General features: G+C 53.1%; 1 pseudogene; it reads right to left on the bottom strand.

Annotated features, from left to right (window-relative positions):
* Positions 1-20201: 20201 nt before the first annotated feature.
* LOC117209597 lies at positions 20202-130621 on the bottom strand (annotated as a pseudogene).
* Positions 130622-132846: the final 2225 nt, after the last annotated feature.

Genomic DNA, 132846 nt, shown 5'->3' with positions numbered 1-132846 from the left:
TTTGTTCCTCTGGTTATTCAGTCATGTCGTAGGACGAAAGGTCCGAATCGACACGGGTGACTGGTTGTATTACGTAGAATTTTTCGCGAGCGCAGTGATCGCGGGTATTTATTATACGCGTGAGTAGTAACGTCTCCCTTTCCTATGTATTATTTATTAGTTCAGGATAGGTTTTCTTGCACACCGCTTTTGTTTTTTTAATTACACGATACTAATAAATTTTATATTAGTAATATTAATAATGATGCCACCTGATACAAACGATGTTATATTAACCATTAATTTGATCGAAGATATGTTCACTATAATTACTTTCAAAATCGAAATATACTAAAAATATATATTTACGGAGAATTGGAATGATTCGATTAAATATTTCGTAATGACGAAATCGTATACTCCCCGACTTTGTTGCATTAAAAATTGCAATTATTGCATATTTAATAATAGTAAGTCATTTTTTATCTCACATTCTTTTCTTTGATGCCACTATTTCGAAGGATTTAATTATTTGCCTTTCATTTTTGAATTAGAGTATTTTGAATAATTTAAAATATACATATAGAGATATTAAAGTTCAAACCTGCCGTACAGAAATGTATTGAATTTTATGTGCAAGAAAAAACTTCGCGACAGGCAAATTTTGGAATCAAAGCAAAAAGTTTTGTACATTGCTTTCGTGTTTTCGAAAATGTGCTTTGACGAAGAAATTGCCTGAGGTTGTTTGCATTAATATTTAACTTTGAGTCAATTATTAAATCAATTTCTTATTCATTGTCAATTTGTCCTTTTTGTAATGGAATTTCAATAATTCACAAAAGTCAGTTATTTGATTGAATTATCATATCGCGTTCATCTTATTCGTGCTCTTCTCTATAAGTAAATTCAATATTGGTATTTTGGTAATTTATTAAATTAATAATGTAGAGCATACAGTGATAGTAATTGAGATAAAACTCGAGAATAGAAAATGAAGAAAGATTAGCCCGTTAAATGCAAAATAGATGAGTTAATTCTTTTTTTTAGTTAGGATTTTCAGGATTAACCATTTCCGTGTTTATTGCCAGAAACTCACTCACGTGCCCAGGTGCTACTTGAGCGAGGAAAAGGCAATGAGTACGATGACTATTGATTTCATAACAATTTCTAAGCGACTGACGATGCGTTAGTGTATCGTGCGCGACGTACTTTCTACATAGTGTGTTTGGGTAGGCTGTGGAATTGCGTCGTTTTAGTGCTTATTTCATTTGCTATAAATTTAAGCAGTAAAAAATATAAATCATTTTGATCACAACCGGCGAAAACAGATTTCCTATGAAATATAGCGAATCGTAGATATCGGTATTAGTAATTTTATTGTTAAATTATAATAAATGATACTAAATTTCGTACCATCTGTAATTTTCCTGAAAAATAGATACACTCTTTGAATTACGAATATTTGCAGTTAAAATCGAGGATTAGTTTTATTGTGTTGTACGCAATGGTCGCTAGTCCTCGTAAGTCGATTTCAGGTAAATGGTACGTAAATTAGAGTGTGCAAGTAGCGTGCTGAACTCGGGTGTCGCAGGCGTCCCGGGACGTCCTCTCTAGCGTAGGTCCTTGCGCCCGGGTGGTATGCGAGAGAATCGTGGAGTGAATGTGTTGGTGTGCCTGTATTGCCATTTTTAAATATAGGGCTAGATAGGATAGGTAGCATACTTTCTGGCGTGTCTGTTGCGTATAATAAGTAGGTAGGCCCAGGTAGGTTGGCACAGTCTCTGGTCGGGTAGGCGCGTTTTCGCGTGACCAACCTGTTTCAGGGAATCTAATTTGAAAAATCGACAGTAAAACTAGAACTAGTGGGGAATGCCACTCGTTTATGGTTTTGCCTATCGGTATTTTGAATTGCGCGGTCGTGGTCGCGAGTGGGTCTCGGTACGCACGTTTATGTATCGCTCGAGCACGCATATGCGAATGGGCAACGACCACTGTTGCGATCGTTGGTCAGTCCATGTGCGCTTGGATCAGCTTTCGCGATTTATATTTTTATTTCACCTTTGTAAGTTATTTTTTGGTTTGCGGTTTAGAAAGTTTCGAGCCTAGAATGTAAGTTTCAGCGGGTATCGCGCCCGAACAAGAGGCTATGAGCCGAAGAGACCCGGCAAACTGCCATTGAAGAGGGCAACTACTAATGGCTTTCCATCCTCTGGCTCACCCAGAGCATGGAAAGTCATTCGTTATTACTTTATCACTGTGCTTGCTTTTAGCATTTGTAGTACAATAGCATCGGTTGTAATTTATCCGTTAGCCGACATACGTGTCGGTCTCTCATCACGTTGGGCAAATCGCGGTTGTTACGTCGGGCGACCGTCTACCTAGACCAGGCCATATACCGCGGGCCAGCCGGACATCAAATGTCCGCTAATCCTTACGACGTATCCTCAATAGCCTTAAGTACCCGTCATAAATCCCAGTAATTTGCTTGCTAAGGTCCTTCAGACCGAACAAATATCTTTTTCTAAATCACTTTCTGAAGACTATTGTCTACCACGGCTTGACAAGGGAATGTTAGGTTTTCCCACGTACGATGCTTCCTAATAGCAACTTTCTATCGCGGGCGGCTAAGACTCTTCCTAATCCACCAACCTCCGTTTAATATATAAAATGGTCATAAAACGAATTTGGACTATGGGGCCATATAACCAAAATAGAGGCAATGCAATCTAAAATACTCAGAACAATAGCAAACGCGCCGTGGTACGTTAGAAACAAGGACATTCGGAAAGACCTGGGAATACCAACGGTCAAGGTGGAGATTAACAGATGTGCAAGAAGGTACAGAGAAAGAATAGCAACGCACCCGAATCGACTGGCAGCGGAAACGGTCGGCGCATCATAAAAAGAAGATCAAAAAGGAAACACCCAACAGATCTCACAAAGGACATTAACAAACACTCACCACACTAAAGAAATAAATCAATTAAATCCGATTGCATACTGCTTTCACTTTCCTTACCAAAAACGTCATGAACAAATCCGATGGTCCCCATCGCTAGCTTTCTGACTAGCGATACTGACGAACATTTGTAATTTATTGCTGTATTACTTAAGACTGTCATGGTTTATATATGACTTTATTTCGTCATTTCATATGGGCATATACATTTCAAGAAAAATCAGAGATGATATGTAAATAAGTTTGAAACATATGATATACAAATTTACTACTTATATGCAAAGTAACGATAATCAAGTTAATAATATTTTATGGAGTAATAATTTAGTTGAGATATATATCGTGAAGATTTTCATTATTTTAGAATATTAACAGCGAGCGTTCGTTATTATAGTTATCATTTTTTTGTCCATAGTATTTTCGATCAATTAATCACGAAATGACTTTACAAAATGTTTGAACTTGCTGTGCACAGATTAACGTTCATTCGCGAGCATCGTTTATTTTCAAGAATTTTGTATAGAAAACGTTGTACGAGTGTAATTCGACGTAAATTCGACTTTCGGCAATTTATTCAAAAATTATATAACGAAATAGGAATTATACAAGCAAGGCCATGGTTGAGAATAATTGGAACTGTACATATACAGTCGTTGAAATGAAAAAAAACGAAAATGATAGAATTGACGTCAATCTTTAATGCAAAGAGCAACAGTTGAATTCATCCTACGAAATGGTAGTGTAAATGTATTACTAAATAGTTCGATAAAGAAATCATGACTTTAATCAATTCTTTTTTCGTCTTGATATTCAAAATAAATGTTCCATTTTTGATAGCTTTCAAATCCAAATTGAGATTAAAAGACTGTGGCTTATTTCCATAATTTATTCGCTTTTTATGTCTAATGTCACATTTTTTCTATTATATATACTAATGCAATAAATAATTTTGTCGTAGATCTATTAACACAGTTATTACGTAAATGGTACTTGAAATTATGAGTATCACATCAAAGATTCAAGAATGAATCAATGGAACTTGGAATATGTCCCTGTCTAATCAAGCATACACATTGACGTCGCTCGTTGATTGCTGTTATATTTACATATGTCTCATAAGCAAAGGCACAAGGGCGTCTCTGTGCAACGTTCTCTTTCTATTTCTATTCCGTTTTTTCACTTTGCTCGCGTATTCTATCTTTATATCTCTATGGTAGTCAGCGGCAAAATCTCTAATTTTTTTACACGATCGGTATTTCAGAATATGGCGCACAAAGCATCGACGAGAAAGTCTATCCTGTATTTGAGCATGCTCGCCGACCCGACGTGACCCGACGAAAAAACCTTCGAATATTCGTCGGTATTACAGAACATGCGACGCGACATCCCGTAAGATGCCAGCTCCATTTTTATCGCTTTGGACGATTGAGTCGAATTGTTTAGGATCAGTGGTATAATGTCACGCCTATCCCGTACTTAGTTAGCGATTGTAGTTGATTAATTAGATAACGTCTATACTTTGTCAATAATTATACAGAAATTGAAGAGTATCGTAACACCGTTTACCGACTGCTTTAGTTTTGAAAAGTCTGCAGTCAGGCAACCCAGTTTGCGTAGGTGTCCGTACGATGGCTATAGTTTCGAGTGGCGCCAGTTTTTAATTGAATATATATATAGCATAAGACGTGACAGTATAGTATTTGCGAGCCATAGCTTATGATCCTAAAAGGACCTAAAGCATAGAGCCTCGATTAAAGAAATTTGTTTTGATCGAATCATCTTTTTAAGTATCGTTTAATTTATAATTTACATTAAGGATTCCAAAGCATTTTTCATTAGTTTCAAAAATGGACCTTCCTCTAAAGGTTTTATTCTATTCGCAACATTCTTGTTACTTATTTTTCCGATACTTTGAAACGACGTCTAACCCGATAAGATTTTCTCGGCACGAATCGTTCGCAAACCCGATTGGTCATATCTTTGTTTATGGCCCGTTATGGTGAAATACTTTTACGCGTCATCTACACTGTCTGTATTATGGACCATTAATACCATACGACGTAATCGTTGTTTGTATCCTGTTGCCAGAAGGTGCAACTGAAAATAGCAACATTTCTTCATTGCGTGATTATGTCATTAGCTCGCGGCACGCGCTAAAGATTGCGTTATGAAATAACACGGTCACGAAAGAATGGTTTACCTTAAAAATAGTATATGCAAATGTGTACGCATTTCCGTGTAGTAACTTTTACGTTAAGTCTCGCACCCCTTGGTTTACGTTTGATCCTTCGATTCTGCGATTATTTCCTCTTTTTCTTTGCCATCTTGGTATACTTTTGAAGGTAAACTATATGAAGCAGCCAGGTGTACTTTATTGTTCACTATCCTCGATGGTACAAGCTGAAAGAAAGTTGCCAGTTTTACGGGTGAAACGCGTTTAAGGCTGCGTTGAATGACAAATAAATATGCTAATGGCTATTCCGGGAACTTCAAATGCCGCGCATCTTAGCTTTTGCACCGCATCGAAAGAAGAAAGTTAAGTTAAGTTGCTCGGTACCTTCGCGGCCTGTTTGGAAGGAAGTGCCACGAACGGCCAAAACGAAGGGAGGCGGCTAGAACGAAGAGAGACAAGTTGGAGGGAGCGAGCGTGCAAGATGGAACGAGAGTTCTCTTAAATAATAGAAAATTCAGAGGAAGTTGATAAGCCAGGGCGCGTTCAAACTTTTCACTCGCCGCCTTCCATTTCTTATTATAATGAATGCATATCGGCTTAGTCGAAGCTGGAAAGCTACGACTATAAGAACCCTTTTCCACTTTTTGCGGCCTGTGCTCCTTGCCTCGTGCTCTAATACCACTGATTTAAACACGTCCGTGTATCCTAAGATAAATAACGTTGCTGTTCTTTTTTTTTTTTTTTTTTTTTTTTTTGAAAGATTCGCAGAACGAAACTAGTTGTTGTATCGGAAGATTAATTTGTTCAGTTTCGCCGTCGGAACAGTCCTTGACGGGTTCAATTGGAAATGTCAGTGGCAGATTGCGTTTGTCGAACCACATGTTGCCAGCCGACATGCCACGAAATCCTGTTCACATGCACGCATACGACGAATAAATCGGCGAATATTTTGGCTATTACTATTACGGTAGCTGGCGTGTCTTGGCGCGCGACGGCTGTACGTTCGTCGACCAGGGCGCACGCTTTGCCATTTTCATTCAGGATCGATCGTGCGATTTTCCAGTAAACTTTCTCTTATAAAATATTCGTTTCGACGATACCATCCGTAAATGGCTTTACAATTACGCGTCCGAAACTGCGGTGGCAACGTTGCCGCGAAATTCCAAGCCGAATATTTATGGACGTTAAACGAAAACAAACTTATAAATTTGCCGAATCTATCAGGAGGTAGAGAAAATTGAACGAAATAGAAGATGTATTTCTCGAGGATGAAAATCGTAGGGAAAATTTCCGACTAACCGTAAAGCCTAACGGGGTTGCTTTATTAAGAGCGGGGGAGGCGATACAATCCACAGAGACAAATGGCCTCGGCAACGTTAAATCATCATGAAAAAGTTTGCGATTTAATAAGCAATTTCATGGAAATTCCGTGATCGTTAGCGTAACGACTTTCTCAATAAAAATTTCAGGATATTCTCGGTTCTCGCGCTTGACAGAGGATACGGGAAACGCATTCGAGATCGTTACGTTTTTAATACAACTCCTGAAACGATCGAAGCGTTCGTTATTCTTGCTTCTTTACCTCGTTACGATATATTCCTACGTCGTCGTGGATTCGATGGACGTTTCAAAGATGATAGAAGCCGGATAAAATATTCGCCAACGAGGAGGGTGAATGTAAGTCGGTTGACAGGGATCGTCTTAAGCGAAAGGACACGTCTTTGAGGTGAGATGCTCGTTGATCCTTTGTGATTCCACTTTTTATCCCGTCGAATCGATCATCCGCCGTGTTGCTCGGCTATCGGACACGTTAGCACGGGTGTGTCTATGAGAATTCGTTCGATGTGTATCGTTGTCATCGTAGACGAGATCCGAATACCATCGAGTACGTACTTATATCGCTCGAACCGGGGATAGAATAACTTTTGGCTCGGCGATATCTTCTTGGATTTATTTCGACTATCGTTTTTCTTATTGTTATGTATCGTTTGCATCGCGTTCGGCATTTTGGCAAACCTTCGTCGTGCTTTGCTCTTTGAACCATAGTGTTTAATCACGATTTCGTCGATTGGAAGAAAAATCGTCGAACGTGGTTATCCGCGAGCCGTGATCGCTTTCGAGAATATTTATTCGCGTCACGGAGACTCGCGATACGACAGTGCTTTGAAAAGCTCAGAAAACGCTATACACCTGTAAGTATGTATTATACGCGGGTAGTGTGCACGCGCTGGTGTGTGTACGCAGGGAGCAAGAGGGAAAGAGTGGAGCGTATGGTCGAATGGGTGGATATGCGGAGGACAGCGGTGCGCCTCTTTGCGCAACCCCGAAAGCAATATATCGATGTTTAGCAACCAATAAACGGATCCCTCAAAGAGGGCTTTTACCGTAAAGCGCTGGTGCTTCGACGTCTCGTTCCTTCCATAGATGCGCGCTCGCACACGCTCGTTTTCCGCTCTACGTACACGCCGGTGAACGTGTGCGAGTGTACGTTAACGGTGGCAACCGAAGCACGCCGCTTTTATGGCTCAAAGTAAACGCATTTATAGAGCCGTTTTGCCACCACCGCATCGGCGTAACCTCGCCAGCGACCATTTAACGCCGCTTTTATGATAATGTTATCAATAGCCTGACCCTCCTTCTTTTTCGCCATCAGTTGCCTTTATTTATCGATTATTTACGACTCTTGTCTATCATTCACCTGCTTCGCGGAGATCGTTGTTTACGATGGCATATTTTGCACAGGAACGTACTCTTTTTCCTAGAGAAAAGTCACCGAAATGATATAAACGATATCGATAACACGATTCACGATGCTCTTTTCCAAAGTAATTTCAGTGTCGTTGATGAACGGTTAAGCAGCGTTATCTTTACGCGAAACGTATTTTTGAACGCGTTGTATAGATATTATCCTTCGAAGATAGATATCGAGTTTAAAACGACTCAAGCAGCTCGATTACTAATTTATCTTGCATCGAAGCAAAAGCTTTCAACGAGCGCGTACGTAATTTTAACGGGATTTTACTCGAGACACGTCGTCCACCACATTCGCGTTTTTATTCCTGGGTAATAAAATTTTCGTATACCGGTCGAAGCAGGCAACGATACCGTAGCTTGGGGAGAGAAAAAACATCGAGTAGCTCCGGTTGACGGGGACTAGGGATCTTCAAGGCGTTGCTATATCGTCGCTGGCATCACGGTGTCACTCGCAGCTTCTTCATAATTCTCTCGTGAAGTAGCGGCATAGTTACGACGGGCGAGGCAAAAGGGATTCCAAGTGGAAGTCGCAGTCTCAGCTTCTTGACACAGTCCCCGTGAAAATCTTACGCAATACGTACGCTTCGGCGTGGAATTATCGAACAGAAAGGTATCTAGCGAGGTACGTTGGTGTTCGTATTGGCGTATTTCTTGGACGATCTACGTCAGTAAATATCATAACCGAACGAACCGCCATAAAATTCGATGCTGCGAGTTCTAACCCGGCGATATAACGGATCATTGGTAACACGGCACCCCTGATGTACTGGTTCTTCCATAGTGACGGGCGTGTACGTGCGTCAGACATACACGTAGAAAGGCTGTGGCAAACACGTAGACGAAAGATCGGGAACTTGGGAAAAGCGAGTAAAAAGGCGGACTATTGTAGGAATCAGCTTCCTGGGGAGACAACGGCAAGAAAGAAGAAAGACGGTTCGGCTGAAAGAATCGAGTAGTCGAGTAGAGCGGTAAGGGGATGGGAAAAGAGGCGGCAGCGCCGGGGGATGATGGTAACGAGAAAAAGAAGCGGAACGAAGGAAAATGGGGGTTTTCTGCTAAAGTACCGAGAGAGCTGACTGCTGACCAGTGGGCAGCGGTCTTGACGTGTGTGCGTATTGCCGAGGAAAAGGCTACGTGTACCCGTACGATGTTCTAGGTTCGCCCACACCCAGGATTTCGGGGGAGAATCCTTGAAAACCGGAGACCAGGACGCTATTGGCCGCTCCGAAAGCTCCGTCTGAGCTCGGCCAATCGTGGCCCGAGCTGATAACGGTGGCGGTTCTTCTCTTCGTTCCGCCTCCTCAAGACGGAGCGCTTTTGGCACGCTATATCAAGCCGGGTATATATCGGCTAACCTATATCGTCCACTTGTACGTTCTTCTATATGGATCGACCATCTTCTTTTCTCTGCTCGAGAAATTTCCTCCCGTCTGGATCGAGTCAACCCCGAGATCGTTTGCCACAGCTCTTCCTTATACCGTCGTTTCCAACTTCTTACTGCTTCTTTCTCTGTATTTTTTCGGACATCTGTGCCACCGAATTGTTTCTCGTTGCCGGCAATCTTCGGAGTATACGAGACCTCCGGCAAACGATGCTCGAATTAAAAACTCACAACGTTATTGGATATATATGTATATGATATGTACGTGTCGAATTAGCATTGGAGTTAGGGGCGTTTAACGAACCTTCATTTGGATTGGCCATTCTTTCATTATACAATACAGATAATAGTTTCATCACGCAACAACAAGCTCTCGCTAAAGATCCGTCTTATAATAACAACTCGAGTACCTAGTCACCGAATGAATATAACGACAAATTCACAAAGTGATCATATGACCGTTACAGAATTCGACAATTGACCGTGACGATTAGATACTCGAGATGCTAACGACAATAATCTTAGATTCGATAACGAATACACGGTGAACAGGATAGCAAACGCGCTTACTTGTCAAAAGTTCAAGTGAAACTGAACCCATGTACCTTACTATGTACCTCTCTGTACCCCTTGGGTCAACTATATTTTTGAGGAGAGCTATACCACTACGTCATATCTCTTTTAGGCGAAAACGTCCATCCCGCAAACGTAATCGGATTAAACGGTAAACAACTACTTCCAAGTTTTGTTATTTAAGTACAGCTATGATAAAAAGTCTAGACTAAAGTATCGGGAATTTTACCAAAAATTCGAAAGGAAATGCCCCGATGTTCTTTCGTCTCAAACATATATATATATATACATATAGACGCTCGATGTTGGATTTAATGGAGTTGCATTACGTTGAAAGGAAGACGATGGGAGTACTAAATAAGCAGGGACTAATATTGCTAAATTACATCGATAACAGGTGTTGTTTTTGTCGTAAAGGTAATATTCTCATCAACTGGAAGCCTTATACGAAGCTGGTAACATTAAGTAAACTTAACCGCATTGTTAAAACGTGCAATTTATCTCGACTCATTACGTTTCTAATGTAAAAAATGTCAACTGTAATTGTTTAATACCATCGCTCGTTATTTGGCGCCCGATAAGGTAATAACGATCCTCTTAATGGTATACATACGAGTCGCTGGAAAGGGAGTTGGCGCGTTTATTTACTTTCTACCAGCTAACTAGCGTTTTCCACGCGGATGCGGGATCGGCGATCGAAAGGAGATTTAACAAATGTATTCATATTTCAGTAATTTGAATACCCGATTGATTCTTAATTACCAGCGCGGAGAGCGCGAGCCGCACGTAAAACCGAAACGATCGAAGTGGTCCGCGATTAAGGTTTGCCGGTTTATCAGCGCGTTCGATCACAGGTGGTGTCGTTCTTGTCGGTAACATCTTGGTTCGCGTGCAGGTTCCGGTCGAGGTTGTTTAAGTTAGTTCCGTCCTCTTTCTAAAAGAAGGTGCGCGCGAGTCGGTGCCCCGTAAGTGGCGTAATAGGACTGCCCCTGCGGTTGACAAGATAAAGAGCGACGATAACGCTGTTTCCCTGTGGAGGGACCTCGAGAAACGAGGGTGCGTGACCGTAGTGTGCCGCGTGACGCGTGTAATAACCGTAGCGCGGCTTCTTGCACGCACCCCATAGCAGAAAACTAAGTATACATTTACTGGTATACTTGGCTGCGTGCACCTTGGTTACACGACAGGTGCCCATTGCCGAGGATTCTTAAGGAAGCATGGCGGGAACGGGGGGAAACGAAGGCGCAAGGGCTGCTAGAACCAACTTTCTTTGATGTTGACTCGATTCGCGGCCTTTGCCACTTCCACGCCTTCTTTCTAGATCGCGTTTTCGCTTTATCAGCATCCGCTCGTTTCTCGGACGTTGGTTGAAAAGTCGATAACGTCGCCGGGCCAAAATCTAGCCTGCGGCGACGTTCAAAAATTATGCCGACGCTCGAATACGACGAACGTACCGTATTCACGGACGAAACGCTCGAACGATCGTAGCTCCGCAACAAACAGCGTTGTCGAAATAATTAACTGGAGTTGCGCGGCGGACATTAAGAGCGCTATTAATTCGCGACGAACGGAAATACGGTTCGTGTCGTTCAAGAAGCACAATGACGCGTTTCGTATCGGAGGTGGTCGATAGCACCGGAACAGGTTGAAACGAGCACGGATCATTTGCGCCAAACTGCGAATCCATCGAAACGTAAATCGCATGGGTATTTTACGGCATCGCGGCCAGATTACAGGCACAATTAGCATGAGACTACATAATTAATAACTCGATTAATGCGTTGAGGCGAAATGTCTGTCCATCGGTGCTTGTCAATTCGGTCGGTCTGTTCGCTGGTTCGTTTGTCCTGGTCACGATTCGTGATCTCCTATTTACGCCAACTTGCCGCGCCGCGCCGCGCCGCGCCGTTACGTCGTAATCGATTGTCGTCGTACAATATCGACGTAGATCGCTTATGCTTACCGTTCGCGATACATTCTCACGGGTGAAAACTCATTAGCGGGTCATTCCATATTCCAGAAGGGAAGTCAGACCGGGTTTGAACGCGGTTCCACGCCAATTCCGCTCCATTGTCGAGAGCTGAAAATCTGCCTCGCCCCACTCGGTTACCCGCTGTTACGTCCCTCCGTCTAGTTAATTGCAACGAACGATTGGCTCTGGATCGACCAACTGGATGATTCGATACCCGTTCTGCGGTGTCCTGTGCATTTTTTTTTTCACGCGCGCGGTTAATATCCTCGGTCTGTCGACGATGTTTTTCGACGCGGGCGAAAATTCATCTTCGCGGCGATATTTTCTGCTCGTATTTCACGGGTGTACGTACCGATCGGAGAAACGCGTATGGTATGCAGAGAAACGGTATGCAGAAACGGAAAGAACGAATGCCAGAGACGTCGAACGGTGATAAATTTCTGAGAAAGATTTTTTGGACACGAAGCTTTATCGCTTCCTTGCTTCGATGGAGCGTCGAGGTCGACGGGGAATTAGAGAGACGGGCGTTCGTATACAGGTACTCGGTATCGAACATTTATCAGCGACCAAGACGGGGAAGCTGATCTCGAAAGACAACCGCGATTGAGTTACGTTGATTTTATTCCGCATTATTCCACCCAGCGCCGTGATACGGAACCGCTCCGTGGTGGCTAGATCAGTTTTATTTGCCGGATTGCGGTGGCGCGAACGGCAAACGCTAGCCTGAATCCGCCGCTGCCACCATCGGATTAACGTCATTGCGGTTTTTAAGCAGGCAATTTCCTAATTCGGTTGCCTCGAGATCCCTGATTTATCGCGCTTTTGCCAGTTATTCCGTACTGTTGGTGATTTACGACGTTGCTTCCGTTCCCGTTCCCGTTTCGCTTCCAGAGTTCCTCCTTCTTCGACCGCTCCTTCTTTTCCTCTTCTCGCGGCACGGTTCTCTTTCGCGTAGTTTCCATAGTCAGTGGAGTGGCGCGCCGCCGGTACCTTCCTCTTTCGCGTTCTCCACTTTCATCGGAGAACCGGGGGATGCGGTGCGCGAGATCTCGCGGTTGGCGCGGTCGCCAAGGCAGCCGCGGATACCTCGTGGATGGTTCTCTCGAGCGGGTCGACGAATCGTTTAGAGGTAAAAAACGGTTCAACGTACTTAACAGATTAATTGAACACGAAGCGTTCACGGTGCGTGCTACGCATCCGCGTGAGAAATTTAAAGTATTGTGCGGGGAATTGGACTCGAGGGAACTCCGGCTATCCCGTGTTTAAGTCAATAATTAGTTATAATCTCGGTATAATCGTGGTACGGCACGAATTAACAGTTATAATCAAATCCGTTATCGGCGAACGTAATCGCTGCATGGTAGCGGCAATTAGACTGGCTAGAACTAATGCGAGACATACAATGAGCGTAATGAGAAACGTCTCGTTCGCGTTTCCTGCAGCCTATGCGTTTTATTTTTAGAGTTATCGCTGTGAAACGTAGTCACCCTTTCGCGGTTTAGAATTTAATTCGTTGTTGGCGAGCTTTGGTTTTAATAACGGCTTAATTAGCGAGCAGCTCGCGCAACCACGCTTCTCTCCAGCGACGTTCTCCTCTGGGGGTTGATAGAATCGAAAAGCAACCGGACAACCGTTTTGCAGCTGCGTTCCGCGCAGCCGTAAGGTGTTCTACGGCGAGCCTTCTATTTCGTGCTCGATCGAGCGCGCTCGATTGTATATTTTTACACGGCCACGCGAAATAATACCCTACTGCGGTTTTAGTTATGCAGGAGAACGGGCAAACTGTTGTTGCACTACGTGCAAAAACAGAAGGTACGCGGTGGTTCCGATTCACGGTGGACCGATCATCGCGCGAAAACACGAGCGGCTTGTTTTTGCAAGCGGGAAACTCGATCGGGTTTCACTCGCCGGAATACTCCGTTGCTGTCTGTAAAAACATACTTAAGAGATACTCGAATCCGTTTTACCATCGGACCTGTCGTTCCACTTTTCTAATTGCCTTGCATTTTCCATTGCAAGCTGAGCGAGAAGAATCGGAAATTTTGCAACAGTCGGGCAAAACGGAGCGAAAACGGTAAACGGCAAGAGGGAAAATAAGACGCGATGCAGGGCGCGTTAAAGGGAGAAACTGCTGGAAGGATCGTTTCGGGGTTAACGAGGAAGGCCGTGATTCCGGTATGAGTGGCCGAAGGAGACTGTGCAAGGGTGGTGGTAGCAAAACAGATAATGGCGGGGACAGCAAAGGCAACGGTAATGGTGACCCTTGGGACGTTGCTCGGATTCGAAGGAGTCTAGCAAGGGAACGCTCGTTAGCACCTTCTAACCATCGTGAGACGTAGTCGCGTTTATGGATCCTGACACGATAGCCAACCTCTGTCTCTTTGCCTTCGTCTTGGTCCGCTCCTGGACCCCTTGGGTCTATCCTTCCCGGCTAATTGTATCTATCTCGTCGTTAATTGACGGCTAGGCCGCCACTTGACCGTTGCAATTTTATTGGTCCGATCTAACCGAGTTCGCAGTCCCGCGGGACAGAATAGAAATTCGAATTTTCAGGCTGAATGCTGCTCGCGAATTATGAGACCGATAAATAACGCCGTATCCACGGCGAAATTATAATACCCGTAAATGTCGTCCGCTTTATGCGCGAGAACGATAATTTATAAAGAACGCTGAATCGCGCTTAATTATCTTCGTCGCGTTCGCTTTACCATTGTGCTTTTAATTAATTTTACGGGAACGCGACCACTATCGAGCATCTTTGCGCGTCGATCGCCGCTAGTGGAAATATTTTGATTCGCTTTATACGAAAGCTTTTCGAAAACGATCTCGGCTAAATTACGCGCATAAATTAGAGAGCTTGGTGGTCTTCGGTTTACACGTACCGTGTTTTGACGCGAAAACAGCGCGGAGAGAAAAGGACGGGTGCAAAAAAAAAGAAAAAACCTTTGTCCTTTCTGGTAGCGTTCCATAAGTCGAGGCGATATCAAGCGATGGTCGTTAGATGGCCGTTATCGCCGTCGCCGTTAGTTACTCCACCTATTGTAACAATTTCATAGAGGTCCGTGCAGGGTGTGTAAAACCCTGCAACGGCCTCGCGTGTCGGAAGACGATAGTCGTCACAGTGACTGTTATATCAAACGGGGTCGAGATTGCGATAACGACTGGAACATACGTAGGATACACGGTTTACGTACCTATACTCGTACGGTGTAGTTAGCGAGAACGTACTCTCGTCCTACGCACGAGAGGGTGCAATGTCGTAGGACCGATTTCACTCTCATTTCCGTGCCTGTGTACCTAACTAACTATTTAATCGTCGCGCGTATCGTGCGACGCCAACAAATTACTTACAAGAAAAGTTTCTCCACTCCGCTTGTCCCTATTTTCGAGTTTGTCAAACGTCTTTCACCTACCTTTTACGTCTATTTTAACCGCTGACCGTCGCCGTTGGAAAATATTTCACGCGCTCCGTTCGTTTCCAAGTACGCGATGAGCACGGATCGCGGTTCGTAGAGAAGGTCGCGAGATAGGGGAAAGCTGGAAACAAGGTGGCAATCCATTTCTACGCCAGTGAACGGTAGGTGGTACGTATGTAAAGGAAGCCCCAGTTCTACGTAAGCCGGAACGGCGGCGTTCGTGGCCGAAGCCAATCTCAGTCGACGCTGGCCATTTGGCGTTTCCTCGGTCGTGCCGGTCGTGCACACACGAGCTTGCCTTTTATTCCGTTTAACCCCTGCCTCCGAGGTAGCAGCTCACCCCTGGTCGCGCGGCTCGCAACGGAGAGGCCAGGCCAGCTTCCTAAATGATTAATTACCGATCTCCATCGCGCGGAGGGATCCCGCAGGAAGGCGGGTCGTTGGACGGCCTTAAAGTAAGCTCATTTCTAAAACGGATATTCCGTGTTCCGCGTGCCATGGAACGGCATTCGGTGGCCCCCAACGTTGCTGCCACTTGGCTGCCGTCTGCCACCCCCGCGTATCGCACCCCCCTGCCCCCCTTACTTGCGTAAGCTCCGTAGACCAACCAACGGTGTTCCCTCTTCGCGTGGCTACCGACTTCGCAGAGATTGCGAGCTCGATACCCCGTCTTTTCTCTCTTCCTCCCTCTATCCTTCTCCCTCTCTCTCTGCCCTTCGCGTAAATGAAACGTGTTACGTACCAGAAAAAAAGCTTCTACCTCCTTCCGCTGATCGATGGGCCAGAAATTTCTCGCGCGAAGCGCGAAACTAACTGGAACGATGATGTAGGAACGCCTTGTGCTCGGCAAATTCTTTTCTTATCGAAAACTTTAACAAAACTCACCAACTTTCTTCTCGTGAAATATTAACTCGTACCTCGTAAAATATCAAGCCTGTTCAGCTTTTTACCTCATTTTTTCCAGCCACGGTGGAATTTACGAACGAACGCAGCTCTTCCGACGTAGTTATTGCCGTATGTTATTTGCTTTTTATTCGAACGTGGCAAGAGCGCGTTGTAGCAGAAATATGGAAAACTGTGTTTCGGAGGAATCGAGTTCAGCGCCGGACGGTTGCAACTGACGTCGCGATAAAGATCGTCGGACAGAAAAAAGGGAACGAGGAAGAGATTGCCTGCGTGGAATCTCAGCAGACGACGATTCTCTTTGGTCGATTCTTCCGTGCCCTTTTCTCTCCCGGTACCCTGTCCGTTTGCCGGAATCTTTGTCTGTGTGCGCGTTTTCGTGCGATACGCTGTGTTATCGTTTGCATTGCAAATGGCAACCCACCCCGCCCACATTCAAACACACCAGGACCGAGGAGCGTGCACGTTTTATGGTGAAATCGGACGCGTGTGCGAGCCCGCCGATATATCGAGTCCTACGCGGATGAGTCACGGGGATCGAAACAACCCTAACGATGCCCTCTTAAGGGGGTCGACTCGTCGAATTTCGACACGTTTCACCGCGTTCTCGAATTATTTTTGCTAACTCGTTGGCGTGATTACTGTAAAAGTGGTAACGAGCGTGCTAAATTGCTTCGAGCAAATATCGAAGTAACCGCTGCGCGACGTCGAAATGGCGCTCTCGAAATGTCCGCAATCGTTTTCACGAGGAATTTTTCTCGCGTCGGCCAACTTGGTCGTTCGATTGTTCGTCGAAGCCACGGAACTGAAAAAGCAAATATTTTCCGCTCTGAAACTCGAACGTCGGGTTACTTCCTCTGCCCCGGTTCGTATTTTAATTCGTTGCGCATGTTTTCGCGTAGCACCCCATTTTCTTTCCACGACTCTCGGTCTGGCAGGACTTATTTTTTTTCTTCTTTATCCCGAGCCAGGTTTACTTAAGATATTAAAGTGCTCACCCTTCTTTTAGCTTTCTTTCTTCTTTTCCCTCTCTGCTTGCCTCCTACCTCCGGCTCTTTCGTTCCTCCGAACGGAGTTGAAGATTCCTCCGTCTTTCGGGACCATCCTCCAGGGAGTTCGGAGCCTCCAGCACGGTCTCGCTTAATTTGTAAGCGGATTTTTGCACTAATCAACGGATTTAAGAAGGACAAGCCGAAGAAAGAGGGAGGGAGGGGCCGAGGCGGAAGAAGGAGAAAGCCTGCGAGACCAAAGACGGGGGACAAGAAAGTCATTTGAATTTATTTTAATTATACTAACGAACAGGCCGCGGAACGAGGGCCTAACGAATTATTTGCTCGAATATGATTGCGCGGAATTTCTAACGAAGGATCGACCGATCTCTGGCCGCGTCTTTGGGGGAGAGTTGTTACCACCGGCTGACGGGCATCCATCCTAACCATCACGAGCATCCTATTTTCGACGAACAATCGTCGGCAACAGACCTCGTTAAAGTCGACTCTCTACCGTCTCTTTTGCGTTGTACCGTGACGGCGAAAAGGAAGAAACTTGCGGAGAAAAACTGACGTATGTCGGATCGAAACTGGGCAAAGCGAAGTAAACGTGAGATTGCACTCTTGCCACGTTCGCTAATAAATCATTTCGTTAGCGACGGAGACGTTAAAGAAACCGATGCGCGATAATGGATCGCGCGATTATTCACGGATCTCGTATCGATCGCCAGCGATATTGCAAGTGACTAGCGTGACCTGGACACGAGACGAACGCCCGCCTCTCTTTTGCATCGGCCAGGGTGGTGAAGCGGCTTAGACCCGATCGAGAGCAATCGAGTCGACCGATATCAACGACAGCGTTCGCGAATATTTTCTCACCGAACTGAAACGTATTTTCCCAACTGCGGGACAGCTCGTTGTAGATTGATACGACGGGGAATTTGTTCGTTTTTATTACAATATAAAAGGCGAACGGACAGATAATTTCACGTTTGTTCTCGCGCTTTACGCATACACGCGATTGAACGATCCGGAGCGAAGAGAGATATAAATAGGCTCGTTTTCGTTCGATTGCAATCGAATTTAAAAGAACAATGAGTATCTTAGAGTTTGGACGATCGTATTTCTTTCGAGGTACTCGTTAAGGCTCGCACGGCATAGCGAAAAAAAGAAAGAGGAACGCGGCAAAAGGGGGATGAACGTCCGCCCGTCGGAAGACGGAAGACTACAAGCAGGAAAGAGAGAATGAAGAAAAGAAAGCGTGGTTTCCTTAATGAGAAGTACAGAGTAAAGCTTTCTTTGCGCGTCCTTTTGCCTGCGAGCGGTCCTTCACCCTCCTGCTCGCTCGGCCACAGCTTCCTGCCGTGCTGGTCGCCGCGAACAGTCGAATCGGATTCGCGGCTTCAGGGCCGGCTTCGTGTAGACTTTTTTTCCAGCCGGCCAGCCGCGCTGAAATGCTTCTTGTGTAAGTAAAAATCTAAAGTGACTACCGAGATCTAAGTTTTAATTAGTTTATCTTGGCCGCGTGGCCATTGAATATTTATGAGCTATCGCGGCCGCCGTTGCGGCGCGAGAGAGCAATCAACGAAGAGCGAAACGGAGGAAGAGAGAAAGTCGTAGAGGTGCGGACCCTCTCGACATAGTCGGGGATGCTGCCAGCAAAGGGGACGAAGAATGAGATTCCACCGGCCATGGAAAGGAACCGCCTGTGGTTACTGTCATCCCGTGGGATTTCTCTTTCGATGCTTCCAACGCCGGATAACTATCCTCCTGGATATAATTGCACGCCCAAACCGTACCTCGTTGTTTCGACAAAAAATGTTTCTCTCGGAGGGAAGACGGCCCGTGTAGTAGAAGCAATTATCGTTCCGTAATAAGGATAGAATTTGGCACTAACGTATCTTGACGTTCTACTTGTCGTTGGCTGCAGAAAACGGGTGACGATAAAAAAAGGAAAAGAAGAAAAGCGGCGGTAGCAAACGTGACCGTGTAACGCGTGGTTCGAGGGAATGCAAGTAGGAAGCCGTAGGAAACAGGAGAATTCGAGGTTGGCTGCTGGTCGGAGAACGTTCTACCTCCGCCAAATCCATGGGATGGAAAGGAAGCAGGAGAAAGAATCTATAAGTCCATAAATCTGTGAAGCCAGTCGACGGAGAGAAAAAGAGAGATCGGGAGAAAGAAGCCGAGGGGGCGAGAAGAAAAATTTATGGCTGGCACCGTAAAAAACAGAAGCAGAACGCCGAAGAATTTTTATTTCCATCAGATTCGAATAATATTCCCTGCTGTTTGGCAACGGCCACCGGATCTGCTGATCCTCGCGATCCCCTGTAGTCCGGTAAAAACTAGGGGCAATTAGTCAATGACCAACGTGCGAAATCGTGATCGCTCGCTGAGCGAAATTATTTATTTCGAGTATCGACGCGATGCGTCGGAAACGGCCCTGCTGATCGAAAAGAAAGAATAAAAAAGAAGAAGAAGAAGAAAAAAAAAAAAAGAAAACAGATACGTGTATCGCTACTCTTTATAACGCGTTAACGAGGTAGAAATTGGTTGCGTTATTTATCAATTCGCTTGGATCGACGGGCAAAAAGCTTTTAGTCAGAAGTGAAATGGAGCGTAAAGGGTTGACGTTCCATGCGGTTAGGTAGAATTGTTGGCGATAAAAAGTTGGTCGAAATAAGTTTTCCGGCGAGCCCATTTACGAACGTCATCGCGCTTTCGCGAATATTCGAGGCACGTTTATCTACACGGCAGCGCACACGTGCTTAACGCGACGCGTTGGGTTACAGATTGTCGATTCATATTTACATTTTAATAACTCTTCTCTTCTACCTTGTCACTCTCGTCCTCTCGCGCCACGGCAACCACGATGCACATTCACGTGGACGCCACGAGCTTTTCCTTCCTATTTCATCCCCTCTTTCTTCCGCTGAATTATAATTCCGCGTATACGTATTAACGCGCTTGTCGACCTATTAAAAAGAACTCCAAGCTTTAAAACCGATGCTCGATATCGATATCGAAATGCTTAGGTGTGCTCGCTAATGAAAATGAAAAATAAATAATTGAAGTCTTACGCTACGAGTTAAACGTGTACATGTAAAAGGGTGATTCAAGCTTTTCGTTCGTTTATTCATTACATTCGTTTCTTTATTATTTTTTATTCACCAGGGAAAAATATCTGTGGGATACACACGATGATAATGCATACAATCTATTCTTAATTTAATGCGCATGAAATTTTCGGTTTAATAAGCGCAGCTCGTAGACGCATTCTACCATGTAACTCTTTGTAATTATATCATTGAACAGCGGAGGTTACGCATCCCTTTATCCCTCCCTCCTGTCTTCTCATTTTTAATCGCACACCGTAATTATAATAATTCGAATTTCAAATGCGATCCGTATCGAGGCACATCAACGGCGTGCGCGCGCTTTAGGCAAATATTTTTCTGGTCATTGGACATCGAGCGGCAAATAATAATTTTTGATACGTTCGTGTTACTACGATTCGAACGCACGTTTTCGCAATTATTACGTTTATATTCGCCTGTCTGCTTATTATTACATACAGGGCGACAATTTTATTCGTTTCGATAATTACTGCAACGCGAATACGCGTACGATCTTTTATGAAGGTTGTAAAATTCCCAGGTAAACAATGACCGAACGCGCTAGAATTGCTGGAAAATGTTGTTCCCGGACAGGTCGAATTTTTGCCATCTCCCTGAAAACTATTTTCGCTTTCGCATTGAAATATGTGTTAAAGTAGCCGCGATACAATTTCGTGGACGTACAGCGAATGCTATTCGATGCGTAAAGCGGAGATATCGATGACATTTTTTTTTTATCCCGGCATCGCGATCCATCGCACCGTTCGTACGCTTTGGCGTATTTTCTTTTTTTTTTTTTTTTGTTTTTTATTACCATCTATACGACACCGGCGCGAGAAACCGTTCGAGAGAAGAACGCACGACGGCTGTTCGACCGGGGAGAGCATTTAAATTTAAAAGGACCTAAGTTCGAAGTTTTAAGCAGCCCAAAGAAGTTCGTTGTCCCTTCTCCGGGTCTCCGCATCGAGTGTATTTGCATGAGAAAAGTGTTCTACAATTCCTTCGATTACACACTCGCCACCATGGCTCCGAAGATAGCTCGCATTCTAGGAAACTTTTTTACGAGATCTCCGAAACGATGAACTTTTCAGATAGATGTGACACGGTACACGTGTTCCATTCACAGGAGCCAACTTGATCTTGACTCTTTAGTGAATACTCTTCGTACATCGTGCGTTTCATCCCTTTTCTTTGGCATTCGTTTCTTCCTTCGCTGCCGCTTCCGTTCCTGTATCTTGGCTCGTCTCGTCGCCGACACGCGTTCAGCCTAAAATACAACGTAAAATTTTGCCGAAAAATTAGTTTCGAAACGTATTGCCAACAATTTATAATATCGTAGGATTACATGCATCGACAAAGTACGCGTTACTTTCCAAGAGATGCACGATTTTATAGCGCGTATCGTCTTGCGGCTGGCTTTTATATCCAGCAAACAAATATTTCGCGCGTGTTTCTGCGTAATCCTTTGCCCTCTTCTCGAGCATAACGAGCCACGCGGTTCCCAATGGAGGTTGATATTGGCGGTTGATTATCAATTTTCTACCAATTTGGTTCCACTTGTAGCGGCGCCAGCTTTTGTCCCGCTAATCACCCCTTGGCTACCGCTTTCACCCCCCGCCGGGTACATCCGATCCGCTTTGCATATTACGCCACGATATATCTCTACTATTCTACATCGCTTGACGAGTCTCACCCCATCCCCGTCGCCTTTCTTTTCACCCCTCGATAAAAAAAATTCTGTTCGGCCACCAGCTGAAAAGCGCAATTGAAAAAGATAACTGCGTCGTCTTTCACGCGAAATCGCTCTCGTTGACCGGAGAAAACAGAGTTTTTAAAAGGGTCATCGAGATCTCGGCGAGATAATCGGTATCGTTGTTTCGAAAGAGGCGGACGACCGTCGAACCCGGGCAGCGTAAAACCCGTAACGCGTTTCTGCTTGAGTCGAAGAACGCGATTCTAGTTTTTCGCGAATTAACCCGGCAGACAGGCGGACGCGTTCGCAAAACAACGGAGGGATCAAACGTGGACGCTTATGGGATCAGCGATCTGAAAACGTTGTGTTGTTTCAGGTGAGCCAGCTCTCACGCGCCACACCCTGTTTTCCACAGTGGATACTCCCTGCTCCCTCCGGACCGCGATCCCTCATCGAGGCCGATCGGAATTTTGAAATCGCTCGGTCTAGCGGCTAACAAAATTTTTATTCCTCCGAAAAATACGAGTGACGCTGCGCGCCATTCCGAGAACCGGCAAACATTTCCCCGGCTCGATTCAAATTTTACGCGAAAGCGAAGAGCCCGCATTTTTCTCTTTTTTTTTCCCTTGCCGTTTCGTCCCGCCATACGGCCGAACCAACTTATTTTTCCAAGTTGGGGACGATCGATGTGGTTTTAAGAGTAGCAGGAAGTAATCGCCGGCTCGACAACGACCGGTCAAATTTACCCCCGTTTAAGTGAAACCGGCTGTTTATTTTTTTGACGTTCATTAAAATTTATTCGCCATTACGCGCGCAGCGGGGGTGGCTATGAAATAAAACGGCGTATTCCGAGTGTCGTCGAGCCTGTTCAAAATTCCAGGCGTCTGTCGGCAATAAACACTGTATCACTGTTTCTGGGCACATTAAACGCCGCTTTGGCCGCGTTTTCTCGGCTTAAGTAAAATGAATCAGTGTCTCGTCGTTGTGCCGCTTCTATCGCGGTAGAAGCCACGCTCGGTAGATAAGCCTCGCAGAATATAAGTATTTGCTTTCGTGAGATATTTATTTTGCAAAAAGTTTGCCGCAAGACAGCAGCGAACGATGCTGCTACGTGTTTAAAATATATTTTAGCGAGCGATAACGCATCGGGGTTTACACAGGGGTGGAGGGAGCAACGTCGATATTCAGCGATGGCGGTGGCAGAGGAGCAGAGCATGATCGTTTGTGACACCAATGACCAATCGACGCAGGAGGGAGGTGGGCGCGGTAATGGGAAAGCCATGCACGCCGGCCCGATTCGCCACTCGCATAAAATTAACCAGTTCGTTCGTTCGTTCGTTTTAATTAACGAAACACCGGGGGCATCGCGAGCGGTACGTCTATCTCTTCGACGTGGCATGGTGGCACGTTTTACACGAGGCCGTGTGAAAAACCGGGTCTGCACGATCTCGCCTCGATCGCTCGACTTTGTTCGCCGCGATAAATCGGCGAACGACGACCAAGAATTAACGGTTTCATCGTTCGGCAGCCGGCCGAGAGCCGTGTCCGAGAATCGAACGAGACAATAAGTTTTCACGGATATCTGGCGCGGTCCTCTTCTCCTTCCGATGCAACATCTGCTTCGAAGAGTTCGTGCATCGGCCTGTTCGTGCAGAGACGCGATGGAGGAAAGGGTCTTCTCTTCCTCCGTGGCTCAGCACCGTATAAGGTTAAGGTGTAGAGCTGGTCGGCGGCACGATGATGTCTCTATCTACGACGGAATAGCGGTCCGTTAGGTGTGCGAGCCGATGCAACACGTGTGCACGTAGATGGACGCGTGTATGTGCATGCACACAGGCGCCATCGAAGCATGCAACGAGTCCAGGGTCACCTAGGGTCAGCCAGTCACGGAGTTAATTAGACGCCGTGCTTCGGGAGCTCACGTGGCAACATGCTCAGATATCAATCGGTTGCTTCTCCGTTCTTGGATGGACCCGTGCTCGGCTTTCTTAAAAAATTCTCATCCCTCGTTCCTTCTTCGCTTCTCCCTTTTAACCCGTCGACGAAAAATGGGATACCGAACGGACAGAATCGTGTTTAGAACGATCCTCGATACACGAAACTTTGCTCTCTTCGTCACGCCGTTTAATTAAGCTTCTCGAAAAATTGTCCAGCTTCGTCTGAAGACGGAATCCTGTTTCCAGAGAAAATCACCGACGAAACTGATACCACGGCAGCTCGTGTATTCCGTGCGATTTCCGCGAGAACCTGGCCAATTTTACGTCGTTGAAGAAACAACCTTTAGTCGCCGTGGTAACTTTACCCTCCTTCCACCTTTCTCGACCGACTTGATTATCCCGGCTAATTTGGCTTCCCCATTTGCTAGCGAGATAGGAAAGCACCGAGTCCCCCTTCCTTTCTTCTTCGTCCGTCAGAAGACGTAAGAACACCGTGGTCTTACCTTTCTGCGGGTTGCTTAACGCGTATTCCCGTGAAACCGACTATCTGCAATTAGCCAGCCACATTTATATGACCTGATTACGTCTCTCTGCCAACTTTCTTTAATCCAGTCGAACCCTAAGCAAAATCTGGAAACATCCAGCTAGCTCGTCTTCCTCTCGCCACCGAACCGATCCCTTTCTATCGCCTTCCTTTATCTCGTTCTCGTATTGCCGAATCGCACGCGTGAATTTTTACAACCGTGCGACGCTATTTACGAGCACGACAAGGGACAAAACCGGGCGAAAGGGGACGAAAGGAGGAGGATGTAGAAAGAGAAGGAGGAGACAGTTCGTTAAAGCGTAGGATGATAACGAGGCAGAAAGGATTCGAGGAACGTGGAACGTCCCGCTCCGGTTCGCTTTAGCGTTAAGGGTTTCGCTTACGCGGTTCGACGAGAACGTGCGAAGTCCCGGTTCTCCACGGAGATACTCGTGGCAAGAGGAGCACAGATAGAGATGAAAACTCGTGGAATCGTGAAACGAGAGGAAGAGGAAGAGGAAGTGGAAGAGGAAGAGGAAGAGAAGCAGAACGCGGCATGACGGAGGGTTCGGGTGTAGGTCCGCCGCCCCTGCTGGCTCGTTGGAGATGGAAGCAATAGGGATCAACTAGTATGCAAATCGCATGTAAATATCGTTCACTCTCCCGGTACCGAACCAGCTAAAGCCTCTTTCTCTCTCGATGTCTGTGCCTCTCCGTTTCGTGTCTCCTACCCTCTCGCATTCCCTCGGCATTTCGCTCTCTCGCTCGTCGAGTACCGAAGAGAAGAAATCAAAGCAGGGGACAAAGCAAGCGCAGACGAGATCGTGACGGAATTCTTTCTCGTTCTTCCGCTACCCATTCCCATCGGCTGAGCTAGCAGCAGCCACCCCCTCGAAGGTATTTGCTTTTCTTCATCTCGAGTTCCCAACGATGTGTTTCAGCCGAGTGGGTGTTACCGAGCTATACGATCGCGTGGTCGTTAGTTGTTAATTAATTTATTTTTATCCGGGAATACTCGCGACCAACGTTTCCGAGCCTCGTTTTGGCAAATATCATCGAAGAAACACGAAAAAGAAAAAGAAAAATGTAGTCGTAGAACGAAATACGATCTGGAACGATCTTTTCCTTCGTCGTTGTGGAAACAATAGTGGAGTGAAATCGAACGATCTAATATAGTTTTTTAACAACACTTCCGTGCGTGGTAACTTGAGCGGCGTAAAATTGATTTTTCATCGCATTATTTCGCGGTACGCGGAGGTATCCTCGTAACGGCCGACGAAGCATTAAAAATCTTTACCGTAGAAAAGTTCTCACGTTTCAAGGTAAGTTTCCAACAGTCTAACGGAATAATCGAGCGATATTGTGGGTAGCTTTCTCACTATTGCCAATCGTAAACGTGAGAGCCGTTCTCAGCAACTGTGACATAATGTCCTCTCCGGTGATGTTCGAGCAACGTTGTCGTTCGTGATGTCGTTGGTATGAAAGTTTCGCACGATCGTCCCCACGGGATCCGGTAATTTCGAACAGACACTCTTGCAAAATCGTCGATCAACTCGGCGGCAATCGACGCTGAAGCGTTCGTCCCGCAGACTATTTAAACAGGAAACACGGCACACGATCGTCATCTGGTGGCCGACCAAACTCAAGAATTTAATTCTCGACGCCGCGACGTTACGGTGTAACGACGAGTGCAAACGCTCGACAAACGATCTCGTATCATCGATTTCTCGTCGTATAAAGGAACAATGATCGGGACGTTGACGTCGTTAGGGCTTAATAGGGACGAGCATTAGTCGTGGAATTATATGACGACTCGCGTCTTATTTGGGGCGACGGTCTAGCGATGCGAGAAGCCAGACCACGAAGAAGAGGTGGAAAGAGGGTGTGAGACAAGTAAGACCTCTCTAACTCCAGGTATTTTCATCCTATATTCCTCGACCTCCGTGCCGGCAGCAGGATTACTTGGAGAGACCCTGAGAACTTATTCTCCCTTTCTCCCTTTCTTACCTTGCAGGGACCTCTCGGCTTCGCCGCATCCCGCTCGACATCTTCCTTTTCTCCCTCTGTCTCTTCCCGGGCTTCCGCATTACCATTCTCAAAATTCTCGATAAACCGGGGCTTCCGTCGTGACGTTTCGCCCTCGAGGAATCGTACGCTCTCGCGCCTTCCATTTTCCACGAAAGCCAACGGTATAATCGAGATCTCTGTCTCAACAACGCTATTAGGCACTTTTGTTCCTTCGGTCGTTAATTTGATACGGTTGATGCGATAATTACTAGGACGATTTAAATTTCTCCGGAGGCAACGCGTCTCGCGCGATCGCCCTGCCAAAGCACCGACCACGTTTCGAAAGAACGCGGCACGTTACGGTGGCTTAAATTACTCGGCAATCGTCGCGATATGATCTTCGAGGCGAGAATCTATGAAAAATTTCTATGTAAAGAGGAGAACATCGATGCAAGAGGAAACGAACGAAACGGAAAAGGTGGAAGAAGGAAGGAGGAAGGAGGTGAAAACGGAAAAGAGACGAAATTCCATGCTGCCGAAGAAGATGTCAGAATCTTTGAACAGCGATACTTACAGCCGCGGATTCGGCGGAGTGGCGGTATTTTCTATGCAAAAGAGTTGAAAACGTAGAATGGTCCTCGCGACAGCGCGGCGGGAGGCTGAAGAGCCGGGTAGAGACCGAGGGATGGGGGGAAAATCTGGGAGAGAGCAGGGGGTACGGTGGTTGCAGCCGACGGCACGTTTTAATAATGCCTTCCCTCCGACGACGAAGAACGAGGAAGAAGTTTAACGAAGATTGTGCCAGATACTTTTAATTGCTATTCCTCCCTCTGCTCACGAGCGCGGCCGATCCTGGAAAATGAAGGGAGGACTTGGAGGTCCGCAGAGTCTCCTCTCCACCCTTTCCAGACCTCTCCTACCCTCAGAAAAACCCCCTATTCTCTTTCGTCCCCCGAACCCCCTCTCACTTTACAGTCTTTTTATCCACCGTCCCGTGGACCCTCGTGATTTTATCGTACTTGTATCCTCTCGACTCCCGTCCGCCGAAGAGGTTTGTTATTCCACCGGCAGATAGGCGACAAAGGAATTAATCGGGTCGTCTCTTCCTACTCTGCCTCTCTCGAGCCTCTCTTTGTCGTTCGAGTGCCGTCAATTAAATTGAAACGTTAAAAACCAGAGATAAATTGAAACGGTGCGAATGTCAGCTTTCCTTCTTTCGTTTGCGATTTTCCGTGATTCGCTTGGCCGCGGTTGCGCCGCCGCGATTTGTAGCTGCCGCGTTATACGCGACACGCATTCCGACAAAATTACGAGCCAGCCTCGGCTCGAGAACGTTCTCCTCCCGGGAAAATATCCGCTGCTTTTGTTGCGTGAAATCGCGATCGACGTTCCTTTTTATTTTATCAAGTACGTGGCGGCGGCGGCGGCGGCTGCGACGGCGGCAGCAGTGGCGAGCATCGATCGAAAACGCGTATATCCTTCTTTCCTTATTTTTCCGCGATAAATAGCTCCGTTGGAACTGAAACGGCGGGGGGGGGGGTGAAACGTCAGAAAGATCGATTCGATTGCCTTTCCCGGGGCATCCTGCAGAATTCGCGTGCTTCCTGTGTGCTCGTCCGTTATGGAGAATGGCTCCGGTGGTGTGGCGCGCGTGCACACGATCCGTACAATGCGGCGAAGGCTTACGACCGACTATAATGCCGAGTCTAAAAATCAAAACACATTAATCTCCGCCACGTGGCTTGGATCGCACGCTGGTAACAAAACATTTTCTGCGTCCGCCCCACGTGCCCGATATCGAGAGACGTCTACTTTCGGCGACACTTGCGGTACCGTTTACGTTCGGATACGTTCGCTATTTATTCGCCCTCCATTCTATAACCATCCCCGTCGCTTTATTTATTTGGATAAGCCGTCCGGTAACCGTGTTTCTCTTTGCGAATTTATTTGCGCAGCAAAGTGGCCATTCAGCGAACTAGGTGGACAGGTAGACCATTGTTCCATTCGAATCGAATCAAACGCTTGTGCGTCAGTTTGCCTCTCGACGCGTTACAAACGAAACGCGCATCTATCGCACGCAGGCGTTGCAGCGTTTTCCGATTCTCTTTAGATGACTAATCGACGCGTAATCTGTCAACGACGATGAAGTGACGCTGTCCGCGTGGACGAGCAGAACCGATGCGATTTCTTTCGACCGAAAATCCCGATCCCTTCGTGGCTCTTTTCTTTCTCTCTCCAACGTGTCGGTGCTGTTTACGAGGTAGCCGATCTCTACACACGCGTTGCCGAGTGCCTCTCGCGTCCTGATCGTCTACGTCAACCGACGTATATCCAGCGACGAAGAATCGATTACGCGGGGAACTCGGCGCAGAGTTGTCGATCGTCTGTACCGAGGTTCGCAGGTGTAGGCCTGCTCGTTTACCGGGAATTTCAACGGAGAATGTCCAGGACACCGTCTAAACGCCTAAGAGATAAACAAAATAGCAACGCGCGTGTGCCTCGACGAGTTCTTCCGGGCGGCAACACGTACGCGAAAGATACATGTGGCCGCTTATCTAATTCAATTTGGTAATATCATGCCCATTGAGAGAATAAATGATTACCGGGAAGATATGAAGTTATCTGGTCCCATGGGACGCGTAAATTGCCATTACCCGGTGTTCCCGGCGGTACGGAGCGAGAGAGAGAAGCCCGCGGCTTTCTAGGGAGCCCGCTTCGTGGATCTTAATTATTAATCGTTCTCGTTAATCACGCCAATCGGCGGGGATCGTCGATTATATCTCGGACACGTAAAATATCACGTGGAAGCCAAGTTGCATTGGCGAAAGCGATTTCTCCGCCTTTAACGAACGCCAATTTATCTGTCGTAACATCGAGCGCGATTTTAACCACGAGGCTCTACACGCTTTCCGAAATCTCGAGCGTTTTCAGTCATCTAGCGTCTATTACGACGTTGGACAGCAGGATGGGCGAAAAAGATGGGGAGGAAACACGTAGGAGGATGACGAGCGAGATACCGACGTGTTCTGGTGGGGTGTGTAGCTAACTGTCGTACCACTCGATTGGACGGATATATTCGTTGCGCGGTGATCACGAAAGCCGAGGGTGAAGTTGACGAACGCGCGGGGACGGGGCTAGTAAGAACTAAGGGGTGGAGGTTGACTGTACGCCTGGATTTCGAGGGGTGCCAATGGAAAATCGTGACGGTTAGAGGGGGCGCGAACAATGCACCGGAGATTTAGCGTGACACCGACGGTGCAAAACCAGTCTGTACGACGAATATTTCTCTGACTTTAGAAGAATTTTCCTTTCGGTACACAGCACGAAATATTTGACACGATACCGTAACTATACGTAGATATCTCGGTAGCGAATCTTGTTGTTTCTGATGGTTATTCGCGTGGGATCGCATGCAATTGTTTGGAACGCGTTAGCGAAGAAACGCGATTACTTTTAAATGGAACTTGCCGTTTCTCGACCAGAAGACCGAGACAGCGGGCGAACATTAATATTCGATTTCGTGATTCGTCAACTTTTTTTGTTTGTTTCGCACGCGACAGTCTGATTCACAAATCTTCTCCGCTAAGTAGGGGGTTTTGGCCGAGAGAACGAGGGGGTTGGTGGCCCCCTCGCGCATCCACCCTCCCCCCTGGCGTCCTGATGGAGCGTGAAAAACAGAGGGGTCCATTGTAACCTCGTCCTGTGGCTAATGCGACTGTCGTCGGTGTAGAAAACCGGGTGCAAGAGGTTTCGTCGTCGGCGAACATTAGCCAACGGTCGTTTAGCTGAAAATCCTCGCGGGGCACGCTCTTTGGGTTCCGGCTCGTTGAAAGCGGATTTTTTTCAGCTGCGTTTTCGCACGGAAGTCGAGGACCACCGAATCCTTCTTCGCTCTCCGCGTCGAACTCCGCCAAACACGCTTTTAATCGTTTTCTTCGTTGCAAAAAACGCGTCGCCCATCTTTTCCATTCATCGCCAAAACTGCATTCTTCGTTCCTTTTATTTTTCTTTTTTTTTTATTTTTTTTTTGTTGCCTTCTCTTGCCATTCGTCGTTAAAGATATTCCCACGCAACGGGAGTTTCGCGATAAGACAACGAAATACAACGTTCTAGATAATCGAAGAAAACAAACAGCCGCTTTGTTCTATTTTTTTTCACTAATAGGGTAATACGACCTCCGTTAATTTCCATCAGACGACTTAACGAGTTAAGCGCGAGATACCATCTATAAAATGCCTGCCAACTTTGCGCAACTTTACACGACAGAGATAAGAAACTTGCGAGTTTTAAAATTAGCAGCAATAAACATGTCATACCTGCCGTTATTATTTTTATCGGTGGTATGCAAGCAACTGTGTAAGTCCAAACTATCTGCTTTTGCATCGGTGTATAAGTCTACCACGGGCAGGAAGGATTGTCTGGTGTCCGATCTCCGTGGGAGCTGGCGCACTCTAGTTAAGCCGTCATAGTCTTCCGCTAGCCCGACTATCTATACCAATTAATCCTACGCTGCCACTACCGTCGACATCTCTCTACGTTTGGCAGTTAATCCGATTGCGTTTATACTAGATCTTGACGGCCGAATAATACTTTCCGACTCGATTCTGCCAGAAGATATTCTTCGCCGAATAATAGTAGTTATCGAGGATGCAACAATTTGGGACAGAGGTGAGAAACGCCGCGATACGGGTAAATAGGATGTTGGGGAGGAGGTTGGGGAGGGGGGGGGGCGGAGGAAGGAAAAGGAGAATAGAACAGCTCGAAGGTTGGTGGAAGGGGAACGCGGAATGTTTGCGAGAGAGCGATTAGCTTGTATATGCAAACGTCGAGAGGTTGTAGAATTCTCCAGGTACGTCGGTACAGAATATAAACAAATAAGGGGAATAGGATCAAAGAGCCGATAGATCACAGTCGATAGATGGAGAAACGTTCACGCAGACGTTACTAGCGGAGCAAAGTGGAACGCGTCTTTTCCCACTGCGTAGACTCGAGCGTCGAGTTTGTCTAGAAGATGATTTGACGAAGAAGCGTTCGCCTCTGCAAAGTTGGTTTTCAAACGTCTCGCGGCGACGAGCGTTTGACCCGTGTCATAGACTTTACTATGCGCTATTAAGTGCAAAAAAGGAACGTCACCTTTGTTCCGGGTTCGCTATTGCCAGTACGGTGACACGCTCGACGATGGACAAGGAGAAGCAAAGCGAGAGGAAGCGAGAGGAAGCGAGAGTGGAGCAAAGTGGTGGGGATGGTTGTTCTTTTAACACGGCTTTAGGGGGTCCTTTATGCTGACACAAATATCGCTTATGCCGGCGTCGCGTCGCTGTTTTGGTGGAGCCCATCGAGCATTGTGCCTTCCAAGGCCGTGTGTACCAAACACCGAGCTATGTGTACCCAGCAAACACGCTTGTCACGTGGCAGCCTGATCCCTTCCGTAGTCGCGGACTCCCCTTTACGGATTTGCGCAACGGGTCAGCCTATTCCCTTCGGAACTGCCTATGAACCACGAGCCGGAGAAGCTCTTCCTATTACGTTTGATACCGAAACCTTCTCCTCCTCGAGACTCTGCCTGTCGTTCCGTTCCGTTCTGTGTAGACCTCTCGCAGGGCACCGCGGGTACCGGCAAACACACGTGCGCGATCCTCGCGTCAGCTTTGTTTGCCCGTACCCGTTTCAATGACCAACCGACTCGATGCTAACGGGATCCGCATCAACCTTTTTTTTTTTTATGCTTCACCCTCGCGCCTCATGAATATCGGCTCGTCCTCCCCGTTGGCGTTTCACGGCAAACCGTCTCATTCGCTTTCTAGCTCGGACGTAGCAGAACAATTACCTAGCGGAAAGTGGCGCGTATCGTTTCTATCGACTCGCTCTCCTTCGTTTCTTTCGAATGTCAAGAACGTTCTACGTCCGTAGAACGCAAGGAGCCACGATTAGCTTAAAAGGACCGTTCGTTTCACAGTTACGTACTACGTACTTGGTTGCTGGCGAAGAAACGGTAAAGAGTTGGCGCCAGGTTCTAGCTTAGCCTTCGGAGTGTCAACGAACATCAATCACAAGACTCGTCCTTGCGTAACGTTTCCTCGGGTGTCGATGTAATTCGTGTCAGGCTTAATTACGGAGATGTCGAACACAATTGACCGGAAGACTGTTCTTAACGCGGGATCAGCTTTATGATAGATAAACGCGCACAGCTCGTTTCCTCCCCAGTGTTCTAGCGGCGAATCTTGGAGAAGGGTGTCGAGAAAAGTCTCGAAACTTCACTGGAAAGTGATAAATAACGTGGATGCGGGGTAAAATCGTCTGGAACGGAGGGCTTTCGAAAGGGCACACGCCATTACCTCCGATGTGTTCGCAGGACGACAACCGCGACGACTACGTCGAGAAGACCGACGACGACGACGACGACGACGACGACGTTTCATCGACGAACGTGTTTCGGTGATACGGTGAACCCTGGTATCGCAGGGAGGCGAAGAGAGGGATGGAAGATAAAGAGAGGCGGGTTGAAAGGGAGAAAGAAACGAGGGATGGAGGTTTACCCTTCGGTCGAAAATGAAAATCGTATTGTTGAACTCCCTTATGAGGGAAAAACCCGGCATTATGTTCGCGTTAGCGAGCGCTGCCAGCGCTAAAGACAGCGGTCAGCGCTCTTTCACGACGGTCATCAATGCGCGTCATCAATAATCGTGCCTTGACAGCTTTCTCGACCTAAACGTTGGGATCTCATCGTGGATTTGGATCCTTTCGATCGTCGATTCCCGGCAACGTTCGGCCGTGCCGTAGTCGCTGGAGAATTGGGCACAAAAGACCGATTATTTAGGGGGGGGGCGGGGAGGAGGAGGAGAGGAAGGAAGGGAGCAAGGGAAGAAGCAAGGGTCAAACAATATCGAAGGATGATGCGCGAAATTCTGCGTGTCCTTCTTTCTCCGATAACCCGTCGATCGAAGATAAAAACAATGAAATACGGGGCGGAAAGTTTGGCAGAAACAGCTTGATGATCGCAGTTGGGCGAATGGATTCAAAGTCGGTAAAACCGTAGTTCATCGAAGAACTCGAACGAAAGCATACGGAAGAAAGGAAAGACAACTTGATTCTCCCGACCAAACTCGCTTGTTTTCGCCGCTTCGAGGCCGGCATTCCCTCGGGTAGTTTCTTCCGTTTCACCAGAAACTTTGACAATTTATGCGTCTTTTTCACACGAACTCGCGTGTCTTCTATCGATAGGCCGGCTGTTGGAAGATTCCGACTCGTAGCTCCTAGGTTTCTTCGTTCCGTGCGCCGTCGTAAAAATATGTCGGAACGAACGTTTAAACGAGCGCGCAGCCACTGAAAATTGTAAGAAAAGCACCTGGCGCGTGCTGCATGCGGGACCCTTGCACGTGTCGAAAGATATTAAGTCGACGGGGGAGGATATGAGGCGTGATGACACTGCGAGGAGCCGAAGGAGAAGGTCGGAGGCAAGGACGCGCGATGTGGTGCACGATGCGCCGCGTACACGTCATCGATCTTCATCCATCAGCCACGCCTTCGGTTTTTCCCAACGGAAGATTCCTTTGCGGTTTTTCCAGTCCAGCGGCAGATGTATCGCGAACGACGCACGAGCTTTTCGGCTCCGCTTCGTGTAAACTTGGACTGGCCGATTCATCATCGCGATACTTGCTCGCGATGAACATGGGTTCACGCGTGATCGACTCGTCGATTCGTCTCCGAATCACTTCAGTCCCCTTCTGTTTCCGTTTCGGAGGGAGAAGGAACGAGAGACTTCGTTCTCGATCATAGGAACCGCAAATCACTGCCCCGACGGCTTGACCAAACGTGACGAACGAGCGACGATGATTTTGCTCGGAATCGAATGGACGACCGATGTAAATCGCTAATGGATGCCCCCTTGTTCCCAAATACGATACAGAGTTTGTTTCTCCAAATACATACACGCCGAGTCGTTTTGTCGGTGGTTCGGCATAGAGGAAAGCCTTCTCGGCGAGCAGAATGCAGATGCAACTCTCCCTCCTTTCTTTCGACGACGACCAAACAAGGCGATCGTTCGTTAGACGGTGGCCGTCTTTTGTCGGGAGAAGAAATTGATGAGTATTCGACGCATTAAAAATCCGCGAATCCTGGAATTCTGCAAGAACCGCAGGAAAACTGGAGCCGAAGGTTCGTGCGAGCCACTGCATCAAAAACATCCCTCGCGTTCTCCGAGATCGATTTAAAAGACAACGTTTGCGCGTATCCCTGGGTATACTCGCCGTCTCGTTAATTTCCAGGGGCAATAAAAACGGGCAACGGTACATGGATGAGAAGCGTGTGGGACAAACCCGCCCACGGTCCATCCCTCGTCAACGGGCGAAGGGACAAAAAGAGATATTCGGTTAAACGGCCGATAAAGAGAATGGCAAGGAGAAAGAAGAGGGAAGGAATCGGGAATAAATGCTTTTTGGTATCGGTGGCGTTGTTTGTCTTTGGTATTTCTGTTGGAGGGGGGCGTGCAGGCGAAAAGGGCGCGAGAGCATGTCGATCGTCGATGGCTGCAAGTCGTGCACGGCAGTCACTCGGTGGCATTGTGTTCGGCACGTGCCGTCAGCAGAGAAAACGAGCCTGGCCGTCGGTCGAGGCGTAGCCGAGCCTAGTCACCGAGAAAGCGGTCCTTGGCTCGGTCACAATGCTCGATTCCTCTCCTCGTCGGATGTGTATATATATATATAGATATAGATATATATATATATATATATATATGGACGGAATTAATTGATATCGCGTGCTCCGGCATCGAGCAAGGGTTGCGTAAGCACCGTGGAAAAAAGCAACCTCCCTTTCTCCGTTTCTTTCTCTGATCGTCGAAGCCGTCGGCTACGAAAAGTTTTCAAACGCTTCGCCTATTCTTTACGCTTCGGTGAACACTGGTTCCGATCGTCTGAACGGGCCTCGTGTCCTCGTTACTTCGAAGACGCACCTGCGCGTATCTTCACGAATAATTAGGACGCGCGACAATGGAGAATCTGTTTTGGTCGGCATCGTCGTGGAGTTAGACACAGTCGAAAGAAGCAGGAACTTTCGAAGCGGCTGCGACGCCGAGGCAGAACGTTGCCAACTCGCAGACCCAAGTTATTAGAAAAATAATCAAAGTTTCCCGAAGCAGGACGTTGAGTGGGTCGCAGAGAAACATTTCACGGACCAGGCTCGTTTACGTCAGGGCGACGGTGTCTCTCATTACGTTTGACGATTATGCGTTAATTTGCACCTAGCGATACTTCAAACGATTTTTATTCATTGCGCGTCCAGAATGAGTTTCGCTCTTCTAACTGGAAGTCGTCTGTCGTTTCTGGTAGCTGGTCCGTAGACGTAGGCGGCGAGATTCTTGGAGTTTTATATTTTTCAAGTCCTTCCAGCCGGGAATCGAGGGATCCTTGTCAAAGGACTCTGGATATGATAATCCCGGCGCCAAGCTGAATGCGTAATGAAGTTTCTCCGGCGACAAGAAGTGGACTCGGCTTCTGATTAGCTTTGCCTTTACGCGTCCCTCGGCCTAAAGGTCGCTCGCTTCGCTGGAAATTTTTCAGTAAATTTCGCGGATAGCCTTCCGCCAACGACACCGAAAAAGGAACTCTCCGGGCTATTCGGGATCGTGATTCTTCCCTTTCTCACGGTCGCGTAATTGAATCTAGCGTGATCGGTTCGTAGCGCCGGAGAGGAGCCACAACCTCGTGTGTAAGCGAATCAGGTGACACGAAAAAATATCCCCTGGAATCGGTGAAATCGGGCCGATAATCTTTGCCCATTAGACTCGAGGCGTAAAAACCCAACAGATTGGAAACCGCATTCGGTTAGACGGCAACCTTTTATCCGGCGGACAGAGAATCCTCTCTTTCCTTTTTGCATTAACGCGTTCCCCGAAGCAGCAGCGCGGCCCTATTAACTAATGCCAGCACCCCTGTTGAACGCAATGCCATACGTGCACCGGCAAACCAGCGAACCAGCTAACCAGTCGACCATCCAGTCAGTCAGGCAGGGTGCGGAGGACCACGCTGGTAGGACATGCCTGCTACGACGGGACAGTTTAAGCCCTGATATATCGCTCGCCGACACTCCCAACTTCTGTCGCCGTTTCTGTAGCGCTTTTTTGTCACGGCAAGCCACGGCTGACCATATGTCCACGGAAACCGAGATCCCCATCGAGTATCTGCGTCTGTGCCACGCGCTCCCCGCCGATCTTTCGTCTCTTTCACCTTCCTGTCCCCTAAAATTTGATCGTCGCACCAACGAGTTTGTCGATCGGGATACATTTCGATCGATCGATCGGTGCTTCCGAGTCACGAGTTTTTAAATGCCAGACGTTCGGAAAGAAATTGGCGTATCGCGGACGATCCTTTTATCGAGAGTCGCCGCTGGATTTCTTTTCTAGGGAATACACGTGACGAATCCGTCGTATTATATATGCAGCTTCGATCGAAAGTCAGGCGAAAACACACGCTGTACGGAACGTGTTAAGCGAGCTTAGATAACCCGTGGACCAACACAGGCGGATCCCCACTTTGCACGTAACAAATGATGCCACATGTTCGAATCTTGACTCGATCTTCGTCTCTCCCGCGGCTTCTCTGTTCTCGTCATCTTTCCTCTCGGTGGACGGGCAACCCGCGGGGCATGCAACATTCGGCCTGGTATCCAGGGATATGGGGTCCTACGTTCGTGTAATTTGTACGGTTAAACGCACGTGCAAAAAGCGGACGAGAGATAGACGGAGCGAGGGCGAGCACGAAGACAATTTACACGGGGGCTAACTGCCGCACTGGGAGCATTTACCAGAGGCACGAATCGAATCGATCCTACTTAGCTGTTAATGGAACCTTATGCCAGTTGCCAGTGAAAAGTTGCAGGCAAATGGCGTCTAGCGGCAAGTGTATTGCGAGTGAATCGCGCAAAAGTATTGTACGGCGAGCGATCGTCTCGTGTATGGCGAGTCGACCAAAGTGGACAACGAAAAAGAAAAGAGAAAAGAAAAAGAAAAAGAAAGGAAAGGAGAAAAAGAGAAAAAAGAGATGGTGGAGCGAGGACGAGAAAGAAAATTCCTTCGAAAAAGAGACCGTAACTGATGTCGACGGATGAGCAGCATTGAGGAGGACAAACGCGCGTATGTTCTCGCTAGTATTCCCCTCCCGAATCCTCTTCCTGGTCTTTTCACGTGATTGTCGACGGTCGTCCGAGTGCCACCGAGCTGCAGGTAAGTGGCCGTCATCGCGCCTCGGTTAAAAAGGCTAACCGATTGCCGTCTCTTTATCAACCACTTTACGAACGTTTGAAAAACTGCCTGGGTGTCGGTGAGGTCTCGTTCTCCGCAACCTTCAACCTGTGCCGCTCATTGTGATTAATTCTGACATATGTTCGCGTCGCTTGTAGAGACCGGCGATCCTATTCAGATGTTCGTCGGGCGTAGCCCGCAGAGAATTCGAGACTTGCACGCCACTTAGGAGAGCGACAGAGGAACGCCGGATAAGCTTTTCGTCGAGGTTCGTCGTTTCTTCGAGATGGTCGTTCGATCGACACGCGTATCGTACCCTTTTACGTTCGACATTCGTCTCTATTTAACACGGTTCTTGGTTTATACGTTCGTTCGCTCACCGGCGGATACCACGTCACGAACCTAGGTTTTTACTTATTCATCCGTTACGTTGTTATTATTCGAACGAAAGGGGCGACGAGTGGCCCTTCCACGAAAATCGATCGATAAACGGATGTCGATCATTTTTTTTGCAAGCCAGGCAGACCGAACGTAATCGGATGCGTACAAGAATCAATCAGACTCGGCGTCTCTTGGAACGTAACTCTGTTACTGGCAAAACGATCGTTCGAGCATCTTTCCCTTACCTTTGCGATCATCGTCGACGATCCTTGTCCTCGGCGATTCGCGAGTTGCTGCCTCTCCTCGTCCGTCCTCTGTAACAAACAGAAAAGGAACGGTTTCGCGTAAAATTTTTTAAAAGGAATGGCGACGAAAGAGACGAAGCGTTTAGTCAGCGAATGAAACGTACGGTAGACACCGGTAGACGGTGGACGGTAAACACTGGTGGCCTAGATTGTCCGCGTTCCATTTATTAAACGAGAAGTTGTCGTTCTCGATCGCGATGACAATGTGCCGAAGAATTTCGTGTCGTCGAAAGGCGCGGTCGTTCTAAATAACTTATTGGCAATCGCGGAGCCCCGTGACGCAATGGCCGCGTTCAAACGGCAAACAAATAATTCCATTATATTTATCAGATAATGAAAAGGCACCGATAAAACCGCAATAGCGTGTAACTGGCGAATGAAACGGAGGAAAAGAGAGAAAGAGAGAGAGAGAGAGAGCGAGAGTTTCTAGGATAAAGAAGGTAACATGTCGTGCTCCGTCTCTTTCCCCCTGTCATTAATACCAGGCGACTGTTACATATGGATGAGAAAGCTGGGTTAGGCCAGGACAGCGATGCTACAGAACGAGACGAAAGCGAAACGGGATGTAGGGAAGCGAAACTCATCGACTAAAAGCATCCACGAAAGACCAAAGTCGTTTCGCTCTCGTCTCGAATCTTCGCCCTCTTGCACGAGTCCACGAACACCGACAAGAGAAGAGGAGTCCTCTCTACGCCGAAAGAGAAGAGACTTCGATAAGGTCGCCCGGGGATAAAACGAGTCCCCTCGACGTTTACCTACGATTTAAATTGTCTGCCAGCTCCAACCTCGATTTCACGGAATCTTTGCGTTACACTGGATTCCTTTTTCCTCGCTCGCGTGTAGCTTTTTCCGTGCAGCTCGTTTTTGCTTTTCATCGGTGATGACTCGACGAAAAGTCGCGCATCGAAGCGTCGACTCGTTGGAACGAGGTCAAGTTATTTTCGCTCGACAAACGCGATGGTCCCGCCTCTTTTCGTAACGAATGGCTCTGTTCTTTCCGCGAATTTGCAAAGACCTACACAACACGCCGAACGTTTATCGCCTCGCGAGCAAATTTATCCTGACTCACACAGGCTCGTGACTTCTTTTCTCCGATCTGTTCCGTTAGCGAGAACGATAAATCTGAACTTGCCCCCGTATATCTTCCGGTCAAGGGGAGTAAACGCAATATAGGTAATGTTCTGGCCGGCTACTTAACAAATTGCTACAAATTGCGGCGAGCGTTTAGCCGTCGGATCCGTTTGAATCTGCGGTCGCCTATATCCCTATCGCCTCTTGCGGTTCCCTTGCTCTCGGGGGTTCTATGCTCTCTCTCTCTCTCCGCTTTCGCCGACACCGTGGTGACCACATGGTGCTCCCATATGTCCGCGCCATCACCCTAATGTCCGACCGCGGACCGTATCGGAGCTGGCTCAAAGACGGAATTATCACCAACGAAATGAAAAGGATGCGACAGGTTTGCCGTAGGTTCGCGTGTCCCTCGGACCCGTCCGACCGACGTTTATTCGAACGATAAACTGTTTACCGATTAAGTTTGCACGGACGTTCGTATAAATCCCGGTGAAATTCCTGGAATTGGAGAAAAGGACGAAAGAGTGGAGAGGCGCCTGTGCAAGATGGTTCGTAGGATACGTTAGCGGAAGATCTTGTCGTAAGAGACGTGGCTCGGTGTTGCGGACAAGTCATTAATCAATGGTTTCGGAGCGGAGAACGAGGTGCCCTCTAATGGCACTTTAAAGGCGATACCCTGGAGCCAATCAGTGATCGCGTGCCGCGCACGGATCGTCTGGGTTAATTTCACGGGTATTTAACGCGGTTTCGCTTAACAATGATTCAATCAAGCCGGATTTATTTGGCCGGGATTCGCCGGTTGTCGGCACGAGGCGATCATTAGGGCTTCTCGTCGGAAACGCCTCCAAGCCTTTTGCCGAAATAAACGCGGCCGTTCGATATAGTCGTGCGACGTTGCTCGTTAACGGGTCTCTGTCACATTCAGCACGACAAACGCTTTTCTCCGTTTCGATCCAAGTTAAATCCCCTTCGGATCGAACGTTATTCCGGCCTTTGTTACGCCGAAAGAGCAAAGAAATAACTGGCATGTGGTCGTTGCGTCGAGCGGATTCCGTGCTACGACCAGACCGATCGCGATTTTATGCCGCGGATCGCGCATCCCGCATAGCAAAGGAAGGATAAATTGTCAGGGCGATTAGAACGATGCGTCAAGTTCGTCCGGCGTAAATATCGGTGAACACGGCCTCCTGTCCAGGAAGGGGACGGGATCGGCAATTCGACGGCCGTGCGAAATGTTGTCAGCCAATTTTCTTGCCCAGTGCCTCTGAATGCCGCAGATTTCCATCTAGGTCCGTCCTCGGTGGCGCCGGTGTATACCGTTGCTGGGTAAATACACCCTTTTCCATCCCCTCGAGCGGACGAACGTCGTCGTCGTCGTCGCCCTCCTCCTCCTCTCGCTCCTCTTCCATCGTCCACCTCGATCCACCCCCGTAGCCGCACGAACCACAACTGTGATTATAATTCGTAGTCCCTGCTGACAGAACCAACCACCATCGTCAACCCCGCTTCTCCTCCGTAGCTACGTTCCTCGTCCCCATCTACGTTGGTATCTACGTTAGTGGACGGGGATCGGACGCTGTGTAAAGGATTATGCACGCGGATTTAACTGATGAATCACATTGTCGTCTTGATTCGCGGTGGCGTTAATTTTCGGTACCGCGTCGCCAGCCGTTTCGACCTGCAACGACACGCGCGTCTCGCTTCGCCGAGAGTGTTGCGAGCACGGGAAACTCGTTCTTCGGACGTCATCCAGTCGCCGAAATAGATCGGATCGGGAACATCGTCGGTTTCGTCGTGATCGATCGTGTTCTTAATAATTGTTGTATGGTGTAATGCAAGGCGGTATGTCGGAAGGACGTATTCGTAAACGAGCACGTGTAACGTGGATCTTTTTATCTCGGTACTTGGAGGAAAAAAGAAGTGGAATCTAACGAGAACGAGAGAATCGAGCACGGATAGAGCGGCGATAAATCAGCGTACGACAAATTATCGGCAGCGATTAATCGGTAAACCTTGGACGCTTATTTGGAGAACTTGTTCGGTTTAATGCGCCATAATGAGTATTGGAGATTACGGCAACTGAATTCAGCGACAGACAGCAATAATTTATCACCGATGCTTCTTTAGGATACGCGTCGTAGCAAGTTGGAGACGCGGCAACCCCTCGGCGTGTTGCTTCTCGTCGAGCAAACAATTTCCATTCGTTTGGAAAGGTTTCTAATCCGCCAACATCGGGTCCATGGGTAAAGCCAGAATTAACCACTTCCCATTTCGACCTACCGCGATCACGGGGCTTATTAATTTTGCCAATAATGCCGACGAGAGGGTGCCTCCTTCGCACAGATGGCGTATCACGAGTCAATATACTTTTCCGCCACGAAACCGCCCCTCGGAACACGTGACGGCCTCCGAATTTTCGCTACGCTAATCATCTCTTTGACCTATGCTTCCCGCATATGGTTCCGCAACGAGTTACTCTTTCCTCTCTCCTATCATCGATGTACGATATTTCTGCTAAACGAGATTCGCCGTGGCATCTTGGCCGAACAGGGCTTGGCCAGGAAAAAGGTTACACGCGTCGATATCCGGTTTTTCCAGATTTATCGCGATCGTTTGAAATATATATTTCACGCGCGGATCGAGTACCCTCGTTGCCACCGTTTCTATCGACTAAAGTGTATCTTTGCGAGCAAAGACACAGGGCCTAGAAGAAGAAAGACGACGACGACGACGACGACGACGACGACGGTGATGACGATGACGTAGTAGAGCGCAGAGAAAGAAGACGCTGAAGCGAAGAAGAAGAAAAGAAGTTGAAGGAGGATAGAAAGGGGAGGAGGGAGAACCGATGGTTCTGCCAGAGTCAGGACACGATCACGGAGCATGGACCGACAGAGAATGGAGAATAAAGTAAGCCAATGTGGTGTCTGTGTGTGTGTGTGTGTGTGTGTGTCGTGTGCGCACGAGAGAAAGAGAAAGAGAGAGAGAGAGTGAGAGAGTGAGAGAGAGAGAGAGAGAGAGAGAGTGCACGTAGCGGTCGAAACGAGACGGACATAAAGGAGACGAGAAAAGGATCGAGAGAGAGAGAAAAGCGGGGACGAAGGTGTGTGGTGGAGAGAAGCGAAGAGGAGGAACGAGAAATCGAGAGAGACAGGGCCAGAGAGAAAGACGAGGAGAGAGAAAGGAGAGGACAACCCCCTCTTCTTCGCGGGTTGACTCGAACGCCGGCGATATCTCGACCAATCAAATCACGCCGCGGGCTCCGCCTTTTATCATTATTTTACTTGTTTTCCCTTTACTTCACCCTCATTGGATGACATTCTCTGGGCCATTTCGCGGTGCAAAAAAGTTACCCGCGCCCAACCGAGGACTCCATGCTTCCTCCGACGTCCTTCGGTACCCTTCTGGTACCCACCTTGGTTCACGGACCACCTCCACGGAGATTCCTTTGCCAGAGGAGATGGCCAGAGTCCTCCTTTTGCCGGGCAAATCGTTTTCCACGGATTTCCATCGCGCGGATTTCGACCTCTTCGTTGCGTCACTTTACGAAACGCGATTGATTGCAAGCCCCGCGTAAACCGGTCGTGCCGTTTCCAACCACTCCGACTCTATCTTTTAATCTCTCAAGGTGATTGATAAACATGGATTCGTCCGGATCGGATAGAAGTCACTCTCGACTTTTTCCGCGCGTCTCACGGTAGAGCGGTTGCGAAACGTATCGCACGAAACGATTCGCGTCGATCCTTCGTGTCACCGTACGAAAGCAGCCGATAGCCCAACTTCTACGGTCTTCCTGGCGATTTTCGTTCTTCTCTGCCGTTTTTTTCCCCCCCTTTTTGTTCTTTTTTCGCGTCGATACGCGAAATCGTGGGAACGAACGATCGGTCGGAACACAAGAGCGTTCGATGTCGAAAACGTGCTCGATTCATCGACTTCGTGATCCCAACGAGAGCGAATCAACGATGAAAGCGTCCGCGGGAGTAGCCACAGATAAATTCGTACCTATCGATTCGTCTAGCGCATCGAGGCCGTGATTGACGAGGTTCTCTCGTCAAGGATTATGCGGTTCGTTGGTTGGAACGAACGGCTTTGGGGCATGAGTGCGTAGACAAATATACAGGTATAGCCAGCCATACAGTACGCCAATGGACACTTTCCAAACCACGAAACCTCAAAAACCGCCGAGGGCCACGCGTCTGCAAAATTATCGCTCTCCAAATGAGGATACGCTGTGATCGCGCGTCCGATCGATAACTTTGATTTCAGAAATAAAACTTGTCCAGCCGACAGATAATTTTGCCTGTTTCAGCGTATCCATGCCGGCGGTTCGAGCTCGTGTCCCCTCGTTCCGATAATTGATACTCTCGGACGATTCTCGCGCGTACTTTCCAACTCGTCATACGCTTCCACGCTATCATTTGCATTGTTAAGGCGCGCGTGCAACGATTCGGCCCCACGAAGTCCAGGACAATTAAGTAGGCTCGTCAGAAGCGGGATGCACGGGGTTTCGGAGCGTACGGTGACGATCGAGCGTGCCTCGCATTTGCACCAACGACGCTTACGACCGTTGCACAGAAACGATAACGCTGTGGCGTTGGCCACGGTGACGAGTTGCTCCGGCGAACCTGTAATTCACCGAGAATAAATTCTTCAGCAGGGTGGAACGGGATACAATTCGTGGCCCACGAAGGAAAGAAAGAAAGAAAGAAAAGAAAGAAAAAACAACGCTTGGTCGCACCTACGTACGTTTGATCTGGCATTGCTCTGCACCGCATTGTATGTATATCGGCTGGTGTAAACTACGGCGCGGAAGAAGCGGAGCAGGAGATCGAGGAAAAGGATCGGCGAACCTACGTTCCTGGAGGGAGGGAGGGAGGTAGGGAGGGAGGGAGAGGGAGAAACACGCGGAGGTAGCTGAAAAAACAATGTCGCCGGAGGAGGGCAACTAAAAGGGACGAGGTTAGAAATGGAATAGCGTATGGCCTAGAACGCGGCGGAAACAAGGAGACGTACTGTTACGATCGCTATAGCGATCCGTAGGGGGAAGCTCGAGGAAACCGATAGGACAGGAGTGGTACGGAGGCTTTGAGCTTTCTGGTTTTTGCAGGCCGATGGAGGAGTAAATTTGAAATTTGCTCGGTAGTCGACTTGCCGATATGGAGAGGCAAAGCGTACGAACCGGATAACGATTTGTTCGAAAAGCAATATAGCGGGCTATCACCGAGCTCGAGGAGGATGAGACGAAGGAAAGCGAGAAGGATGAGGAGGATGGAGGAGGGTGGGAGGGTCGTGTGGGGCGCCCTTTTCCTGAAATTTGCATGAGGTATTAAAGCGCGGTGGCTGCGTTCACCAGTGGAGTTCCTGTTTGCCGACACCGAATGCCGAGGATCAAAGGACCTCTGGCAGGCTCGCGCGCGTCTCTCTCCATCGGGGAACGAGCGCGCGACGCGGCCAGACCGAAACGGGAGGGAGAGAGAAACGGAGAACCGGAGGGAATCGTTCGTTCGCCGGGCCTTTGCCACTCCACCGAGAATCCCTACGACGTCAGCCAACTTTGGATATTCCTGTTTCTAGGCCTTTGTCGTTAAATCGTCGATCGTACGACAACCGATTTCCTCGCCGAACGCTCTGCCACTAGGATCGTCGTGCGACGACTTTGCCGCATCGCTCGGTCGAACACTCGTCCGAATCGAGGGATCCACCGAGTGGCAGCCGGCAGGTTTTCTCGGCAAGCTCGGTCGGAAAATCGCGCCGTTACTCGCGGAGATTTATACGAGACGGCGGAGATCGGGCGATAATCAACGATCCGGTTGGAACGAGGAAGGAGTACACGCTACCCTCGCCCGTCGTCCGATTATCATAATTGCCAGTTAATTACGAAATTTATGCGTTCGCTGCTCGAGTCTGAAACGCCGGCTCGTCGGCTTGCCGCGCGATCGTCCGCCAATTTCACGCGTAATAAAGTCGTGGGAGGAATCTAGGCGAGTTATCCGACGATGCGCGTAATTCACGCGCGTTTCGTTGCGCGAAATCGAACCGTCGAGCGATACGCGCCGCACGCCGCCGGCCTGCTATACTACCTCCTTCTGGAAAAGACGAATGGCCGACGGATCCTTGGACGGAACGACCGCGGACCAACGATATTCCAAGAATGTTAACGCGCGTAATCATATTCTTGTTCGCATCGTGCCCCGTAAAAACGTTAGCTGGCAGTGATGTATGCCGTCGGGGGCACGCATCGCATAAGTAAGGAGGAGCCTTGGGCCCATTCATCAGCTAACAGGGGGAATAGGCCCACGAACCGCTCCATCTCGCTCTCGGCCCTCTCCCTTCTTCCCCCCGCGTGCGTTCTCCTCTGTTTTGCGCTACCAGGGGACACTTTCGTGCATCCTATCCATCGGTTAATCGCGGATAACAGTATCTCTTCTTCGTCTAAGAGCTCGATCCGCTCGAATGCCTAGGAAAGCAGCGCGCGTTCGCATTTCGTGGCTCGTCCCGCGATTGATAAAAAGGAGGCGAACGGTCGAAGGGAACGAGTTTCCTGACAAATAGAATCGGCATTGGATTCGAGGAGGGACACGCGTTGCCAGTGTGGAAAGGGGACCGAGGGTGTCGAGGGCGTCGCGTTCCCGAAGCACCGACGGGTGCCAAACCGCATTTTAGGCGAGCTATCCATACCAGGTGAAGCGTTCGGATCGGTAAGGATATCATTCTGCTTGGACGGCGTTTGGTGGTTGCCGGCGGCACGGCGGTGGCGCGGTGGCCACGATGGTACACGGGCGGCGAGTAGCGGGGAATGCAAAAAGGTCGTGGCCCGGGCCGGGTTGCCGCGTTTTACAAATTATTCAATTAGCCCCGCGAATTAAGGTATGCATATTCATCGCTCTCTGATACGCGTATGTGCGCTCCGTGGCTACATCCAGCGCGCATAAACAATTGGGGCTCGCACACGCGCGTTAGACGCTCTAACGAACTCGCAGCTGCATCCTAAATGCGTCCGTTTTGCAACGATGCGAACAGGGGGCCGGGTTTTCTCCGTGTCCGCGGTGCAGTTGCACGAGCACGCTGTCGGATATGTACGCCAAACTCTGTCCAGTATCCGGCAGAGTCGTTTCGCTCTTTTTCCAGTCCAGTTTACCCATACGCGAAACGCTCCAACGTTCGCTCGTTCCTCTGCTTCCTTTTTTAATCTATTTCGTCGAAGATATCGGACGTCGCTCGACGCTGTCCAACGTTACTCGCTGTTGCGTTCTTGGAAACGCCACGACCGTTCTCTCTCTCTCTCTCTCTCTCTCTCTCTTTCCTCTCTCTCTCTCTACACCCTGAAGGAAAGCGTTCGTAATCACCGGAAGATTAGCGGATATCGAGCATCTCTTATCGTTAGCCGAGGCTGACGAGGATGGGTATACGGTGAAACTCGTGGACGCGGCGTGCCGTGTAAAATGGTAAAAAGCGGAATTAATTGGCAAGACAGAGCGAGAATTAAAGCGGGGCCAGGAACGAAACGGATTATTATTTCTTCCGGTAGATAAAGCAGGGAAGCGGAATAGGGAAATAAAACATTGCGAGCGTAGGTGAAGTAGGCGCGGCCCGTACTATACGCGCGCGGCTTCGCGTCCGGGCTACTGGCAGAGTTACGGTTCGAGGCTCCTGGGCCGGGGTTGCGTTTAAAACAACGCCGAGAAATGCACATTTTAATCGTATCGCTAATAGCCCGACGTTTATAAGCCTCGCTGTGTCTCATGAATACGCATGTACCTGCCGGTGACAACGGTGCAAAATTAATGCACACGCGGCAGGATATACAAGTACGTGGCCGGGACGAATCTCCGCGGAGACTTTCGTTTCCGATGCGATTCTTCTTCTTTCCGGACCGACGCGACCCGTCGTCGGGCGCCACACCCGAACTGCGTATAACGGGTTACCTCGTTTTCCGAAATCGTTGGCCGTGTTGGCCGTTTCGCCGATCGCCGTACGAGGCAGCCACTTTTATCTTGGATCGCGTTTCGATATCATCGTGTACCCGGTAATGCTCGGAAACTGCGAGCACGAGAACGAGAACGAACGCTCGCGCAACGGTGGACAGTTATCGCGTTGTATTATTCAAAAGTCACCGGAGCGGAATATCGCGAAACTTGGTTCCTTATTCGAGATATTATTTGTTCAACGACATGGGCGTTGTTCCACGAATTAGCGGGTCGGAAACAAATTGTTCCGCGAGAGCCACGGGAACCGCGTTTCCTACCTATATATCGTATTCATATTCATGCGAATAATTGCAATAATAGCGTAGCTCGGGTAATTGATACCCATGTACGCGATTACGAAGTTAGCGGTGGCCGAAAGGCCGCGCGTTAAATACCGTTCGGTCTTTTTCTCATTTCCATGCCATTCGAGGCCCAGGCGTTCGAGCCGGCGTGTCGCGTCCATCGATGGAAAGCGTGCAGCAACGTTAACCGTTCCATAACCGTCGTCGTCCATTCGCGTGCTAATTAATCGACGGGTCTTTCAATTAACGCGTGTTCGGCAACAAGGCGGAATGGTTTCGTGGCGGATCAGCGGGAATAATGGCGCGGATAACCTTGTCCCCTTGTAACGTCGGCTTCTTTTATGAATGTAAATGTATTCCCGATCGGTCGATCAGATAGTTTAATATTAATAATAGAGCACGCTCTCGAGATTATCGGGCTTCCTCGAATTTGTCGGCTGTGTGTCACGACGATATGCATCCCCGATATCGCCAATTACGGCCAGATTGAGTCATAACGATTCTGGTTATGTTAAACGCGAGTTTCTTGGCCGTTTTCGTCGATACATCTCACGGTTCGATATAAGATAGCGCAAAAGTATTCTACCTTGCCTTTAATTGGATACTTGTCTCTCTTCTTTCTCTCGCCAGACGACGGGAAGTGCGGTATATCGCGCGAGCATGAGCGCAACGCGAATGCACGATATGTAGTTCGTGTCTTCAATAACGGCCGTATTACATAAAGCCCCGCGTTTCTGTCTGGCTGTTGCCGTTTTTTCTTCCCATAAACTATCGCGTATAACTCGCGTTTGCTCGCGCGACCGGCATTCTCCCGGCGCAGCCTGCGTTTACGTCTTAACTCGATCGTATTCTCGATCGTATTCTCGATCGCGCCGCTAGATTCACACGTTTGTTCCCGGTTCGCGAAGAAACCCACGCGCGGAAGAATCGAACGCAGACGTACGGGCGTTTGCACGTATCGTTTTGCGCAGAATTAAGCTTAACGACGCGACTCACGAACGCTATCGGACTAGCGTCTACGAAATCTGACTCGGTGATTTTACTTAGTCGGCTTAAATTCGTCTTCTTCGTCAACTCCGTCCGATCTTTTCTTTCCTTTTCTTCCCTTTCCTTTCCTTTTCTTCTTCTCTACGCGGACGATCGAACGTCGTTCGTTCGATACCGTGTCGTCGATCGATCTTTAACCTTTAATCGTCGTCCAATTACAGTCGGATCACGAACGATCGGATGACAAAACGTCGAAACCGCGGACGAGGAAAAAGAGTTTTCCGGGTAATTTCGTCGGTGACGGCGATACGTACGTACAGGCGTGGCTCTCCGTATTTCTTGCTTGACTTTAATATGAGCTCCGCCGCGTAAGTAGACGTTACATAAAATGGCAAATATCGGAAGGGCTTACGGCCGCATTATGCCGATGGTAGCGGCTTTATTGCGCGACGTTCTCTTGCGAGTAAAAAAGAAAAAAAAAAAAGAGAAAAAAGGAAAAGAGAAAGAAAAGGAACGAACGATAGAGAATGATACGGAGAACGCTGGATCCCGGCAGATGTTCAGGATGTTCGCCGTTGGAAGTGTCTACGCGTGGCAAGCGTTGTTCCGTTCCTTGGAAATGTATATAAAAAACGAAGAATGTTTTCGCGAAGTTGGCGTCACCAGGAACGCGAGCCACGATTTCGAGGACTAGATGACCGAGGACATTTGGATGGCGAGAATTCCAGCGACGAGTGGTTTGGATCGCGTCGAGGGACGCGCGTTTGCCATGCAAACGGTCCGAGATCGTTAAGATCTATCCTACGGTGAAAAACCTTATCGAGTCCTCTAAAACCGTGCGCTCTGGAAAACGCGTGAAATTCCCACGGGCTTTTTCGTAAATCGTCGAACGCGTACATTCGCGCGTACATACGAGCGATATTCTCGGTTGTCGATTCCCTGTAAGGAACGCGGCCGATCGCTACCCACAGATCCGTCCTCGACTACGCGATTCCCATTTTCGTCTATTAATCACCAGGGAGAACGACTCGGTCGATTTCGAGGCTCGCGCCTCGAGAATTCCATCCTGTCGTTTTCACCGAAGCGACGATCTTGGTGACTTTTTCAAAAAAAAAAAGAAGAAAAGAAAAAAAAAAGAAAAAAACGATCGAGAGGCCGGCGACACGCGACGAGATCTTTGGAACGTTGCGAAACGCCGACGTGTCCATGAAAGGCGATTTTCTACGAGGCGACGTCTAAGAGAGACGAACGAGCTACGAGGTAGGAGCGACGGGAGACGACTCTGGGCATACTTTACGTTATTTCCAGTAAGAAGAACTGCGATTACAGCGATTAGAGAGACCACGGCGTGCGTGTACAACGGAACGGTTCCATATATCTAGCCAAGCTTTGCGCAACGTTCCAACGCGCTTGGTCTCGGTCTCAATTAACGCAATTACCCGCTCCCTCGTCTAATTACCTATCAAACGGAATTACTATCGCACGGGCGCGAGTGCGCGCGCGCCTGCTCGCCACCGAGCTCTCGTCTCTAATGAACGTTATTAATTGCTTTATGATTTTTCGATAAAACTTGCCGCGTAATCAAGTTATTATCCCACGTTGCGCGTCCTCGTTGCTACTCCGATCCACGGTTACCACCAGCCACTCGTTCCTTCTCGTCTGTTTTTTCGCGCCTAGTCCCGTTTTATGTTCTTCTTCGATTCGCGAGAAATATCGAGGACGCCTTTAAACCGCCTTACGAACTCCGATGAGAACGAGCCGGTATCATCGAAAGAATCGCGGAAGGATCGGGCGCACGTGGTATCGTCGTGATCGTTGAACGCGTCGCTCGCAAATGAAGAGATATTCGCGGTTAAACTTTGCCAGACCTCGGCACAGTTTATAACGTAATTTATATGCACGCTTACCGTCGATTCTCACCGCGGAAGAAAGGTGGCGAGACTTAAAATTCGGATTACTCGCGAGCGTCATTCCGCGTGAAGTTCGTCGGCTTATTTGAATATCGCGCGGCCAACTTTTATGACTGTTTCCTCGGATCTATTGGAAGCCGTATCGCGACGTCTTTGTTCGTCCAAATCTTGTTTGCGTTTCACGGCGACAACGATCCAGCGAACGATCGCTCCGTGTTTATCGTCGCGCGATTCGATTCGATGACGGACGATTCGATTTCTCGATCGGTCGATCGATAAAGAGCTAAGGAGAAAAAAGAAACAACGAGAAGGTGGAACGTAACCGCGTTGAAAGTTAATAAAAGTACGCGGTATTTTTGTCAGCTATCCGAGAATCGCGCAACACCACCGTGCCACATTATCCGCAAGATCAAAGGAACACGTCGAGGGGTGAAAGAAAAACGCGAGGGAATAAAAAGTCGTTAACGACGTGCCTTTACGATAAGTCGACGTAAAAAGAGAGAAGAAGAGAGGGAGAGAGAGGGAGAGAGAGAGAGAAATATGACGATGGCAACGATAGCTCTGGCATCGGAGAGAGTGGTCATTTAGCGTGGCGAGCAGGTGAGATTGGTGAGACGCGAGAGGCCGAGGGAATTTAGAGCGAGACGGCGGGGTGACGTTGACCAAATAACAACCGGGGTGTTCCGTCACGGATGCCTTCTCGCTGGTTCCCCTATTTTCTTATCTATATGTCTGGCCAATTTGATAGATGAACGATAGAACCGTGCGTTCTGTAAAACGAAGGAACGAAAGGCAACCTGGACGAGGACAGGTGCATCCTCCGGAGGCGCGTCTCGAGGGACCTCGACGCACCTGACCGCTCGTCCAACGCGGAGACGGGGAATCGAGCTACCCTTGTATCTCTATTACCGTTAAATTACTCGAAAAGCACGATCGTTTTCGGTAGAGATTAAAACGCGGCCCATTAGTTGGACGCCGATGAAATCTTCTCCGTTCGCACGTCTACGTTTAGAACAACCGGTTGCCGTATCGTTTTCGTTCGTTAAATGGGAAACGAGCCAAGCCGAAACAAACTCGTGTCTTTCAGTCGTTCGTTGTTTGGTGTTGGTTGGCGATCGCGAGCCGTGTACGCTTTTCACCGAAGCCTTTAACGCGTCTTGGCCGAACCCGTTCGTATATCCTGGCGACGCGTAATCCCCGGTCTAACCCCATTCACGGCCGACCCAGCGCAAATATATGTGCGCTCGATGGATGGAAAAAACACGAGCACGCGAACTCGAACGACGCCAGCCGGCTTTCGACGGTGGCCGAGAGCCGCGCGGAGGAAGAAAACTTAGAAAAGTCGTGTCCCGAGTAAACCCAGAATCGCGGGATTATCCGAGATGATCGCCTAATAGCTTTAGCAAAGAATCGACTGGGGCGACTACTTAAAATTAGCATAAGCCCCGACTCTACGCCTAACGAGCGGAAGAGACGAGACCCCAAAAGTGCTACGATCAGACGCGAAAAAAGGAGAAAAAAAAAAAAGGAGAAAAAGGAGAGAAGGGATCGACGAAAATCGAGCGTCGTGGCCGATCTAGCGCCAACCCTTTGCCTCGATTTGCCATCTAATTGCGAGTAGAACGAATTTTCTTTCCGCAAATTCTCTTCCTTTCCTCGTATTTACTTAATCGACATCCGCGTGACAGACGCGCGCGCTTGGCCCGATTAAAGGTAGGTAATCGCGAAGGGGAAACGATTATTTGGCGTTTACGTAGCCGCATTTCCATGGGGCTGGAAACGCGCGAAGAAAGGGGAAACGAGAACGCGGTTATCGCGCCGTCGTACGCGTTTGTCACGCGATACTCAGTCGCGTTTGCGTTAACGTTCGCGTTACCGTAGACACACGCGTAGTATGCCGCGGTGTCGATTCTTCCGGGTATCGTTGGATCGTTACCGAAGCGTCTAGATTTCTTCCAATTTAGCCTCGGCTGGCCGGCGTATCGCTTCGCTACGTATTGTCAGTTTTAATTGGCTGGGCCGAGTGATTTACGAATTGAGAAAAGAAAGCGTTTCGCGTTGTTCGCGCTCCTTTTCGCTATTCGGATGAAACACGATGTGTGCGCGGTTAAATGCGATTTTCATGGAAATTATTAATTATCCTCGGGCGAGAATCCAGCATACAGCAACGACAATGGCGCCCGCGTAGACCCGCGGTCGTATCAGATGCGAGTTTAACGAAGCTCGTCGTCGATAAAAATCTGGCGAGAGATCGGAATCGCGGCTTAAAGAGAAGAAGAAACGTGCACGCTTCGCTTCTCTGTGAGAGAGGAACGAATCCGTTGACTCGACTCGACTCGACTCGACTCGACTCGCTTCTTCGCTCGGAGCTTTTTTCACAGAGAACCTGCGCACCGAAAGTCGTAAAATGTCCAGCACCCACGTAGAAACATGTGTCACGTAGACGCACGGTGGCCCGGCTTTGTACGCTCCTCTGTATATTATCGCGTACGCGTACAGTCCGTTTCATCAATCACGAATCTCGAGGGGACTGTTAGGCACGAGCGACAGAGAACGCGATCGTGCGAACGTGGCGTAACATCAACGAGGATTACGTAAAAATTATAGCTTAATGACTGTCGCGGCTATAAAATCTTAATTTTATTCAGGTCTAAATTACCGGTTAGGTAGCGGTGCCGCGTGCTTAAGATCCGTAAATTAAGCGAACGGTGGTCTGTGGTTTTGGAGCTCCGTACCGGTAGTAGCTAGCCGATGTCGAGCAATTAAAAGCGACGAGTTAACGAGTGAACTATAAATGAACGGTTGGCGACGGTGGTCTCGGCAAGCGCGAACTAATCACCGGAAAATTAAACGTTGGCGAAAGAAAAAGCGTCGTCGCGTTCGCGTTCCACCGAACGTTTCTACGATGACAAATCAGCGTGACGGTTCTTTCTCGCTCGTTCGTTCGTTCGTTCGTTCGTTTCTCGGTTAGCCTTTTCACGCGCGTCTTTTCTCTTCTGGAAAGTTTCGTCGTCGGCGATAATCCTCGCCGGTTCGTTCGATTTCTCTGACAAACCCGCGTACCGATTTCGCGCACCGGCTGAATCGAGTTCGCAAGAGAAACGCGACGCCAGCTACCGCCAGCTAAATATCCGTTGAAACATGGCCTGTTGAAACTGGCGGCGAACAATGGACCGGGCACGGAATGAATTCCTGGCGGGGACTGTACGATACACGTAGAAGTCTCGGTTCTACGTGCCTGTCGTCTGTTCGTCATGAGTGCGTGCGCCAACGTCCGGCCTCGTCCGCTCGAAGGATGCTCGACCGACTCCTCCGGTTTGTCGGTTCCACCGCTTTGCTCGATCATGGGACAAAAGTCGGGTCTGAGAGTCCCGTGGGAACCGGAGGAAAGTCACGCTCGCTCAAAAACCGTCTTCCACGGCTCGCGTTTTGCTCGACCGAGCCGCGATTCGTTCTAGGACAACTCTGGTCGTCGGGCGATCGTTTTCGACTCGATCGAGTCGCGAGAAAAAGCGTCGCGAACCGTTTGCCTTTCCTGTTAACGTTGCTATTCCGGAAACATTCGCAAACGCGATACACAGTTTGATACGATTACCAACGAGATAATTATTAGATCGCATCGGTTTTAACAGTATGCTTCGCGCCACGACAATGTTACCAGTGTCTGATTTGCGATTACCGTACAATCTTCCTTTATTATCGTTATTTTATTAAGCAATAATTTTCCCCGTTGTTACCGCGATTAACTGTACACACGGGCCTCGCTACCTCGTTACGATTATTCTTCCTTTATTATCGAGAAGATGCGGCGACCTCTTCGCGTGCTCGGGGTCGCCGCACAATTAGATTCTCAGGGTATTACGAGGGTTCCATTACGTTGGTTCGCGCCTCGCTGTTTGTACTCGGCTCGACTATACGCGTTAGAAAGAATCGCTAATTTGTTCGTGCGCGTCGACAAGTCGACGTCGCTTCGAAGAAATCGTTGCGGAGATTCGACGAGAAATCGTCCGACAAATATCGAACTACGCGTCTCCGCGTTGGATGTTATCCGCTAAACGCGTTCGTCGCCGATCGTAAGTAGCCCGCGCGATAATATAACGGGGCCGATTACACCGCGAGTCGATGTACTCTGACCGACTTGTCGATTGTCGCTCGTTTTACGATCCGTTTATTAATTCGGTAACGATTTCCCCGTTACCACGAACGTTTCTGTCGCGTAAGATTTGAATTTGGAGGAGTTTCTACGCTCGTAGAACGCGGAGGAATCGTTGAGCGAATTCCGACAACGAGAAAGGAAAGAATTTCGGCAAAGCGAAAGAAATCGCGGACTGAACAGCGAGAGTTAGAAGCGACGCGCGAGAAGGAAAGCCGAGATTTCCAGAGGTGACGTTACGAGGCGGTTCTAGGTATCTTGAAGTTCCAAGGAAGAGAAAATTCCTACTAGAAGATCGCCGACGCGAAATGGATGGCACAGGCAAAAACGAAACCGATCGACGGTTCGTGGAATTTAATAGGGAGTTGGCGGAGGACGAAAGCTAGGAAGGAAGGTGGCTGGCGCGAACAGCCACGTGACGGAAGCGGTTTGCTCGTTTGTTATCGGTAGGCTCGGCTATTTCGCCGTAAATCGTCGTTATCGTAAGGGATCGTAAGTATCGAAAAGCGCAACGAATCAGTTCGACATACGTACTCGGCGCAGCGATGTCGCTTATAAGAAGGTGGTAGCAGTTTTCATGAAGCCGCCCCGCGGGGAATTGGCCGGCAGTACGGCGGAATAACTTTGCGGTTGATTTATACTTCCGACAGGCGTAACGAGCTTGCGCTCGGACCGCGCTCTTACGCGCGGCTCGGTCGCCGCAAATAGAAATAAAGAATCGATAACGCGCCGCTCGGTTTATTGGCAAAATAAACGAAACGTTTACGGCCGATTCTTATTAGAACGTTGGGAATTTAACGGCGCCGTTACTCCACTACCCCTTGTACAGCTTTCTTTTCGCTGTTTCGAGCGCGTCTTGCTCTCGACGATGGTTTTCCAAAGTTGATCGTGGTCGCGTAGTAGGGGGAAAGACCGTACGGCGACGAGACACGGCCTGAAATTTATTCGTCGGGTTTTCAGATGCTCGCGGAGATAACGGAGATGAACAGGAAACGCGGCAGACTCGTTGACTATCAATGAAATAGCGTTGCCCGACTCGTAGACCCTGCTCGTTGTCTGTGCATAGAAATCTCGGGGCGACAGCGACCCGTTCTATTTTCCCTGACGTTATTTTTATCCGAGGCATCGACGTCGCGAAACGATAGATCAGGTATAGGCGTGTGGATGGGCAGGAGCACACGGCGGGCTCGCTAACGGTCTCGATTCGCAAATACAACGAGAGTCGATGGCGCATCGAACGCGCCGAGCCAAACGCAGCGACGATCGAGCCGGAGTATCGTTGGCAGCGCGTAAGCAAAAAGCGTATCTAGCCCTGGGACGGACTGGGACTGCGTGGAAAGGGCGAAAACGTGAATGGAAGAAGATGAGAGAGAGAGAGAGAGAGAGGGGCCAGTCGAGAGCGGGCAGTCGGTTTCCGTCTGGTTGTCATCCTTGCGGTTGACGTACCTTATTCGAAGAAGAGTCCGTCCGTAAAGCGGAGGACGAGAGGAAGCAGAGAGAAAGAGAGAGAGAGAGAGAGAGAGAGAGAGGCGACCGAAGGAGGGTGTGCGGGAGGGCAGGAGGACGGAATACATCCGCGGAATACTTAACAACTTTTGGCGGTTGACAGGAGCGACGATGGTAGTGGTGGTGGAGATGGTTGGTGGGGCAGGGGCCCGGCAGGGCCCCGAAGACTTTGTGCCGTGGGGCAAAGAGAAAAGGTAGAGGAGAGAGAAATGAGAATACAGAAAGGGGCTAGGATCGCGGAGGAAAGAGGCATCCGTCGTGCGCGTCGCGTTTTTTGCCAGTAACCTCCTCCTGTCTCGCCTTTTATTTGGGCCAGACAGGAATTCGGCTAAATGCATTGATTAAACTGCTGACATGGTTCGGACGGCCCGGTGGCCACCGTGTCTCCGCGGATGAGTTCGATCTTTTTTGCCATCTCTCGCCCCCTCCCCCCTGTCCTCGCTCTGCTCGCTCCAAGCGGAGTCCACCGACTCTCGTCTTTGTCCCTCCGTTCTGGATCGCCGTTCGAATCCTTATTTCACGTTCGACGACGTGTTCGAGCGACTATCTACCGGCGGTCGGGTTGTTCGCCGCGGATTTAACAACGAGGCGGACTCGAGTCGCGGAGACGAGTCCGTCTCGATGTACCGGCTTTCTTGCGGAGAAAGAAACCGGACGGCGTACACGGTGTACGAACGACCGGCTGGCTACGCAAGCCCCGGCGAGTTCGTTAACGATGGATATTAGCGGTCGAACGGAGTACCTCGAACGAGCGAACATCGTGCCACGGAGACGAGACCTCTCTCTCTCTCTCTCTCTCTCTCTCTCTCTCTCACTTTCGAGCCGCACGGGCTAGAAGAACTTCACGGGAGGACCCCTATTAGTCCAAACAGTTGACGAATACGAGTCGCCTTTCGTTTCGTTTGGTCGGCCAATCGTAACGAGACGACTTCTGTCCGCGGAGCTTTTCCGTCTCGCTCGATAATTACAGACAATCAGGTAGTTGGAAAAATTGAACGTTGTCGAATAGGTCTGTAAACATAGGAAACGGAAGGGAGAATCGTATAACTCGGTTGCGCGTTAATTGAACGTCACGAGGGTAGACATTATACGAGTGGAACGAATATCGTCTATGGTGCCCTTATAATTCGCACCTTCTCGATTAATTACACTGCCGCACACATCGATCGATCGTACTGGTCTCGCCACTCCGCTGAAAGTGATATATAGCGTGGCACGCGTTTTTGTCGGAACGTAACATAAATTTTGCCGTTTGTCAGACTCGGTAAGAAGCGAACGATATACGACTTTGAATTAAATCAATAAGCGATCGGCCGTGTAGATACACTCGGGCCGAAATGAATCGGATGAAAAAAACGAAAAGGAGGTCGAGGTGCGCGAAAAACGTGCCGCTCTTACTCGAACCAATTAATCGTAAACGTATCCGCGTGGCAGCAGGTATGTTTGGGCGAAAGGAGGCGAATCTTGTCCGCGGAGTTGTTCGGATCGGCTAATTACCATACCGGAGAAGGGAATAGCAAAAGGCAGCGAAGGGTCGAGAGTATCGGCGAGAAAGAAGAGACAGAAGCTCGGCAGAAAGATAACGCGTCTTTTCGCAGGTTGTTCGGTAGGCGAGGCACGAGGTAAGTTTGGCATGCATCGCTCGCTCCTTCGAGCAGCCAACAGCCATCTATGGAATTACCCCGATGATTAATGGTACGGCTGGCTGCAGGCACCCTTTCCGAGACGTTCTTTCCCCTGGCCGCGTTCGCCCTTGCCCACCGCCTCCACCGCAGGCCCTTCGAGAAGGGCCCATCGCTTCGAACTGTTTGGCCACGGCGTAAAAAAGTCCGCACTATGTTAAACCCGTCCTACCTGCCCGTCCGTCCGTCCACCGTGCTTCGTCGTAGCTCTTTCCCCATCGCGTCGCGTCGCCTCGTGCTCGTGCTCGTCCTCGGCCGCGTCGCGTCGCGTCGTTCGACGTTGGTCGTTGATCGTTGGTCGTCGTCGTTGGCTGTTTTTCTCTCTCTCCATTCCCGATTCGATGCCTATCGTTTTCTGTCAACGTCCGCCTCGATCCACCGCGCACGATTAAGCCTGTACATTGGACGGGGAAACGAGCCGAGATTCCACGGGTGTCGCGCTTTCAAACTTTCTAACTTTTTTTTCGCCAGCAACCTCCCTCGTATCCGTACGTCTGGCTTTCGTCGCTGCCTACGGGACAGTTTTTCTCTCGAAGAGATGCTATCGTAACGACAGAGTCGACGAAATCACCGCGCGCGGATGATCGCGGTGTAATCCTTGACCGACAGATACGAGGAAAACGTGGCAGCGGCGGAACAAGGAGAAGCAAAAGAGGAAGAGGAAGAGGAAGAAGAAGAAGAAGAAGAAGAAGAAGAAGACGAAGGAGGGGAAAACGAGGACGTGGAACGTTGGAGAAAGAAAGAGCGTAGGAAAGCGTAGGAGAACGTAGGAGAGCGTAGGTAAAAGCGAGGGCAAAGTAGAACGAGAGGAGCCGTAAAAGAGCCGCTGGCGGCACGATCGACGACAGCAGCACGCGGTCGAAGGAAGGAAAGAGATACCGAGCGAATTTGGGATTGCATGTCGACGAACAGTAAGACCTCCCAAACAACCCCGACGGGGGCATCTTCCCTGGGAATAGCAGTGATTCGGGGGAAATGTGCAATATCTTCCGTGATCGGGTATTATTACCTCGTGATTACGGGTTTTGATCTAGGCTAGAAGCGTCTACGATCTCCCTTCGTGCCTCTCGCCGTCCTTCTTCGTTTCCTCGAGGATATTTCCAATGGTGCAACACACCGCGATGACGCGCCTTCGTCGAGCCACAGAGAAGCTCCGTGGCCTGACGAAACGAGTCTGCGTCTCCTTGTCTCCTCTTTAGTCGTAGTCATTGTCGTCTTCGGCGCCGGGATCGTCATGCGATTCGTGACGAGCGCCACTGGAAATCGCCGTGAGAAGTAGCCTGCCGTTTCTCTCTCTCTCTCTTCGGCCCTTCGTCGCGCTTTCCTTCTCTGTCGTATCGCGTACCGATTACCACCGGCCGCCAGTAGTAATGAACGACCTGTGCCGCAATGCCGTTGTACCATCGGCGACCGTGCGGTTTCTCTCGTTTGGCTGTGCCACGAAATCGTCGTAGTTGGCGATCGACCGGTAAACGCGACCGATATCTAACGGTGCTGGTCGTCTCGAGTCGATGGGATCGCACGATCTCTGGCTGGCGAGCGTGAATTCGGTCCGCGGTAAAGGATTTCGGCGTGGCATGCGAATTGCCGATTGCGAAAGAAAAGTCGGATCGATGGGGAACGATGGTGGCGCGAGCGTTAATTCCCGACATCGTCGAGCACACACCTACGAAACGATTCTGCCTGTAAAGACTAAATAGGCCGTTTTCTGCGGTAAACCCTTCAATTACCTCGGCGCTGATGTTACCCGGGTGAAAAGGAATCGGCGAACGAACGACGGCCAGAACAGGATGTGGAATTGGCGCGCGGCGGAAAACACGAGACCGAAGGAAGCGGGCGTAGGTGCCGGTGTGAGAGAAGAAGGATGCACGTAGAGGGTAGCCGAGGGCCGGCCGTTTAATGACAGGTAGCACGCGAGAGACCGCGCGGTTCGCACGTAACCCGCTACTTTAGACCACCGTACGTGGAGAGATCGAGCCAGCCACCGTGGAGACATCGGCGTGCGACGAACGCGGCGACGATGATAAGGGGTGAACGGCTGCCTCTACGGGGAAAGAAAGGTGACGAGCGAGAAATCGAAGAAGCAGCCGGCAGAGAAGAGACAGCCCGCATTGCGGAACGATGCGCAACAGCTGCACCTGACACGTCATTTGCAAGGAACTCGTATCAGCACCGGCGATACCTAATTATTATTCCATGTGCGCGAGTGCGTGCATGCACGCTTTATCCTTCGCACAGAGCCGAGTCTTTGCGCGCCTCTTGTCTCGTCTCTCGTCCCGTCTCCCGTCCCGTCTCTCGTCCCGTCTCGTCTCAACTTTGCTAGCCATTCGTCTTGGCACTTGGCGACGTCCACCCGTCCATCGGATTCGCGCTTCTCCGCCTCGCTCCCAAACAAGGCCCACAGCCTTCCACCACGGGATTTATTCGGTTTCTAAGTCGGCGCGCACGCGACGTGGTTTATTCACGATCTACGGGAATTCTCCTATTGATATTATCTAATCCTGTCGATCCACCGGCCGGGGGAAAGTCCTGAGCGTCTAATGTATTCCCATTCCAGGCACACGTGACGCGCCGCTTATGCGGAATTACATCGCGCCAACACAAGCCGGCTGGTGTTTCGTGGCCAGCCGCCACGCCATCCACCATTTGATTTCTTCATCGCGAGCTCGTCCTTCCCTCGGCGATGCTTTTGCTCGACGCCTACGCGCGTCGTTCCGTGCCAAAACACTTTGGAATTTGCGACGAACGACGACGACGACGGCGATGACGAATCGTCGATGATGGACTCCGCGGAGTGTCGGAAAAAGAAAGGGGAAAGAGAGGGGGCGAGATCGGAACAAAGTTAAGTCGAATTTCCAACGGCAAATTCGTTAATGCGCCGGCAGCCGGTGCCTTTTGTGCGGAGGATCGGCGAGGGGTCGAAAAATCGCTCTGGGCATCGAAATTAAACCGTCACCGCTCGATCGTGGCGAAGTCTTGGAATGAAATTGTCCGTCTAATTTTATCACGCCGGGTTTTAAAATGATGGAAGGTCTCTCCGGGATAAGCCCAAGGGGATCCGAGGTCGGCTTTAATAAAGAACCTCCTGGCGTATATACGGCTACGATGGAGACTCGTACGCTCGTTTTCGAACCAGAAAATGCGTAAATCCTGCGGAATCCTCGCGGCTCTCGCCGACTGAATTATTTTACGTTCCGCCATTCAACGTTTAACGTCGCCCTTTTTTCCATGTTATCCTTCGCCCTCTTTCCAAGGAGAGAGAGAGAGAGAGAGAGAGAGAGAGAGAGAGAGAGAGAGAGAGAGGTTCGCCGGAGTCGAACGCCGCACGTATTTACCGCGTTACCGTTCTTTGACTCTCGTTTGGCTTTCGCGCGCGTTGATCGAGATTTCGCGCATCGGTTGGCAGTTTTCACGTAAACGTTTTCGAGCGTTCGTTCAACGGGAGAAAAGCTAGAACAGCGGAGACGAGGTCGGCCGAAGGGGGGAATAGCTGGAGAAAATGGAAAAGTTTTCAGCATTAACAAACCGATTCCGTAGTTAAAATTCCTGGCTTATCGTGAAGGAGCTCGCGCACGTTCCAGGTTCGAAGTAACCCGCGGAAGCCATTTGCCAGGCACGATGGGTAATTAGCGCGCGGAACACCGATTCGTCGAGATAGCGGTCGGCCTTCCTCTTACGTAACAGCTAGCCGTGCGCAAAAAGTATCGACCGTCCACCTATCTGCTGGTCGTATCCCGTGACCACGAGTCTCGCTCGCTGCGTACACACAGATAGCGTAAGTAGCTTTTAACAGCGATTCGCGCGAATCGTCCTCGTGTCTCGCGGTCGATCGAGATTACCGCGCGATTGCGTTTGCCCGCGCGGCATCACCCGGAAGCAGGAAAAGTCGGCAGGCATTTTCTCGATTGGCCGTCACACCCGTTCGCTCGGTCAGACCGACGTCGTCCTCATCGCCACCGACTCCTATCGTTTTATCTACGTGGCTTAATTATCCGCTTCCTCCGTATCGCCGCCTATCGTTTCTTTTGTCTTTCGAGCGATCGCGCTCGAGACGCGTGAAAATTATACCCTCGGCGGTCCTCCGGACGTTTCGCTTCGCGCAGCCAAACGCCACCGGGTCGGGACAACGGGTTTCCCGAATTACCGACACGGAAGCGAGAAGTTGCGAAAGGCGCCGGCCCGCTTTCGCTCGCTTCGCGTGCAACTCTCAAATCTCGTAATTCGCGAGATAATCGCGGATGGTTTATGGGTTTCGTGTCGGGTTAACGAATAGTCGAAGCGGACCGCGGCTGGTCCGAATCCGCCGAAACGACGGCGTAAAAAATGCAACGATAATCGTAAAGCGAACGAAAGCCGCTTTATTCCGGCCGATACGATTCGCATCCGCGGGTGGCGAGAGCACGATTCCCGATCGCGGCGTTACACATGTTGCTCTTAAGGTTTAGTGGTTATTATCGTGGCATCGGCGCTCTTATCGACCATGCAAATCAAATCGTAAACGGCGGAACGCTGGAAACTATTCGTGGTCCGATTACGACTAACGGAACGAAAGGCAATAATGCCGGTGTATCGGTTTTACGATTACAGATATCATCTAAACCCCGCGTCTGACCAACTATTCGGTATTCGTTTCTTTTTGCCGAAAGTCGAACAAATCTAAAACCGTGTCGTAGCCGGATGTGGCCACGTTTACGATCATCGAACCGCTGTCACGATCGTTCGATTCTCGTAAAGATCGGCGACGATTCGTAAAAGCGTTGAACGAAACTCGAAGCAACGACCAATGGGCTCCATTTAGATAAGAAGCTGAATGGAATGCACGAATAGAGCTAATAAAGCAGTCGAGGATCGAGCGCGAGCGTCCGTTTCAATGAAATGGCCCCATGGGTGATAGCAGGGGCACCCCATGACTGCGACGTGATTAAAACTGGCGTTGAACCGTCGTTACCAAAGCCACGGGGGGCTGATTGCCGTAGGAGGGAGAAGGGTTCCCTTCTTCACCCTCCGCTTTAGACTAATTTATCGGAACGTCCTCCACGTCCGAAACTCTTTGGTTCCGTTGCTATTTTCGCGATCCTCTCCTCCTTTTCCTCCTCCTCCTCCTCTTCCTCCTGCTCCTTCGCCTCTTTCCTCTCCACCGTCGGATCCACACGTGCTTTTTCCTTCTGTTAATTCACCAATGCCGCTCTAATTCTTATCGTACATGTCAGAAATTTGTAACGGCCTGATTACTACTCGTTATCAGACCGGAAAATAAATTGCGCTTTGACAGTATCGTCGATACTGTTGATCCGCGTTGACGCCCGTTTTAGATAACGTCTCGTCGACTATAATATTTTCCGACGAGAATTCGGATCGACCAAGGTCGACGTACGTCACGAGGTTGATCGGCGAAACTAAACGCGCATTAAGCGCCTCCGATAAAACGTATTTTCGTAACCTCGTGCCGTTTTTGAATTTCGACAACGCTGCCGTTAGCTCCAACGTAGTTGGCAGCGTCGTATTATCGATCTGCGTGCGAAACCTCGAGTCGAGTCGTCCGACCAATAACGACGATCGCTCGATTTCGTTCGTTTCGTCCGGACTTTGACGTTTCTAGCGCAGAGGCTGGCAAGTAAGGTAAGGTGTTTCCAAGAGGCGAGTTTCGCTGGAATTAGCGACGCAACAGCGTGCTCGCGCCGCGTTTTACTCGTTATCGTGTCACGCACAGAATACGTTTTCACTATCGCTTATTGTTGGTTAGCCGCGACCTACATGCATCCGCGATTATTCCTGTTCCTTCTCGCGAAAGGAACTCGCAGGTGCGTGGCGATTCGACGATACGCGCTCGACCAGCGTGCCAGCCGACCGATATACGTCTCGTGGAAAGCGCATTTGTCAAACCGTTCGCCGAGAATTTTATTTTTCCGGCACACGCACACGCACCGCGCGTATTTTTAATTACGAGCGGCGTAACTGCGCCTCTGGCGGCGCGAATCCAGGTCGAGCCGACTTCTCGAGAGCAAGCGGCGACCGAGCGACGACGCGAAAAATATCGCCGAGAAGCGGCTGGACTTTTCGAGGAATTTTCGGAAGAAGGAGGAAGGGCGAGGAAGGTGGCGGCGTCGCGTGGATGGTAATAAGGGACGTTGATACGTCGAGGGAGCGAAACGGTGCGCGGGGTATCGCGTGCGACACCGAATCGGGCCGGGCACGGAGAATCGGTCGACGTCGCTTCCCCTCCCTCGGCGTCTCCTTGACAAGCGGGTGTTTAATTGGCGTTGAAACCACCGGTGTGACGGGAACACCGTGGCCGTGTCGTCGGCCGAATGCCCGAATGCCTATAGCCTGCAGGATTCAGGGGGATCCGCCATCGCTGGTGCGTTACCACGGGGAACCCGGTAATTACTCGCAGCACGCAACTAGCTACGACCGCGTACGCGCGTTCGCCACTCTTCCCGCCTCTTTCCCTCGTTCTCCCCGTTTCTCCGCTCCACTCTCCTTCGTTGTTCCGTGTCGCGTCGCACCGCGTCCTTTCGTTTCCACTCGTTTCCACTCGTTTCCATTCGTTCCGATTCGTTTCGTTTTGCGCTGGACGCAAAACGCGTAATCGCACGCGCGACTCTTCGAATCCGTGGCCGTCGTATCTCCGCCGCCGGACGCTCCCAAGCGACAGGTCGTCGAGTCCATCGGTCTTACGATCGTTTCACGAGGCGAGGAAATTCTCGTCGATGGTTCCGGTCAGCGAACGAGCGAAAGTTTTCGTCGTCCGAATCGGTTTTCAGGAAGCCGTTGGTACGATCCCCTCGCAGGTTAGCCAGATAATCCACCATTTTGAAGCAGAGCGACAGGAAGCCCGATAATTACGGGAGCAGCGTGCGAGTAGAAAGAAAGCGGCGCGGAACGATAGCGATGGCGGTGGCGATGGCGTCCGTCGGGTGTCGGGCGTCGCTTACGCGACACGCGTCCCTCCTACGCACTCACCGCCCTTTCCCGTTACCATCTCTTTCGTATTAGCGAGCTCGTCTGTCCGGCACTCGCGATAACTCGACCCGACCGAGGCGGCCCGGCGACGAACAACAGGCCAGGATCCAGCCCGTTGATCAAACGACGCGTAACTAACCTCGGCAGCAGCGACCAAACGAACCGCGAACTATTCGTAATACTTTCGATTTTACAGATCCGTCAGGCTGATCGAGCACAAGTTCAGCCGGGGCTACGAGTCATTAAGTAAAAGGAGCGCGAGCACGAGCGCGAGCACGTTATTAGCGCATCGGTGATTAGTCTACCGGTTGCTCTCACATTTGCATGAGTTCATGAATTCAATCGCTACCATTTGCCTCGAAGCCAGAAGCAGTACTCGCGCAATGGGAATCCCTCGGTGCCGCTTCTCAACGCGTGCAAATCGCCGACTATTCAATCACCGCTCTAAGACATTGCTTTCAACTTTTATGCAGCTGTCTGACGTTAATGAGAAAGCCACGCACTGTTTTGCGTTTTTACATAACAAAGAATATTTCAGAGACCGTGTTACGCGTCCATTTTAGAGACAATCGACTTTCCAGCCGCGTTAATCGCTGCGACGCAACGAAAAGCCGAAGCTCCAGCTGGCGAGCATAATCGGTTTTCGAGGCTAGGATGCATCATCGTCACCGATGAATCGACCGTCGGATTCTTGCAAACATCGCTGCGGGAACGCGTGCCGCGATGCACACAAATTCACGGCTAATTATTCGTCCGCTCTCGTAGTATCGTAAATCTTAATGAATATGCTCGTAGCGAATGAAAAGCAAAAACGGCGATTATTTTTATGGTTGCGTGAATGAATGCTAAACCGGTACGCAGCGTTCCTTATTATACCTGACACGATAACGCTCGTCGGTGCATTTCGTAATAACAACGCAGACTCCTAAAGGTCTTCGCGGTAACCGCGATATTTCTCTAGGCCACTCTGTAACCTTTGCTCGCTTCCCTCTCGAAAGAAACGCGCGAATCGAACGTAACGGCAGGCGAGAACGATTTCGTGGCACGAACGCGGCTCGAACACCTACGGTTACGTAATTCCGATGAAAATCGCATCGAGGGAAAAGCGATCGATTCGATGCTTTCTCTTTTTCAACGAAACCGCGTCGAAATCCCAAGGAGAAAGAGCCAGCGGTGCACGGACAGGCCGGGCAGCGAGCGCCAGTTTCCTGCTCGGCGTACAGACCCTTAAATAATCGTTTGACCGGCTCGATTCATCGCGAATCCGAGATATAAACCTTGGAGCGGAATTCGCTGGTAAGAAAGGTGCGAGTGGCAAGCGTGGACATTAATTTAACGGTGCACCGAGGCGGCCCCGTCGCTGGAATTCCTCGGGCCGAAACGGGTGCAGACGTTCTTTTATACGGGGACTCGTTCGTACGTAAAATCGCGTCGGGATACCATAGCCATAGCCATAGCCTATGCGGGGACCGGTGGCGTCTTCGTTCTCCATAAATCTCCCTTAAGAAAATACGCACCGCGACCGTTAAGTAGAACGTCAAATAATTGGAAGAGGCGAACGAAAAACGCGCGGTCGATCGGCCCGTTTCTCTTTTCGAACGCACGAACGAACGAACGAACGAACGAACCGACGAATCCAAGAAAACGCAGATCGGTAGGAAACCGGCGATAATCGGCTATTTCGTTCTCGTCGATTCGCTTCGATGGTTTTTGTCGGGATGCCCGTTTACGCTTTGTCGGACGATTATCCGACTAGTCTATTATTGCGTCATAAATTGTAATTAGCGGTCCGGCAATGCGATGCATTTAACTAATAAATTCATTGGCCAGTGTGGGCAAATTAATGTATGGTAATCCGGTAGATTCCGTCACCGGTTGAAATTAGATCAGTTATCGGAGAGGGACGGCGGCGTTTGACGAATCGTACGGAAAAATCGGATAATATGTTTGTCGCGTTAGGATCGTTTAACATCGAATAATCGTTGATAAAGCGGTTGCAGTCGGCGCTCGCAGTTGGAACTCGAAATGGCAGGCAGCGCGGCCACGGCAGAACGAAGAAAGAGGAGGTAGAAAAACAAGGCGATTAAACCGAAGGAGAAAAGAAACAAATCGCGCAGCCCTTACCAACGCGATAATTCGTTACGGTCCACTTGTAACGATAGCCGTTCGCCCGTTATCCGTTCTGATCTCGTAGTAGATCTTCGAGCCTATTAATTACCTTCGTGGAGGAAGAGGTGGGGTAGCGGCGCGCCTTGTCGGAGAAAAGGGGGTGCTGGGACACGGGGGTAAAAGGCACTTAGAGTAAGAGTGTATAAAGCTGGGCGCGCACCCTCTGCTGCAGGCGAACGAACAACAGACGGGTGGCCGCTTTGCCGAGGAGAGTGGGGAATATTTAAAAAGTAATATCAATTACATTTGCATATTCACCACCCACCCATGACCCGCCACCGTTCGCCACTCTGTCCTCCGTCCTTTCCTCCTCTTTCTCCTCCGTTAGGCCCACCCCTCTTACCATAGGGGCTGTGTGCACGTTTCACTCTGTGCTGGTTATCCGTTGAAAAACTACCTGTACACCTTTTACTCGGCCTGGGAACTGCTCGCACCTCCACGCTGGACGCTGATCAACGTGGACGACGTGCCGCGCGAGACTCGATCGTCCACCTTTCGTTACGTCGGCGGTTTCCGGAGGCCGGAAACTTGGTCGTGCGACGAAACCAGGTCGCTCGTTCGCCTTCTCGGCGACGCGCGTGCAAGAGCGTCGACGAGGCCGAGAAACTTGGACGGGCGATCGAAACGGTCAGCGACGGAGACAGAATTTCGGAAATACAAGGTTTTCGGTGACAGAAACGAACAAAGGAATCGTCCGCGCCGCTAGATTCTCATGGAAACGAGGAATACGAAAGGGAACGAGCGTCGTGGACGGTCTGCCATTTCCTCGGTCGTCTGCTCACCGAGATTTCACGAGAGTGACGAGGGGATGGAGGCTGTTGCGCGCTCCAGCGAAGGCTCGCTTGTATCGGTGTAAATCTTTGTTTGCAGGAATTTACGTAAGGGCAAAGCAAGTCCCCGGCAACGAGGCGCCGCAATACGATAATGCGATAACGCCTCCACCACCCTCTCCTCACCAGATTCTCCGTTGCTCGCAGCTTCCCCTACCTTCTTCCAGTTCTCCATTTTCAGTCTACGAAACCCCTTCTCTCTTTTCACCGAGGATTTCGCTATTGTGCCCGTGCCGATTGTTACTTTACCCAGCCGTTAACATAACAATACGCAAATGCGTCCCGGTCCTTTCGTTTCTTCGTTTCTACCGAGCTTCTTTTGTCCCTTCTCTCGCGTCCTCGGCTTTTTCGCGTCGTTCCTCGATATCGCGGCGGTTATGAAATTTCGCTCTCCCCTCCCCCCCCCCGCCCCCCCCAACCTACAACCTCACTGGCCAACGAAAGATTATTTTTCCAAGGATCAGGCTGCGAGAAGGTTAGAGAGACTTTACGCGGGAAACTCTGGAAGGTCGGCGAGCAAAGGTATCGCGTAATCCGGTTAACCCACGTACCTTTTAATTAACAGTGGCGGTAAACAAAGTAATAGTTCGGGGCCACGATCGTTTCCTTTTTTCGCGTGGTTCGCCCTTAGAGCGAAGGTCCGGGAAACCGAGGAGAGTAGTAGTCGGCTAGCAAAAGGAAGGGGAGGAGACGCGAAGGAGCGAGCTGGAACGAGAAGTCAGAGCACTCAGCGTGGCTAATTGCTCGAATCATTAAGAAAAAACATGAAATCTAAGCCCCGGTTCTGCCGCGCGGACTACAGTGGGAAGCCATAGATAGCGATCGCTGGCGTACCGTAATGAAAATAATCACGGCAGCCCGGCAACGATAACTACGTTTTAGCCCGAGTTATTACAGTTTCCCGCAATCCGGCTCGTTTGTCCTTGTGCCGCGCGATCGGACGTTCCACCGAAACCGCGGTTTCTTTTTCGTTTCGCCGCCTCGTTTCGCGTTCCTCGTCTCTCGGATGCGTTGCTCTCGGATGCCGTAAACCTGCCCGGACGATTCCCATGGCTTTCCCTCCCCTCCTCGATCCCTCCGAGCGATCGATATTTCGATCCAAAGACGGCGAAAAGTGGTTGGCGGGGTCGTGACGATGGTTGCGGAACCGTGGTGCAGGCTAGATAACGCGCTATCACGAGAAAATACAAGCGTGGCGGGGTAATTTCGCGCAATTATCGTAACTCGTAGGATCGTGTTTCTCGAGCGTAAGAAAAATTGCGGGAATAATTAGGCTGGCTGTGGCGTCGGTTGCAACAGCGGCCGATGGAAGGCGTGAGTACCAAACAGCCGGCTCGAATGACGCTGCCGCGTCCGCCTGCAGGCTCAGGTGGCTTCGCTCTTCGAGTTTCCATTGTGCGTACTGGGGTGCATACATTATTTTCGTCGGCTTCTTTGCCCTCCGCGTGGCACCCACACTGGGCAGGTGTTACCGTGCACCCTGGTACCCGTCCTCTTATCCTCGATAACTCCGCGACCGAATTTATTGCCGGACAGCCTCGTTTTCGTTGCTCCGGCTAACGATTGTTTCCGACCTTGCTCGATACGGGTCACAGCGTCGTACGAGGACGCGAACGAGGATCTACGACCTACGAGGATGTTCCACCGAGTCGTGCTATTCTTCGCCGACACCACCACGATTCGACCGTGTCCGACAAATCGGTCGATCTCTTTCCATGCCCTTGATAGCTAATTAGCACCTTCTTTCGAGTCGTTTGGTTCGCGAAGCGAGAAGGAAAAAGAAAAAAAGAAGAAAGATAGGAAGAACGAAAGGAACGTCTGGTTGGAGAATCGAGCGGGACACGAGTCTCGGTGGTCGATACCGGGAACGTAACGATGAAACGGGGCAAAGTCTCTCACGGGTTCGAGCCGGCAAGCCGGCGTTCATGGGAACACAATTTGTGGCAGCCGCGCATCGCTGTGTACGGTGGCGTCGCTTTATTTAGATTTTATTTCAGTAAAAACCTCGTCGCGTACGTGACGGCACGTATGTACGTATCGCATCGCACCGCACCGTGCGGTCCGCCTTCCAGCGACCTTCCTTCGTCTCCGTTCTCGCGATACCGCCTTCTTCCTCTCGTAACTTTGCTACAGATACGACGGTATCGTTTCTCTGCTTAACATAGACGTCGAGGAATCCTGCGAGGACTCGTGTGCAACGGAAGAAGAGCAGAAAAGCAAAGAGTGGCTGGCGTGCTCGCGTGCGCAGGTGCAACGTAATAGCAGGTAACCGGAACGGATATAACGCGGTAGACACCTTTGCGATAAATCCACAAGGTTCGAAGCGTCTAGAACCCATCATTTGCGAGGTACGAAACGAGCAGAGAACGCGACGACAGGTAGCGATTAGTCGTAATATTCGAACGGAAGATTCTATCGATGGTCTCGGGGAATCGAGTGGAACGAACGATCGCTCGTTGGGAATAGGCCTCGCGGTCTCGGCAACGCGCTCGATCGCTCGGCCAAACTACACGCCGGGTCTCTTCGACAGAGGTGTCCGCGTGGTGGTCGAGTGGATGTCGCGTCTCGCGGCTGGATAACTCGATACGAGAGTATTTACTGCGAAAAGTCTGGAGGAGAAGAACGGTGATGGGCGATCCGGCGAGAAGAGTCGAGGTTAGGAGGAGGCAGGAGGACGGAGCAGGAGAAGAAAGGAGGAGGCGGTGGAAGGAGGTGAGGCCTAATATGGCCGCCATCCTCTGTATTCCGGTCGTAGACGGAGAGGCAAGCAAGCAAGCAAGCAGGCGCGGCCCCAAAGGCAGCTTTCAATGCCAGTCATCTCCCGGAATGCGCCTCAACGAAGCGTACTTTGTATTCCTGATCCGCGCTCCGCGCTAAGACGAGAAGGCCTTCGCGCGATCTCTTTGAGGACACGGGGCCACGACTCGGCTCGGCTCGACTCGGCTCCGCTCGAGCCGACTTATCCAGAAGACGAGACGAGACGAGACGAGACGAGACGAGACGAAAAGCGACGTGGCGCGACGGCACTGCGATGTTTTCGCCACCGATCATCCGCCTGCCTTCTCTTTCTCCCCCTTTTCACTCTCCCTCTACCTCTCTCCTTTCCTCTCTCGTGTTCCTCTTTGCGGCCATTTTGACTCTTCAAGGCGCCACCTAGTCCGCTTCTCCGCTTCGTCTACCGTGACGACTACCGCGCGCAGCGCACTCGCGATCGCCGTCTTTTCTCTTAGTTTCGAAGTTCGAAAGGCGGCGATAGCTAAATCGTAGACAGCAATCCCGGTTGGTCTTCACCTACCTTCCGTGTTCGTCCGTCTTCCCGCTCGGGGATACCATCCGTATGATTCAGTCGAAGAGATCCTCCGGATGTCGGCGCGGCGACCAAGCACGTGACTCTTCCGACGTGCGCTAGACACGTGATCTCCGACGTACACCTTGGAACCACCAACACCAAGCACAGACCAAGACGACCAGAGCCACTTAGAGTTTTCACTGAGCGGTTCGAACGGATAGACTCGAATAGACTGGAGTCGATTTCCGCGACTCGAGCAACTACGGGAAACGGGCGAAGGAAGAGCGGAACGTGGCGTGAACGCGCAGCTAGCCAGCAGAGAGAGCACACCGGGGTTCCTGGCAGACAGGGAGAGGAATACGAACTAAGGGTTCTATATCCATCCTACGAGCGACGAGGAGCTGGGCCGAGTCGAGCATAGCATAGGGAGCAGAGCAAGGAACACTGGCACCACTCCTGGTAGGGGTAGCCGACGTCCGTCCCGAGTCTTTCCTCATCTGCAAGTCGTATAACCGAGCTAATTATCAAGTTAATATGGCCATTCTGTATGGAACCCCGCGAGAGAGTGGGTGGAAGCGAGATGCCCGCAAGGGGTGGCGCCCGGCGTGCGAGCGAGACGGCCTGAAGTACATTGATATTATAAGTTGCTTCAATCGCTGTATTCATTTGTAAACTAACCAGGCTAAATGTATTCACCACCGCGAGGCGGCGCGCCGATAGGCGGAGCCACGGGTACCCGGGCTACGACGGCGCCCTTCCTTCTTCCTTCCTTCCTTCCTTCCTTCCTTCCTTCCTTCCTTCCACCCTTCCTTCCTTCCTTCCTTCCTTCCTTCCTTATTGTCTCCTTCGTCCTTCCTTCCCTTTATTCCTGTAATTTCCTCCGTTTACATCCTCCACGCACCGTACTGTTTACACTTTCACCTTCTTCTAAGTCGCCGTCGGAGCTGCCTTTAGCCGACGTCGACTCCAGTTGCAGAAAATGTTGCCTCAGGCTAGGTAAACGATTAAACTAGGTATTTTAAAAATGCAAAAATTCTACTACCGTTCCGAACGTAATCGCAGGATTAATCCACGGAGGGAACAACTGCGAATTTCTCGAAAAATCATACTACTTTCGGCTCGCGAGGAAGAACATGGACAACGACTGCTTTTCGCACGACGGCCGACGAGAACGTCTTTCGGACTCAAGCCCGGAATATTCGAGAGATCGTTAGGGAGATCGATGCGTTCAAAGTTCGATCGATAAGGAACGGAAACTTGTATTTTAAAAGGGCACAGACATCTCCGAAATGGCTGTGACGGCACAGAGAGGCCTACACTCGGCTCGTCATTACGTTTCATGTATTCAGATTTTTTCCTCGAGCAGGCACGAGCTGTCTGTATTATTATTCCGGAGCAACTTTACGCCCACCGCTTCTTTCCTCTCTCTCTCTCTCTCTTTATTTCTCTCTCGTTTCTACTTGGTACTCGTCTTTCTTCTCGCATGGTGGCATGGTACCATCGCGCGCCTAGTCGTCATCTTCGCCGCCGCCTCCCTCCTCGTCGCTGTCGCGCGGCAGAGTTCTCCGCGAGAGACGACGAGGACGACTTCTTACGGTTCGTCTCGAGAGCAGAGACCACGGAAATATGAATGCATAAATGCATAAGTGCTCCCACCACCAGTGTCGCCACCACCATCTGCTTTTCCCGCCTACTTCGTTCCGGTCCTGATTCGGCATTCTTTTCTTTGCCGACGCTTTCCGTCCTTTTGCCTGCGCAGAACCAAATCCACCTTGATCGCACGTTGGATGACGAATGTTACTTTGCCCGTAGTTCCGTGACTCTTGGCTTTCTTTTCCCTCCGAGCTACCTACCGGAGAGACGCGCCGGTCGCCGTCAACCGAGATTCAACGAGAATTCTCGGGCATCCACGAGAAGGCTCGAAGGTACAACCGCTCCAACGCGGTTCTACAAAATACAATCTCGCGTTGCTGGTTATAAAAAGGCTAAATTACTCACGCGTTGCCGGCAAGTAAATAGCACGCAATCTACGCAGATTGTAATCTAGCAGACGAGAAAGCAACGACTCGGCCTCGCTCGGGAAAAGAGGGTGTAACGTTGGCAGGCAGGACGCGAGATTAAAAGACAAATTAGCATAATGTGTACACGCGCGCCCCGTGCAGTCACTGTTCTGGCGAAACGCTTCCGCGTAATATCTCCCCGCGTCGACCGCGACACACTCCGAGGAGTCTTTCGCGTCTCGCCCTAATCTACCTTTCATAGATCCTGCGCGTGTCTACGACGGAGCAAAGTTTTTCAACTAGCGGCGAAAAGAGAGCAACAGCTTTCTGTCGATTTTTTAATCAGTGGTTTAGAGGGTAGTTTGACGGCGGGTCTCTGTGAAAAAGAGTCTCGATCGAGATAGGATGGGTGGGCGACGAAGGGGTGTCGGCGATGCAAATAGCGCGTTTAATAAAGTGTCGCACGGCTGCCATTTGAATACCACGGCATATTCACTTTTCTCATCGGGGCTGCGAGGAAAGGAGGCGAGGTGAACCGGCGAAAAAGAGGTTGCGATCAGGTGCGAGGAGTGGCGCGAGATGAAAAGCGAAACACGGGCGAAATACGAGGGCGGGGACGCGAATGGGAAAGGAAAGCCGAGGAAAAACCAAAGCACGAAGACCGTGCAGAGGCGGAGACCAGCGAAACCGAAAGAAGCGGAGGAAGATCCGCGGACGAGGAGGAAGAAGAGATCGACGTGAAACGAAACGAGCGGATAGCCCCCCTAGATGATCCAGCGTAGGTGTAGATACAGCAGGGAAGGGTAGCCGTACAAGAAGGTGGCGAATCGCACCTTCGCTTCATGCATGATTCAGTCGCAGTATCTCATTTCATCCGGTGGCTTCGCTAAACTATATCTCCTAATGGTAATGCTATTCCGTGGCACATATCTCTTTATATTACGTGGGTAGGTTGGCTGACTGGCTGGCTCACGGTTCTTGGGGCGGTATACGGAGGCGAGAAAGCCAGCGACTCTCGTCCAGCCCCTTGCACCCTCTATCAGAGATCCTGGCGGATCGCGAGGCTTTCTCCTTTTACCACCTACGAAGAAAACTACCCCACTGTGGCCGGGCCACGTACGTATATTCGCGCGTGTCTTTGCCTCGTGTAGAGCGCGCGTGGGTGGTCTCTGGATGCCTCTGGAGCACGAAGCAACGGCGAAGAAATAAAGAAAGAAACTGTTAGTTCTCGCTGTTTTAAATTACCATTTATTACGACACATAAAGCCGACCGGGCCCCGACAAGTTCTACCAACGGCCATCTTGTCCCACCCATGGCCGATGCGGCGAAGAGAGGAGAGCGAGGGCGCGCAGCGAGGGGAAACAGGCCGGAGAATCGAGTCTATATCACCGTCTTTTACTTTCCACCCTCTTACCTACCCTTCTCGTGCTTTTTCCTTTCGACCTGCTTTCTCGTCTCGCTTTCTCGCGGTCTTGCTCCTTCGCTCGGGGTTGCTGTACCTCTCTGCTGTACCCTTGGCGGGGATCGAAACCCCGGGTAATGATCATTACCTCCGGTATAGTGACAAGTGAGACCGGGGGGAGTCGACGGTACGGCTGCAGGAAATGGCCACAGATAACGCTGTCACGGCCATTTTTATATTATGACGAATGGATCATCTTTCTTTCGTTAAGTTTGCCCTCTACGCTCTCGCGCTCGACCAAGGGGAGCTCGATGATAGATTTCTCGTAATTATTCGCGCGCTCTTCCCGCCGCTGCTTAATCGTCTTTTCTCCTGAAAACTACTCCGACGTAAATAATCGCCGGCACTCGGTTGCTCCTTCGTCTTCGTCGAAATAACAGAAATATCTTTTACGGCAGCAAGATTTGCCGTTAACGCGCACGGATCGAAGGCAAAGTACAGAGCGAGAGAGTGAGAGAGAGAGAGAGAGAGAGAGAGGAATATCGCAACTTTGTTGCGACGAACGATCGTTCATCGTGCCGTTTCTTTTTTTTTTTTCTTTTTCGCGAGTTTTCCGAAGGGAGGTGGCGGCGATCATAAAGAATCCGAAAAGTATCCAGTTCGACGATACCCTCGATTTCGGTTTGCAGAGGCATCCTGCTGCGCGGCAAGCTGCCCTTTTTCAGCCCCCTCACGCTGGCCACGCGGCAATAACGGTACCGACCAGTCTTTCATATCGTATCGGACCAGCTCGTCTATGTGGAAATGCGATCACTTAGAAGCAGCCTCGAAGTATAATTCGGCCGAGACCAGTCTCGTCGGTGTATCGGTCCGTTGCGTCCGTGTGTGAGCCAACAGATCGTATATTTTTTATTATTGGCCGATGGAGCCAGTGCCCGGGGGTGGAACGGGTGTTCGGCTGGTAGGAGGTTTCGATAGCTGACCACTCGATTCCACGCGCTCCCTCTTTAGCTCCCACCCTCCCCCCTTCACTCCTCCGCCCGCTTCCATCTATCCGCCCTTCTTCTATTCGCTACAGAAGGAAGTGACCGAACGATCGAATCCGTTTGTACGCGGGGCCGCATCCGCGTCTTCGTAAATGTGTTCGACCGAGTGCTCTTGGTACGGTTCGCTGGATCGCGCGTATCTCTCTTGGGCCGGGGTCGTTTTATCGAGTGTGGACGTCGGAGAAGCGATTCTCATGTTTTTACATCGAGGCAATTTTTCCATCTCGCCCCGTTTGCCTCCGAGAACGCCGACTTTCACCGGCCACCTGCCTCCGCGCGTCTCCCTCGGAACCCACGGTTCTTTCTTTTCGACGATCCTCGGACGGGGCTGTGGACCATCGTCCGACCATCGTTCGACGACTACGCGACTAGAAACCAGAGAGGTTTATTTGCCTGGTGGTCGTTGGCGTTCCCCTGACAGGATTAATCCACCAAGATCTTCGATACGTATGACGCGGCTACGCTTCGACGATCGTCCATCCTTTTGCGTTATCCTCGAGGCGTTCTCGAGAAAGAAAAGAGAATGGCGGGGAGGGAGGGGGAGGGACTCTAAAGTTGCTGGAATCTAATCGCTTCTTCGATCAAGTAACGCGAGTCGTGGTCACGGTGGAAACGATGTAGCTCGTTTAATTCAATCGTCGAAGCGTGCACAGGCGGACCATTCGTTACGAAGTTTGGCCGCGAGCGTGTTGCGAGAGTCGGTGGCAGGATGTTACGGCGGGGGTGGGGGTGGAAGGAGCGACGAGAGAATCTAGGCAAGAGGATCGCCGTTCGAAGGAGCGTATCGAAAGCCGCTCGATCCGGAAGGTTCCTTCTGGAAGGCTCCTTCTGGAAGTGAAGTCGCCGGTTGGCTCGCCCCCGCGACGGGGTGTTCTCCAGGAAGCCCGGGGATTGGTCTAGGACGATGCCTGTCCGTGCTCTTCTCTCTCTCCCGTCTCTTCCGCGGTGGCTTCATTATACGTTGACCTAAGAAAATCAACCACCCACCGCCGGCACTGTTCGTCCTCGGCCTTCGTCCTCTCCTCCCGTGTACACCGGCAACCAGCCACCGTCGTTCGCTGCAGCATCCTGGGCCAGCCACCGGCTGCAGAGAGGAGGAGTGCTTGGAACAACCGAACCAGGTGCCCCGACTCAACCCCCAACACCCTCCTCTTTCCATCTAACCTAACCTATCCCTCTTCCTTCCCACCACCTTTCTTCCTTCCGTTCATCCGTCCGTTCGCCTGTCTGCTTGCCTGCCTGCCTGCCTGCCTGCCTGCCCGCCTGCCTGCCTGCCTGTCCGTTCGTTCTTCCGTCCGTCCTTCCTTCCTTCCTTCCTTCATTCCATCGACTACGACGCCGCGACGTTGCACGGCAAGAGAAAGAGAGGGAACCAGGGGTAACTCATCGCTTATGGATACTGATGACTCGCGCAATGAACTCAGACCGCGCTAAGGGTGGTAGCAGTGCGGTAAACCCACTGTGCTTCTCCGTTCCCTTGTCTTTCTCTTACTCAACCTCCGCTGCTTCCCTCCTCCGTTCCTCCTCCTCCTCCTCCTCCTCCTCCTCCTCTACGTTTTTCTCTCCCCTCGTAACCATCTCTCTTCTAGCCGCTGCTTTCCAGAGTACCTCCGTTTGCTTCAGCCCCGATCCTTCAATAACATTTTCCTTTCTCCCCAGCCAGCGGGGGATGAATGCCGTGGAACCCAAGCGTATCTTACGTACGATATATATATCCGACTTTTTCATCTTCTCGACAAAGAATCTCGTTCGAGTCGAGCGATTACCGATTAGGATAGCCGTGCAGTTGGGTGCTAATACGGGAAACCAAGATGCGTTCTACGCGTTCACGTTTACCCCTTTCGTACGTTACGTGTACCGGCCGATAGACGCAAGTATTCCGTACGATTTTCTTTCTGTCAGCTGATGCAAAATTCAAAGTTCGTGAAAAGTCGGACGCAAACCGTCGATCGGTCCGGGCAAACGATGCCCGTCGGAAGAAATTTCTCGTTCGCGAGAGGTCCATCGTATTACGTAAGATTCCGGGTGTCGTTTCCATTTTCCGTCCCTTCCATCCTCTCACGGCCATTCGTTTCTATTACTCCGCGTTAAGGGAGACCCGACAGTTGGCCGACCCGAGGTTAGATTTATTTTCACTCGGTGGGTATTTTTTTTTATGACCCTGCCCGCGCTTTAGACGTAGCCGTCGCGGAGGGATGTTTTTCGCGTGCGATCCACCGCGGCCAGGCTCGGTCTCGCGCGTGTATGCACGCCAACGCTCACGACACTGAATCATCCGGACGTGGCACTGACTTTCGCGTCATCCCCGTGGAAGCGAGCGGCCTTCTCGAGCCGCGCTCGTATAATAAACCCATAAACAGCCCCGCTGCCGCGAGAAGAAGAGACAAGGAACGTCGTGAAAGGGACAGAGAGCGCCTCGTCCACCCCGATGTCGCGCGAGAAACGAGGCTCGCCACGGATTATCGAAGCCGTTACGCGGACTCGGTGTCGGTCGCGTTCGGAATACGGTTCTCGAGACTTTCTTGTTCCGCGTCGTAACGTTGCATGGGGCCAGGGACGCGTCGATTTCCTAACGCGAGTATCTCGTGAACGAAGATACCGAGAGAGACGAGGGAGAGCCGGGAGGAGGTGAAATAGAAAAATAGGCGATAAAGCAGCGAAGAGACGAGGAAGACGAAGGCGACGTGATTCCTGTGGCAAGAGGTGCACGCGTAGGCTCGTGTACGAGACGACCTTGTGATTGCACGATGCACGAGGTGCATATGTACACGAGGAGAACGCGTTACGTAGCGGATACATAGTAAACAGCATGGCGTGGGAGAGGCAACGGAGAAAGAAAAGGAAAGAGAGGAAAATAAAAGGGGGACGAGATAGAGGCGGCGAAGGAGGAGAAGGTGAAGGCGGAGGTTGTGGCCGGTGAGAGGGAGAGAGAGAATTCCTAAGCACCCGGAGCGCGATGCTTACCTGCGGTAACGTTTAAGCGGTGGAGTAAGTACAAGACCTTAGCGCGCATCAAGGAAACAAACAGCTGGCGCGCGCAATATGAATTAAACATGCTGATTAATAATTAACAAGTTGCCGGCTCTCCTCGCGCGCCTATACCGGTAGGTAGGTGTACTATCTGGCTTTGTCTTGGTTGCACACGCCTCGATCCTTTCTTCTTTTTCTCGCTTTCCTTCGCGCGTTACGAGGTAACGCGCACCGCTCGATTACGCTTCACGATCGACGCCGGCTCACGCTAAAACAGCTGTTCCACGGGTATCGCGTGTCGATCGATTTAAAAATGCTTCGACACGACCTCAGGCTGCCGGCGAACGCGTGCGGAAACCATCGCTTCGCTTTTACCGGTTCACCGCCCACTAAATACCTTCCATGTCCGAGTATCGCGGAGAAGATCGATCCGAGATTTTTTCGCGTGCATGGAACGCGCAGAAAAATCGCGAGAGAATCGAGCGAAAATGGCGGATAACGCGACCGAGGAGAAGAGACTAGAAGCGAATAGAAGCGAATAGAAGCGAATAGAAGCGAGGAGAAGCGAGGAGAAGCGACGAGAAGCGAAGAGAAGAGAGAAACTGGGAACGACTCCGAGCAAGTTGGTAGGTTGGTAGGGATCCTCGCGCGGTCTCCTCTTCATGTTTATTAATGTCCCGTACGTCCGTCTATCGATTCGTCGTTTCACTCTCGTTCCTCGCGAGATAATGATACTGACCTATGCCAGCTGTCGCATAGCCGAGGGCTTAAGTGGCTTAACAACGTTGCGGATAGCTGAAACAACGATCGGTCCTCTTGACACATTGACTGAATACATTATTGTAAATGTCGCCAGCTGCGTTATCGGCGCGCACGCCGGACGGCCGAACGAATCGGACGTGTACGATCGACGTCGCGCGACAGCAGAGCGTGCCTCCCGCGGAGCGCTTCTTTACGTAATTCCACGGACACGGGCATCGCTTTGTCCCGTACGATATTCCGCCGCGATCGTTGTTGCGCAATCACCAGCTATTCGTCGTCAGCGCGAATCGTTACGCGCGATACCACCGGCACACGGTCTTCCGTGTTTCCCTCGAATATCCTATATATTCTCCTCGATTGAATTCCGAAACGTCGATATCCAGGTGGAACGAGCGACGCAACGAGCTCGCTTATTTGTTTGTTAACTCTCGGCTGGCGTTCGATACGAACGCTCCATCGATCGTATCTCCGCTTCCGTGGATGGGGCTACGTAACACGGCGTAAACTAGTTAAGTCTATTAATTAGCGTGGAAAAGAGTCGGCCCGATGGGATCCGGCGATAATCAAAGGTTGTCGCTTTAAGCTCGATTCGGAGCAACGCGGAGATCGCGATTCCGCGGCAATTTTAATCGACCAGTTCCTTCCTGCGGATCCGCGTACGTACGTACTTACTTTCCATGAAAGCTCGCCTCTCCACTCCGGAGTTCATTAAATCCAGCGTAACGGGGGGGCAGCGTTTCCATAGATGAACACGAAAAGATTTATCGCAAGACGGAGGATGACTGTTCGTTTCTCAAAAGGCACGGTCTTATCCCCTCGTTTCGGAAGGAGAAACACGCGACTCTCGGTCTGCGCGATTCCTGCACGCACCGGGGATGTGTTCGCCATGCTAGGATGTTAGGTAGGGTGACGAGTTCAGGAAGTATAACCATAATAGGCAGAAACGAAGGCGAGACGAGGAGGAGGGAGGAAACGCGAGGCAACCAACGACACGAGAGCCGTGACGCCGTTCCTGTAGGGATTAATTAGCGATAAGGCTTCTAATGAGAGGCAGGTGAGCGAGCGAGCGAACGAACGAGCGAACGAACGAGCGAACGAACGAGCGAACGAACGAACGAACGAACGACGTCGATTACACGGCGCGCCGCGCTGCGCTTCACCATCCGTTCGCCGTTAGACACGGCCAGATCACAGCCAGAAAAATATCGACGAGAAGCTACAACGATATCTGTCGTTCGAGAATACGCAACGAGAACCCCCGAAACTCGAACGACGCGAGTACCGCGATGTACAATCTCGGAAGTCGTTGCCCGGTAATCGGTGGCTCCTCGCTTTTTGGCTGGTCGGCGCACTTTTCTCGACCTTTCCACGCTTCCTCTTCGTTCACCGTTAGAAGATTCGTATTCCATCGGAAAAACCAATCGATCCGAGGCTCTCTCGCAAGGCGCATTTTTGTCAGGCGATTCGTTTAAGAGCGAGAAGAAGAAGAAGAAGAGGAAGAAAAAAAAGAAATATGTACTAGCTGGTCGAGGCAGCTACGGTGTAAGTGTGACGGTCGTTTGGTAGACAGTCGAAGAGGGACGAGGAGTCACGTCCCGTGAATTGTGGGCCACGTGACAGAGGCGTGATCGAGGTGCGACGCGATGGAACAATGCCATCGGAGCTCTTCGAGGAGGAATGCCGCGTGCCGCGCCCATCTTTCCTCGATATCTGTCCGAGCACCGCGCCACTCTCGATCACCGATCGTCGATCGACGCGGTATCCGTCTCGATAGACACCCTACCGATCCAACTTTTTCATCCATTCCGACGTAGCGTGGAACGAGCGTTTACCGTTTACCTAGACCTGGCCGGCGCCTAACGGGATCGATCGCTGCCACACGCGCCAATTTTCTTCGTCCAAAAGGATACGCGTATCGTTCGACGAATTTACCTCGCCGCCGTACGGAGTTGCTCTGGAATCATCTTTGGTACATGGCCGATCGTACGCCCGAGTTTATTTGCACGCTCTTAACGTTCTCAGCTGGCGCGATTTGCGTTCAACCTTCTCGCTTCGAAGAAAACATTGGCCTGCGTTAGAATTTCCTGAAACGATCTTGGCAATAGCAGCTAGCGGTGGAGAGAAGACTCTCGATGCAAAGCCTGGTTGTCCCGGCGCCTTGACCCTCGTCCATTTAGTTTGGTAACGAGGCTGGTGCCTAACGGTATCGCGTTTCCACCTCGACCGGTGAAACTCGTAGGTGATCGATGCTCGTTGCCAATGACGCCAATAACGCGTCGACGTTGAGAGCCGCCGAGTAGCGAACGAACGATCGTCTCTTTGTTTTGGAAGAAACGGTCGCGTCGAACGCGTCTTCGACACCATCGAACGTCTGGGAGGAATGGTAGGCGCGAATAGTTGGACGATCGAGTGGAAAGTTTCTTAATCGCGAAGAATCCGGTAACGCGCGCGTCTCTCCTAATGAAGTCGTCCGGTGGCGGAGGCGCAGGTAGAGCGGCGGTGTGCGCGGATTTGATCGATCGGCCGGTCCGTTTTCCACGGCCATAATGGACTGGACCGTGTGCCCGAGCGAAGGCACGAGTAAGGCCGCGCGGCTCTCTAAGTAGGCGCGGAGCGCGTGTCACGCGCGTCATAAGAATGCGATAAGACGCGTGTCACGGCGGCGGACAATGCAGAGTCGTTCCGTTTCGTTCCATTCCGAGAGACACGATGGCTGCGCCATTGTGTCGGGCCGAACGGGGTCCGGCAACGTCGATACCATACGCGACCTCTTCGGGCAGGAGCGTCGCCCGGTTCCGACCTTATTCCACTAAAATACACGCGACTCGCATGCTAAATCGTCGTCGTCGCTTCGCTCTGCTTTGCTGCGCACCGATCGGGTCAAGGCGTCGCGATCTTCGGCCGCGTCCGACTTTGCGCAACGAACGGACGTCGACTCGCCGCGCGGCGAGTTTCGGCGCGTCCGATTCGAAAGTGGCTCGTCGCCGGGTAAAAAGGGTATATCGCGTGCTTCGGTCCAACGACGAAAAAAAAAGGAGTCTCGTCGAACATCGCGCGACGACGAAGATCGTCTCGGTGGCGAGGGCGCGAGAGTGGGTGTCGCCTCGTTAGACGATACCATCGTGCGCGTACCTACTTGCCGCTACGTACTGCACTCACGGGCAGAAACGACGCACAGCCTCGGACGCGCGCGAGGCTCGCAGGGCTCGCTACGTCCACAGACGGATATATGTATGTACACAGGGTGGAACACGGTGTTATTATCGTGCCGGTGCAATTAAAGAAGGAAGCCTAGAAATTAGCGGGTGGCGGACGTAGGTAAGTATAGAGTCGGTTGTGGTACGAAGCAGCCGGTGGTACCAAACACGAGAACCGGGGATGCCTCGTAGAGTTTACGTTGCCAGAGGGAGCGCGACGAAGTGGGAGATAGGTCCGAGCACGCGGAGGGACGAAGAGAGCCCAACGTGCCTTCTGAATATGCATAGGCCAAACGGAACGGGACGAGGACGAGATAAGGGCCGACTTATTTTTCCTGCCTTTCATTTCGTTCCATCCTTATTTTATTTTGGCGCTAACCGCTACCGCTACCGGTACGAAGACGGTACGTTTCTTCCTCTGCCCCTTCGCACCCATTTCTGCGGCGTGTCGGTTAAAAATCTCCGGGCTTCTCTCGGTCGATCGTTCGACGCGGTTTCCTCTCGCGTTCGCCTTTTTTAAAAAGTGCTCTTACGCGCGGCACAAATTCCATACAAGTCGGAGAAACGTCGGAGGAAGGTCGCGCTAATTTTTCAGAAACTTGGCGAACGAGGAACGCGCGCAACGACGGATTTTTCTCGAACGATCGTACTAATTCTCGCGACCGCGTGGCCCGGGAAGGGAATCCGAGACGATGCGAATTAAATTAATGCCTCGACCCGGCGAAACGGTAACGCCGCGTTTCGCTTACAATTAAGCTCCATAAAACTGTAAGCCGCGCCCCCGTGCACCGTCCTCTCGTACGCCAATGAATATTTTTATTTAATGCCCCATTAGCGGTTCACCCGCCCCCTGCATTTACATAGGATCGCGACATCGCCGGCATAATCGTCTCGAATGGCGCTTACATTTCGAAAGTATATCAGAGAAGTAGACAGAGAGAGAGAGAGAGAGAGAGAGGCAGGAGAGAAAATAAACGATCGTTCACCGCGGAAAGAGACGATCGTTCGTTCGATTCTTCGAGTCGGATCGCAACGAAACGGCGATTCGCGTGTTATTAACCTGTAGTCGCGCTACAAACGACGCGCAAAGGGACAGCGACAGAGTCGTGAAAGAACTTATCGAAGCGACAGGGAGATTATCTCGAAAAGCGTTACGCCTAGGAAGCCTGAGAAACAGTCGGTTGCGAGTCGGAAGTCTCGAAAATCGGTGAGGCGATTAGTATGCGCCCTGTCGCGTCGCGGTGCCCTGCGGGTTGTCCTTAACGCGCGGTGACGCGTTGCGCCCAGCAGAACTCACTTCCTCTTTCCCGCGATGGCTGATCAGGAAAAAAAAAAGGAATCATGAATATGCATCGCGCAGACCCGGCCACGACCGTTTGCCGGCATTTCGCACCCGGCTGCCGGGGCCCCGGATCGTTGAGGTCATCCTGTATGGTGAACCGCACGACCACTCGTCGGCCCCGGCCGATGCAGTTGTACGTTCGAACCTGCAGTTGTTGCAACTCACCTGCCGCGGCTCGATCTAACGTGTCTAGCCGGCGTGAGATACGCGCGAATCGCAGCGGGCGACGGTTGCCGGTTCTTCGGCGTTTCCCCGCTTTCCCCTCGTCGCGTTCGTTTCTCCGCGTCTCGCCCCATATAATTTCGCGAATGGCGTTTCCGTAATTGCGCTTCGTAAATCGGCTGATAACACCCTTCGCAGAACGTACGGAGAGAAACGTTAGAAGCGTCGACAGGAAAGTCGACTTGCCGTTTTCAAGGTGGGACGGAAAGCAAGCAGGGAAACGGCCGACGGTTTGGAAAAGGTGGTTGGGCTGCAGCGACGAAGAGGCAGCAGCGGCAGAAGTAGCCCTCCGGCTGCACGAGGGCGAGCTCGCGGCAGGAAGGAAACGCGAAATAAATACGGCGTGGCAAGGGGGTGAGGACGAGGAAGCGGCATGCGGTGGTCTCCGACTAAGAGTCCCGGACTGGAACTGGAACTGGAACTGGACGGCAGTCCAGCCAGAAAGATACATATTTTTAAATATTTTAGTCACGGTTCGCAATCGCCTCGTCACGCAGCCTTGCCACCTACTGGCTACTGCCCATTACGTACCTACTACTTTGCTAGCTACGTGGCTGGGCATCGCCGCGGCATACCGTCTCGGTACCTTCACCGTACCTCGCCACATACACACCGTTGCTCCTTCTTGCCTTCTTCCTTCGCTTTCGATGCGTACTTTTATTCCCTGTCTTTCTGCTGCTCCTCCTCCTCCTCCTCCTCTTCCTCCCCAAGCTCCCGCTCCTCCTCCTCCTCCCGCTAGCCGTTTCTGTCTCGCAGCGCATCTGCGGTTTTTCGCCCGTGTCCAAGCGTCCGTTGACGGTGGCGAACGCGCGTTCGAACGAACCGTTACCGATTCCAGCGAACGTTTAATTCTCGATAAGAGTCGGGAACCGCTCGGAATCGGGCTTATAGCTGCCCTTTGATCGCAGTTTCATGGAAAATACGGTTGACAATCGCGCGAGAGATTCCGCCGTGCACGATCACGACGTGGTTGTTGGCCATCGGCGATCCTGATTCTCGCTAACGATATCGATCGTTGCTCGTGACGAGTTTATGGCTTCGTAAGCCGCGCGTTCTTGCCTTGACAATGAGCGATCTGGTTTTAATGAAGCGCGGCAATTATCGCGTATACCGAGGCGATGCATAATTCATGCGGTATGCACTTATCGTGTTTTATCCATTACTCCGATATTCTTCCGCAACGAAACGTTTACGATTTTTTTACTCGACGAGATTCGTTTTGTTCGTTACATCGACGAACGCGCTCGCTCGTTCTGTGGTCGGACGCGCGTTTCTTTCGCACCGTCGATCGAAAAACCGTGCGTTGGTCGTGGAAAAGAGCAGACGCTAACATGGCCGAGCGATTCTTTTGTGTTGCCGCTCCGCTGATCGTCGCTCCGTAACTCGCGCACTCGCGACTGTTTTTCTTCCCGGGGATCTCCGGTCTCCGCATCTCGCGCGTCGAGAACTCGGAGCATTGCCCAAGGGATCCTGGTGCCTGCGACTCCTCCGATTCCCACGATGCTGTCGGACGACGAAATTTCATCGAAAGTCGCCGCCTTAATCCGTCGAAAGTATCGGCGTACGATTCGACGGCGAGCCGCGTGGCGAATAAAAGTTTTTCTTACCGTGCGTGTTCCGTCGCGACGCGAGTAATTTCCACGGGTGAGAAAATGGACCCGGTGAAACGCACGGCCGCGTCATTTACATTAATGTTTTGTCACGCGTCCCTGCGCGCGTTTCACCCTCTCCCGATCGAAATCGCTGCGGGAAACGTACTCGAGCGCTCATTATTCGAACGAAATGCCCCGTCATCGCGCCTCGCGCGCCTGCCGCGTTTATCCGAAACGCGGCGTTTAATTAAAACTCGACGGGATCGGATGAAAAATTAATTTGGTCACGTAACGATGTAAAGCAACGATCGCTGTTGCATCACCTCCGCTAATTATTACAACGAGCGCAAAAATTCGCAGCGCCGATATCGCGACGCGTCCACCGCGAGCATAAATATTAAACGTAGGGAGGAATTTATACGCGTCACGTAAAGGCGGCGTTGAAAATTGGTCGCGATGCCCTGACGCTCGTGCTCGCTGCCAACGAGAGGAGCCGACGAAACCGAGAAACGCCGTTCCGTGGCTGTTTCAGCCGCGAAGCATACGGATCGGCCGCAGATCGTGGAAACGACGACGAACGACGAACGGTGCGGGAATTTGCGTCGACGAGTCGCGCTACCTTACAAGCGGACTTCGGAGAGGAGGGTTCGACGGCGTTAAAAAGGCCGGCGACGGGCACCGGTGAAAGATGACGAGAACGAGAGATCAAGAATGGAAAGTGAAAAGCTGCGCGGAGGCGCGTGGACGCGGATCCCTCGTTAAGTACGTTGGATCTCGCGCGTTCGTTCCGAGAACGGCCGCGAGAAACACCGCGGCCTGACACGAATTTAACGAGTAGACGCGTGATTAAGGGGGATGACACGACTGCCACGAGCCGAGAAAGAAACGAGACGAGCTTCGGAGAAAGGGGGTGACGGTGGTGGTGGAGGCGGCGGCGGCGGTGGTGACGGTGTCGGAGGGCAGAGAAGCGACCGACGAGGGCGAAGGCACGGCGGGGATCGGTGGGGTGGAAACGAAGGCAGCGTGGCTGGAAAAATGCGAGCCTCCGTCTCCCCGCATACATTTCCATACATCAGCCCGTCCAAGTTGCGAGTCGGTGCGAGCGAAAGACCGACCGGTCGAGCCGCACTGGCTGGAGACTGACGACCGCGTCGAGAGGAGCAGACCCGTTGGATAAGGGGAACCAACGGAATAAATCCAACTAATTAGACGAGGAAAAACCGCGGATTAATTACCCGTCGCCTTCGCCTCTTCTTGCGCCCGTGCTATTCTCTCGCCCTCCTTCCGGCCGGCTGGCCCGACCGAGGAAAGCGATTTTTCATCGCGCCGCAACGCAAAGTTTCGGCCACGAGCGCTCCGCGTCTCCCTTCGCGCTGGTCGAGAATCGAGCCACGAGAGGATAAGAGTTTGGTCGACGAGGCGAACGACGCGGAAGACGACGTTACCGTTGACGCGCGTTCTTGGAAAACTCGCGGTTCGATTCTCGCCAGACAAATAGAGGCGCGAGAGCAAAAGTAGGGTGACTGACGACAAAGAGATGGCGAGAGAGCGTGGAGAGGTTCGCGCGGCTGTCGTTGGTCGCACACGCACACAGACTCGGAGCTTTACCGCGACTCGGAGTGTTTGCGAGCCGTTGGAAAGCTCTCGGGTTGCAGGAAGCCGCGCGGGAGACGCCAGCAGCGCGGCGAGGATGGAAGCCTGAAATGCAGATTTCGCGCTACTCTCGAGCCTCGAAAGCGTCTCTCCGCCCCTGCTTACCTATATCCCTGTTTGCTCCGCTCTCACGCCTTCTCTTCCTCCTTTCGCCCTCCACCGTTTTCGCTCGACTTGGCCGTTTCGTCTTCCCTCCTTTTCCCTTCCATTCCGCTCGTTCGTCGTCCAACGTCTTCTTTCCTATCCTCGAAACCGATGTTTCTCTCGCTGGAGTTTGCATTTGCTCGGCGCTTAGACTCGCTTTACACACCTTTCACGGCGTATCCTGTGTACGGGGGATCGCGCGTAGCCGTATCGTTGTATCGCGAAACTCTTACCGAAAAGCGTATCGGGCTCGAGGAAACTCGTCGTCGATCCGCAGACGAGAAGCTCGAGAACGAGCGAAGCAGCGAAGGAGGCGAACACGACGACGACGACGACGACGACGACGACGATAGTCTACGGTGGCTCGAAAGGAGGAGAAAAGAGGTCGCGTCATTGCTGGCCAGGGCCAGTGATCGATGGCGTTGGCCGTTATCTTCGCCACCCCCGCTCGGGCTCGTGGTAATTCATCATCTCGGTCTGTTTTTCACTTACTTTATATGCAACATATTCCGTAATTTTTATTCAGTCAACCGGCCGCCGCCTCCTCGAGCGGTAACCCCCGGCCAGGGCCAGCTCATAAAACAACGAGCTGCCTCGTGGACCATCCACCGTCGGCTGGCGGAACAGGGGTGAAAGACGGAAGACGATGGAAGCCGATGGAAGATGGGAAAAGAAGGGCGCCACACTCGCTCGTAGTCTCCTCCGTTCGAGCGGACCGGCTCGCGAAGTACGAGGGGTTACGCAAGCCGCCGCACTCTATATGCTAAAGAATCTCGATATGGAGATCCGCTTGGACTCATCCCCGACCGGTCAGTTTGATTTATTGGCTCGAAATCGGCCACGCTAAATTTCTGGCAAAATATGCTGTCCCGGGTCGCGCGCCTCCCACCGATATCCCCGCGCCTTCGTCCACGTTTTCCCACCGTATTTCCATAAAATGAATTATTAGACCAGTGGCTGTGTCGCGGGACGCGACCTTCGTCCCGCCGAATGTCGTTTCGCGTCTTGGACGCGCGTCGCTGCGACACCGTGCGCCGACAGTTCGGGAAATTTCCAGGGCTTTGGCGTTCCGATGGAGTCGAAGAGGGGCCGTGCACGCGTGCGAGCCAGGGCGGTGGTCCCTTCTCGAGGTGGCTTATCGATGGACGAGGGCCGCGGGATATTCGGTGTCGGTATTTTTCCGGGGACCGCGTGACGGTTACGGTCACGGTCGTTCTCCGCTCGTGTCACCCTTCGGTGTCGGCCCGTAAAAGCATCTGACGCACGGCGCGCCATCGGGCTCGGAGTTGGGACCCTTTAGATCGTATCGCGGAGGTCACGGTGCTTATATACCGGTCGCTAACATATTTTTAAGTAGCGGCGATACCGTCTACCGACGGGACCGGACACAGCCACGGCAACCAAACCGAAAGAGAGCCTGGACACCGGCTCTCCTTCGTCGAGCGTGCACGCGCTACACACTCGCGAACGAGATGGCACCTGTCGCGCAAGGTGTTCCCCGTGCGTTGCTCTTCCTACGATCTCGTCGGCGATCCTGCGAAGATGCGAACGACGGTACTGTTCGCGTTCTCGTTTCGCTCGTCCTCGCTCGTTCGTTTGCTAACCCTCGCGCCGGCGTTTATTCGCGATAAACGGGACGATTTATCTTACACGCGTTGCCGACGAAAGGGAGACGCCTACCTCGAGAACGGTACTCGGATCGCTGATTCTCCGGGCGATCGTAAAATCGCGCGGCTATAAAGACGAATCGTAAAATCGAGGCGACTTTGTCGCGAAACGCGCACAGGCCGAGCGACGCGAATCGGCAAACGGGCCGTTTCTTTTCCCGCCGCCACCGTTGCGAAGCGTTCCACGACGAAACGGAAGTATCGGAGATACTGCGGCGAGGCGCGCACTGGCGGTTCGCTCGTGTGCACGCGAAAAAAAAGTTTGCCCAGTCGCAGAGGGTACCGTCCGCGTAGCGAGCGCAGGTGAAACGGTTGCGAGAAGGAGCAGGTGGTGGACCAACGATGTTCGGCGTGTGCCACGGGCAACGAGGCTGACCTCGAAGACCGCGGCAATCGGAAAGATCCCCGGGCCGTGCGGAGCCGAGTCGGCGGTCGCAGCTGCGTTTTATCGTCCGGAAGACGAACGACGAAACCTGTAGACGCTCTCGCGTCCCGCGACCGAGCAGGAACGCGCGTGTAACGTCGTCGTCGTCGTCGAATCGTATGGCAGGACCACGCGACGCGATTTCCAAACACCGACGACCGTCGATCGACTCGCACGCTTTCGCGTCTAGTCCGATCGGCCTGGATCGCCCGATACCGATCTGTTACAAGCGTTTAACGTCAGCGCCGACGAAATCGCGCGAAAGGCGATAACGTTACGAGAGAATTCGGTTTTTCGGATCGACCAGAGATCTCGCGTCGGCCGACTCGACGAAGCTCGAAGAGTAAAAGGAGAGGTCCGAGTTATCCGAGGCTCTTTCCACCCCGATACGATTCCCAGGATAAGAAATTCCAGGACGGAGGAACGTCTACGAGATTCCTACGTTATCGCTGGCGTGAGCTTCGGGGATGCTTGGAGCGAAGGAGAGAAGCGGAGATAGGGTGAAATCTGGGATTCGAACCCGCGAAGGGCAAGTAGATCCCTGCAACGTGCTCGCGGTTCGTTACGGGTCAGGCTGGCGGAGCTTTCGCGGCGGCAAGCAGCGCCTTGCCTTGGCAACTTCCGGCAGCTGGCTTCCCCGCGGACCTTTCCCGGAACCAGAGTTCCGGGGCAAGCAGCGCGACAACCTCGAGATCCCTTCTTTATCGGCGCTCCCAGGACGCCCGCGTCGCTCCACCTCTTTGCCTTCTTCCCTCGGTTTTCTCCTCTCTCTCTCTCTCTCTCTCTCTCTCTCTGTGTGTGTATTTTTTTCTGTTGGTTTCGTCGCGCCACGTCGCGTCACGTCGCGCGGAGAGACCGAGGAGGCGAAGGAAGTCGTCGACCGGCGTCATAAGGAGATATCGCGCACGATATCCCGGTTACCGCACGGCAGCCGTAGTATACCCGTTAACGCACCGCCAATGTGTGCCGCTGTCGTACCAATTAATCGCCGGGAGATCTTTATCGCCATGGGATGTTTTCAGTCACGGCCTGCACTTTCCGCGCTCTCTGGCTTCATCGTCCCGATGCGTCCCGTTCCGTGTCTGCCACCGCACGCACCGTTCTCCGCTACGCCTCTCGACGCTTCGCCAAACGAACGAGCCAACGATCGCAGGAAATTGACTGGCTTCTGGAAAAACGGCGGGTACTCGATAACGGGAGCCCTCCGTTTGCTCCCACGGAGCGCATCCACGGAGAATCGTGAAAAAATTCATTTTCGATTAGTCGTGCGACCATCGTGCCTAGAAACAGGGATCGTTAACCCTCGATACGCGCGGCATGGGGCCGCGAGAGAAAGGCGGTCGTGGAACACGGACGCGTACTCCTACGGCTCGATACGGTGTCCTATAAAGCCTACGCGCCATCGTTTTATTTCGGTCGGATCGAACGACGCCGTTGGTCCCGCGCTATCTATCCATGGGAACGTCGTTTCGTATTCCGCGTAAGCGTCGCGACGCGACCTCACCGCGCATGTGTGTGCGTGTGTGTGAATGAAATTCAAGGTAGGTCGTCGGTCAGTCCGCTGGGTCGGACGAGATCTCTCGCTTGTCCTTGCCCCGCTCGTACGCGTCTCAGCCACGAGGACGTGGATCGACGCGGACAAGATCGATACGCGCGCGTGAACAGGATACGTGAAAACGTGGGAAGACGACGCGCGTTTAAAATCGGTCACGACCAACGCGCGCGCCTTGCGATACCACCTTCGTCTCGGCTTCCTGACCTTCCCTCGCCTTCTCTCGCCTCGTCGTACGGAGATCGCGCGCGTACCAGACACGACGATCTCCGCGATCGGGCGACGAGCGTCTCGTTCGATCGACGCGCGTTGCCTCCCGCCCCTTACGGAGGGACGATGCCGGATGACATCGAAGAAGCTGGTCGAAGAAGGCAGCGGTGGCGGCAAAGAGAGACAGGGAGAGAGACGTCGTTAGAGCCAGAGGGAAGAAGAAGAAGAGGAAGAGCCGCGAAAAAGAAAGAAAACGACCGAGCGGTAGGTAGAGAGACCGGGAGAAAGCGGGGGCTAAAGAGGGAAAAGGGGGAAAAGAGCGAGAAAGCGGAGGGTAGCAGCGGCGAGCGTGGAGAGAACAGGAGGAAGCAGCGGGTGATTGATTTTTGTCGTGGCTTTGCCTCACGCTATCCGTTATATCCGCGATTGTGCGGACCTGCAGGGGGACTCCCGACGGGTTCGCGCGGTGAAGCGACGACGGCGGGCGTCGCGACGCCGTCCACCGATTGGCGGTTCCCGTCCCCAGGGGGCGGCGCTAATCACCAGACCGTGCAACACCGTGAGTCTCTACTGCACTCGCCTCGAAAGCACTCTACCGTGCATCGCTGACTCCGATCTATATACACTGTACACCCGACTACGACTACCACCACGCGCCACTGACCTCTACCTACTACGCGTACGCTTCGGACGCACACCGACTCTGCGTTCCATCGTCCTCGCCGAGCGACCGCGCACCCTCCACCGACCAACAGGATGTAAACCGACGACTATGACGACGGGAAATGGAATACCATCTAGCGCGTTCGCTCGCTCGTTCGTTCGCTCGGAGAAACAGCCGGAGAAAAGAAGAAGAGTCGCGGCCGGATTCCGCCGCGAGATCTCGTCGATTTTCGGCGACGATCGAACAGCGTGCCGCGGCCTCCGTGGCACGCGTATCGCGATCGGAAAAGGCCACTCGAAATCATCGACGGCGAAAGACGGAGGGAGAAACGCTCGTTAGCCGTAATCTACGTCGACGACGGTTACGCTGGTTCGCGTCTAGACTTTGAGAGCGCGTCTTGCTATTTCAACAGGTACTTGGCCGCGACGAGCACTCTCGGCAGCGGGGTTGGCGCATCGATCGAGCATTTTCAAAGGATCGTTGAATTAGCGTGCCGCGACCGATGGAGGAGGAAACGTCGGCCTGGTTCGCGCGGAGAGAACGATCGGTGGGAATAAAACGCGGCGGAATCGAGCATCGCGTATAGTCGCCGCGGTAGACGACGCGGCCGATACGCCGGATAAGATGCCAGATAGCACGGATGTGCACGCTGAGAAACACGCGGTTCAATCTGACGTTCGATCGCGGATGAACGTGGGAGTGGAGTTCCGCGAGCGGGCCTTGGACGATGATGGCCGCCGCGATCGTAAATTAGCCCGACCAACTTGCCCCCGCTCGACCGGGCCTCGCTCGATCGAATTAGTCGCGGTCGCCTCTTCGGATGCTCGTGGAGCCGCGCGTATCGCGGTTCTCGCGGTCGAAGATATCGTAAAACGAGCGGCGGGACAGCGGCGGCGGAGGCGACGCGACGGTCGATCGATTCGGAAAATATTAAATTATCGCGAGCCAGCGTTCCCGCTGGACGGTAATACCGCAGAAGATATCGCAGTTTGTAAATACTTGTAAATATCCGCGCTCCATACACCAGTTCGCCGCGCGTGACTCGACTCTCTAATTTATGACAGCAACGCGGCGCGCGTTGAATAGAGATTGGCAGACCGCGCGCACCAACTACATATTTCGAGTTCTCGAAACGCCCGTTCCCGTACGAGTATCCCGTTAAAACTTTCCCTCTTAAAGGCCATGGCGATCGATGGCTGGAATTTCGACCGCCTCGCGGCAATTTTCGCCGCTCGGGAAAATCGATTCCGGGCGTGATCCGGGTCCGGTTCGATGGGCCGTTCGATCGAACGTTTTCGAGGCGGTTGCGCGATCGCGGTCGTTCTCACGCCGCGCGCCCGATGATTTACGGGAACGTGGCGACGGTGACAGGAATACGCGGATCGCCGCGGAAACGACGGAAACGAGTCAAAGTAAAGTACCGGGAGAAACGGGTGTCGACGTGTCGGGGTCGCGCGAGGAATCGAGCGAGAGTGGCGCGGAGCGTTTCTCGATCTGCCGGCGCGAGACGATAAGCCACCCGGCGCTGATTTACGAGGGTACGCGACGGCGTTAGGCCCCGCGCGCGCTCGCCTCGATTCCTCGGAATCGAGAAATCGGTCGTAGTCGCGGCTGCGGCTGCGGTCGTCGGGTTTCTGTAGCATCTCGCCGACGACGACGACGACGACGACGACGACGATACACCACCACCGTTTGCCGCCGGTGGAGTCGATAAAGGCCGATAAATCGCGAGTAAAACGGAGTGATAATATCGTGGACACGGACGCCGGCCCGTGGCTGTCGACGGAGAAGGAAGGAAGACGACGCGCGTCGAGCGACGAGGAACGAGCGATCGCGAACGAGCGAGAGAGAAGCGTCGGTGGCTGGAGGTAGAGAAACGCCGGAGGCGGGAGGAGCGGCGGGTGGAGCAGCGGGAGCCGGAGGTCGTCGCGGAGGAGGAAAGCGGCGGTGCAGAGGAGCAGAGGTTTCAGAGCTTGGACGTGCGGTGGCGAGAGACGTCGTGGGGCGGCGAGGGGCGTCGAGGGTCGCGAAAGGGAAGGTGGGCCCAGAAGGTGGGGGCCTGGGTGAGCGGCGGAGAGAGGCGAACGGCGGCAAGCCGGGGAAGGGGCGCGCACCGGAGGAAGCGGCACCGTCGCTCGAGCGAGACGAGAGCGAGCAGAGAAACGCCGTGTGCCGCCGTCGCCACCACCGCCGCCGCCACCGCCGCCACCACCGCCGCGATCGCTGCCGCCACCGCCGCGAGGACAACGTAGGAGGGACCAATGGACATGCGCGGGTGTGCCGCGACACCACGGCGACCTTCTGGCCACCGCCAGAAACAAAATGGCTACCGCGCCTCCTAACGTCGCCGAGAGATGGCGACAAAACCTTCTCCCTCTTGGCCTCCTTTTCGTCCCGAAACTCCGGATCGACGGTCAAACTCCTTCCAATCGTGTTTTTCTTTCGCCGAAAGTTTTAACGAGCCGCGCTACCTTTTCCCCGACGCGGCGCCCACCGACCTCCCCGAGCCGAGCCACGTCCGACGCGATTCTTCTCCTCGACGGCGCGCCGCGTCTCGTCCAACGTCGAACCGAGTTTCCGCGTCTCTCCGCGGCCTCCGACCGCAACCTTGGCAATTGCGCGTTACTTTGGAAGGAAAGGTTTTTCGCGGCGTGGCGCGATCGCTCGGGCGAATCGCGTCGTAACGGCGTTCGATCGACCGCGAGCCGCGTATCCACGAGTAAGTGGACGGGCCCGATTCGGGAATCGGGCCGGATCTTATCTGTCCTGCCAATTACGCGTTCGATGCGCGAGACACCGGTGCAACTACTTTGCCGCACGGTCGGTGAACACGCCAGCGACAGATAGTCGCTCGATACGCGGCGTTAATTTGTCGAAAGCACTCGCGTCAGCGCGCCACGGTGAATATCATTTGAATGCATTAAGCGTGGCTGCGTACACGCGTTTGCGTAGCCGGGTGAACGCCGATCGAGGAATCGGACGTCGTCGGAGATGGAGGGGCCCGTCGTGCCGCGCCAACTTCGTCGCACGCCGCGAACGTCGATCGACGCTCGATCGTCCGTTTCTCGCGGACCAACGACGAGATCGTCGTTCGCAAGATGGATCGACTTACGAGCCGGAGAAGGCGTGGTATTTTTCCACGGGCAGAGGCGGCCGACGTTTTTTGGTCGGAAGACGATCGGCTCTCTGCTCCGGGCAGAGGTTCGCGAGACAAGTCTGTCGGAGACATTGATTGGCGAGCGACGGGAGCCGCGCGGTCGGTCGGACCATCGGTCGTTTCGCTTCGCGTCGCTCGGATGTTTTTAGGACGGTGGATAGGAGGCAGAGCTCTCATGCATATTCAACGGCACTCTCAACTCCTCCGTCACAGGAGGGAAAGAACCACCACCCCCGCGTTCCCGACGCACCCCTTAGGCACCCCTATCCGCCGCTCGAGAGAAAGAGACGGCACGAAGACGAGGCGATAGCTACTGCTCGGATAGATAGATGGGGACGGGTCGGGAGAAAGAGAGAAATCCACGGAAACTGGGCAAGAGACGCGGCGCGGCGCGGCGCGGCGACGCCGGTGTGCTGCTGTTGCCGAAGGAGGGAAGCGACCGGGCGGAGGATGGGTGCTCTCGCGATTTCCTTCGTATTCCGCGTCGGCTTTCGTCGACGGTCGAAGATAACCGAGAGACGACCTTCAACCGCTTCCACGAGATCGTACTCGGCGAAATTAGACAAACTTCCGGGTTGGACGAAGCCGCGCCCGATTCGCCGTTCTTCGACAACGAGAGCTCGTCTCGCGATTCGCGGATCGCGGCCAGTTCGATTTCACCGACCGATCCGCCGACCTTCCAACGTCCAGCGATGCCGTTCGCGTCGAAACGAACGTCGGCGAAAGCAAGCTCGTAAAAGCGAGTCCTTTAAAGACGAACGCGTTCGCTGGCGGCGGTGGGACGAGATCCGGCGGTTTCTCGCTCGGTCGCGAGTATTCGTCGTTTCGAGAAGGCGCGCGTGAAGATTCGACGACTCCGGTACGTTTGGTTACGACGGCGATAAATTCGAGCGGAGGATTTCGCGGCTGAGAACTGCGAATACGTCGACTCCGGGATGGGGTATGCACTGGGGGAACAGGGTGACTGCGAAGGATAGAGAAAGAGGCCGAGTCCGTGTCTTCTCCGGGGATTGATATCCCTCGTCTTCCCCTTTGATATCCACCCTGCCAGTCGGTCGAGCTTCACCGACACCCTCGGCCGGCCTTCCTTCGTTCGACTCGACTCGACTCGACTCGACTCGACTCGACTCGACTCGACTCCGGCCCCTCTTCCTCTCGGCAAGACAGATCGAACCATCCTGTTTACACCGCGACGCGATGATTTGCCGGATTAATTGGTTCGTCCCGCGATTCCTCCTTCGCCGGCGCCGTCGTCGTCGTCGACGTCGAACCTACGAGCCTGTCCACCGACTCGCGTCCGAGCTGTCTTCCCGGACGAAGCCAGGACGCGCAAAAACCGCGAATAATCTTCGCCGCAGAGGCCGACTTTCATTAACGGCAAGAAGGATGGGCCGCACGGTAATTTCTAACGAGGCTCTGCCGGCACGGCGCTTCTCCTCTCGGCAACGCGAGCGTCGCGCAAAAACCTCTCTCCTCGGTCTCGCTCACGGGAGGCGTGACGGCGAAACGTGATCGTTAACGAAAAAATAAGGCGACCCGATATAACGAACCGGCGAGCGTGTCTCGGCGTGTTCTTCTCGACGTGCCTACGCGCTGTCCCTGCTTTTTTCCCGCTTCGAACGTGGAAAGACGGCGGCGGAGTCGGATTCCTAGCGTCGTCCGAAACGAAACCGCCGCGAGTCGACCGCGCGAGCTGGATCCGGCGAATTTCGTCGTTGGCGCGACGAATGGAAAACCGATGCGACGCGTATCGAGAGGGAAGAGCGCGGAGAGTAGCTTTTCAGCGAGACTACTAGGCGGAGGAACGGCGTCGACAGCGGGAGTCGACCGGGGCGAGCGAGGGAGGCCGACTACGCTCGTAAAACGTCCACCAGCTCCTTTTTCGCGGCGTCTCGTCGCTTCGGGCGTCGAGAACACGGGGGCGGTGCCGGCGAAATGAAATTAAACGGGTGCCCTTTTCGCCGCAGGAACGTCTCGTCGGTAAAAACGAGCGTGGACATCCGGCCGACTATCCTCGTCCGTGCCATCCGCTTCGGCCGAGGTGATCGGAGGTCGCGGCGAGGGTTGCCCTGCCAGGGGGAACTCGCCGGAAACACGTTCGACCTCTCGTTAATGCCACCTTTCTCGGCTATCTACGTCTCTCGCCGCGAACGTAACAAGACGCTTTAAACCGTTCGACGTCCGGCTTTCGGACGCTAATCTCGATCGATAAACTTTCGGTGGTCGTGTGCGATGGAACGCGACGAGCAACCGAATGGTTTCCGGGTGGCAAACTTTCGCGAAGCCGGCGCAACGGTTACGCGTGATCGGCCTCGGTTCGAGGACGCGGCAACGAGGATCGAGTCCGCGAGGAAGGGCGAGAGTAATCAGCCGAATAGATGGTCCTGTTTTCGTTCCGGGTTTCCTCGTGTTTTTATTCTTCCGGAGAACGCGCGGCGACAATCGATACCTGGAGCTCGAGGGTGGAGAAGCACGAGGGCCGAAGGCGCGCAGGGAAGAGAGAGGGTGGCGCCTCATATTTTGCTCATTAGCGTCAGCATCGTCGTCAGCGTCGGGACGCCCTCGGTTCGCGTAGCCCGACCAACGTCGGAGAGGGACCATCCATCATCTTGTCCTCCGTTTCGTTCGCGCCCAACCCTCCCACTTTCACTCGCCGAATCTTCTCCGCCGCCGCTCTCAACCGCTCGTTTACACTCGGACGGTTTTGTTCGTCGCAAGGATCGACGACGCGGCACGAAATCGCGAAACGACGATTCGCCGCGACGCTTTCGCGTTCGAGCGTGTCGGAGCAACAAGTTAGGACGAGAGTTTGATCGCGTCGGACGAACGAACGTCGCCGATATTTAAGCGGAAAAGCGAAAAGGAGATTGGTCCGAACGGGTCGGCCTGTTTCCGGGCCGGTGTCGGTGGTTGCGGTCGGCAGCGAGCATCTACTTTCGCATGAAATCCGTTTTTAGCGACAGATCGTAAAGCGATTTATGTGTACGAGCGGCTGTAACGGCGATAGTAAACGGTAAACGCAGCCGGCGCACGGTCGAACCCTCGAAAGCAGCGCGGTTAGTTGCCGCGTAAAGGACTTTATTACCCGTACCACCTCGCGTGCCACCTAGTTACGCTTCAATAGAAAAATCATAAACAGGCTTTTTTATTCCGATCGACGGGGACCCTTTGGTCGCGCGGTTAAACGCGCCACCTTTCGCCGATGGCGAAGCGAGCTCTTTCGCTTCTCCTCCCTCTTTGCTATCTTTGCGAATCCACTGTTTTTCTTGTCTCTGGTCGTCGTTCGGTTCGGCCGGAGACGAGATCTCTCGTTATCTGGAAATCGATTCCCACGATGGAGCGGTATCTAATTGCGAGCGGTGCGGCGATCCTCGTAAAACTCTAACGGCGTGTAACGCGGCGAACGCGACGAGATCTCGCCTGCCAACTATCAGCCACGGTAAAATACACGGTGTCGCGTAAATTAGAAGAAATAACGGAGGCAAATTGGCGAAGCGGCGTGCTAGCGTTTATAGCCCGAGCTCGGAACGGGGGCGACGATTCCAGTATTAACCGTGAATCCGTGGCTCGTCCAATGGGATCGTTCCCAGGACGCGGTTCCGTATCGCGAGCATAAGTATTCCGATCGAGCGGCTCGGCGGCCGTTTATCGTTGCACGGCGACTCGCTAACTTCGTCATAAATGCAACGTCCAGTCAATGCCGTAACCCACGCGCGACGCGAATCGCGTGGGATAATGCGACTCGTAAAACAGGTTGTTGCGTAAGAGAAATTCTAAGCATTCGCCGCGGTGCCCTCGACCAGCGGTCGATCGACCGACCGTGCAAACGGCCTGCGCATATTCCAGATATCGCTGCGATCCGTTGGTAAACCGCCGCCTAATTTCCATTACAGCGTATCTCGCGTCCCTCGTGGATCGCCGATTTTTCTCTTTTCGCGAACACCGGCCGTTCGCCGGAACGTGGCTCGTCCTCGATCGAAAGCTCGCCGCGAGCTCGCTTCGCCTCGCCTCGCAGTCGTTAAACGCGATCCGGCGATTCCACGGCTGGCAAACGTTCGTTTAACGTTGTGCCTGGCGGATTTCCAAATTACCTTTCCCATCGAATAGTTTCCCAGGTAGGGAAAGCTCGATAGAGGCTAGCCGCCGCGCCGATCCGTTCGGTTTCGTCCTGGCAAACCGACGACGCCTGATATATTTAAAGGCACTCGTGCCGCGCATGCAAGAGGCCACGTAGCTGAGCGCTTTCAGCGGCTGGACGTGTGTGCGTGAATGCGTGCGTGCGTGCGTGCGCGCGTAACGGAGCGTGTCCCGCGGTCGAAGTAGGCGGTCGCGTCCTTCCATCCGGTGTGTTCTCGACTTTCGGTGCATCACGGCTTTTTCTACCTGTCCTCGTCTCACGTCCGTTTGTCCGTCCGTCGTCGAGTCGCCGAACAAAACATGGACCTGAATGTAAAGTCGAAAAAACCGTGGCGGACAAGATGGTTTTGTTTGAACAGAAACGGCCGGGACTCGTGATGTTTTTACGAGGACGGAATCGGGCCGAAAAACGCCGGGGACGCGGTTCTTCGCTCGCGCTACACGAATATTATTCAAATGAACGTTGCTGCGTCGTCGTCGTCGTCGTCGTCGTCGTCGTCGTCGTCGTCGTCGTCGTTGTCCTCCTCGTCTTCGCAAGTTTTTCTCCGTAGTCCTTTCGCGATTCGAACGTCGCTCTTCGCCGCCCCTCCAATCTCCCTCCTTTTTTTCTGTTCTGTCGGACGAAGATGGTGGAAAAACGCCGCGTCAAAGTTACGGTTTAATTGGGTCAACGGCGCGACGAAAAACGCAGAGAGACGGCGAGTGTCACGCGGCCGAAATTCGCTGCGGGTCAAATTACGACGGAACGTAGGAAAATCGTGTGCGAGATGAGAAGCGATCGCGGCATCGTCGTCGTCGTCGTCGTCGTCGGGGTACACGTACGAGATTCCGCGTAGACGCAGCGTCGCGTCGCGAGGCAGAGAGCGAGACGCGAGAGAGACCAAAGGACAAGAGGAAGGAGAAAAAGGGGCAGAGGAGGATTCCGGGCAGAGAAACTCCGAAAGTGGGCAGCAGGGCGCGGAGAACGAACGGTGACAGAACGAGATGGAGTGACTGAAGGGGGGACGTTGCGTTGGAATGGGATATATACCCCTCTTTTCGCGGAAGAGGGGGCGTATATACACGGTGCCCATGGAAACGCGCAGGCGCCTTTCGGCAAAAACCCTCCGGCCCTTCGACGCGCTCTATCCTCTCTCGTTCTCGCACCCTCTCTTTCTCTCTCGCTCTCTCTCTCTCTCGTTCTCTCTCGCTGTCGCTCTCCCTCTGTCACGTACGTCGCGCGTTTTCCTCTTCGTCGATCCCTTCGACCCTGCCTGCCAACCCCCATGGCCGCCTTTTCTCGGTAATACGCACTAAACACCCCATAGGCCGTGTTCGCTCTTTACGGGTTACACGCGCGTCTTTGCTCTTCCCTCGTCGCGCGTCGTCCTCTCGTTCATCCTCTCGTTCGTCCTCTCGTTCGTCCTCCGACCTGGCAGAGGACTCGGCGTTCCAGCCTTCGGGCCTCGAGTATCCTCGTTTCGATCGACCTTGAAGCCAGTCGACGCGTTCGATTCACGGGGAAAGTTGGAACATGGAAGAAGCCGAGTTCTCCTCGGCCGTGTAAAATACGGAACACGTCGGCGATACCGTAGAATCGAGCGGAACCGTAACGATCGCGAAATTCAAGCAGAACGTACAGAGCTCACTGGCCCGTTCTCTTTCTTCGCCGGCTTTTAATCAAAATTCCGTGACGCCGCGGTCTCGCCGTTTTTCACTCGCCACGGAAAGGTCAGTCATACGGCACGATCGCCAATTAGTCGACGACCGACCGATTTGCCAAAGAAGTCGATCGTATATACCCGGTGCAAGTTTTTTCATCGTGGCTTCGATCTCGATCGCCAGCGAGGAAGCGGGTCCGAGTTGCTGGAGCCGGTAGCGGCGATCGATTTATTATCGAGCTTTTTCCCCGTCGACTCGCACGGCGATTCGGTGCGCGAGATACGCCGAGGCGAACCTTTCGACGGAGGAAAAGAAACGCGCGTCTACTCGTACGCGTTACCGACGCGAACGCCCGTTGAAACGCCGAACGTCGCTGTAAAAGACGACGAGGGGGCCGAACCGATACGAACGATATCGAAACGAACGAACGAGCCAGCGAACGATACGAAACGACGAAGAAATACACCCGCCCCCCCGCGAGGTGAACGACACGCGGTGAAATACACCGCGCGACCGTTTGACCGTGGATTTACGTCGGCGCGGACCAGGCGTGCGTGAACAATGCCGAAGAATCTAGGTGCCACGGGGCACCGTAGCACGTAAGCGGGATAGACCCATAAAAATGCTAATTCCTATCGACCGGCCGCGACGGGACGGAAGTTTGCCGCCATCGCCGCCGCTCGCTTGCATGCCATTAGCCCAGAGACCTCGCAAACGCGCCTCGGCGTTACGTTGCCGCGCCAGTCGGACGTCTTTACGCCTTTTCGTCTTTCCGGCGGCGCTTTTCGTCGATTCTTCGTGGAGCCCGGTCGATCGGTACGCGCCAGTTTCATCGACCATCGAAAACACGGTTTCGGGGGTTGCCGGCTCTCGATGCCGTTGCGAAACCTCGTCGTCCGCGACAGAAGCGAGACTAATCTCCGATACGGACGTGGATCGGATCCATCAATCTAGATTATAATTAATTGATAGTGGGAGCCACCCCCCTGTGGTGGGTGGCCGCCGCATCCCGGTATTCCTCTACGCAGGGTGGTAGTGTATTGCATCGGGGTATTAGGGAGGTGCACAGGGGTGACTGTCGGTCTGTCTGTTGTCGACTCTTTATCGCGCCCCCGGTGAGTCGTCTTATGCATCTTTCATGAGGCAACCATCCAAGGGGTCCACGTCGTTCGCCCCGTACTTCGTACTACTCCGTAACCCGTACTTTCTCTCTCTCTTCCTCCCTCTCACCCCCATACCACCGCCGCCACCCCCGCCCCCCTTTCCCTCGCTTACAATCTTCGTTTCTCTCTTTCTCTGGCGACGCGGCGTCCCTTTCTCGCTCGCCGATCTCGCTTTCCGTCGTCGCCCCTTTCGCTTCTTTCTCGCATCCGCCAGCCGAACGCGATACGGGAAACGCGCGGATTCTCCGTTTGTTTACCCGGCCTCGGATAACAACCGCGTTTCCGCGAGTATCCGTCTCTTGCTGTTCTCGTCGAGATCGCCGTACGACCGCGACTCTCGTTCGCCGTCGTTCGCGCTATTTCTTCGCCGTCGTGCCGCGTATCGAGACGAGAGAAGCTCGCTTAACGACGGGACACGGAACGCAGCAGACGCGCGCTGACTCCGTCGGCGAGAGAACGCGAGGACGTTCGGGCCGGAAGCGAGCGCTTTGCTAGAGCAGGCAAATTGCCGTCATCGAACGTCATCGCCTGCCAACTTTATCCGCTCGACGTCGAACGAAACGGCCAATTATCCTATCACGGCAGCACGGCCTACCGCGTTCCACCGGCACCATTAGCGATCGCGATTCATGGACCGCTTCTTCGCGCCGCGCGCCTCGTTCTTCTTTCTTTTCGCTCGTTCTCGCTTCGGGCTCGATTAACTCCGTTTCGCGGATAAAGCGCGCGGCTCGCGTTTCCAGTCCGCTCGACTCGCGGCATCCATCATAGCGCTCGAGACCGGTAAAGCGCCGTTTCTTCGTTTTTCCGTTCTTTTTTCGCCGCCCGGCACAAGCGCATCGACGCCGCACCGCGGAAAGAGAAGAGAGAAGAACGGTGGAAAAACTGGACGAGCGAAACGCGACGGCGAGAAAGGCGTTGGAAGAGGACGGGAACCGAGAGAGGCGGAAAGCGGCGAGCGGCGAGCTCGGCGATCGGCGAAAAGAGACGAGCACGATCGGCAAAAAGGTATCCGAGAATACGCGAGCACGCGATGATTTACCGCCCGCTGGATTTCACCGCAACGATCGCCATCCCCGCCAGTCGCGGTGCTACGGGGTTGCGGCGGTGGAAAGGACGACGGACGTGGCGCATTAAGCAAACGTATCACGCTATGTGGCCCAACGAAAACAAACAGAGCCAGAGGCACCGACCCCTTACATCCTCCGCTCCCACCTCCCCCGCCCCCTTCCACGCTCGACCCCTTCGAACTCATCCTCCACCGCATAAGTAAATAGACGGCTGCCGCTCCGCATCTTTTCTCCGTTCAGCGTCGTTGCCGATGTATCGCAACGCGATTCTTCGTCGTCGCGGCGATCGAACGAGATCGACGGCGGTCAAACGATCGCTCAACGGCCGATATTCGAACGATGGAAAAGCGACGCGCGGTGTTGGGGCGGCGGTGCGCGAATAAGGAAGAAGACAGCGAGCGAAAGGAAGGGTGCGATGGGAAACGGGAAAAGCGAGAGGACGGTTCGTTGTTTTCTGGTTTTAGGCGTCACGCTGGAGATTGTCGGGGTTGGGTTCGCTACTCGAGACCGTGAGCGACGGAACGGCCGAGAAAAAAGGCTGCGACAGAGACGGAGCAGCAGGGAAAGATAACACCGTGACGGATAGAGGAAAGGAAGCGAGGAAAATCGTCGAGGACGGAGCGTCGTAGAAAGAGTAGAGAGAGAGAGAGAGAGAGAGAGAGAGTGAGAGAGAGAGGCGTAAAACGTGCGGCGAACGCGTGGCCGCGCGGGTCGGAGAGCGAGGGGAAAGGCGAGAAGGGCGAGAAGGGCGTGAGAGGCGTGCAGGAGGGAGGGTGACGGGGGTGGACAGGAGAAAGCGATCGATGCTTACCCTCCGAACCCTCCGTCCCGTTCGTCGCGCAACCCCCGCTCGAGCGGTGGCGGCCGTCATGGCGGCGCATGCAAATCAGCATGGCGCCGAGACGCCCTCCCGACCCTCCCTGGACGCGCCCGTACATGTGTACACCGTACACAGGTTCCGTCGGCACGGCATGCCGCGGTGTGCGGCATACACCGGCGTGAGGCAGAGTCGCGCGCGTGCATACACGCGTCATCCCGCAGGACGTAGGACGCGTAGGACGTAGGACAATCGTGTTTCACCGCGTACGCACACCAACTGCCAAAGCGAGCCATCGACCGACCGACCGACCGAAAGACCGACTGTACGCTAATTCCATCGCGGCTACGCATCCTTCGTTTCCCGACGTCTTTCCACACGTTCCACGGAGTCGCGTTTCCGCGGCAGGACCGGTCGTTGGAACGCCAACGGAATTTCGATAGAATTCCGCGATAGTCGTGACGTCCGTCGTCGCTCGTTCAACGATACGCGCTACGCGTTTCGACGAAGCTTTTCAAAGTCTTCGTAGACGAGGTTAGCGGACGAGCGCGAGTTTCTCGATAATCTGACCGTGATTAAATTCGATTTGCGTAGTCGACCAGGGTCGACTACGGGCGGGCGAGTTTGCTTTGCTTTCGACTCGACCAAGTTTCGCCTACGTCGATCTCGCTCTCGTCGGAAAGAGCTTTGCCAGTTACGCCGGACGAGGAGACGCGAACGTTGCGTCAAAGAGCAATAGAACGGTGTACGACGAAGAAACTGTAGAAAAAGCCGTAGAAAATATCGGACGGTGGAAAAAAAGACGGACAAAGAGCACGCGCGACCAGAAGGAAAAAACGTCGGATTGCACACGTCCAAAGGCTTTTTGCTCCCGCCAATCTGTCCTTGAATATTAAACCCTGTGGTCGCTACATCGGTAGCGTTACGTAGCGATCGATTTTGCAATCGTCGATCGCGTAAAACACGTCCGATCGATCGGTCGCTGTAAATCGTAAATCGAAGTCGGTCGGACGATTCTCGCGACGAGACGGCGGTATCGCCGGCCTCGGATCGCGATCGAAGATCGATCGGATCTCGGATAGGAGAGCACGGTTCCCGAGAACCGTGAAGAATTTCGAAACGACGCGGATCGATGGACGATTTATCGGCGCGTTTCGATCGGACGATAGTTTGGAACGGGGAGAGAAAAAAGGTGGTGGAAAAACGACGAAAGTTTTCGGGCGTAGCGTGGAAGAGTCGGTGTCCCTGCGGGCTGCGTGCACGTTCTTGGCGTGCGCGCGCGTTAAGCGTCCGTGAGAGGAGCGAACGAGCGTGCGAGCACGTCGGTTGGTGCGAAGGAGAGCGAAAGGGACGAGCGCGGGATAGGGAGCGAGAGAGAACGGCCCCGCCGCCCGGCGCATTTGAATACGCGCGAATAAATGCATAATAATTAGGTCAGTTTTGCTAGTCAGCTGATCCTGCCGTTATCGCGCGACGAAACCGAGGTTAAGCGCCTGGCAGCCGGTAACGTCGTCGAAGAAACGCTTCGCGGCACGCGCTACTCCACGAAAATCGATTCTTTCGCCGAAAGAAGAAATCGATCGTCGCGCGTCGCGTTATCCAGAGAACCGAGACGACGACCGATCGCTGTCTCGTTGCAGCGTCGAGTATCGTCCACGCACGACGATCATCGACGAACGAACCAACGACCACCGGACGGCATTTTTATTTCGGTTTAATTATCGCGATGGCAGATAGTCGGGGACGGGTTTCCCTGTTTGGTTACGTGCCGCCCAAAGCTGCTGTTCGATGGCGCGTGTGTTTCGCCAACCGTTACGGTATTACGCATTTGCGACGAGATCGTGCACGGGACGAAAATAGTAGGAGAGAAACGGCGACGCGAACAAAGGAGGAAAGTATCGGCAGTGGTGCGCGCGCGTTTTCGAAACGATTTCGGTCGATCGGTCGGAGCTGGAACGGCCCAGGAACGGAGATGGATGGAGAAGACCGGACGATTGAAATTCGCGGTGCGATCGGCCCCGAATTAATCGAGAGGATGGTCGGCCACGCGGCCCAAAGGTAAGACGATACTCCGTGGACGGTCGGCGCAACTTAAAAACCATGATCGCGGTGCGTGGCCGCGATCGAGGAGAGTAGGCGGGTTGACGGAGAGCAACGAGGGAAAGCGGACTGGCAGATGCAGAAAGCCGAGTTTGAGTTGAATTTGAGTCGTGGCTCGTGAGGCAGGGCACGTAGCCACGAGCTGCGCAGCCCGCATAGCAAACGCCTCGACGGCAGTCTCGAACCGACAGCCTGTAGCCTCCAGGCTCGCGTGGTTTTATGCAGACACTGACCTTCGTTCCATCCCTGGCCCCTGCCACCCTGACCCCTCTGCCGCGCCGCTTCCCCGCCGCCCGCCACCGGCTAACGGGGAAAGTTTGAAATTCGGGTGCAAGGCCACCGGAAACCCGGTTTATTCTCTCGCGTGGCCGCCGGATCCGGCTCGCCGGTCGCGCTCGCACTCGCCGCCGTCGCCGTCGCCGTCCAGCGGACCGCCGGCGGATTTCCCTAAAGCGCGCGAACCAACGTCGTCGCGCGACGTCTCGCGGCCCGAGCGAAACGTCTGGCCACTTACTCGCCTACTTGCTTACGGTCGTATGGTATCGTACGGTACGGAGGAGAGAGAGAGGGCGGGAAAGGAGGGTGTCGCGGTGTCTCGACACGGTAGCGGACCCCGCACCAAGCATTAGCACACAATCGAACGGACGAATCCGAATGCGAATGCGGTGCGCCGGTGGTGCAGAGCCGGAGGTCGGAGGTCAGACCGCCAACTTGGTGCCCATTGTGTCGGCGGTCGTTCTCGGCTCCTCGCTACCCTCCCGCCGTCTCTTGTTCTCTGCTCGATCGAGTCCGCGCCCATTGTTCCGTGGCTTCCACGCTTACGAATCAGTTTAGCCGCGCGCAATACCATTCGGTCACCGCCGCGTATTTATTATTATTTCATGGCGAGCAACAGGAACGAACGGGCGTATCGGCGCGGCTGCCTTTCGATCGACCGACGCAGGAATTCACCCCGTCTTGGCGTAAATAATCCCCTTCGGACGAGATCCGCCTGCGGTTCGCGGTTGCCGGCCGGCGAGCGGCAACGTCGATTCCCGAAATCCGACGGACGCGCGAAACGCGACGATCGCGCCGAGAGTTCGAGCGGATACGCCGGGCCGTTAATTGCCGCGCTCGATCGCGCCGCTTCTTTTTCCTGCGCGTCGCGCGCGTTTCGATCGTGGAAGAGAAATGTCGGTTCGTGCGTTAACGAGGTCGCCGTGGCTCGGTACGCGGGCGTGCCCGACGACGCTGTGGCTGCGAAAGGGCAGGCTCGCGGCAACCACGCACCTCCGCAAGAAACGGAATACCGCGAAACGACCGACCGTGTTTCGTCTCTTTGTCCCCGATCGTCCCGCGATTGGCAGCCTCCGTTCGACAGAGAGTCGTGGCGACCAAGCGGGAAAAGAGGGACAGACGGAGAGAGAGAGAGAGAGAGAGGGAGAGAACGGGATCGAACGTCGTCGTGGTCGTCGGTGCTCGTGGGATCGGTTCGAGCAAAAAGGAGCCGGGCCAGACCGGAGTACGGCAGCCCCTTCTTATCAGAGTCCCGGAGCGACCGGTCTCTCTCCTCTCCTCTCTTCTCCTCTCCTCTCCTCTCCTCTCCTCTCCTCTCCTCTCCTCTCCTCCTCGCTCCTCTTCGCCAATTTCTCTTCGTCCGCTTCGTTCTTCCGTTCGTTCGCCAGAGAACATCGAATTCGCGGCTCGCGATTCCGTGCCTCGCGCGCCGCTGCCCGTCCGTTTCCACTGCGAGTAACCGTTTTGCCGATGATCCGCCTAGTCGGCAATAATAGACGGGAAAGCGTCGGCGGTCTGGAGCCGTTACGTCGATACGTCGTAGCGTGGACGAAATTCACGTGCACGATGACGTGCATGCGTAGCCTTAAAACCGAACCGGAAGTTACCGGTTTATTTCCGACTCGGCGAGTAACGGTTAGACACGTCGGCTGAATCACGCTTTTATATCGTTAAACTTTCACCGCCAATGCGACTTCTTCTTACGTACGACGACGCGAGTATTTACGCGACCGGTTGTTGGCCCGGCGAACGCATCGATCTCCGGCGAGAATCGGCGAAATCGAGGCGAGGTTTGCGGTGGGTGTCGACCACCCTCGAACGCGTTCGCTTTTTGCCCGGCGTTAATTGGGTCCTATAAAACGCGAAGGTTACACACGGGCTCTCACACAGCGGCGAGCCGACGCGACGCATACGCGCTACGGCCGGACTTGGCTGGGTCGGCGGACCGCCCTGCGGGGCCCCACGAATCGAAAGTTAAACGAAATAAACTTCGATGTCGCTTGGACTTGCCAGCAAAAACTCGTCTCCGGCAGCGCGCACGCATCGATCGTCCACGTTGAACGATCGCGCCCCGCTCGATCCCAGGTTACGCCGCTGCCACGCGTCTCTTTGCCCTGCCGATCCACTCCGAGAATCGTCCACGGCTTCCAGGAACGCGGTCCGCTCTCTTTACGATTATCGTCGATCGAATTTTGCGACCTCGGTCTTCTTTCTTCGCGTTCCACCGTTATCGTTCGCCATCCGCCGCCATTCTCTCTCTCTCTCTCTCTCCTTCCCTTCCACTTTGTTCGAACGCTCGGAACTTTGCGCCCGAATGGAACGCGCGCCGTTTCCACGACCCTCGATACCTCGATATTCGAGGATCCTCCGCAAGGGTGACGCGTCGACGACTACTGTCTAAACACACTTTAAAGATTTGAAAACGTAATGGCGCCGGGCTTTGACCAGATTTGCATGTCACGGCTGCTCGCATCATATATCTGGATTTAGCGCGCCGCTCCGGCTCGCATCTCTTCTCGCGTTAGGGTGGAAACGGAGGCAGGGCTGCCTTCCGGGATCATCGGAAGATCTCGACGACGCGTCGCGGGCACGAAAGGAGGTGGAGGGTGCCGGAGAAAGGCGAAAGAGACGGGATACGCGACGCGTTAACACCCACGGATTATCCAATGAACCCCTAACGCGATTTTCCTCGCGCGTCCCTCTTTGCGTTTGCGAGCAAAAAAGAAGAAAAAAGAAAGAAAGAGAAAGAAAGAGAGGAAAGAAAAGAGAAGAGAAAGAGGATCTTTGCGTACGACGCTCCTCGCTCACGCGGCGAACGAGCCATTAGCCGAAACGATTTCGCAACCCTCGGCGCGATCGCGTTAACGAGCGCGATCGATCCTGGTCCAGCGAGAATCGAGGAAACGCGCGGTCCTACGTCACGTACGCGGTCTCGCGAACACGCAGGCAGACAGACAGGCAGAGGCAGGCAGGCAGGCAGGCAGGCAGGCAGGCAGGCAAGTAGGCAGGCAGGTAGGTAGGCAGTCAGGCAGGCAGGCAGGCAGGCAGGCAGCTAGGCAGCCGGGCAGCTAGACGGCCAGGCAAGCAGCAGAGGCAACCGAACGAACGGTTGGCCAGTCAGCCAGGCAAGCACGCACGCGTCCACGTGCATAATGGGGGTGTATAATACGCGCGCGTGGAAGACAATGGACGCATTGTGCAGGTAGATACGTATACATACATGCTAGGGGCGTACAAGCCGAGCGTCGTTTGGGCATATTGACAGACTAATGATCGCGCGGAACAAAGGCCAGACCGTCACGTGGTCACGTGGTCACGTGATGGACCGTTTCCGGCGCGGCGAAGCGCCGCGGAGGCCCGCGACTGCATTCAACCCCGACCGACCGCGCAACCGACCGACAGACCGACAGACGACACGCATCGATCAAGCATCGATTCCACTCGGGACTCGTTTCGTCTCGAACTCGTCTCTGATCCGACCGATTCCTGGGATCCTGCTTTTTCCACGCATTCGATCGCGTAAGGAAAAAAAAAAAAAGAAAGAAAGAAAGAGAAAAAACGCGTCCGATCGAAGAGTAATTTTCGTCGGGAATTTTTCGGAGAACCGGCGCGAACGACCGCCGGCGAAACGAAATTTCGAAGCTGCGCGGGTCATCGGTTCCGAACAACGTTAATTACGTGATTTTAAATATCAACGCGGCCGGCCGTTGTGCGCCGAATATCGGGAAAGACAGCCGACACGCCTCGATTGACAAGGTTTAATTCGGTGGCCGATCGATCGCCTCGTCGCGAGTATCGGCCGTCGTTTTATTTTCTACTTTGCGCAATTTTGAATTTTAATTCGCGTAATAGCCGATGTTAATTTTTGAAGCACAGGTGGGGTGTGTCAATCGGCCAGACCGGTGGAACAATCGGCCGAACGGGACGGAGGCGCGGGGCCCGCCCGACAGAGAGCAACTCGCGTCGAATTAATTGGACACGACGGGCGTCGATCGAACAAAGGACCGTCGACTTTTCTTTCCGTCGATTCTTTCGAACGAGGCGAAACTCGCGCACGAGTCACGCTAAATTAGCCACCGACGCTGGTCTTAACGACGCGTTAAGCGACGTTTGAAAAGGACGTCGTCGACGTCGGGGCTTTGCACACTCCCTCGCACCAGCGCCGAGAAAGGGTGGCTTTCCATAGCTATTTTCGATCTGGCCGTGGGGGAACGAAGCGAAAGGGTTGAAACACGGCCGTGGCAGTCGTTTTAAATGCATAAATAATGAGCGGCCTGTTAGCGGGACGCGAGATACCATTGGGCGTGTTGCAGTTTTTCGTTGAAGCGACCGTGCACCGAAACGGTTAATTGATACGAATTGCTTCGCGAGGCTATAAGTTTGCTCGTTAAGCGCGGCTTTCGCAGCCGCGTCACACCCTTTCCAATTAAGTCACGCGACGACGTCCCGAGCTTCGCGCCGCGATATTTCCAAGGAGGGAAAATCCGAGGCTTAAACTTTTCGCGCGTATTCGAACGCCGCGAGATTACGGCGCGTCCGGTCCGTTTAACTCGTTCGAGGCGAAGCGTGGAAAAAACCGAACGAGACGAGAAACCGTTGTAACCGACTCTCCCTCTTGCCTCCGTCGAAAGGTGGAAAAGGGAAGAAAAGTCGACGCTCCCGTCGCAGCGATAATTCGCTGGGAACGAGGCGGGGATCGGTGTAATTTGAGCGTGTCGGAGAGAGAACGATCAGGTGGCGTTTGGCGGTTTGCTGGCACGTTTGGAACAGACACAGAGGCGGACGCAGTCGGCCGTCGACGAAACCTCGTTGCGGCGACGAACACGCCGTTGCGGCTCCCTCGAGCTCTGCCCGGTTTCCTCTCCGTCTCTTTCTCGATCTACCACCGCCTTCTGTCGTCGTTTCACGCTCTCGCTGTTCCCGTCTCGTCCCGTGTCTGTCGTTCTCCCCTTGCCGCGTATCCGCGAACAGCCAGAGATAGCGGCAACCAGGACGAAGAACTAGCAGAGGGTGTGCGACGCGTCCATAGGCGACGTTGGTAGTGGTAGGTGGTGGAGGAGCGGAGTGGAACGGCGTGGCAGGCCGAAGCAGGTCGAGGGAGGACGGCTGTTCGGGGAGAGGAGAGCGGGAGCCGCTAATGAGGCCGTGTGTAATTAGGGAGCTCTCGCGGCCTAATGAAGCGCTTACCTACCTTAGCTACTAACCCCCTTCGGCTCCCCCTCGAGCCTCCTACACACCTCGACATCGACCAACACCGAGGCCACGGGGAACACACGGTGTGCCACGGTGAGGCCACCGCGTTACGGTTCTTCTTCTTTCTCAGCCAACGAACGAACGACCGGCCGACCGAGGACGTCGATCGACTCTCCTCCGTTTCTCGCCACCTTCTATCCGATGATCGTGCCGGACGCCGAGGCACGGACCCGAGAGCGTCGTAACCACCGAGACGTCCAACTGCCTCCGAGACGCGGTTTTTCGGCCCGTTGCGGGATTAAACGGTCAGGGACGAGCGCTAAATTTTCATCGAGATCTCGCGATCCGCCTGTCCACTCGTACGCGCTGCATCCGCGATCGACGCGACGGTCGTTCCTCGTGGCGAGACCACCGGGGCTTGCCGCTACCGAGCGCGGTCCATTAGGCGCGCTTTTAAGAGCGGCAGCATCTCGAGACCGGTGATGGACCACGGGCGACGATGCGTCCCTGGTCATCCACGAGGGGCCTAAGCGTGGGCCCCTTATCTCTCAATTCGCTCAGCGCGAGCCAGCAACCGTTCCTCGCTCTCTCTCTCTCTCTTTCTCTCTCTTTCTCTCTGTGATCCTCCGGTGCACCGGTCCTCGAGTTCGACCAGGCGACAGAGCAAAAAGCAGAAGGGAGGAAGAGGAGGAGGAAGAGGAGGAGGAGGAGGAACGACGCGGAGGGTTGAGAAGACACGGCTACCGGAATCACGACTTAGCCGTCTCCACTCTTCACGGATCGACCCGTTATCTCCCCGGCCATTTGCATATTAAACTAACTCACAACGCGCGGCATATTTCAGGGAGTGCAGTGCGGTGCTGCGCGCCATCGAACGAGCCAGCGAGACCGAACGAGCGAGCAGAGGGCGTACAGGAGGAGCGGGTGGTGCGCCGACGAGAAAAAGAGAGAAAGGGAGGAGGAGGAGGAGGAGGAGGAGAAGTAGTAGAAGAAGAGGCAGCAGCAGCCGACTAGGACGGGCCGAAACCTCCACGGCATCCTTCCTTTTGCGTGCAGCGAAGAACGCTTTCTTTAACGGCCAACTTGTTTCCAATATGCATTGATAAACCTGTCCGCGCGGACCGCAACGCTGCCCTCGATCGAAGATGGCTCGCTTCTTGATTGCGGGCCGGATTACTTCTTCCTTCGGGCCACTCATGGATCATCGGCTCCTCCGAGGTATTCGCGGATAAATTGCAATCGCCGCTCCTGCAATTTTCTCAGCGTCCAGACGATCGTTCGTCGTAGATATATTCGCGTGGCGCAAAAGAGACCACGATGGAAATTGAGCACCTTGGGAAATTGAACGAGGAGGCAACCGCGCGCCTTCGTCCATCCCGTCTCGTCTCGTCTCGTCTCGTCTCGTCCCGTCCCGTTCCGTCTCGTCTCGTCTCGTCTCGTCGCTTAATCAAATAACCGAGCGAGCGCGCCGGCCAGCTTCTTTTTTCGCTCCGGCTTCTCGATCTCGCAGTTGCCCTATCCGCTCGGCGATCGGGCTCGATTAGCGGGTGTTAACGTCGAAGTCGGGGTGCCAGAGCTGGCATCGGCTGGCTCCGGGCACCGACCAAACGATAACCGAATATGCTCGCGACCGGCTCTCGCTTCCATTATCCTTGACTTACGGCCACGCGAAACGATCGAGAAATTGAAAGAGCCCGAAACTTTCCCGCACCGACGTCCAACCCGCTCGCTCTCTCTTTCTTGCCAGCGTGTCGCCGACTCGACGAATCTTTCTCGTTCCCTCTCGCGCGCTCGTAAACCCTGCGAGATTCGTCGCGAACACGGCCATTCGTCCGCCACCGGGTCAACGAGAATTTCTCCCTCGTAAATAAGTAACCGCTACACCATCGTCGTCCTCCCGGCCCGTCTTCCCGATCGCCGGTTGGAGGTCTCTTCCGAAAAGTGCCCCGCGACTCGTCGTCCGCATTACGCATTCCCGTAAACGGATCTGGATCGTTTATCGAATGTTTACTACCCGCGAGCAAATGCCAGCCGGTTATTTACGACGTGACGCTGGCCAATAGAAAGCTGTGCATCGCGCAACTCGATGCTTATGGGCACACGACGTATATATTACCAGCTGACACCAACCGATGGGTTTCTTCGCTGGCAACTCGGTGGCTCCTCTTAAAATCGCCACCCCGCCCGTGCCACGTTGCGATAAATTTTTCTCCGAATCGCGTCCGTTTTTTTCTCTCCTTTCCCGCCATCGATTATATTATTTCGGTACTTTGGCAGACTGACGGAGAGAGAGAGAGAGATAGAGAGAGAGAGAGTGAGAGAGAGAGTTGCCTGTGAGATTTTATTGATCGAGGCTGCGAATCTCCGAGACCGTTCCCTCGGTCTATCGCCGTGTCGGCGAGAACGTGTGCACGAGGAACGACGCACGGTAGCCGTGGAGCCGCGTGTCTCTCTCGCGTGTAACCGAATAGCGATGCTAATCTTGTCGCGTCCCCGTGGATACGTGGAACGAGAGAGGCCTGCGTGTCTCGTTCGTATCCGAGACGAGTCGGAGTTCCAGTTCCAGTTGCGGGGTCGGCGGCGCCGTGCCGTGCCGCCGCGGCTAGCCCGGTGTCCGTTTCCAGCCCTAATACCCTTTATCGCGAATTAAGATGTTGTCGGGATGTGGTAGCCGGAGCTGTTCCCCGTTCCCCGAAACGGCAGCGCCGATTCATCGGATCCGCGTCCTATCTGCCAGGTATTGGCGGCTGCGCGCACACACGCAACCACGCGCGTTCCAGCTACGCTTCTTCCGACGCGAATCGTGGAACCGGGTTAATTATTACCGGGAACAGGCAATAAGCACCGAAGGAATGCGATTCACCGGACGATTTAACGAGATCGGGATACGCGCGCTCCGATCGCTGTTCGAAGCGTGCGCGTGACGGTCGTCCGATAGGTCGGCGGAGATTACGTAATCGCGTCGAGAGTCGACCGACGGAAGACGATAAACGTAACGCGGGTTAGATCGATGCGCGTGAAACGCGCGCCACGAAGTTTAAGAAACGCGTGGATAACCGGATCGAAGAAGCGAGATCCGTTCGTGCGGTGTGGAATACGCGTCCAAGCGTACGTATACGGCAGGAGAGTATTAATGACGCACGCGCGTTAACGCAGCACGTGTTCACAATATTATTTATTATTTATGCTAAATTATGCGCAGCCAGTCCATGGATACCATAGGCTGGCCAGCGGGCACAGTCTGCCGTACGTCTGTCGGTGCCGTCATCGCCCGGCATATTTATATCAATTACGTGTTATTCCCGCAGCTCGGATTATTATGTAAATAACCGTTCTGTCGCGTCGGATGTCAGCGAAGCGAACCGCGCGCTTCCTAGCGCCGCTGCCCATCGACAGGCCGCGACGAAAGCCGTGGAGCGTCGTGCGTCGAGCGTTCGACCGATCGACGCCTCGCGTTACCTTCCTTCCCCTCCGATCCACTCAGGCGAACGCCTGCTAGAATATTTATCGCTGGCGTAAGATAAATTCGAGACGCATGAATTCTGCATCGTCTCCGTTCCATAAACGTCGCCCGGTTATCGTCTTTGACCGATCGCGTCGATACGGATTTTAGCGAGTCCGCCGTTCCGTCTCGCTCGCTCGTGTCACCACGGATCCGCGACAAATTTATTCGCCGGATATCGAGTGGAGCGCGCTGCCCGTTAACCGCGCTACCGAAAAGAAGAGATCGCGCGTCACGTCGATCGAACTAATGGCACGTTGCGTTCGGCGATCGTGGCGTCGCGATCCTCGTGACAGGCCCGAGCTCGCCTCGAGAGCGGGAGGACGCGATCGCGCTGTCGCTCTCGCGGCAGCGCTGCTTCTCGGTTTTGATAAAACGCCTAAACATCAATCGGTCTCGAAAACTGGTCTGTAATTCGAGTTTAGCGAGGTTCCGGGGAAACTTTGGTCCATCGGTGGACGGAGAAAGGCCCTGGGGGATGTCGGGTCAATAGATGACCGGTGGTGGTAGATGGAGGTCGCGGTGGTCGGGGCGGGGTGGGTTCCTAGCGGGTAGAGGGTGATGCATCCGCTGAATATGTATGAGGCTCGCGACACCCCGTAGCACACCGAGAGACGACCCGAACCACCGCTATCTGTGGGTGATAGTGGGTATGCTGTATGTCTCGTAGGGGTCTGCGGGCGAGCTGCGTGGTGGAACAGCGAGAGATGCCGGGCTTTCGAGGTGGTTAGAGGGGCTTTCGGGGGACGGCTGGCTGGTGGTTCTGTGGCTGCGAGAGCTTATATCGCAAGAACCAACCCCAATGGAAACTCAAGCCTCCGAGGAGCCTCACCCATCATGCACACTCACCAGCTCGCACCCTCTCCACCGGTGCTAACCTCCATCCGAAGGTTCCCACTATATCCTCGCCACTCGCTATATCGCGCGTCTTCGCCTCGTGCTCCGATCCCGAGATAGCACTCGGTTGCAGAGCAACCGTCCCGCTATCTTCCGAGACGAAGTTACCTCGTAATTCCTTCGCGAACAGATGCCGATGCGCCGCTAAGACGCTCTTCCTCCGACCGCTCGGTTGCCCGCAACTTCCCTCCTCGCTCTCCACCCCTGCGGTACCAATCTCGCGATTTTGATTACCCATCGCACGGTACGTGTCGGACTAACGACCGGTTTAGCAACGGAGAGAGTGGTCGCACGACGGATCGCCTCTCGTCCCCTTTTCCCTCGTCCCACGAGTTTCCCCGAATTTCCCCCTCGTCGTTCCCGAGAGACGATCGGACGTCCGCGAAAAGAGCGGAACGTCGCTCGACGAAAGGGTCGACGATCCATCGACGCGCGGGCCCCGCGATGTACGTACATAGGATCCGCTAAATAGGAACGACTGCGCGCCAGCGAATCCCGCAAGACAGCATGAGATATTGCCGGATTAGGGCGCATTATAGTTTTAAGCTGGTCGCGTTAAAAGCCACCGGTTCTCATGTCTCTCCGATGGCCCGATAGCTGGAAGAAAGTGGCGCGACGCCGAGACCCGACCAATCCCAAGATAGCGAACGACCGCGCGATATCTCCACAGCCAGGGAAAGGTCGCCAAAGGTCAACGAGACTCGCGAAGAATTTTTTTTAACGCGTGGACGGTCGAAGGCGAGCGGAGAAAAGTTGCGACTACGCGAGAACCAGGTTGTCGAACGAAAGGCGAGCGAGCGAGCGATCGCTGTACGGTACGGTTCATCGCGATTCCGCTTCCGATGCCCGTGATAGACACATCTCGTGCAACCCTTTTGTTTCGCGCGAATTCGTGCGCGATGGAACGGCTCGTTGAGCGTCACTGTTTTCTCCGAGGGTCGGAATCGTGGTTGTCGGGCGTGAGGAAGGGTTGATCTAGCCAGAAACGCCTAACGCTCTCAGGGGGGGGGAGGGTGGAGTCGTCGAAGGCGCGGAGAAGCCAAGCCGACTGGCAACCGGGGGAGAAAGGAAAGACCACGGCGATAATAAACCAAGCCGGCCGCGCAATAAAATATAGCCGAAACGGAGGCGATGACTCGTTCGGACGGAGAGGGAACGGGCTTCATTAGCGAGTCCAAGTTCATCGCTAACCCCTTAGGCCCGTGCTCGCTCTTCCTCTCTGCGCAACCCTTCCCAATATATCGCTCTATCGGGGGAGAGGGCGGGCGGCATGCGGACCTCTGGCCAAAAATCTACGGATAATTAACCGTTCCGTGGGGATCCAGGCTTGGAATGCGGCCGTTCAATGAGCTTGGAATGCCGAACAACTTCTTTCATAAGGTCGCTTCGCCAACCTCTCTATCCAACGGCATTCCCTGTCCTCGCCTAATTACCGTTCTTCGCGGAGACCGGACAATTTGATCGGGATAGGGAGGGGCGGAGGGGAGGGGACAGTTCCGGTCGAGCGCCGGACAAACCAGGACGAACGATCGTCGAGTGGAACCGCGAGTCCGACACGGGACGGGACGGAAAGTGGAAACGGCGCGGGATGGATGGGTTGGAAGGACAAACGCGGCCGATAACGGCCGCGCAGAGGGAAAAACTTTTGCCAAGGGAATCCGCGAACTACAGCGAGAAAGGTATAACGATCGGCGGAAGACGCTCCGCTTTACTACGATCTAAAACGTCCATAAACCGACGTACCGCAAACTTTTCAATTTTATGTTTCCACGTTTCGTGCCCTCCTGCTCTCCCGCTTAAATCCTACTTTGCGCGTTCGTCGATGATCCAAGGCGACGGGAAAAAAGAATATGCTCGAACGACTTTCGCTACTTTACGATGTCTCGCGACCGTCGTACGACCTTGATCTTGGACGACACCAACGCGACGACCACCCTTTTCTCTTTCCCGGCCTTTTCTCCATTTCCTAGGTCGTTCGAAGGACCGTTAGGGGCCGCTAAATCGGTTCGACGAACAAAAACGTGCGAGGGACGCCTCCGTTAGATGCTATCGGCGCCGTTGGACGCTGCGAACGAAACGTGATTAAAACCGGCGAGGAAATCGGACGCCGCGGCGCGTTCGCACGAACCGTTACGAAGAATCGTTCGTGGCCGCTTTCGTTGAAGCTGGCAGAGACGACGTTGACGTTGTCGCTGCGTCGCATCACGAGCCACAGATAGAAATCTAAATAGAGATCTTGGATCCTTTGAGCGTATAATTTGGTTTTCGATGCGGGGCAGCTGTCGCTCGATCGAATGTCTGCGTCGACCGCCGGTCCAGAGGGTGTCGCGATCAAGATCGTCACGGCGAACTTGCCGCGCTTTGATGACGCAGATTACGAAGGGTGCCAGGTTCGAGGCGAGAAAAAACTCGTTACGGAGCAACGTAATCGCATCGAGTTCGTTTCGTTGCCGATGGACATCGACACGGGGGCCAACGTTCCCTGCGCGGGGTTCGTGCCCTGAATTCGACGCGGCCACGTCGGCACGCCGTGTAACTCGGACGAGACGAGACACGCGTCCACCCGTTGAACGTTCGCGCGGGTCTTTCGCGCGACGGACGAACGTCCGCGAAGCGCCTAACGTCCCGCAGCGTTTTATGCACGTACTCGAGCGAACGCGTCACCTACTGACTGTGCGTACGGAACTCCGACGAAGAAGAGAGAAGCGAAAGAGAACGAGACAGAGAAAGGAGAGAGGGCACGGGATGGCTAGGGCAGAAGGTCGTGTGATGTATTTGTAAAAAGGTGTCGGCTTGGAACTAAGGAGGCCCGCTTGAACTGCGCCCCGAGGGAGCGTAACCGGCGGCAGGGAAGTGGCAGATAAAAGAGAATTGTATAAAATAGGGTGTACGGCCCCACGAGCCAGCCAAAAGGGGACGGGAGGGGGGGAGGGGGAGAGCATTCGCGAAAGCGGGAGGAGGCGTCGGATGCCCGTGGGGCACCCTGTAGGTGCGAGAAACGCCATTTTGCAGCGAGAGAGCCGGTGAAATCGAGGAAACGGCGTTCGTTCGCACTCGAAACGTCGAAGGGAGCCAGCGGGAGTGGAAGAAGAAGGGTGGCGACGAGGAACGGAGAGGAGAGAGGGGCACGCGTGTGCGGGGCCGATCTGTCAAATTTCATTTCACGCTGCCGAGCGCGGCCACGATGGGGCCAGATACGGATCTGCTGACACCTACGTACGTAGCAACGCGGCTCCCGTCTCGACCCAACGTAATCCGTCACTACGCGCCATCGGACACCGAACGGCGTTCGGCGTTCGATCGCCAACGCCGGCATAGCCGAGAAAACGTCAAAATATCGCGTCTCGCCGTTCCAATTCACGACCGACCGTGTTTTCGTCAAACGAAGCACAGACCTGCGAGTCGTCTGCGAACGGAGACGAAACGATCGCGTCGCATTACGTATCGGCGATATCCGACCGGCGTTTCGACGCCCGCTCGAATCTTCACGCGCCACACAGGCTCCTCTGGCCTGTGTCCAGGCGAGAAGTTTAATTTTCTCCGATTCTCGAACGGCAAACGACGTTGCAACGGCGAACCTGGGGAAACTTTGCGGCGAAAACGAAGAAAGAGAAACGGCCGGCCGGTCCGAGGGAAGAAGAGGAATACGCGAGAGCAGCGTCTAGATTTTAGTCGAGCGTGTCTATCGATCGTCGAGGACCTTGATGCGCCGTATCGTTCTGGCGTTCGTACGGTCGGTCGGTCGGTCGGTCTCATGCTAGAAGCTTTGTCACTCGAAGCACGTACTCGGGGCAAGGACCGACGCCGCAAGCTCTCTACCTTTCTCTCTCTCTCTCTCTCTCTCTCCACTCCTCTGCTCTGCTCTGCTCTCCTCTCCTCTCCTCTCCACCCATAGTTGGCCTCCTTCTTCCTCTCTCTTATCGCCCTACCGCCTTTCTAACAACGCGCCATTGTGTTCCGCCACGCTGGAACCCTGTATATTCCTTGACGCTATGGATTTTCCGAAAGCGTTTCGCTGCTTCGCGAGCACGATGTACCGTCTGGCCTCGCCACGCCGCGCCCTTTTTCCTACGATTTCTCGTCCTCGAACTTTCGTTCCACCGATAGACCGAATCGCGCGGCGAACGTCGTCGAGAGATTCGAAAGCACCGGTGGCTTCGATCGGAACGCGGCCTCCGCGTCGGCTTCCGAGAGATCGACTGTTCGACGACGAAAATGACGAAATCGACCGATCGAGTCATCCGTTTCCAGGAATCGGGCGTTACGAAAGCGCGATCGATGGTAGGAAACGCGGTACGCGGTGAGACTTCGTTTCGCGACGATGACGCCATTGCTGCTCGCGAGAACGAAGCCGCGAGCAGCGAGCCAAAACGAGCGAGCGACAGTGACGGTTCGATTGGGTCGCGCGTGCGGACGGAAGCCGATCGCATGAGTCAGACGAGGCTGAATCCGCGGGATGCTAAACAATGGCTCTACCGAGCGAGAGAGCGAGCGAGCGAGCGAGCGAGCGACCGACCGACCGACCGACCGACCAAAACCGACAATGGAATACGGAGTGTCGCGGATGGAGGCCGTGGCATCGTCCTGTCAGCAACGCCGTTCATCTACCCAGTGTCCGCGAAACTTTCTTTCTCGTTTGGATCTCGCGAACGACAAGAAACGCAGCGACGACGGACGATAAAGAAATTAGCCGCGCTAGAATTCTCTAGATCGCGAGCGATACCGGTTCGACGATTCTCGTGCCTCGGCCGCGCGTTCTGGAAAACTCGACGTCGTTGGCTCGTCCGTATCGCAAAACATAGTCCATAGTGGTCTTCGTCTCGGAGAGGAATGTCCCGCGAGACGACGGACGGAACGCGACGCAGCGCGATACCGGCCTCGTTACGAACCCGCCTTACTTCGCGAATTATAAAGTTCTTAGAGTTGGTTGTCGGTTCGTTTTTTCGAGCGGCTCGATCGCGAGGTGTTATTCCCGGACGCAGCAGGTCGGCCGTTATTTAATCTTCGAGGAGCTCGTTATCCGGCAATTATGAAGCCTCGTCGTACGGACGACGAGTTTTTAGCCGCGCCGATGGCTTTTTTCTCGCTGCTGCGGAGAATAGTAGGCGCGATGTGGTTTCGAGACACCGTGTACGTTAGGAATGACGGCCTCCTCCAGATATGGCAGACCCTTCCTCCGGCTCGGTTCGCCCCCGAGTGCTCGCGAGGCTCGTAGATTTCAGATAGGTGCGTACTTATACGCGGCTACCGCCGACTACGGAACCGTTCGATGCGTAAGGTGGCCGAGCGCGCATCGATATCGTCACCTTTGTTCCGTCGAAAGGCGTTTTAAAATTCGGAACACGAAAAAGCGGAGCCCGTGTCCCATCGGTGTGGCCGGTGCTGCGAGGCCGCGCGATCGTGTTCGTCCGTCGAGACGTTTTTAGCGGCGCGCGGGCGCGCTGCTTTCTCCGATCCCACGGCCGCGATTTTCGCTTTCAAAATCGTGACGTCCGATCGACGACGCGCGCCGTCGACGAAAAACGTCGCGGTGCCCCCGCGAGCTTTCTCGTTCTTGCGGAATTTTATCCACTTCCCTTCCCACGATTACGGCGACGCGTGGAATTCGCCGGCAATGGTAACGCCGAGGCGGCAGGAAATAATAAAGCGATATCCGGAATGGAGAAAAAATTACCGGCGTATTAGCAGATGCCTGCGGGGGGTCGTTGATGGAAAGGAAGAAAAGGGAGAGGCGAAAGAACGAGCGATATCCATAACCGTACGCCATACGTCGCCACGGGTTGCTGGTGCGCGACCTAACTGGAGGTCCCTATTGGGCAATAACGCCCTTCTTCGTAACATAGTGGCACAATAACGCGTAGGTTCTTTATGCCAGTACAGGGCAAATAGATCACATTGCTGACTAATAAGCCCGCTGGTGCCACGTCGCTCTCTCCCCCTGCGCCGCTTCACCGTCTTCTCTAACCGTGTCTCGCCTTCCTTTTCCCCCGGTTTTCTTCCCAAATTCCAGCCGTCTATCAACCGCGTTATACGTACAGTGGCATAGCGCAGGGGGGTGTCCGGCATTGTGATGCTAATGTCGAGGGCAATCGATCCCCGGCCTCGTTATGCCGCCAAACGCACGACAAAAATCCCGCAGTCGCTTCGACTTTCTCGCTTTCGTGGGAATCCGTGAAACTCGTCGTGTCGCGTTCTCGAGAGATCGCTGGTCGAACCGCGTCCCGTCGCGTCGTCGTCGTCGTCGTCGTCGTCGTCGTCGTCGTCGTCGCCGGTTAAAACTACAGCGAGAAAAGAGATTTGGGGGTGGATTTGCGAGATGGACGGTCGCCGTGTAGTTGGAAGTAGTCGAGGTCAACGACGAAGATACGAGCGATAAGATCTCGGATAGAACGAGGGACTGTCGTTAAGGGAATCGGAGAACTCGCAGACCGTCGCTCTGTATTAAATCGCAGAGAACGGTAATACTTGGAAGCTCAGACCGTTCGCCCGATTACCGGTCTAATTATCTGCCACGGTACGATACGGCAACCCCATCTTCCGGAGATGGAACTGCCGTTCCCACAGTCCTTCGAGTCATCGACGACGACTACCCTCGCCGAGGTCATTGTTACGTCGTTACTACCCTTTAGTACGGTCCTGCAGCCAATTTCGCTTCGAGGCGACAGCCACGATTTCCGCTATCCGTCACGGTTCACCGAATAGAGATTTTCTCGCGGAATCGATCTCCCTCCTCTTTGCCCCTTCGACCCGAAGAAACCGCCAGCCGATCGCGAGCCAACGCTCTCACCCTTTCGCGAAAGTTACGTACGTCGCGTTTCCTCGCTTCGTCGACCTACGTGGATCGGCGTCGGACAACCGACGAAAATAGGCGAGAGCTTATCGCGATAGCTTCGGTGGAGCTAAACTAGGCAGCCTGCAATCAATACCGTTTCGGTATTACGCTGGAAACACTCTCTTCGAAACAGCCTACGTTTCGCTTTCCGAGGGACAAGGAGGTACGGCGAGAAGCGGCGAGAGAGAAAGAAAGCGAGACGAGGGAGAGAAGGGCACCGTGCGAGGAAAGAGAGAGGCGAGCTTCGAACGACGAAGAAGGAGAATCGGAGGAGGAGGACGACGAGGGGCGAGAGGCTTCGACCACGTTTCGTGGTCCGCATACTGATGGGTCCAGTCGTACGTACGGAGAGACAAAGAGAGAGAGAGAGAGAGAGAGAGAGAGAGGGAGGGAGAGAGGGTGAGCGCTACCAAAGCCCAAAACAGACTTCTCCAGTCGTCTTTGGTAAAACCCCGAGTGGAAAATAGCGCGGTAACCCATGCCCGTTACGCTCTTCGAACCCTCTTCGGGAATTTCATATTCGTTCGATTCGAAGCGAGACTCGAGAATGGCGCGACACGCGTAATTAGTTTGCCGCGAAAGCTACTATCCGACATCGACGCGCGTTCGACGCGCAAAAGTCGAAACGATATTTCCCGAAAACGACAGCGAGCTGGGCGGGAGATTTTTCGGGTGGCAGTTCGTAGGAACGAGCGCAGGTAGCCCGAAGCTATGAAGTCGAAAGAGATGGAGGAGGGTCAGAAGAGTGGCTCGATCTTTCTCTCTCTCTCTCTCTCTTTCTCGCTCTCTCGTTCTCTTTGTCTGTTCGCGGGCATAGTTCGTACGGTTCGTAAGTGGGTACCCACTTCTGAATTGGCTCCCCTCGTTCCACTCGTTGGATCATCGTCGTTCGCCGAAAATTCGATCATTATGATTGCTTATGATGTAAATGATGCCCCGCGGCAGCAATTGTTTCCGTCAGAAAGAGCTCGTGGGGCTGCGGGTCCTGACGATGGCGCGGCGTTTGCCGCGCGGCGAACGCTTCGGACGAAACCGCGGGACGTCGACGTACTCGCTGGCAGATCGATCGGTAATGGGCTTCGACAGGCTGTGCCGGGGCAGGTGCAAGAAAATCTTTCCGAGTAGCAGGCACTTGCGAGCGGGCAACTGTCGTTGGAGATTTCGCAGAAGGGGGCCCGCTACCATCCGTTCGTTGCTCGCTCGCCATTCGCCACTCGCCGGGCCGACGCGACCTGGCATCGTTCTACCGATACGGGAGTTTCCAGGAGAATAGAAACACCCCCGGAGGGTTGAATCTTCTAATTTACCCTCGGCTTCTTTACGACCGTAATTTTAAATTCCGGTAAAAAAGAGAACTATATTTAGGCGTTCTGGTGAAATAGGCTGCAGGATCGTTCCGCGTTAGCTCCGGGAGGATCGGGTCGAGGGGAGGCGAGGCGAGGCAACGCGACGCGAAATCGACGCAAAATACACGAGAAACGTTGCACAGGTTTGGAGAAGCCGAGACGAGAAGAAGAGACGCTCGGCTCGGGTCCGTGTAGCGGAGATCTACGGGCTCGCCGCCTATTACGGTAATTTCACGGTACGATGTCTATTCCTGCGGTCCGGAGCAGCAGGACTAATTTCATTAGGGATAAAGATCATCATTATTTCGCGACCGTCCCGAAAATTGCCGGCGTGCCTCTCCTTTTCGCGATACGACTTCGGAACGGTCGCCTTTCGAGCTTCCATCCACAGCCCCGGGGCCAAGACCGGGCCTGCGAACCGCGCGCTGTCTTTACCGCCGGCTCGCAAAACGCACGAGGGACGAGTTTCACCGACGATGTAGAAAATTCACGGCAATCGATTCACGGGCGAATCTCGCGCGACTCGTTACGGTCGCCGAGTCTCCGCTCCGTCCGTCTCGCGTCACGCTAACCGACGATTTCTTATCGTCGTTATCTTATTCGCGGTTTATCGCGGTTTATCGCGACCGATCCAGCTAGGCGATGGACACGGCCCTGGATCGCAAAAACCATTAGTATGTACTTGGCGTCGGCCGCGCTACGCGTTATCGCGGCCTGCGATCGATCGTTCGGTGTCGATCGCAGGCCGCGAGAAAACTTGGCGAGAAGAAAGCGGGCAAACGCTCGGTCGCAGCGGTGCGTACGGCGCGATGCGGCGTCACGTCGCGTCACGTCGCGTCACGTCACGTCACGTCACGTCACGTCACGTAACGTCGGGCTCCGTCGAATGGATCGGCAGGAACGAATCTCGCATCCGGTCGCCGGTGCGCGCGTCCTACGATCGCGATAAATCGACGGTCGATCGGGCGTCACGTAACTCACGTACGCGAGAGCAAGCCTGGAAGTCAGGTTTTTCTTCGCTCGAGAGTCCAGTGTCCCGCGCTGACTGATCGAAGGAATCCTCGTCGGTGTACCGTGGCCGAGGGAACGCGAACGAGAACGGCAACGGGAACGGCAACCAGACGCGAAACGATCGTCTCGCCGCGGGAAAGTAGCCGACGCGCTCATCGCCGACATTCTCGCCGATTTTTCTCGGTCGGAGCCGATGTACCGCGTACAGGGAACGTGGCCGATATTCCGTACGTCGCGCGACCTCGCAGCGCCGATAATTGAACGCTCGGCAGGGCCGCGCGGATCGCTCCGATCGCGGGATGAGCCGTCGTTGGCGCGTCACATGTCGCGATAGCCGCGCGCGAGAAGAAGTTGCTTGCTACCCCCGCCGGATTGAATTGCAAATTTGCCGGCGAAACGAAAGCTTATTACGAAGTCGTCGCGGCGACCGCGGCACCGCGCCACCGAAAGAAAGAAAGCGGCGACGACGTTGATTCCCAGGGAAAACGAAGAAAAGCGGCGGTCTGGCCGCGGCGCGCCGAGCCTGTCCCTAATTGAACGTCGAGAAATCGACGACATCGAGACACCGGGCTGTTTCGTCACTCGTCACCGCCGGCGCTCGTTACGCTACGCCGGTTATTATTTCTTCGACCGACGTGATTTATGCCGTCCCCGAGACGAGCGAAAAAACGTTGCGCAACGTCGGGCGACGCGCGGCACCGCGCGCTAAACGTTCGCGTCGTCGTGCGAACGCGCGCGATTCAACGAGCCGAAGATGCCTGCGCGCCGAACAACCGGAGCGCGTAGCCGACAGGCCGCTCTACGATCCGTTATTGCTTATTACCTGCCTATCGGCTCGAACGAGCCGCCTCCGTCGCCTCCGATCGCGTCTACGTCGCGTCGACTAATTGTTGTTCCCTCTAATTGACGAAGTTCTCAGGCTCGGTCGGCCCCTTCCCCGCACCCGCCTCCTATCCATACGGTTTTCACTTTTTTTTTTACCTCGCCTCCGAAGCGAAACTCGAGCGAAGGAACTCTCGCCGCGGAATCCACGCCGCTCGGCTCTCCGACGTTTTTCCTCTCCTACGAAATCGAGCTTCGCGGCCCGAGCTCGCCGGATTCGTTTCCGGCGAGAAAATTCCAGCCGTGAGAAAAGTCCGGCGGTTAATCGCTGCCTTAACGGGAATGAACGTACGAAGCGTTGCGACGCGGCGGATAACAAAAGGAGAAAAGTGTCGTGCCACGATATAATTTCCCGGTAATTTTTCGCGTGTTGGTTCGCTCGGATCGAGCGACACAGGCGCGCGCCTCGCGATTACGGAGAAAGCGAAACATTACGCCCACGCACTCGGCGACGTGCCTCGCGGAACAATTAACCGAGGCTCGACGATTATCGTCGATTCGTTTCGCTCGCGTGACGAGCTCACCCTCGCGATTGCCTTACGTGACAGTTGAACGGCTCGCGAATACTTTACAAATCGCGCTTCCGCGATCGCTGATCTCGCCATGAGTTTTACCGCGCCACCGTTGATAAGCTACAAGCGTGGCGAAACTTGCAGGAAACGCGTGTTAGCGGTATCCGCTAGCGACGAACCGAAAAACGGCCGGCGAAGATCGACGAACGGATCTCCGCGGATCTGTTCGAGGCAAACGAGACGGAGGTACTCGTTGGAAAGCGACTACGAGTTCGCGAAGCGTGCTTCTTCGCTGCGTTGTAACGGTACGAACGAACGCCGTTGCGATTCTTCCGGTTTCGAAACTACGTCCGACGCGCGTACGAGATGCCGCGTTCAATAAAACGAACGAGTACGCGAAAATCGCGCGCGAATCGTCCTGTTTCTCCCTTTAGATCGCTCGCCGTTTAGATTGCCAAACCGTGCGAGTTTCGTGGAACCACTTCCGACGCGGGGCAAAGTGATCTGGAGGGGAAAAAATAGGCGCGAGTCACGCGACAACGAACGGAACACGGGAGACGATCGCGACGAGGACGATAAATCTGCGCTCGTCTCAGATCGCCCTTTCGTTTCTCGTCTCGCCCGTTCGTGTCGTGACGCGCGGTTCTACCGAAAGACGAGAGCGGTCGCGCTACGCAAACGAGCACGCATTGCGGACGACAGCTGTCAAATAAATGTTAAAAAAAAGCGCTAGCCGAGCGAAATTTCGAGTGGGACGCGAGCAAAGAGGGGTGCCCGGCTACCCCAGTGAAATGCCGTAGCCCGCGGGGCAAAACGGTCTAGCGGGATTTTTCCATCGTTGAAACTCGCCTGCGCGCGCGGTCGATAAGTCATCGTCCGTTTCACGCTTCGCGCGCTCCTCCGAGTCAAGAAATCGCGTTCCGTCGCTCACGCGGCCAAAGGTTCTATGCAAATTCATCGGGAATAATAATTTGGCGTATTAACGGCGGGCAAACCGACGGAAAGCGCGTTTCACCGGTCGCCTCTCGGCCGGAAGAGAGTCGGGGCAAGAGAGTCGGTCGGTCGAACGGAAACAAGGCGCGAAGTTTATTCGCGTTTGGCTGGCGTCCAAATTTTCGTCGAAATAAAAACGGCGTAACGCTTCGTTAAGTTGGTCGGTCGACGCAAGAACCGGCTGGCTTTTCGAGTTTAACGAAGTAACGGTGACTAGACGTCGTCCCTCGACGACGAGCCCCGCAGAAGGGTGGCCCGATGTCGGCGCGAGACCGCCAAGGGGCATATTTTCGAGGGTGGTTTCGCGCGTCAATGGTTTATTAAGAAGCACTTGTTTAAAGGTAGCCCCATTTCGTATCCGACAGCCAATTCGACCGCGACGTCTGTGTTACTTCGTCTATACAAATGGATGAAACGAGAGAATGGAATGGGACGACGACGAGGGGGTGGGACGGGGTGCGTCGGCGCGAGGGTCCGCAGATCCGTTCACCCCACGGTGATCCGTCGTGTCGGCGTAATTGAAGTTATTGCAATATTGTGTCCTGTCAACCCGACTGTCCTCGCTTCTTCTCCTTCCCTCCTCGACCTGCCACCCTCTTTCTTCTCCACCGTCTTCGTCCCTCCTTCTGCTTCTCGTCGCCTTTCGACCACCCTCCCGGTTTCTCTCGACGAGTTGCGTCGAGTTTGCGGCATCGTATACCACCGCCACGCCTGCTTTAATCTCCCTGCCGGAAAGATAATACTCACCCGGATGTATGTTCGCCCGGTGTATACGAGATGATCGGGGACCGTCTCGCGGCAGACCGCTACCGCTCGATTAAGAAGAGGGACGTTTGCACGCGGCGCGTATTTTCAAACTGTTTTGCGTGTTTGTAAAAAATGGGAACGTCTCTCTCGGGCGGCGGCGACGACGACGACGACGACGACGACGATCCCTCTCGGACGATCGAAAGAAGAAATTCGTTACCGCGCTATTTCTATCCCGCGTTAGACGGGAAATTGAATTCGGTCCGTGAATAACGACTAACAAACCGCAGTTATATCGTAAAAAGCAATGCACCGGGCTGAGAATTAATTCCGGCTAGCTCTCCGCCCACCGAACCCCTCCTTGCCTCTCGCTCGCTCCATGCGCGTGTCCGGATACGTCCTTTTCTCTCGCTCTCTCCTTCTTTGTGCTTCTCGCTTGCAACTGGAACGGTCCCAAAATTCAATAAAAGCGAACGAGTGCTACGGGGTCTCCCTAGCCTCGGCTGGCTTTCGCGCGGGGTAGCAAGTACCGAGTTAGGAGCCCCGGAGTCATCGCGCGAGGAACGAATGCCCCGGGGGGAGCGAGAAGAGAGGCCGGCACGGTGCATACATTAGCGGGGACAGGGTGGAGATATTGTCTGAACAAAGGGATCGGCTCGTACCTATCGAAAAGGCGATTAAGCGAGGATAAAGTTATAGCGGCCCACCCTCCGCTGTCGGCCTGGATGTCGTCGATTGGTTTTGCGTTAAAATCGCTTTCCAGTCGCACGTGTGCCAGGGTCGATCGATCGCCACCGCTGTTCGATCGCCTGAAAAAAAGTAGCTACGACCACCGTTGCGCGCAACGAACGCGAACGAATCTTTCCTTGCCGTGGATCGTTGTCTCGCTGGTCGATGATAGAGAAGAAGAGCGAAGGAAACTGGAAGGAGAGAGAGCACGTGGTCGGACAGCACGTGGCGCCGAGACGAAAAATTGGCCCGTTGGTACGAGCAACGAACGAGAACGCTGCTGGAACGCTGGCGCGACGAAGCACGTTGTCGAACGCGAGATACGACCAATTATCCCGCGTGCCAAGTATAGAGATGCCAACCGAACGGTTCGAAGAGAAACAACGATGCTCGCGACGGTGGTTGTGACGTATCGCTGCTTCGATCCAGACTGGTCCAGAGACTAGTCGTTCGTCCAACCGTTCCGATTTTCTCGCGAAACATTCTGCACGCGTTCAGTTTGGAAATGTCCGGCGGTAATTGACAGAACGAATTCATTTGCCCGTGCGCGCCTCTTCCGACGCAAATATCGGGGTAAATATCGGGGCAAACATCGAGGCAAATATCGGGGCAAATAGCAGATACTAGCACGTATCGTGTGTCGTAAATGGTACCGCGTATCGCGATTCCAGCAAAGACAAACTACGAAAAAGCGAAAGTACGTTTGTTCTCATCGTCGACTTACCCCACGTGGTCGCGATCGAGGCTGTCTCTTCCATCGTCCACGTTCGTCTTTCCTCTTTGTCTTCTTCGTCGCTCTCCAACGTTTACCGTTGCGTCCGTCTCGCTCTCTCGTTTTCTCCCACCCCTTGGGCCTCCTTCCTCTCCTTTCGTCTCCGTTCCTCTGTTGTCGGCCGATCCACCGCCCCCACCCGGTCACCGTTGATACTCCCCCTCCCTGGTGGGAAAGCCGTCTCAGGGGGTCTGGCGGCGGTGGTTCACGGCAAGGGGGAGGGCTGCGAGATCGGCGACCACGTGACCGACGTGACCGGAACCGCTCGAAACGCGGAACAGCGTCCCCCGATCACGATGCTATGCCGGTGCCGGCGTTGATCGCGGTCGGCGTCCGGCACTCTCCGTCTTCTCTCTGGGTCCTCGTGGTTCGTCCTGGTCGCGTTCCATCCACGTTGCGTCGCCTCCTTCGACCGTTCTCGCTCGGCGGTCGATCGGTCGGTCGATCTCGCTGCAAATCACGGACACGTACGTACGGTTGGTAGGTAGAGGACCGACGCGGTGTGCGACTCGATCGTCTTTTCCCGAGCGGTGGTGGCCCGCGCTGAAGCCGGAGAACACGTGCCGCGGCCGTGGCCGTAGCCGCGATGATTTTCTGCCATTTTCGCGAGAGAGACCGGGCCTTTCTCCGTTTGCCCGAGCGGCGCTGAGAAGCGCGTGGTGTGCTAGCGACTGCTATCTGCCGCGGAGCGAGTCGGCCGCGGGACTTTGGTATACTGGGAGTATGGTAAGTAGCTACACCCCTGCCACCGCCGCCCCTCCCTCGTTGCCGCACGCCGTTCCCTCGAACGTCCCGATCCCGCGCCTCTCCCCTCCTAAGCGTTCACCGAGCCGATCCTGTACCCTTCCCCGCCCCTACCGCCCCGACACAGAGAACCGACATCGCTACCGACACCGCCGCCGCCGCCACCGCCGCCGCCACCGACCTCGTCGCTACCGTGCCGACCACCTCGTCCCCTCCCCCCCTCTCTCCAAACCCTTCTCGACACCGTCCGACCGACAACCGTAGCCCCCTCGCGTCGCCGCCAAACGTTTACCTCGCGGGGCCCCAGGGACGTATTCATCGAGCATTTATTTCCAACTCGTTCGTACGCTCTCGCGAAAATCCTCGCGTCGGCCTACGACTCGTCGCTGTTCTTCGTCCCAACGATGCGAGGAACGCAACGACGCGACGCCGACTCCCTCCCTCTTCGTCTCGACGTCGTCGCCGCAGACGTAACGGCGGCTGTCGTTCGGTACCGGCGTTCGCTCGTTGTCCGACTCGACGCTCCCCGATCCGATAGGACGAATTTTCGTCTGTCCGATCCACGGCGATCGGAGACGACGGTAACTCGGGTTCCTCGAACACAGGCGCACACACCTGAAACATCGCCACCACTACCGTAGACTGGTAAACGTATAAAAGACAGCGTTTGCATGCTAACGTATCTATTACAATAGCGACGTTTGTTCCTCTTTCTCGTCCTTCGTTTCCCCGACTCCTCCGGCCCCCTCTCGCCTTCTCCTCTCGCTCGCTCTCGCCGTTGCTCCGTTGCATTCCGTTTCACTTCGACGCGTGCATAAATTACCGCTTTCAAACGCAAAAGTATGAATGAGACAAAGTTTCGTCCTGCTGTACGCCACTTCCTTCTCCCTTCCTTCTCTCCGACACGGGACCAGCTCGTCCGGCTGTCTCGCTCTTCCTTTTCCACTCCGGCCGATCGTCCATATTTCTCGTTTTCTCTCGGCGAATCGCGTACGAATCGAAGAGCAGCCTCTGTTCGATTTCGCGTTCACGGTTACGCGACCAGACGGAGATAGCGACAGAGACGGAAAGCGGCCGGGGGAGGCGAGGTACGAGCAAGAAACAGAGCCACGTAGCCCCCTGAGATCTGGCGGAAGCGGCAAAGTCGAAGGAGCGAACCGGTGGAACGAGCAACGGACCCGAAGAGAGGGCGTTTATTAGCAATTGTAATGCAAGATCGCGGAATGCATGGGATCCCCGCGATGCCTCGATACGACAGTCCCGGTACGCGTGTACCTCGTAACACGATTCCCGATCGCGCCAGTATCTCGGAAGGGCTTTGGCGTCCGACCGCCTGCTCCGACACCTCCAGCGATTCGAATTCCTCCCGAGGAAACCGTCGATCCTCGAAAATACCGAAATACCTCGCGCGCGTTTCCATGCCGAGGTCACCGAGCCCGGGAAATCTCTCGCCTCGCGAAATTCGCCTTTCCTCCCTCGTCTCGGCTCCGGCTTCCGATCGAGCGATCGGCGAATCCGTCGAAACGTATGGCACGGTCGGTCCGCGACACAAAGGACGAGTTACAGGGTCTCGTCTTATTGCGGTCTATCTCTATCGCGCATCGAATCGTTTAATGGCGGCATTCGGCTTTTATGGTACGTGGGAACTGATTTACGGAACGCGTGTGCGAAACAACCGGAATTGGCGTGCTCGATACAGCGTAAGCATTCGCGACATGCATCGCAAACGACGATCTTGGACGCTGTAAATCGGGATTGAGCGGTCTTAGCGAAAGACGAGGTAGGAAAGAATAGCCGCGCGGCCCTCGTGTCCGACGTGGCAAGAAATTTCTCGCCGTTGTTCGCGGCGTCGCTCGATCGAACGACGCTGGCAAAAGTCGAGCGCGATAAGGGAGCAACTCGTGTCTCGTAACTCGTAACTCGTAGCCGTGTTGGCGCTGGCTGTTCGTGGTTATATATATATATATATATATATATATTAATAACGGCGGTGAAACGCAACCGCGGTCTCGCTGATGTTCCTCTCGTCGAAATAGTTATAGGCATCCGGTCTCGTAATAAAAGGGTTGACGCAGCGCCTGCCCGATATCGTAAGAGCCGCGCCCGCGGAAAATTCGCCAGCGATATCGCTCGAGTCGGAAACAATCGTCTCTTCGTTTGTCGCGAAATAGCGCAACTTGTCCGTGGCGTGGAAACGACAAAGGCGAGGAAAAGTAATCGCGGCGGAGATCGTTCGAATGGTTTATGTTAATCAGCCGTGACGTCACCGGCACCCCCGACAGCGGCAATATCAACCCCTGACTCGGTTCACGAGTAGCAAAACGTGCACACGGGGCGTATCATGGTCCTCCGGTAAT

The sequence above is a fragment of the Bombus bifarius genome, unplaced genomic scaffold, assembly GCF_011952205.1.
Source record: "Bombus bifarius isolate JDL3187 unplaced genomic scaffold, Bbif_JDL3187 scf7180000008178, whole genome shotgun sequence".
NCBI classification, from domain to species: Eukaryota; Metazoa; Arthropoda; class Insecta; order Hymenoptera; family Apidae; genus Bombus; species Bombus bifarius.
This window is presented reverse-complemented; position numbering and strand designations above follow the sequence as displayed.